The sequence below is a fragment of the Mus caroli genome, unplaced genomic scaffold, assembly GCF_978045245.1.
Source record: "Mus caroli unplaced genomic scaffold, Mus_caroli_1 scaffold_2, whole genome shotgun sequence".
In the NCBI taxonomy this organism is placed as follows: domain Eukaryota; kingdom Metazoa; phylum Chordata; class Mammalia; order Rodentia; family Muridae; genus Mus; species Mus caroli.
In genome coordinates, this window is record NW_028227257.1 from 96,571,164 (window position 1) to 96,715,342 (window position 144,179).

Sequence of the window (144,179 nt, forward strand, 5' to 3'; positions counted from 1 at the left end):
TCAGCTGTCGGAACTGATAGAGCTACACTGAAGGATAAATAAAGGATAAATGAAGGATAAATAAAGGATAGAGCTACACTGAAGGGCCTCAGCTTTAACAGACTGGATTGGTTTGTATTTGGAGTGCACGAGGGAAGTTCTACCCATAATCTGTCTCATCTGGCTGGACAGCACTCCTCACTTTTTAAAGCTGGCAGAACATTTGAGCTGCCTTTTTTCTCCCTGCCCTTCTCATTCTTAAGGTTGTCCCTCCCAATGTTCCCATCTTTGTGGAGACAACAGGCTAGTTGCTCAGTGGTGGAGAATGACTGTGGTCAAGAATATAAAAATGTTCATATCAAGTAAAATAACAGGGATTTACAAACATTCTCTCCCTGTTCTCAGAGCTGCTCTGGATAGTAGCTCTGAAGGTGGTGGTAGCACAGGCCTTTAATCCCAGCAGGAGGCAGGGGCAAGAGATCTCTGTGAGTTCCAGGGCAGCCTGGTCTACAGAGAGAGCTACAGGAGTGCCAGGGCTACATAGAGAAACCCTGTCTGGAAACAAACAAACAAACCAGAATCTGAAGTGTATCTTACACAGTGACTTTACCCTAAAGTAAGTAAATGCGTATTCCTTTACCAGACTTTTACTGTAGGGCCAAGATTTCTAGTCTCTAACCACAAAAGCCAAATTATAATGCACTACATGTTTTATAGCTTGTTACCACTGAGTCGTTTCTCCAGCTCCTGTTAGCTGATGCTGACTATGTGACTCGGACATAGGCCCTTTTCAATAAACAGTCTCTGATTTGCAAGACTCTTCTTTAGATTAAAAAAAAAAAGGGCTTATGAGAAGGTCAATCTAAGACAACGGTATTTAAAATGGCAATAATGTCAGCAATGTCCCAGTAAACGTTATAAATGCTCCATTTTAGCAAATATTTTAGTATCCGATCATTTCTAAAACGTCATGACCTGGGTGTGTTACTTTCCTGACACTTGAGTTCTGTGACTATCAGGACAGGAAACCCAAAACTGTACGCATTAATGTGGTTTCAATGTGTTGCACTGAACAATATATGCATCCAGCTTCCTGTTTCCATCTCCTCAAACATCTGTGAGGAGACTGATATACTACAGTAGCACTCTTGAAGCATCTTCCTAAAAAATTTGTTTAGGATTCTTATCTGTGTGGAGCTTTCTTGCCTGAAGTTCGAGGGGTCAGCAATGTGTCAGATCCTGTGGCACATGCCTTCTTTACCAGATAAGGGTCTTGACATTGATCACCAACCTCATAGCAGGGCATTTGAAATATAGGAGCTGTATGGATTTGGGTATTAGGAATGTTTTATTCCACTGGAATTAGAGATACATAAAGAGGTAAGTGTTGAGGGTGCTTTTGTGCACTGTATTCCTATGCTGATTTCTGGGTAAAGTCTGGACTTGGCATTGTCCAAGTATGTCATATGTCTAGTATGAAACATGAGGACACAGATGAAGGAGGTCAGGGCAAGACCAGGATGGCAGGCAATGGGACACATGGCTTGATAGTATGTAAAAATAATTATAAAAGACACAGAATCCAGGTATTTTATTTATAAGCTGTGAGCCTAGATTGGGCAGATGTTGGGCTATTCTAACTTACATCCCAGCTATATGTCCCTTGTTACTCGATGTTTCTCCTGATCGTGTCATGGTCCATCTCTTCTCATGGTGGCAGCCTCCTCTCTCCCTGTTCCTTCTTCTTCCCCTCTCTTCTTGCAACCCCCAGCCAGGTAACCAAAAACCCACCTACCACCCAATCACAGGCTTTAGCCTTCTACTGACCAATTAACTTGGGGGTCAAGGTTATATAGCACCACTTGGTGTACGAAAGTATCTCCTCTAAAGAAGCAACCAGATCCTGGGGGCAAGTATTTAGTATTTGAATACATAGCAGCACCAGACCAACTCCAAACAATGTAGGCTGGGAAACAGGTCAGGCCAGCACAGTTGGGTTAAGATAGATCAGAATCGTCCCAGCTTAGTGCCTGAAGCTTTTCGTAACGATAACAGGTCTTCATGTCATTGTTCAGAGCAAGGGCAGTTGTAGGAAAGCCATACTTTTACATTTGGTATCCAGTGTGTTAAGCACAGAATGCAAATATGACAAATCCAAGCTTAGAGCTGGAGTAAGGTCTGACACAGGAGCCAGATCAAAAAGCCAGGCACAAAATCCACCACTTTGGGTGTGAGAAAAACGCCTCTCCCCTCTGAGCCTGAGAGCTGGGATGGAACAGAGAGCACGAGGTTTGAACTGGGCATCAAAAGCCAGGAAAGAAAGAAAGAAAGAAAGAAAGAAAGAAAGAAAGAAAGAAAGAAAGAAAGAAAGAAAGAAAGAAAGAAAGAAAGAAAGAAAGAAAGAAAGAAAACAAACCACAGATGGGCGTGGTGGTGCACGCCTTTAATCCCAGCACTCGGAAGGCAGAGGCAGGCAGATTTCTGAGATGAAGGCCAGCCTGGTCTACAGAGTGAGTTCCACGACAGCCAGGGCTATACAGAGAAACCCTGTCTAAAAAAAAAAAAAAAAAAAACCACACAGAAGAAATCCAAGCACAGACAAACTTCTGATCAAATTAAATATTAAATTTTTCTGAATACATGCTGAAGAAAGAGACTAGGTATAATATATATATATATATAGGCATATAGGCAGACATAGATTGAAATTAATAAAAAAGAGAATTAAGTAAAATTAAAAAGAATAAGACACGTAAGGATGAAAATAACAATAAAGCAGTATTGGACCGTGTATAATACTATTTTAGATGGCTTAGAAACAAAAGATGAAAAGATCGACTTAACTGGAATTCGCTCATACATTTACAGGTAAATGTATATTATTTAAAGCAACCCGATGAAGTAAAAATTGTAAGGTTCAATGCTATAAAAATTGAAGAGCATTGGGTTATAAATGAAGATTCTTATCTTTCTAGCAAATTTTTATTTACCCTAAGAACTTCTATTTTCTTGGTGAATTTCATTGTACAAAGCAATGGGTTGCACAATGATGTTTCTCAAGTGTATCCATCGAGTACTATGAATACACCCCATGCTAACCTCTCCTCACCCTCCCTTCCCGCTATTTGCCTTTTTTTCCCCCCTTAAACATTCATGTTGCTTTCTGTATGTGTGCTATGGTCAACAGATGAGGGAAACCATGCTGATTCTGATTTTACTCAAATTTGATAATCTCATCCACTTCCTGAAAAAAATAGCAATTTTTATTGCAGAATAAAGTCCTACTATAAATACATATTTCACTTATCCATCCATCCATCAATGAACTCCTAGACCGATCCCCTAGCTTGGCTATTGTGAACAGTATTGAATAGTGCCACAATAAACATGGATGATCAACTGTATTCAGTGTGTTTAGCTTTCCAGGACTGCTAGAGCTGGAGCATTTGATAGTTCTATTTTTCCATTATCGTGGGCCCTCCAGACCGATTTCCATGGGAGCTACCTTGTTTTGCATTGAGAGAACACCCACTAGGAGTTCCTATTCCACACAGACCACCCAGCACTTGTTTGCTTCATAAACAATTGCCCCTCGGACTAGGTTAAAATCAAATCTCAATGTAGTTTTGATTTACATTTCCTGGCGGCTAAAATTGAACATTTTTTCATGTATTTAGTGGCCATTTATGTTCCATCTTTTCAGAAATGCCTGAGTCTTTTAATTGCTTGCTGAAATGACTGGATGGTTTAGCTTTGTGGAGTTTAGTTTTCTGAGTTCTTTACAGCATCTAGATATTAGTGGTGTGCACGCTGCAAAGCAGACTGAGACATTCACCTGTTCCATAGTTAGCCTCTTTTTTCTGCTGTTTCCTTTGATGTGCAGATGCCTTTCAATTTCACATAATCTCACCGACTGATTCCCGATATTATTTCAAGGCTCTGAAATGCTAAGAATGTATCTCCTTCAGAAGAATGTGTCTTAACACCAGGCTCCCTTTGCCTTTTGTTTGTTGGTTCCCTTCCTTTAGATAACTAGTACCCTTACATTTTTGAACTTGTAGGGAGCTGTGTCACCACCCTGAAGTCACTGTTTGATGCAGTGTCGCTGGTTCCCATAATTAAGAAACATGAGCTCACAGGAGAGGATAGAATCCACACTGGAAGCTGGCACCATACGTTCAAGTTTATTGTACAGTCACAAGTTACACATTGGAAACAAAGCAGAACATGGTACCTGCTTTTACTAACTCAAAACAAGTTAGCAAATGACAGATTTCAGGAGAGACTCATTTTATGTCTCACCCAATGTGGGTGATCACGAGAGAAGCCAAAAACAAAAACTATCTTCCAGGTTACTTAGCGAGCAAAAGAATTTAATACACACAGCTTCCAAGTTACCTTAATATACTGAAAGTGTTTTAAAACTGGTAAGGAATAGTTCATCTTCCACCTAAAATAAAATGCAGATTGGATGGTTTAGAGGTAAAAACAAACAAAAAAACAAAGAAAAAGCAAAAAACAAAAAATTTTCACCTATATATCTACAACTACAGCAGAGTTGTTCTTTTCTGCTAACAAAAAAATACTAATAAATTTCAGATTAAGATTACTAAATAGTGACTTATATTTAAGTTTCGTTACATTGTTATATTGCACTTGAGAACAATGACAACAGAATTCAAAGATTCAGTACCTCACAGGAAGTCCATGACATATCAGAAATTATAATGAATGCCAGTGTATACTGCAGATGGCATAGCCACAGGTTCATGGTTCAAATAAAAGGACCAAGTCCAAAGAAACCTTTTACAAATTACTAGACATCAAGCAATTGTATTTGTCTTTTTAGATCCCATAATACATTTCGGTCATCTCCCCTTACTCATCAAATTAAATGTACAAGCCAGCTATGAGTAAGAACAAGGTGACACTGAGATAGGCAATGGCCACACACAGAGACTCTAGAACAACTTCCTTTCCTTCTCCTTGAGGCTCTCCCCAGAATTCTCTCACATGGGGACAGATGCTACCTTAGTCCTGTTGCCCTACAAGAACCAGTTGCTCTACCAATTTTACTTTGCCACCAAATTCCCTCCTCAGGGTTAGACTCACTACAGAAACTCTCACTGTTCTCATAAGGCGGCAGCAAACTCTTGTCTGCTCTTAGTGACTTTCCTCATTATATAAATAATGTATTCATGAGGATTTACTATTAATAAGTAATATTGTAAGACAGGTAGCTTTAAGAAAATATTTTGACTGTTTCACCTTCCATAGTCATTCAGAACACAATCAGAATTATGATGATAATTAAACGTTAAAGGGGGGAAGTAACCCTCACACAGATGTTTTAAAGTATCAACTCTAAAATAAATATCTCTATAAGAAGCCAGTATCCACATTAATATTCCTCACATGTGTCAAGTGTCCTCTGGATCAATCAATTTCTTTAATTAACCTATATTATGAAAATTTTATGCTTGGAAATAAATGTTAATTATTGGTAAATTACAAATATGAATCTAAAATAATCTCTTGCTATTTTGTTGACTACATGCCTATGCTGTTATGAGATAAAGAGAATCTCAACATTTTTTCAGAGCGTTAACTCTCAAATTACAGCTCCTAAGTTACAGAGATACAAATTTATATTTTTTAAAAGAAAATCCAACTATTGTTGAAAACTACACATCATGTTAATTTCCAATTACAAATATCTTTCAATCTCTAACAGAAAGTTATTCCTTGGCATAGAAGCCATAATAGGAATAACTGTAAAAATCAATATTGACCCTATTGCCAAAGAATGAATTTCATTGATTTTCAGGAATGACAACTATTATGTTGAAAGACAAAGAAGATAAAAGTTTGTATAGGCCAACTTAGTGACTGTGTGGTAGTCCTAAGTAGCTTAGAGACACTTGTCCCTAAGACAAAAAATGTTTCTTAAAAGAATTTAAATTTATTGGTTTAAAAAAAATAATTATTGCATATATGATTATGATCTTTCAAGCCAAAACTCATTAACTTAAAATTTTATTAAAGCTAAATATAGGGTCCTGTCTATATTCTAATTTGTACAACTCACATAAAATGTGCTTCATGTTATGAAAATATATTCTCCGAATTAGCTCATCCATATGCACATGGAATTAGCCTAAGATACGGTGAGACAAACTTCAATTACTTTTAAAATGTAGAAAAATATTCAATTATTTAAGAGAAATATTTTTCATTGCTTAATGAGGACAGCATTTTAAAAAGCTATTAAAATTCTCAACTTCCAATGCATAACATGATGTAATTGCACAAAAATAGAGCTATAATTGATAGTTATCCCGGGGCCTTGAGGAACTGTGAATAAATCACCACCACTTAAGACTGTACCGTGCTTCCTCTGCTGCCTCTATTAAAGTCCCAGAAAGGTAATTTAATTTAAAAATGTAAGACAGAAGGTTTAAGGAACAAGAACTGCTTACAAAAACACCTTCATAGCATTCTTTCTGACAGTGGAGGCAGGTTTTATAGATCGCCTTGCTTAACCTGAGGTTCTACCATGCTATTGCTAGAAACCATCCCATGAGCCACCTTTGGAATGTTGGTCCCAGGCATCTCTCGTGGGGTAAGGGTGCGAGATCCAGGTTCCTATAGGTTATGAAGACAGTCTTGAGCCATTCTCAGTTTTGGAAGTGGAAGGAAAATATGAGGACAGGAGGAAAATAAATTACTAACAATTAAACACTCCGGTCCAATTAAAGAACATCTTTTTGATGAGCAGTTAGAGTAGAGACCTATGGAGAGTCTCTCAGGCTTTTCCACATTGCAGGCAGCCAAACAAAGGGAATAGATGTACTTCAGAAACCACTTCCAACTCTGAGGGCTTCAGTCAGCAGCAGCTGAGACCACACTATTACTTAACGGGTATTTTTAATTATAAAATTTTCTGCAGGAAACGACTTAAAGGATTTAATGTAGAGTTTAAATTACAAAAGTTAAAATACAACAAGACACAATGCAGACTACACATAAATAAAAACCTAATTTTCATATAAAAATACTGTACCATTGTTAATACAGGAAACTACTGGTTTTCCTCCCAGTGTGCAGGATTAAACCCAGGGAGTTGCACATGCTTCGAAGTGAGCTATAGTCCCAGGAAAGAATTTTGATGGTATCGTGGTATTTAAAAGTTCTACTGTGTAAATGATATTAAAATCTAAGTGCATGCAATTGCAAAGTCTTCAGTAGCTTATGAACTCAACTGTAGTGTAATGTGTACCTGTTCTAAGTACCTGTGCAAACTGACTGATGCTAAGGTCTAAATTTGAACTGCTTTACAATCCTAATTGCCCTAACGTAACGTCAAAGAGAGAAACCCCACACAGTCAATCAGAAACAGTAACTGAAGAGGTACTATGCTATATAACGTGCTAACTCAGGTGCTGTCTGTCTTATGTACACTGAACAAAGATAATCATTTGGAATCCCATCCTTAAATCCCTAAGAACACACGTTAGTGTAGGTGAAGTAAATGTAACCTGAACTTATTTATAAAGAGAAGTCGACAAATATCCATTTCAATTTTGTGGATAAATTGAGACTGCTGGGTGCTCTCAGCAATACAGTCCTGGGATTTCACTCTTCACGAGAGATGTTTAAATCTACCACCAAGGTGGTAAATTTGGAGCGGACAGAAGTGGCACCACTTAAGAAGCACGGTTAGGTTTCAGAGTTTCCTTCGCCATTCTCATGAGGCTGAAGCTGTTCTCTTTCTTGCTCTTCTTGAGGTGGTCGGACACGTTTGAAAAAGCCCATCTGCCAGTTAAAGAAAAAGCATAGTTCTCACTAAGTAACAGATCGCTGAAAATATGACTGACTCTATTATCACCTCGAAAATTCAAATGGCGTTTTTGTTTAGTATCCCATCCTGAAATAAGGCAGCAGCACTGTGGGTCCTTTTCTCCTTTTCTTTACTCCCTTCATCCTGTCCCTTCTTCTCTTCTCTTATTCTATCCCCCTACCCCCTTCAACGCCCATTACTTACCCTGTACATTACAAATACCAACACAGCCAGTAGGAGCAGCCCTGCGAGAACTGCCAAGATGATCACCCACACAGGCACTGGCATGGGCGCCGGCTGAATGCCCCAGGTGATGTTAGTGGTGACCTGTTGCAGAAAACACACTGAGTCTTAAATAGCTCACTGGCCTAGTCAGTGAGTACTCGACTTTCTTTGAATAATAAATTTAGTGGTAGTCACACCATGTTCTTTTTCTCATACAATCATTTAGTGAGTGCACGTTAGGCATCCATAGCACATATGTGTGCGCACGCGCACACACACACAAAAGAGCACACACAAGACTCTGACAATAGGTTGACATCAGATTTAAATTGAAATGACTAGTAAATTACCCAATACAGATCATGACAGCTGATCCTATTTTCAATACTTAGATATCTTCAAAATATGTTTACTTAGCAGTAGTTAGTTAGTAGTTTCCAACCTTATAATTGTGGGGAGAAAGTAACCCCAAAATATCCCCTGACAAATTTGGTATACAGTTAAAAAACCCTGTTACACAGCACCAAGTGCTGAAGAAAAAGGGCCACCTCTACTAATTCTAGGACAATGAAGTACAGGAATACCAAGGGACAAGAGCCTGGGTCAGTGAGATGACTCGTCAGCTAAAGGCCCTGGTCACCACACCTGATATCCAAGGTCCAATCCTCACGTCCCAGAATCAGTTCTGAAAAGCTGTTCTCTGACCTCCACACTGTGATACGTGACCCTCCTCAGCAACAACAAATGTAATTTAAAAAAAGAAAGAGAATGCTTTCGATTCTAAAATCTATAATCCTCTCCAATAACTTATATTTTCACTTGTTATAGTTAAACTTCCATTAAAATCACTAAGGTGTTTGCATTGCAGGTATCCCTGCTCTGAAGCCGGTGACTTACTAGTGTAGAGTTGAAGAGATCCTCAATTGGCAGGTTCTTGTAAGGGAATTCTATGATATTAAAGGAAGCGGATGACTTCAGGGAATAGGAATGGTTCTGGTTTTCCTTCTGCACAGAAATAACAAGTGGATGGTTTCTTAGATAGCCAGCCTTATAATTCTTTGAAAAATGTACACATCTGCTGGTACATCTGTCTGCTTACGTTCATGAACGTCTCGGTCCACAGCAGGGATTTCACGTACAGGATTGCGCTCTTGCCTCTATCCAGTCGACCAACCTGGCAGGTGATCTGCAAGCACTTAGCGATTCCACAGCCCTGCCAGAACAGACCATTTCCTTACACAGGAGATCACACTGGCATTTGTAACGTTTGAACATTAAGCATCCTTACGTGAAGGCCAAAGAGAAACTATAGATTCTCTGTCTTCTAGGCATAACGCTTAACAAAGAAGACAACAGCTAGCTCTGGGCTTTTCTTTTTAATTCTCATATATTATGCCTGACCACAGCTTCCCCTCCCGCTGCTCCCCCCCAGCCCTCCCCACCATCTTCCCTGGCCCCAAGATCCACTCCTTTCTGGTTCCCTTCAGGAAAGAGCAGGCCTCCTTTGTTTTATTTTGTTTCTTTCTTTGTATGTTTTGAGACAGGGTCTTGGAACACAGCCTTGGCTTTCCTAGAACTTACTGCACAGATTAAGTAGAGGCCTTGATCTCACATCTGCCTACCCATGCCTGCCCAGCACTGGCATTAAAGGTACATGCACCACACCTGGCAAAAGCATTGTTTCATAGTGTAATTTATTCTAGGAACATAAAGCCTAATATGGAAGAGTTCGGTTTTATGACAACAACTAAACATTCTCTAGGCAAACCCTGAATATGGTCATTTTAAGACATCGGATCACAGTAATTCTGTAGAAAAGCAAAGAAAGCAGTGAATCTTTAATTATTATTCTGTGTGAGACCTGTAGAAAGAAAATCACACGCTGATGACACCTGCCATAATTAGTGTTTTCATCAGGAACTTGAACGTCGGCAGCTAAGAGAAATAATATCCACCATCTTTCATGTGCTGGTCACATTGCACTACGCCACACGCATGCACCACAGAGCACGCTGTCCAGTTAATGGCCTCAGCAGCTGAGGATCAGGAAGAGAAGTGAGCTCCCTCCACCTGATAAAGGGCATCCTTGACAGAAGCACAACTAAATCTACACTTAACAGAAGACCACAAACAAGGCAAGGGGTCTGGACAAGCTGCTTCTAGTCTGCTGCACGGTCTAGCCAGTGTGGTCCAGTAGCAACGTAATAAACACATAAAACAAAGCCATCTCTCAGAAGATGAAAAGACCTTATGTTTTAAAAACCAAACCAAAACAACAACAAAATCCAAGCAAGCTACACTAAAACTAATAAAGACCTAATAAACAAGAACAGACCAACAACAGAGCACAGTTCCTACAAATTCAACATACAAATATGACTTGTTGGTTGCACACTAGCAACAATGGCTAAAAGAACAACAACAAGAAAAAAATCAAGAGCAAAGCTAATACCTTGAAAACTAAAAGCTTTTTTATGAAAACCCTGAAAGGAACTGAAATATTGTTGAAAGGAGTCAAAGATAACCTAACTGGGCAGCCCGTGTTCTAGGATGCAAGAGTTCTCCAATCAGGGTTAGACCCACAAACTGCTAGTGGGATGCAAGTAGCCCTAAGAAGTGTATATACTTAACCTAAAGTACATAAGGAATTGCTAAAAATGCCAAACATCAAAAATAAGCTTTGAAGCGAAGAAAATAAGCCAAATACATTGATACAAGCTTGCAATCTCAGTACTCCAGAAGCTGAGGCGGGAGGATCAGTAGAAGTTCCTACTTGAGCTACAGTGAGAATGGTCTATGTTTGAAACAAGAAAGAACAAAGAAGAAAGGAAAGGTGGGAGGAACAAAAAAAGGGAGGAAGAAAGGAAAGAAGAAGGAAGGAAGGAAGGAAGGAAGGAAGGAAGGAAGGAAGGAAGGAGGATTTCAAAATTTGCTGCAGAGCTATAGTAATAAAAATGATTTGTTATCATCAAGACTGCACATATAAATCAATAGAATAGAATTATGCAAGAAGTAGAGGGTGGATCAGTCAGTAATGTACCTGCTAGGCAAGTGTAAGGAGCTAAGTTCTGATTCTCAGCACCCACAGAACAAAAGCAAAGCCTAGAAACACCCACCAGTAATCCTACTGCTAGGGAGGAAGAAACAGGACACTCCCTGAGGCTGGCTAGCCAGCTAGTCTAGCCCATCAGTGAAGTCCAGGTTCGGTGACAGACCCTGTCTCTACAGAATGGACTAGGAGAAAACCTTCAGTCTGAAGAAGTTAACTAGATACAAGGAAGCTAGGAATTGGTCTACTGCAAGATCCAGCTGTACCACTCTTGGGCATACACCCAAAGGGCGCTACATCACACTACAGAGATCTTTCCTCATCCATGCTTGTTGCTGCTCTCTTTGTAACAGGGTATTGGCAAGGCTCTTGGTTGTTCGCCACAACCTAATGGTAAAGCCCTATTGAGAGGACAACACTTATTTAAGTCATCTAACATGGGAAAGTCGAGTTGGTGCCTAACTAGAAGTTCCAGCGCTACTGACTAACTTAACCTTCATGGGACGGGAAAAGGTACCCTGCATGCTGCTGGTGGAGAAATGTCATCATCCACATCACCCAGCTACAAACCCTGCGACCGACTACAGTGACCTGTCACCAGGACAGACTGGTGCGTGGAGGCACAAATGTTATGTGAGTAACCAACAGCTGTCTTTAAATTAGGATTCCATAAGATGGAACCCACATCTGACGCTAGAAATGTGGCTAAGGGCCTGAGATTCGATAAGCTAGGTCAGGGACAAGGGGAAAACCTAGCACTATTATTCTGTTCAAAGAATATACCGATAAAATGACTCCTAGTGACATGCTATTATATGTTCCCATAGAACAGTGCCTAATTTTCATGAATATTTACTTTTTAGTTATGTGTACCTGTCTAGGAGGGTCTGAACATGGATATAAGTGTCCTCTGAAAGCGGAAAAAGTTACTCCCTCTGGAGCTGTGGTTACAGTTGTGAGTTGCCTGTGTGGGTACTGGGAACCAGACTCGGGTCCTCTACAAGAGCAGCTGGTGCTCTTAACCACTGAGCTATCTTTCCTGTGATTTTTCTGAGTCAACTCAGAAACTCCAGTAGTGACCTGTCAGTGACCCACACATCAAAGAACCCCTACAGGTTCTGTGGTAAATAGACACTAGGGGAGATAAGGGCATAAAGTCAGCGGCCGAGGTTGGTAAAAGTCAACGGAAAGTGGTGTGGGTCACCCTGTGAAGGAACGGAGTTGGTGCACATGGGTTAGGATGAGTAGGTGCTTTACAAAATAGATGGGGCTGAAATTTACTGAAATGCAGGATGTAGGAGCTGAGAGACACAGAGGAAGGACTTGGAGAAAGGGGTTTGTATTCACTCCCTGTAGATCAGTGTGGAAAGACAAATGCTGGGAAAACTCCAGGATGTATTTCTAGATTTGTTATTTTCTGATAGACATTTAAGAGATTTTTTTTTCATCAGAGTAAAAATACAGAGTACTTATTCATTTTTTCCCACTAGAGGAACACGCTGTTCTTAGACAGATGAATGAATCATCAGTTGTCAGGACTTGCTTTTGGAGAATGATCAATGAACTCCTTTTCAGGGGTTGGATATTGAAACCAGGGTCCATCACCCTGGGACCGCATCAGTCTTTAAACTATTGCCCAGACTGGCTGTGACAGACCTGAAAAGAACTACGAAAAAACCCTGGCTCTCCTCCAGGTCAAATCAGAAAAAGCTGACGCATGGTTCGAAAGAAATTCTAATCAGCAATTAAGGAGCCTGAAGGTGAGTGTAGAAAACACAAATCTAGAAATTGAGACCGAGGAGAGCAAGGCGGCAGATGGAGAACAAGGAGAGAATAATGCCCTGATGTAGTGATGGAAAGAAAATTCAGTATTTGAATAATGAGCCTTTGACCCCAGGACTCAGTTATATAAAAACAGTGGGTGTGGGCAGAGAAGATGGCTTCACGGGGAAGGTGACTTCGAAGGTTCTCCCTGTCAAGCTGTGTTAAAAGCAAAGAAGTTACTTCTACAAGTTGTCCTCTGGCCTTTACAGACATACCAGACAGGATGTATGTGCCACAAAGAAAAATAATAGCATAATTAAATAAAAAAGGGTTTTAAAAAAATAACAATGCATTTCTATCAAACCGTACAGTCCCTGAATAACCTGACATAATTAAAGTTAAAACACTGAACTAATTATTCCCTTTGCACAGTTTTCATCACTGGGTCTCCAGGTTTCTCCTGCAAAATGCTACTGAAGTGCCAAAGAGGAAGATGAGATCAAAAGTGCCCAGCTGGAAGAGCAGTCGAGGCAGGCAGAATACAAAATGCTTTTATTAAACAGTATATAAAATGGATCAGTTGAGAACTGTCTTTAATGTAACTAGGAAGAAGATCAAGAGGACCACAGATTTTTTAAGCGATCCTGCTGAGGTGTTGGCTGTAGAGTGTCCTGTACCCGTGTATTTTTAGATGCTGATTCTCTGTGCACTGGAGATGGCGCTTACCAAAGTGTGAACATCTCCCTCTCTGAGGGTGAGATCTCGCTTGGTGATGAGATGATTCCTTTCTCCCTGTCCCGCCGCTGCCGCCACTGTGTCATTCTTTTCGGGTGTCTATAAAGACAGACATGGATTACACTGGAGAACGGTGGTTAAACGATAACAGAAAAAAAAAAAAAATCTTACACTGACATTTGGACACTAATACTTAGATATGATTAGCATGCAATCTATGAAAATGTGGTATGGACAGAAAATTTACAACTTACTACTTAATGAACAGGAAAGACAGAAAGTAAAAGATCAACGTCATTAATTGCCCTACAAATGTTGCCTTTTCCTAACCACTGCTTCTCCCGGCATCCCTGGAGGGAAACTGATATCTGTTGAAAGAGCCTGAAGTTCTTCAGCACGTCTGCGATGAGTGTCAGTCAGGAGGCTTGAGTCTGATTTGTTTGGGGTTTTGGAAACAGAGTATTACTATACAGCCCAGACTGGCCTTAAACACAAAACGTAATCCCGGATAACATCAAACTTGTTATGGGATTACAGGCATGTGCCATCAAGTCTGGCTTATTTTATTTGTTTTCTGAACTTTCCTTAGACTGTATGTGATGTAATTTGTTTTGTTTTGTTTTGTTGGTTTTTTGAGACAGGGTTTCATGTGTAGCCTTGGCTGTCCTATAACTTGTAGACCAGGCTGGCTTCAAATTCAGAGATCCACCTGCAGTTGCCTTCTGAATGCTGGGATTAAAGGCATCTGTCATCACTGCCCTGACTGATGTAATATTTTTAGGTAAATATATACTCTAGAACAAAGATCACTATCGCCAAAAGTATATAAAGTCCTATAAAACGGCACTTTCCTAGACTCTGTAAATCAAGTCACAAGTAAAATAGCATATCTTACTCTAAAAACAGAAATTTCAACAATAAAATAGCTTTAAATAGAGTATTACACATTTGACAAACTGATATTGCAATGGGCCATGGTCAGGAATATCTCCTGAGGTTTATTGACCATTCATAAACATAAGGTCCTCAAGAATTTCACAGAATTCTTACCTATTGCATAAATGGGCTAATTTTTAGTGTACTGGTTGTGAACTCAAAAACTTTTTGCAGAGTTCATACATCAAAAGAGTTGTTTTATTTTAAGTTCATTTATATGTTTAGGAAGAAATAAAAGTTATGATAATAAAGAGCTACTTAAAGCACAGTACCTTGATTCTCAAAGGGTTGATCTCTGTATCTGCCGTGCAGTTCATTGGCCCGTCAATGTCGTAATGAAGAATGTACAACAGAGTGTTGTTGTTGTATTTGTAAGGCCACTGGAGATTTAGAATTGCCTTGCTGAATGAACTTGGACCATTGTTTCTCAGCTAATAAGGAAAAGAAAACGTAAGCACCTTGGACCATAATTAGTTCTACAATTCTTCTACAATGTTAGCACTAGAAATCCTATCCAAAATGGGATCTGAACAGCAGCAGGTGCTACTGATAGACTTCAAGCATAACCACTGTACACACAGGCCAAACAGATGCTTATCTCTCAACAGGAAGATCTACAAGGATAAAAATGTATAGAAAGCTGTTAAAGAGTTACTGAATGCTGACTTAATAACCTTCGTAGAAGCAATAAAACTTTGCCTAATTACAGGCATTTCCAGTTTTTAGTCAGAACTTCAGAATTTCATGGGCACACACAAGGGCTATCTTTTACTCAAGTCGATTTTGTGTTCTTTAAACAAATATAGATATTTGTCTATAAAAATGAACTTACAAATAGTACTTCTGCTACATGTTTACATTATGCAAATTGCAAATAAAGATTAAATAGAATTGGTTTTAAAATGTTTAGCCGCTCTCCCCATTGACCCCTTCACTAGCTTTCTATTAGGTCCGATGACTGCAAACCTCGTATATGTGCTGAACAATAGGCCCAACGTCTTCTTCAGTCTCAGGGTTTTCCTTGTACTCCCAATTTGGAATTGGAAGAAAGATATGATCTGGACTTGAAACTCTAAACAATGACAAAAAAAAAAAAAAAACCTACCATGAATATCAAACAGTGCAATCAGTTCATTTTCCTAAATATTCTATACTCAGCTGAATAAAATCAGAGCTAATTTTAAAAAGGCATAAAGGAAAAGCTTACGGATGAACATATGCATAAAAGCCACCGTTGCTAAATCAGCATGCAACAGATGAACTGGTAAGCAAGTGTTGTGAAGGTTCAATCAACATTCTTTAAGATTGCTGTTACCATGCCTTTTCAAAAGACCACCAGAAAGCTACTTGGGACTCTGAAGAACATTCAGGGCCTTATCTCTACATCGTCCACTGCCTTAGTAAAGCAGCAGTAAGCTGGGGTGGCAGGGTGGCTGCCTGCAGAAAGTCCAGCAGCCACATTTCAGAAGCAAGCACAACAACAACGAGATACTCAGCTCGAAATGCACACTTACCCTCTTATCTCCACAGCAGCCAAAACGGCGAGGTCAACCTTGTAAGACACAACTGGACTTACATTGTCAAAAGAATTAGAGCTGAAAAGTAAAGAGAGAAAAAGAAAGATGTTCAGGACTAGATTGGGCACATTTATCATCAAAGCTATGAAAACGAGAACTCAGGGGACCTAAAACTAAACAATTCAAAGCAAAATAGAAACTGAAGCCCTACCGATCGACCAATTATTTTAATTACCATTAATTCAAAGATGGAAAAAAGCTGTATTTCCTAATGTTTAGTTTTGTTTTATAAAGTCAAATTGACAATAAAATCATTTGTATAACTAAATATTGATTTAAGAATTCTATAATGCAGGCATGGAGAGGTGGCTCAGGGCTGATCTTCCAGAGGAGCGGGTTCCATTCCCAGCACCCACATTGCAGTTACACGTGGTAACTCCTAACTGTCTATAGCTCCCGTTCCAGAGGACCTGACACCTTCATGCAGATATCATGCAGGCAAAATACCATTGTACATTTAAAAATTAAAACAAATAAATTTGTGAAAAATCCTATAATGCAGTACTGAAGGCTTAATCTACATTATTCCATCTTTAAAGGGGGGTATGTAATATATTTATAAAGTAAAATAGTTATTTTATCCTAATGGAGTGTTTTCATACCTCTGGATTTTCAAGTCAAACTTCACAGAAGTATCCATCTCTGACTGCTGGTGCACACTGAAACGAAGGCCAGCGAGCAGCTGAGAAGGGAAGAGGTAACAATGGCGGTCAGTATCTTCTCTAAGTTAGAAACATCAAATATGACATCCAAATAAAGAAGTGGGTTCTAAAATACACTTTCATGAGTTTATTGTAAAATTGAACAAAAATAATTACAACTGATTTTCCACTGAAGTCATAATGGAGGCTATGTAACAACGACTAATTTTAATCACGCCTCCCTACGACGATATCAACTGTCTTTCTAAAACTTATGTTTGTTGTTCCAGTGAAAGCAATGCACAATTGAGTATAAGACTTGACATCGCAATCTGACAACTGACTTGAGTTAGGAAGCCAGACGGGAAGCAGAATCTCCCGGTCACACCGCTCTCAGTCCCCTTCCCTCGGGACAACCTAAGGTCCAAGGCAGGAACCTGATCGACTTTAAAGAAAACAACTGAACTACACATATAAGATTGCAAGCTTCTTGGGGTTCACGTAATTGTACGTAAAAAAGACACCTCTGGGTGGGCTGGACTCACATTACAAAGTCTGGAGTCGGCTACTTAGAAAAGCCAGGAACCACCAGACATGGTGGCACACACCTTTAGTCCCAGCAGACCTGTGAGTTGGAGACCAGCCTGGTATACAAGCGAGTTCCAGGACAGAAAACCGCTGCCTTGAAAAAACCAAAATAAACAAAGAAAGAAAGAAGAAGAAGAAAGGAAGAAAACCCAGGAACTGCAAGAGTCATAAGCTAGAAACCAGAGAGGATGGGGAAGCACAGAGCTCCTCTCTAGGACACATCTATCCAGGATGATGGCTGCCTGCCGATGAACGCGTAAGCATGCCATGCTTAGACCATGGCAACAGATGTGCACGTAACTGACATTGCTGTGCATACAGCTCCACCTATAATTTTAGTATCCTAGTTAAAAAAAAAAACAAAAACAGAGCTCTACTAATAATTAAACTCTAAATCAAAACTAACTTAACGGTACTACATTGAGGGCAAGTGAAGCGGCTCAGTGGGTAAAGGCACTTATTACCTGATCTGATGACCTGAGTTCAGTTCCCAGGTCTTATATGGTGGGAGGAGAGAATCAACTTCCAAAAGTTGTCCTCTGACCTCCCCATAGCAAGTGGTCAACTACATGCATGCATATGTAGGCATAATACACACATATACACAAACACAAAATAAGTAATAAATAAAAAAATTTAAATAAAAAAGTAAATAAAATAAAATAAAATAAAGGTACAATCTAGAGCTGCCGTGGCAGTACACAGCAGCCTTGCAATGCAGCATTTAGGGGGCAACAGTGAGAAGAACTTGAGTTTGTGGCTATGCTGAGCTTACAGAGGAAGATCCTACCTTAAAAGCACAAGCAAACAAAACAGGGCAGCATAGACCTCAGTGGTAGGGCATTTTCCAAGCATGTGCAAGGTCCTGGCACACAAAACCAAACAGCAGTAACAATGAAAAACCCAACTTAGTTTGAAGTTACTATAAACAAACCTAGATGGGGGAAAAAACCCATTGTATTCTATTTACAGGGGGAAAAAAATCCATCAAATTCAAATGCCTTACTTGAGTTCCAGCCTTCATCGGGTTTCCAAGGTCGCACACCACCTGCCGAGTTTGGTTTTCTGTCTTAAATGCACAGGACAGTCTTGCTAAGGCCTTTGATAGACAAGAAAGAAAGCGAGAGAGGAGTGGGGTTGGGATGAAAAAAGAAATTAATAGTAGCCAAAAAAGCGGAAACTACAAAGTTCCTACCCAATATTCTGTAGGTATTTAAATTCCTCTTTTAATGAAGCAAATAAATCTATTGAGTAAATAGAGAAAGAAGTCGGAGCTGTGGACCACTGCTGCATGTAAATGTAAAAATGTTGGGCAGACCCCTGGAGGACTAGATTCTGGTCACAGTGCATCTGGCTAGCAATGTGATGGGCAGGCTAGATCTAGCTGACCTCGTTCTTTTCAGATGCGTGGCTGGCAAAGCTAATAATTCTACAATAACATATTATGCAAAGCATGAGGCCTGAAAGGAATTATGTATTAGACTCTATTGTTTAGCAATTTAGTCTTAGATCGAATGGCTAAGCTTGGGCTTCACTAAATACGGCCTGCCTCATTAATGTTAATAAGAGCCGGGAGTGTGCTGTGATTTTCAAAGAGACAGCTTGCTTGCTTGCTTGCTTGCTTGCTTACTTCGTTGTTCCGGACAACCCCGATGAAGTCGGCCTGCGGCGGGATGGAAACGATGAGCTCAGCTTCATAGGCGCCTTCCCCTTGATTCTGCGCCTTCACAGTCAGTGTCAGAGGGTTGTCGTCCCCAATATAGATCTTCTTTTGATCACTGCAAGTTAATTCAAATCCAACAGTGAGAAGAGACTCCATGGGGAGGGAGCCAATCCAGAGGTTAGTCACGTGGCCAACAGCCTTCACTGTCTCGGAATAGGTCACGCACAGCTTCTCCACAGCTCAACAGAAAACAGAAAATAGCACACTGGATGCAAGTCCGGTGCTCCACATTGTGTGACTGAACGCTGGTGGCCCTCACAGAGCATGGCTCTGTACACATACCACCAATGTCACATTCCAGCTGTGTATGTACTTCTAATTCCTTGCTGGCTTTGCTAAAAAGACGAATTATTCTTTTGTCATAATTCTCACAACAGTTTTATCAAGTGGTGAGGACATTCCTCAGTTCAGACCTTGTCCACAGTGAAGTGTATCAAGGCAATTAGTAGGACTCGTGGTACAACCACAGCTGATGGGCATAAACCTGCCAAGCCAGGCCGCTAGTAAAAACACAGTGGGTACTTTTTTAACCATCATATTAATTGCTTTATTGTGAAAAAATTGTTAATTCTCCTTTACTGTAAATAATTCTCCTTATAAACATTAGCATCTTGAATAGAAAGTGTGTTTTTCCGTTTAAATTTCTTATATTTTTCTATTTACACTTTAGGGTACAACTTACCTATTTACAGAAACTTCCAGTTTAGGTTTACAGACATTGTCTTCACCACAGTCAAGTAGAATATGAGCCTTAAAGAAAAACATTTTATTATTTTCGACATGGATACTAGAAACTCATCTTTAAACATGTCAGTATAGGTAATCAAGAATAAGGAGTAAAAATTGGGTGAAATATAATTACTTAGAATTTTGTATTTCTCAAATTAGCTGTTAGCATTTTGGAATAGAGTCTAGTACAAGAAATGAGGGATCCTTTCAAATGTGCTCCTGGCTAACCTACACAAGCAGTGACAAGATAATCAGGGCTCCTCGTTAAGACATTGACCTCTGCTGCTATGCAAATATTAACTAGGGAGGAAAGGGTCAAAATAAGTTTAGCATGTACAAAATATTGGGAAAGAAGCTTTAAAAAAAAGACAAAAGACAAAACAAAACAAAAAAACAAAACAAAAAACCAATCAACCAAACAACCAAAGTCATTAATTAATTAATTAAACCAGAAGAAAACATCAAAAAAATCTAAACTTGCTTTTTCTGGCTCTGGCCAAGGAGATGTGCCATGAAGAACATGTAGAAAAACCCTCAAAAGAGAGGCAATGCAGGAAAAGAGATGTTGGTAGAACACATAGAAGGAACAAAAGCATGAAGGGAAAAGGGAAATAAAGAAAAGGTCATTCTTAGCTTATTTGTTGCTATTTTAATGAGAGCTTATCTCAAAAAAAAAAATAGTAACAATAATGATAAAGATTTCTAAAATAATTCTAAAACTATAGAGAAAAAATAGTCATCAAAATACATAGACACAGGTAAAAAGTTATTTGTAAAGAAAGGACCACATTAAAGCACACATACTAAGAAGCTCAGATATAAAATTAACCAATGGTGCAACATCCATCCACCCCACTAACAACTAGGAACGCAGAACTAACTATGTTCACAAGTCCTTTGCTAGTGGATAGTAAAAAATGGCAGATACACTAAAGTACCAAGGTACAAAACAAAATGTTTGTTAAAATACATAAACTACATATAAACTTTTAAAAATATTTCAATTTGCTTTCTATGTTGTCATATTACAATTCTCAAATTATACCCCCCAAAATAAACACTGCTCAAGAGGTCTTAGAAAGGAAGTCAAAGAAGAAGGGACAACCTAGATTATGCTAATGAACTCTGAGAGACCAAGCCCTAAGGACATGTAATAACATTCAAGGAAGATATAGAAAACAATATTTAAAGAGAGATATTGTGCAAAGGGTTTTGCAAAATTACCAAACTGTTTGAAATTTTGTGTTGCCTTATGAAAAGCATTACTCGTGGTGTGCCGGGAGCTCTGAGTGTATGTGTCACGAGCAGAAGTCGTACTGGGTGAAAACTTAACTGTTTGATGCGGGCAAAGCAGCATGAAGGAGCAATGCACCAGACCCATGGGAATGGCAAAGCCTTCCCCATACAGTGCAGGCTTAGAACTGGCAACGCTTTCCTCTCGTCTCAGTGCAAATGTTGGCAGTGTGTGCAAAACCTACCAATCGCACCTTCTTCCTCCCAGAGGTTTACATGCTGAGACTCCTCACCCACAGAGACCGCTTACAAGACTAGCTAACCCTTCCCCCTGGGTTGTACACAGCAAACACACTGAGGCTCCCAGATGCTGTGTGATAGTTGGTACTCCTCCATCAGAGTGCACATATCCCACCTGACCCCAGCTTTTCAGTACATGTGTGTTTATTTGTCCTTCAATCCTCCATCGCCCCCAGTCAGGTTTCCAAGACCAAGCCGGGCTGGACTTGGCAATTACTTATATAAAATATATACATAAAACTGCATATGCATTATATATACATATATATATATAATATGTATATATATTATATATACATATAATATATATATATGCATACATGCATATATATGTATAAATATAAATACACACACACACCACAAAATGTACACCCAAGATGTAAGTACTAAAAACTCCATGTAAATAAACAGGCCTTTTGTTATTTCCATTAAATAATTTTACTATTATCTGTACACAAAATGTAGCCCAGTCTTTCAATGCATGTAACTACTGAATAGGTTTAAAAATCTCAGACATAAATATTCTGATTATTCCCCCTCTGATTTCTTAATTAAGTATCTACCAACACTGTAAAAACAATCCCTTAAGAACACAAGCCTTATCAAAAGATCAAAGGACGATATAAGAAATAACTTTGGCTTGCATTACCTGCCGACTGACGTTGGCCGGAGTAAACTGGTTCAGGATGGGCTGCAAGCCTGTGGCATCAGCAGCTGTTCTCTGGTCCAACCGATACTCCATAAAAATGGTGATGGGAGTGAGCTTGTCTCTAAATTCAGATTCATCCTGAAACAAAAGAGCTTCAGGTTAAAGGTGACATCAACCTAAACTGTTTGGAGGAATCCACAACGGTGGGGAACCACGAAAGCAGCTGAATTCATCACAGAATGTTCGGTTACATCTGAAAAACTGTGTTAACTGTGGTATGCATAAAGTAAAACTCACATGGTTGTTCAGTAAGAACTGTTCATCAGGCTGGGGCCTAGCAAACACAGAAGTGGATGATCACAGTCAGCTATTGGATGGATCACACGGCCCCCAATGGAGGAGCTAGAGAAATTACCCAAGGAGCTAAAGGGAACTGCAACCCTATAGGTGGAACAACAATATGAACTAACCAGTACCCCTCGGAGCTCGTGTCTCTAGCTGCATATGTATCAAAAGAAGGCCTAATCGGCCATCACTGCAAAGAGAGGCCCATTGGACTTGCAAACTTTATATGCCCCAGTACAGGGGAACCCCAGGGCCAAAAAGGGGGAGTGGGTGGGTAGGGGATTGGGGGGGTGGGTATGGGGGACTTTTGGGATAGCATTGAAAATGTAAACGAGGAAAATACCTAATAAAAAAATAAATTAAAAAAAAAAAAAAGAACTGTTCATCAGGTTTAGTTTTATAATGTAACACTTGACTCAAAACAAAACCAAAAAGCTACGAAGTGCATTAGTTGTGAACCAAAGTTCTCTGAAGAAACCACACGTATTTAACAGTCTGCTAAGAGCTGAGCTCTGCCAATTATGCAGAGGTGTAATACTTCAGATAATGAGCCAGAGTTGTTATAGAACAATATGAGTCCTTTCTAATAACTCTTAGCTATAAATCTCTGCATCTGACTTATTTTGCCATTGCTAGCTAAAACTATTGGAATCCATCAGAAAACCTGGTGGATCGCTCCCCGCCAGCAACCAAAGAATGGGATAAAGATCTGAATTCCACTGTCTTTTGTAGCCCACCTACTCAACAGCACACCAGCCTCCCTTTGTCCTGTGTTCGTAAAAACATACACAACACAGCCCAGAGTCTATGCTTCAGAGGATAAGGCCTCCAGCCATAGTCACTCACATTCCTTGAATAAATTCTTCTCTTGCCTTCCTTAAAGTGAGACTGTGATTTTATGCCAACATGGTAAAAGGAACACTCAGGCAGCTACCCAACACAGTAATCAGAATATTAATGTGGTTTTAAGCTGCCCAACCTTTCAACCTTTGCTTTCCTTCACAGTGTAAGGGCTGCTGAATTTCAGTTCGCCCATCCCTGCCTGCTCTGCTGACACCACTGTTTTCAAACTTGTCTAGAAATCTCTTGTGGTCACTCTTTCCTGATGACCGGGGTTTACACACCCATCTTGCGGGAGCCACTTCTTATAGAGATCTAATAGTGCATGTGTCACCAAACTGTGCGTCCCTCACTTTTGTTTTTTGTTTCTCCTTTGGATAACTGGGAATGAGCTCATACATAACCTCTGATTTCTTCCCATTTCACAGTTTAAGCCTCATCTATGCTGTCCCATATATACAGCTAGAGTATACATTACTGCTAGGTAATATGTTATAACAGTTTATCCACTCTTCTGTCAAAGATTACTTGTGGTTTCCCAGTTTGTTTTTGTTATTACAGGATTTTGTTGCAGTGATGATTCTACTTAAATAGTCACAAAATTCACCAGTTCTTATTTATTTTCCCAAACCTTCATAACAACTAAAGGATCATCAGCAAGGAAGGAGCTTCCACGCTTCACACCTGGACTAGTTAACAAACAGACCTGAATTAAATTTAACCTCGGATCTGTTCACAGTCGTGACTACCTCTAAAATAAATCCTCAGTGGTTCATCAGATCACAGGCTTTCCTTTTCTGCAGCTACATAAAATGGTCTTGCTTTTTTCCCCCTTCTTTATTCATGTAGAAAGTCCTCCTTCTAAATTCTCAATGTTTGTCCAGCCTAGAATGAATTCACCTTGGCCTACTTACTGATTTGGTAACTTGACATATGTCAAGCTTCATAGAACATTAGAAAATTTCCAGTTTTACTATTCTTTTGAACAGAGATTAATAAAGTATCAGAAATGGCTCATTCCTAAATTATAATGTTGCATAAAAATCATCTAGTCCTTATGTTCCTATCTGTAAAGTTTTGTTGTTTTTGTTTTGACTTGTTTTAATGGAGACTTAGGATGTGGAGGCAGGAGGATTATGAATCCAAGGTCATTTTCAGCTACAAAGCATGGTTCATGGCCAACCTAGACAACAGGTAACACTGCCTCCAAAAACAAACAAAACTAATTCCAAATACCTTCCCATTTTAGAAGTATCTATATATAAAATCCCATATGAGTGATCCTATAGCTATTGGGTTTTTGTATCTCGTTATGGCAGGTGTGTTACATATGTCTAAGAATTATGTTTTTTTAAATCCAAGTTTTCCTATATATTGATTAGTTAAGAAATTTTATAATTTAAGTCTAAATTTTATCTATTTTTATATCCCTTTTTATTACAAATTTTATGTAAATGCTTTTTCATTTTTTAAAATTTGTCAGACATTCCATGTAAATTAAATAGCATTTAAAGTAGACATACCTTTCCCCTATATTCTTCTCCTATGATAATCCATTGATAATTTAATTTAAGTAATTCTCCCTTATAATTGCTTTTACCTAAAAATCACATTCCCTGTCTTTTTCCAATCAATTTTTCAACTTACTTTCCTATTACTGATTCCTAAAGTGGTTTGGAGCTTAGGTATCCTTCACAAGTCTACATGGTTAAGGCTTGGTGGAACTGGGGCGACAAAAGCTTTAAGAAAGCCTAGGGGCTGGAGAGATGGCTCAGCGGTTAAGGGCACTGGCTGCTCTTCCAGGGGTCTTGGGTTCAATTCCCAGCACCCACATGACAGCTCACAGTCATCTGTAACTCTGTTTCCAGGGGACCTAATATCTTCTGACCACCACAGGGCACCAGACATGAATATGGTACATAGTCTCACGTGCAGGCAAAACAGCGATACACATAGTTCTAAAAGAAAGCATAATAGACAGCCTTAATATCTGGAATATGCCTTTAAAGAGATGGATGGATGGACAGATAGACAGACAGATGAAAGATAGATAGATAGATAGATAGATAGATAGATAGATAGATAGATAGGGATAGATACCAGGCACATACATGATACACATACATACATATATACAAACATGCATGCAAGTAAAACAAACACATACAACAAACAAATAATTCCTGCTTTGACTGAACATCATGTGATTCCCAAGTTGGACTGCTCCTATGCAAGGGCCCTGTACTCCATCACGCCAGAGTCCAGACGCATCTCTGTGCCAGGAACCCTTCATGTTCCACAAGGATCAAACAAGTCTCGAGCTGCAAAAGGCTTCCGTTAAATCTCAATCCCTGGCTGATGTCTACAGACAAACCCATCCCTGCGTCAGGCTCCATCTCTCGCCTCAAACTAGACTCACACAGAAGTTTACAACTCAGATTTTAAACTTAGCCACCGGGAATCTGTAGTAGATTGCTTACTTTTTGGAAACTGGAGAGTTTTGCAGACTTGAGAGTCCAGCAATATCTCCAGAAATAAGCTTTTTCAGGACTCATTCAGTAACACTGTAGCTTCTTTGAACATCCATCTGACAGTAATAAACTCTACCTTCAATACTGGCTTTGACACTGACTGGAAAAGCCAGTTTTCTCAGGTGTGCTTCTCTGAGCTTTTCATTTTAACTAAACACCAATGTACAGGTAGGAAAACTCACATACATGAAAGGGAGAAGGAGAGTAACTACAAGGAAAAGGTAATGGTGCGGGAAGTGTCTTACCCGAAGATAAGCGACCAGTTCCTCACACTGCATCTGTCCCCCCCTGAAAACAGTCATGGTCTTGGAGTGGCCCGGGGACCTGTTATGGAGAAACAGTGCTCGTCGGATGGCTCCCTTCTGCTTGAGTTTATCCAATAGAAGCTCCACCTGGAAGTCTATACAAACCACAGCAGTTATAACCAACACATTCCTGGCCGGCACATGGCTGTCCTAGCAATCTAGACTTTTCCTGCAGGCAGAGATACTCATTTCTGAAAAGCAACTTCCTTCTACATTTATTTAAATGCCTAAGCATTGTGGTGAGGCAGCAACACATTAACTCCAGAAACTAATAACTAAATAATTCACTTGTCCCCCCAAAAATGTCATATGCAATTACAATGACAGTAGTGAAACCAAGTTATGGGGGGGCGGATCTGCTTTTAATTTAAGCTAAGGGGGAAAAGGCTTTAAATTTAAGCTAAGCAAGGATGTCCATGGACTGAAACAGAAGTAAATTAAGATTTTTCCCACTGGGTGAGGGGAGCAGGCTTCTGGTAGAATGCCTGAGACCCTGGGTTCCACCCCCCTTACAGTATATATAGGCATACAACATGTGCGCGCGCGCGCGCGCGCGCGCACACACACACACACACACACACACACACACACGATATGGTAAGTATTGATTAATGTGCATCCACACCATTACATTGAGTATTACGAACAGTTTATATCACTTGCAACGGCGTTTCCAATGAAGCTGCCCTTTAATGTGACAACTGAATATGTCCCTCCTTCAGCATATGGCCAAAGAGAATCTAATGGGTAACAAATCATATAAATGAATACGCAGGCAATTGTTACAATTACTGCCTCCTAGTATTTATCTCTTTAAGAAGTTGCTTAAAAGGAACTTGTGCAAAATTTTAAAACCTCAAGTCTCTTTGTCTACTTCTTTAAGTGTTTAACCTCGAATGCGGGTGTATCCCCTTTCTGGTCTCCACGGGTACATCCTTGCAGCTCCTCAGACAAAGTGCGCTCAGTCCACCACAGACTTAAACAGTCCTAGGCATCCCTCTGCTCTCTCATTCCCTTGTGGTCTCCATATAAATCAGATCTTGCAGTGAGGTCCTGCTTGCCATCCTGTGCACATCACACTGAGAGCAGCTCCTTTAGCATTCTTCTCCAGCCTGCTCCTACTCACTAGCAGAAGTCACCCACCATTCAGCTGGCAAGCCATGCTCTCAGACCACATCAATCATTTCAGCATAGAAGGAATGGTGTCGGCGCCACAGACTAAACGCAGCAACACAAAGGTTACACTCTTTCCAAGGCAAGGGATGGCCTTCCCCAGCTCTCAGTAGAGCACAGATTCATAAACAATGACACCTCCCCTGGGCCCCATTTACCTCCTATCATTAACCACTCAACATCCTCAATGCTGCCTCCTATTTACCATTCTTATGCTCAGTGTCCAGCAACAACAAAATACTGTCTCTGAGCTGACCTACGAGCTGCCAAAGAAAATACTAGGATATAATTACTTAATCTTAAATGTCTTCAAGCACAAACATTCAGGTTAGAGGGATAACAGCTCCTTGACTAACTGACTGCATCGTGTGCCCTGACGCTGCTGACCCAGCACAGGAAGATACTCACTGAGCTTGCGTGGAAGGGTTCCCTTGCCGTCTGCCTTTAAGCAGAATCTGACATTAAAACTGTAAGAAAAAATGTTTTCAAATGTAAATTCTGTAATCTAGTTTAGGTATATTACTGAAAACTGAATACCACACAAATCTCACATTTCTAATGTAACTCCCCCTTCCTATCTGGGGTGGTGGGAGATGGTTCTAGCAACCAGCCGTTCACTCTCCAACAACAAATCAGCGCATCGCGAGAGCTCTGACATAACACAGTGTTGTGTCTGCAGACAGCCGACATCCTCCAACTTTAAGTCACCCACCCACAGAATAGTTGCAACACCCACAGCATAGTTATAACATTTTATACAACGCAAATACTATGTGAATATCTGCTGTATTGCATTTTTAAGGAATGTCAAGAAAAAAGTCTGCCCATCTCCAGAACAGACACAATTTTTATTCTATATTTCTCTCCATGATTTATTGGATTGACAAATGCAGAAAACAGATAGTAGAGTCTGCATTATAAAAAAAAATTTTCATCTTTCTTTATGTTTTAATAGTCTAGTATTTATCTATGTATTAAGTGTGTGTATGTATGTACATATGTACATATGTACTCACTTATGTGCACATACATGGAAGTCAACTGTCCACTTTGGGTGTCCTCCCCTATCATTCTCTGTCTAATTGAGACATGGCCTCTTATTCACTGAAATAGGATGCAAAATATATTTGTCACTCTGTGCCATGATCACTATTAGAAGAGCCCGGGCTCCTCTGTCAAATGGGGTTGTGTCTGCATACACTGCTCTAGGTATCCCACTGGAAGCCCTCTAATGGTGACTACATTAGCAGCACTTACCCAGCACTCACAGGAAAGGAAGCCCTCTAATGGTGACTACATTAGCAGCACTTACCCAGCACTCACAGGAAAGGTGAGAGCAGACAAGAACAGTCAAAATGTCAGCTAAACCCTAAACAGCCTAGTTGCCAACCAAGCACATAGCGAGTGTTACATACTGCTTAGCGTAATCCAATGGAGAATGAGGACTGCAAACGTTCAATGTTTGTAGCAATCACTCAAGAGAGCCAGGAAAATGCCCTTCTCAGACTCATTTCATATAAAGTTTTCCTATCTACGCACCACACCTGTTAGTCCTATCTGACCTTCTGTAAAGGACCATGAACAGAGTTCCTCAAGATAAGCTGCTCTCCTTATACGTCAGTCAAGACTCCTTATTAGGTGAGTTTTATATTTATTTGGACATACATGAAAATGTTTAAGTTTTTAAAATAACACGAGCCGGGCGTGGTGGTGCACGCCTTTAATCCCAGCACCTGGGAGGCAGAGGCAGGCGGATTTCTGAGTTCAAGGCCAGCCTGGTCTACAAAATGAGTTCCAGGACAGCCAGGGCTACACAGAGAAACCCTGTCTCGAAAAACCAAAAAAATAAAATAAAATAAAATAATGCGAATCAATTTAAATAAAAGATACTATAACTATAATACTATAGTTATATAGTACAGCTAAATGAAAATATAGCAAAACTCAGGGAAATTTCATATTTAAGATAAAAAAGAAATTATGATACAGAGAATAACACACTAGATTTATGAAAAATAGACTCATGTGTGTGTGTGTGTGTGTGTGTGCGTAACAAGCAAAAGACAAAATAGAGAAAAATAATTTTTGTGATATTATTTACATATATGTAGTCTGAGAAAAAACACATCCTGTTATAAACTTAAATTTTCAGAAGGGCCTATTTATAATTAAAATTAAAATGTTTTGAAGTCTGCTTACCTTTTTCTTCTTCTTGAATACACTTTTGACCAAATACAATACATTAAAAATCTTTCTCATACTGTTATAAACTATTTCTGGAACCTTCTAGACAGCTTCCTTGAAAGTGTACCTTCTATAGCCTTATCTGTAACATGGATATAGACTGCATTCATAGAAACTGCCTGGGTTTCTTCTTTCAGCCATGCCAGCTAAATTTGTGTTGTTTGTACAATGACTGAACTATTAATCATCACAACTACTAAACAAAGATCCTTACCAGGAAACCTTGAGAGCTGTCCCAGGCAACGGGCAGATCTTATTGTCTTGATTTAAAATGCTAGGGTACACTTCAAGGCCAGCATTTACCGTGACAACGGGTCTGGCTCTAGTTTTAAGTGAGAGAGAAAGAGGGGGAGGGAGGGAGGGATGGAGGGAGGGACGGAGGGAGGGACGGAGGGAGGGAGGGAGGGAGAGGGAGGGGGAGGAGGAGGAGGAAAAGGAGAGAAAGGTTATTTAAAAATAAATTGATTAAATTCTCATTCAATACAGATGCAATTTAATGCCCATTACTATTGGTAATAGCAATGACAATTGTACTAGCCTAGATGTAAACATAAGATTCCTGACTGTCTCATTTTACCCACAACTGACCTAATTCAGCCCTGCACCTTGGCAAATGTTCAATTCCAGGCAAGTGAGACGATCGATCAGCCTACCTGAGTTCAGCACACTAAAGCACAACTGTTACTAGTTATAGGTCATCCAGCTAATTAGAGTGAACACAGGGAGGAATGTGTGTGTCATAAATCCATCTGTGCTGACAGGCATATGTATAGGAAAGGAGAACAGCTCCTGCAAGGCAGGCAGAATTCCTACAGATCATACTTAAGGCAGACGTGACTTCTAAATGACGAGAATATTTACAGTACAGCATACACATGCTTATTTTATACTCTTTAAAGATTTGTTTTTATTAATTAAATTTGTGCATTTGGAGTGGAATATGGGTGGGAGTGAGCACAGATGCCTGCAGAAGCCAGCAAAGGATATCAGATCCCGGGGAGATGGAGTTACAGGCCTGACATAGATGCTAGGAACTGAACTTGGGTCCTCTGCAAGAACAGTAAATGCTCCTAACTCCATTCTTAACTGCTAGGCCATCTCTCCAACCCATTTTAGCCCTTTAAATTTCTTACATACTTACCTCATGCAAGTGTTTATTAATTTCATAACAATTTATGAATTATATTATTAACAATAATTATAAAACTAAAACAATAAACTAAAATATATCTGAGTATCCCATCCCCACATCCTGAAAATCCAAACAATAAAATATTATGGAGTCTCAAATCTACAACATTTTGAGTACCAAAAAGATGACCAAAAATGTTGTGGACTATTTCAAGTTTTGGACTTTGAGAGTAGAAAGGTTTCATGCTTAACTGAGTCTCTGCACATACTTGAAAACCTATAAACCTCCAAAACCTGAAGCACTTCTGGTCCCAAGCCTTTCAAATAATGAATATTCAACTTAAGACTACATTTTTGCAAAATTCAGATGCACAAGTCTGAGTTTTATATTCAAGAACAATGGGGTCAGGTCAATGAGGCTGCTTCAAATGACAAATCTTGGAAGCCTGTAAGGGTTTTTGTTGTTAGGTTTTTGTTGTGGTTGGGGTGGGTGGTATTTGTTTGTTGTGGTTCTCAAGACAAGGTCTCTCTGTGTAACAGCCCTGGCTATCCTGGACTGGCTATGTACACCAGGCTGGCCTTGAACTCATGGAAATCTCCCTGCCTCTGCCTCCTAAGTGCTGGGATTAAAGATGTGCACCACTACTTCTGGCTGGGTCTGTAAGTTTATGTTCTCCGTGGCTATGATGAACTTGATGAATCACAGAACCTTACATGGTTCCAATGGAAACTCTCTTGCCAAGTTCAGCCCATAACAGTACAAGAACCCCAACCTATTCAAAAGGTCAGTGGCGTTCTGAGGCAGAGGAAGTGATGACCAATAGAACTGAGAGCACGTATACAGCTAAAAAATGTGTGTTCTAGATTAAATAAAAGAGTTTTGATGTTCATGACATACCACCTTTATGGTCATGTAATACTGAGGCACAAGTACCAACTTAGTTTCACTGCCTCTTCTACAAAAATGTAAACCTTTTACAGAGACAAAGTTTGGAGCTGAGATGAAAGGATGGACCATCCAGAGACTACCCCACCCAGGGATCCATCCCATAATTAGCCACCAAACCCAGACACTATTGCATATGCCAGCAATTTTTGCTGAAAGGACCCTGGTATAGCTGTCTCTTGTGAGGCTATGCCAGTGCCTGGCAAACACATAAGTGGATGTTCACAGTCAGCTATTGGATGTATCACAGGGCCCCCAATGGAGGAGCTAGAGAAAGTACCCAAGGAGCTGAAGGGGTCTGCAACCCTATAGTTAGAACAACAATATGAACTAACCAGTACCCCCAGAGTTCGTGTCTCTAGCTACTTATGTAGCAGAAGATGACCTAGTCAGCCATCATTGGGAAGAGAGGCCCCTTGGTCTTGCAAACTTTATATGCCCCAGTACAGGGGAACGCCAGGGTCAAGAAGTGGGAGTGGGTGGGTAGGGGAGCAGGGTGGGGGGAGGATGTAGGGGACTTTTGGGATAGCATTTGAAATGTAAATGAAGAAAATAACTAATAAAAAATTGGAAAAAAAATGTAAACCTTTACCATCTTAAATTCATTCTGGGGAGGCAGAGGGCCCAAGCTCAGTGGGTTTTTTTTTTTTTTCTTTTTTTTTTTTGGTTTGGTTTGGTTTGGGGTTTTTCCCATTTATTTATTTATATTAGATATTGTTGTTCCACCTATAGGGTTGCAGACCCCTTTAGCTCCTTGGGTACTTTCTCTAGCTTCTCCATTAGGAGCACTGTGTTCCATCCTATAGATGACTGTGAGCATCCATTTCTGTATTTGCCAGGCACTGGCATAGCCTGGCTCAAGACAGCTATATGGAAAGGACCAAGCCCAGTGTTTTGTGTACACAAGGCAAGGATACTCCCAGCTACTACCCATACATTTTAGGAGTGACTAAAAATGTAGGACAATGTCTTCACACAAAATGTAAAGGCTATGAAAGAAAATTCTGAATAGTCTTTAAAAAATATTTTTAAAAAACTATAGCTCTCTATTCTTTGAGAGTTTCTTGAATAGAATAATTTTGTCACTATAAGAAAATCAAACTGAAATTCAAATGAAGACTTAAACATTTTTCAAATAATTTAAAATATTCCTGTATTAAAGTATATGCAACATACCTGTATAAGACAGCTCGATCCACACCAAAAGCTCCTACAACTAAGTCTTGAGAGAGAGAAAAGCATATTAATAATAAAAATAAGTTTTAAAACATACATTACTCCGGCATGTTTACTGCTCCTGGGTTTTATTCTCAAAGCCAAGAAGTTTGATGATAATATGCACAAGGCAAAACTATTTCCAAACAGTGAATAAACTCTCATCCTCCGTTAGACTCTCCTTCAGCTAGTCAAGAACATTTTAGAGGGCTAGAGAGATGCTTTGGTGCTTACAAGCACTGGACAGGGTTGTGCACGTGGCTCTAATCCTAATGTGCCCCTACTTGGAAATGAGACTTTCCAGAAGCTCCCAAGCCAGTGAAGGTGCAGCAGCACACACACCCTGTCTCAAATAAGGAGGAAAGGCAAGAATCAGCCCGGAGGCACTCCACACACATCTCCAACCTCCTCATGCACCAGAGACACACCTAAGTCAAACACCACCACACCTTGGCACACACCACACACAGACATACACACACACACACACACACACACACACACATACGCGAGTGGGTGCCTTTGAAGTAACAGATATAGAATTTTGTCCTGAGGAAATGCATAGAGGCATACAACAACAACAACAAAATATATAATAAAGGTAAAATAGGATACAGTGGTTATCTGTTAGAATGGGAAATATGAAATTCATGTTTTAGAATAATAAATGTTTCAAAGAAATAAAATACATGATGAAAAGTAACTAAAGCATGGTGTTACTTTGTTAAATTATATATACATATATATAATTGAAGAGATAGTTCTGCAGTTAAAGAACACTGGCTGTTCTTCCTGAAGATCAAAGTTTAATTCCATCATCCACAAAGTGACTCACAACTGTCTGTAACTACAGATCATGGGGTGTGACACCCTCTTCTGGCCTCTGTAGGCACTGAACACATGATGCACAAACATATATGCAAGAAAAACACCCATTTATATAAAATAATAAAAACCTAGACATTTTACATGCATAATATATTTGTATATTCATATGAATGAATGAATGAATGAATGAATGAATGAATGATCTGGGCATGGTGTTGCACACCTGTAATCACAGCCACTCAAAAGGCAACAGCAGGAAGATTATGGGTTCCAGGACAAGCTGGGGTACATTAAAAAAAATTAAAAAAAGGGGCTGGAGAGATGGCTCAGTGGTTAAGAGCACCGACTGCTCTTCCGAAGGTCCTGAGTTCAAATCCCAGCAACCACATGGTGGCTCACAACCAACCATAACGAAATCTGATGCCCTCCTCTGGAGTTTCTGAGGACAGCTACAGTGTACTTACATATAGTAAATAAAATAAACCTTTAAAGAAAAGTGCCTCAAACAATCACAAAATAGAGGTGCATTGGGGGAATATGCAGATACATTTGGTGCTATTAAGCTTTGTAGTGCACACACTGCACTCATAACAAAGCTCTGAAATAATGCCAGCTCACAGACAAACCTCATGTCTCATTTCTAAAGCATGGCACCAAGCTAAGACCCAGAATCCAGAGTGGCTATTTCAACAACAGAGATCATCTGGGTCTTCAAAATTTTACTCCATGTAAGGAAAGAATCAATTTTGATCCTAGATCCACTATAATACTCAAAAAATGTAGAAATCGCCGGGCGTGGTAGCACACGCCTTTAATCCCAGCACTCGGGAGGCAGAGGCAGGTGGATTTCTTAGTTCGAGGCCAGCCTGGTCTACAAAGTGAGTTCCAGGACAGCCAGGGCTATACAGAGAAACCCTGTCTCGAAAAACCAAAAAAAAAAAAAAATGTAGAAATCTAAGCTGATGGTCTCACTCTAACAGACTAACTCCATGGGAAACCTTGGGTAAGTTACCCTTTTACAGTTACTTCAACATCTACAAAATGGCCTCAATATAGTGACCATAGTGACCTCAATTAACTAAATTCCACACCATTGCTGTTGGGAAAATTCAGTGAAATGGTACTTGTTTTGTTTTGTTATAGATGGGAGTGATTAGTCCAGGCTAGGCAGATGGCTCTGTGGGCAAAGGTCCTACCGCACAAAGCATGAGGACTTGAGTTTGTATTTCCCCAACACTCAAGCCAGATTCGGTGCTATGAACCTGTAATCCTAGCATGGGACTAGGGCAAGAGACAGCAGGATGTCTAGGCTTGCTCAACCAGCATAGCCAAATTTATGAGCTCCAGTGATGGACCTTGTCTCAAAACATAAGGTGTCAGAGGAAAACAGAAGACATGACCTCTGGCCTCCACATGCAGGTGCATTCAATGTATGCATGCATACACACACACACACACAGTGATTGCACCAGTTCATAAAAATACTAGCTCCTTAAAAACAAAAGGCAATAGATGCCATTTTAAAAACTTGGAATGTAGCCGGGCGTGGTGGCGCACACCTTTAATCCCAGCACTCGGGAGGCAGAGGCAGGCGGATTTCTGAGTTCGAGGCCAGCCTGGTCTACAGAGTGAGTTCCAGGACAGCCAGGGCTATACAGAGAAACCCTGTCTCGGGGGAAAAAAAAAACCTTGGAATGTGCATTTGGCTTTCTATTTCATATTGTATACTCCCATCAAAAAGAGCTGTTTAAAGTCTTCATCAGTGTTTAAACATTAAATGGGATGATGGACAAGAAAAGAATAATTAATACTTTGGGAATGAAAAACCCAGAGTCACACATATTTGCAGAAAAGTACCTGGATATCCATTCCTGTCTACATCTGTAGCTCCCTTCATTGAATAGCCAAAGCTTGGGGGCATGCTCTGAGCAGCCCACTGCCCCTCGAGGATTTGAGATGGCACCGAATTCAAGCCTGTGGATCTTCCATTGAAGATATAAACAAGTCCCTTTTTATCTTCACCACCATATGGAGCAGCAATTGCAATATCTGTGGACAAAAGGGAACAGGGTGAAGAGGATGAAGAGAAGAGGAATAGTGAATTAGAAAGTGGGCAGGATGGCCAGAAGACATCCTTGGTATTAACACTCTTCATACAACACATCTGTTAGGTCAGCTGTTGGGGTAAAGTTCTGCAGAACAGCAGTCTAGGGTATAACAGGGGAACAAGCCTATAATCCCAGCACTCAAGAGACTAACCCGGGAGGATTCTGAGTTCAACGTCAGCCTGGCTCCAGAGCGAGACTCTCTGAAGATGACAGAAAACAAAAGGGGGAAGTGTACTTCAAGAGATTCACGGAAAACTATGCAACAGTGACATTAATCTAGAGGCAGGGGCCCTGGGTCTGACCTTGGACAAGAGACCAGATTTATGAATCTAAAATGCTTCATCTTACATTACAGATGTGGATGAGGACACACAAAAACACTCATCAAAAGTCCATTTTGACACTTTTGACCCCTCCTTCTAATTCATTTGTGAGTTTTATCTTACAAAATGAAAATCTAGTTCATAAATTTCAAAGTTCTGCCTTCTTCATTCTGTTCAATTTATACTGAAACAAAATAAACACAAAATTTTTAATTCTTTAAAGCAATCCTATGTGACACTAAATGGTGGCTTGAAGATAAACATACCAATTCCTCCTTCCTCTGATGCTAGTCCAAACATGGTCATCTCTTTGACTTATAATGGCCCTGATACCAGCTATACCAAATTGCTTCAGTGTCCTTACTTAACAACCTTATGCCTCCTTGGTAACATCGCCTGACATACTAAACATGCCTGGGTTGTGCATTCTTTATGTGAGACCATCAAGGCTGGAAATATCTCAAACACCATGGTAACTCCATTCTAGTGCTCTTTAAAAAAGAATATTTCCTACATATACACTCACCCTGTTGCATGCTGAATTCCTCAAGAATGTGTGTGGGTGATTACCCTCTTTTTTATTTTGTTTTGTTTTGTTTTATTGGAGACAGGGATTCTCTATGTACAAGCGCCCTCTTGTAGACCAGGCTGGCCTCAAACTCAAGAGATCCACCTGCCTCTGCCTCCCAAGTGCTGGGATTAAAGGTGTGTGCCACCACCACCTGACTAAGGATGTGTGTAGGTGATCAACCTCTGTTTCTTGCTATTTTGCTTTGCTATTTTCTATGTAGCTTTAGCTGGCCTGGAACACACTATGAAGACTAGGCTGGCCTCAAATTCATAGAGATCTGCTTACCTCTCCCTCCAGAACACTGGACTTAAAGGTGTGCACCATCATTCCAGCTTCGACTAGCCTCTGATTTTCAGCACCTAGAAGACTATCTGGTAGCCACAAGCTCTAAGAATATGTCATTCTTTGAAAATATGTATTTGCATCATGTAAAGTAGTCCTTTTACCCTTTTCTAAGTTTTTAAAAGATAACTCAAATTGACATATGCATTAAGAAAATACTGACTGGGATTGGAGAGGTGGTTCAGCAGTTAAGAGCACTGACTGCTCTTCTAGAGGTCCTGAGTTCAGTTCCCAGCAACCACATGGTGGCTCACAACCATTTGTATTGGGATCCAACACCCTCTTCTGGTGTATCTGAAGACAGCTACAGTATATTCTGGCGTGTCTGATGTATACATATACATAAAATTAATTAAATTCATTAATTAAAAATGAAAATATTGATTAGTTTCCCAGCAAAAGATGGCTCTAGTCTATGGGGTTATTTAGTATGAGCTGTCTCTTTCTAACCCCGTCAATATTGCATACACAGTTATTGTCTCCCTCTCTGCTGCTGTCTGGAGCCACTTGCACTGTCATGAACTCACTTCCTCCCTGGATTGCACTACTGTTCTCTTTAGTTTTTTTTTTTTATTATTAAATTTTTTATTAGGTATTTTTTCATTTACATTTCAAATGCTATCCCCAAAGTCCCCTATACCCTCCCCCTGCCCTGCTCCCCAACCCACCCACTCCTGTTTCCTGGCCCTGGCATACCCCTGTACTGGGGCATATGATCTTCGCAATACCAAGAGCATTTCCTCTCATTGATAGCCGACTAGGCCATCCTCTGCTACATATACAGCTAGAGACACAAGCTCTGGGGGACTGGAGGGGGGTGGGGGGTACTGGTTAGTTCATATCGTTGTTCCTCCTATAGGGTTGCAGACCCCTTTAGCTCCTTGGGTACTTTCTCTAGCTACTTCATTGGGGGCCCTGTGTTCCATCCAATAGATGGCTGTGAGCATCCACTTCTGTATCTGCCAGGCATTGGCATAGCCTCACAAGAAACAGCTATATCAGGGTCCTGTCAGCAAAATCTTGCTGGCATATGCAATAGTGTCTGGGTTTGGTGGTTGTATGTGAGATGGATCCCTGGATGGGGCAGTCTCTGGATGGTCTTTCCTTCTGTCTTAGCTCCAAACTTTGTCTCTGTAACTCCTTCCATGGGTATTTTGTTCCCCATTCTAAGAAGGAACGAATTATCCACACTTTGGTCTTCCTTCTTCTTGAGTTTCATGTGTTCTGTAAATTGTATCTTGGATATTCTAAGTTTTTGGGCTAATATCCACTTATCAGTGAGTACATATCATGTCAGTTCTTTTGTGATTGGGTTACCTCACTCAGGATGATATCCTCCAGATACATCCATTTGCCTAGAAATTTCACATATTCATTGTTTTTAATAGCTGAGTAGTACTCCATTGTGTAAATGTACCACATTTTCTGTATCCATTCCTCTGTTGAGGGACATCTGGGTTCTTTCCAGCTTCTGGCTACTATAAGTAAGGCTGCTATGACCATAGTGGAGCATTCTCTTTAGGTTTTAACCCTTCCCTCTGTTTTGTTTTGTTAGGCAATAATGACAAAAACTGCACAGAATTACCCGAGTCTACATAACAATACAAAGCCTAACTTAATGTTTCATTTTCCACATCCATTTTGCTGTGGTTTGACTGTGAAATGTCCTGTCCCTCAGCCCATAGACTTCTGTGTTTGAATTCTTGGTCGCCAGCTAGTGGCGCTGACCTGGAGAGCTGTGGGACATCACAGAGGTGGACCCTGACTGGGGAAGTGGATGAGTGTTTCAGGGAGAGGGAGCAGGCCATGAGGCCTTATCATCTGGCCTCACTTCCCATCTGTGCTCTGCATTCTGCAGATAGACACAAGAGACCAGGTCCTTTCTGCTTCTGCTGCCACTGCTCTCAGACTATAAGCCAAAGAAAACCCTTCTTCCTGTGGTGGTTTAAATATAGTTGGCCCAGGGAATGGCACTATAAGGAGGTGTGGCCTTGATGGAGTGGGTGTGTCCCTGTGGGTATGGGCTAAAAGACCATGTGGGAGACAGTCTTCTAGCAAGCTTCAGATGAAGATGGAGAACTCTCAGATCCTCCTGCACCATGTCTGCTTGGATGCTGCCATGTTCCCACCTTGAAGATGAAGATGATAATGATAATGGCCTGAACTGCTAAACCGGTAAGTCAGCCTCAGTTAAATGTTGTCCTTATAAGAGTTGCCATGGTCATGGTATCTGTTCACAGCAGTAAAACCCTAACTAAGATACTCCGTTAAGTTGCTTCATATCTGGTAACAGCAACACGTAACTAATTCGCCTTTTGCTGGTACCTAGTGAGGTGGAGGACTGAAACAGGCATTCACTGTTACCAGATCTGAACAAAATGAGATTGGAACTAACAGCACAAAAATGCATGTTTACATAAACATGGCTCAGGTAATCTTCCACTAAAGATTTACCATTCACGGTTCCCTACAGACCATCAACACCTCCTAAGGTATTATCTCCTAACAGTAAAACTTCTTTGTAAAAATCTTTTCAAAGATTTTTGCTGTTGTTTACACATGCTGTCAAATAACATAACAAAAATATGAAAAGCAAAATGACAATGTCCAGGAAATGTGACTTTAAAGTGACTAGAATACCTTTGGAACAAAGCAACAGCTTTCTGTCTTAGTTGTTCCAGAAAGCCTGGGAGCCAGAGCCCAGCTGAAATGAAAGGGACCTGATAATTTTACACAAGGTAGAAAATCAAATACAGTTTTCTTTCTTACCTCCAGGTTTTACTGTCAGTGAGCAGTGACCTACAGTGGTCTTTCCATAACTTGTTATAAGCTTTATTCTAAGGTTGAATGCTATGTTCTTTGATGACAAAAAAAAAAAAAAAAAAAGATTTAAGACTATTTTAGGAAGCAAAATATACCCTGGTCTAGTTATTCGCTAAGTCTGAAATCTTCTATGGTTATTCAAACTGGCCTGTGACACACAGCTCTCCACAGGGCAGGAGTGGAGGTGTTTCCTTTCCACTATGCAGTCAGAGTCATCTGTACTACTGAATTTATCAAGTCTTCTTCCTAGTAACTTTCTAATATATTGCTTAAACCCAAATATATTGCTGATTATGCAAACAAACCAACAATTCTTCTCTCCTCACTATTCTTTTACAAAAATCCTTGTAACCTATATTTTATGTATCTAATTTTTAATCTGTATTTCAGGCTTCGGAAAAGAGCTGTGTAGTAGTAAAAGCCAACTTTTATTTTAAAAGGTATCTGTAACTACTGAAATATAAGACCACCATAACACAATGAGCATAAGCCATTTAACAAGTCCCCATGAAAAGACATATAACCTCTCTCTGAGGTTTCACTATAAAGCTTCGACAAAAAAAAAAAAAAAAAAAAAAAAAAAACTCTAGTGGAAACTCATGCCTGAGTTAGGCTTTAAGTCATTATTGCTTTGACAAAGCCTGGGAGCTAGTTTTTCACTTGGAAGCAAATGGACACTAGAGGGCACTGACAGGCAGCAGGATGCAGAGGGCTCCCTGAGATTGAAGGCTTTCAGAATTGAATCATCTCTAGCCCAGGAAAGCTTTTGACATTTTTTGCTCATTTTTAAGGAAAAAGAAATAGCAATCTGTTTTTTAAATTTGGTGTCAGTGATGTGCTCTCCGTCTTTCCGGGAGGTTTGCACATAGGAGCTCCTGTACATGGCGTTTTAGGACTTCCTCTGGTGACACAGAAAGGCGCTTGGATCTTACCATTGAAGCCATCCTGGTCCAGGTCTCCCAATGGAGCTATGGCACTTCCAAACCTGGCAAAAACCTCAAAGCCGTTCAGCTTTGTAGTCTGGAAGTCTCCCACTGCTCTCTGCAGAGACACTGAGACCTGGCCGACCTCCTGGAGTTTCCCATCAGAACCTCGGTCCATGAACAGCGGGGCTCCAATAAACACATCTGCATAACTGAAAGAAGAGAACATCCTCACACACAAAATCAAACTCTATCTGACAGTTGTTATTTCTCTTAATTTTCTATTTTATTCTACGGGTGGGTTTTTTTATTTGGTTGGTTGGGTTGGTTGGGTTGGTTGGTTGGTTGGTTTGGCTTTTTGAGACAAGGTCTCTCTGTGTAGCCCTTGCTGTCCTAGAACTTGCTCTGTAGACCAGGCAGAACTCAAACTAACAGAGATCCACCTGATTCTTCTAGGATTAAGGGGGTACCAGGTCGTCATGTGTGTCTGTGTCCCACATGTGTACCTGGCACCCTCAGATGCCAGAAAGGGGCTTTGGATCCCTTAGAACTGGATTTAGGTGGTTATGAGCCACCAAGTGGGTGCTGAGACTCAAACCCAAGCCCTCTGCAAGACAAGCCAGTGCTCTTAACCACTGAGCAGTCTTTCCAGCTCCTCATCAGCACATTCTTATTAAAACTCCTCTTTTTCACTCAATCTCTACTTCCCACCCATTTGCAGGCTTCTTATAGCTACATGGCTCAATGGTAGGTCATTCATAAAATTACATTGTCCTGGTTTAAGATAGTGGTTCTCAACCGATTGGTCTTGACCCAGTGGTTGGTTAGGTCAGAGGCAAATATTAGAGGCAGAATATTAGATATTCTTAATATCAGATGCTTACATTCATATTTGTAACATCAGATTCATAACAGTAGCAAACTTACAGTTATGAGGTAGCAATGAAATAATTTTAGTTGGGGTCACCACAACATGAAGAAGGGTCACACCATCAGGAAGGTTGAGAACCACTGTGTTAGAGCTATTTTAAAATTTAGGACCAACTCAAGGGTTTCCTCATATTTATTATTAGGGAGCATCAACTTGTTTTCTTAAAATGACAGGAGATTAACAGGAAGGAGACAAAGAAACAGAAGAAAAACTGTTTAGTTTTAGTCAAGCACTTATAAACACAGAGGAAAATGGTTTCTGGAAACATTTTTTTAAAACTTACTCATCCCCATTAATGTCAGTAGCAGCTACAGAAAATCCAAAATATGCAGCCATCTGAAGAAGAAGATAGAACAAAACATTTACATTTCATTCAGCCAGATGAACATTTACACTAATATTTATATCTCAGAGAAAGGCTGATTTCTTTCTCTGTGCATTTAGGGTTTCAATGCAATGTCTTTTTGTCTGTTTCCTAAGACGATGGCCATCCGTTAATGAGGCTTTTTTAATTTCTCTAGATTTATAAGCAGAACACATTTCATGTCCATCATCGCAGGGCCTAAGCCATGAGGCTTTTCATTCCTCCTCTCTCTGAACCTAATGCAGCCAGGAAAGAGGCCCCAGCCTGCATACAAACACTGGGAGGATCTTTCTCTGCCCACTGTGGAACTTCTCCTTTGTTGTTACCAATTTGTAACTTAGTTCTCTGAGACACACAAACGAGAATATTATAAAACATCTCTACTCACTCCGAATGGATTGTACTAAACTGAAGAACTTATATTTTGCAATGCAGCTATGCATATGCGATCAATAATACACACACCTGTATTGTGCTTTTGGCATCTGATAAAACTAAAACACGTAAGCCATCCTTTTCTTGTCTTGTCTTTTCTTTTGATTATGGGGTTTTCGAGACAGGGTTTTTCTGGGTAGCCCTGGCTGTCCTAGAACTCACTCTGCAGATCAGGCTGGCCTCAAACTCACAGAACCACCTGGCTCTGCCTCCCTAGTGCTGGAATTAAAGGCTTCATGGGTAATTCTCCCTGGCCCCAACTGGATAATTCTTTAAGGAAACACTGATGACATCAAGGAAATTTTATGCTTTTGTATAAGTTTTATTTTTTAAAAAGCAGCAAAGAAAAACAAGCTATAATATACAGAGACAAAAGGATTTGCTAAACCAAGATATTCTGTTTAAAAACAAAGGTAAAATATCTGAAACCAGGTGAGCAGTGAAAGCAGAGGGCAGGAAGATCTGAGTTTGAGGTCAGCCTAGTCTACATAGTAAGTGCCAGGACAGTCAGGACTATCCAGAGAAACCTTGTCTCAGAAAAACAAAAAAACAAACAAACAAAAAAAACCCCAAAGCCTGTCATAGTTCTATTTATAGCTTTGTATGTATGGACCTATTAAACTATTTCCACAAAACACTGACTGACACAAGATAACACACTGGAAATGGAATCTGTCACGCAGACTTGAACAGCAGCAGCAAGAGGGGCCTTCTGCAGCGTGTGTCAGGCTACTCTGCAGATGACTTCTGTATTTTCACTTTCTACACTCTCCTCAGTGAATTTTCATAACGGGGTATGAATTTTAATACCATACCTGTTCACCAGTAAAATTGTGTAAAGAGGACATATTTTTCCCATCATAAATATAAACCTGTGTAGAAAAAATGAGATATTTAAAATTAATGATATCTACAGATGGGGGTGGTATATGAATATGTTTGTGGAGATATGGGCATGGGGGGAGGGGAAGGGTGCTTGTACATGTGTCAAAGTTGAGTGTCTTCATCACTTTTTGAGACAGTCGTTCATTTGTATGATGACTGGATGGTGAGCAGCAGGGGTCCACCTGTCTCTACACAGCACCAGGGTTACAGCGTGATGGGCCTCCTTTCAGATGCCCACCCGGAATCCAAATAGCAGACCTCATGCTTTTGAGATATCTTCTGACCCCAGCCCCTTCTCCCCCATAGGTTTAAAAACACCTTTTTCATCTTACCATTCCCAAAGTCCTTGCTGCTCTTGGAACTCCTGAGACAAAATCTGGGAGAAGGGGGGGAATAAAAACTTAATTACTGACTCATCCCATATACAGTTACCAAACTGAGCCACTATTGTGGATGCCAAGAAGTGCATGCTGAAAGGAGCCTGATATGGCTGTCTCCTGAGAGGCCCTGCCAGAGCCTGACTAATACAGAGGTGGATGTTAGCAGCCAACCACTTGACTGAGTGTCCTTAATAGAGGAGTTAGAGAATGGACAGAAGGAGCTGAAGGGGTTTGCAACCCCATAGGAAGAACAACAATATCAACCAACCAGACCCCCCAGAACTCCCAAAGACTAAGCCATCAACAAAGGAGTACGCATAGTTCCAGCTGCATATGTAGCAGAGGATGGCCTTGTCATGCATCAATGGAAGGAGAGGACCTAGGTCCAATGAATGCCCAATAGATGCCCCGGTGTAGGGGAATCAAGAGTGGGGAGGTGGGAGTGGGTGGATGTGTGGAGGAACACCCTCATAGAAGCAGTGGGGGGAGGATGTGATAGGGGGTGTCCAGGAGGGAGGGAAACTGGAAATGGGGATAACATTTGAAATGTAAATAAAGAAAATATCCATTTAAAAAAAAAAGAAAGAAAGAAAAGAAAGAAAAGAAAAAAAACTTAATTATTCTTTTTTTGGGGGGTTTCGAGACAGGGTTTCTCTGTGTAGCCTGGCTGTCCTGGAACTCACTCTATAGACCAGGCTGGCCTCGAACTCAGAAATTCACCTGCCTCTGCCTCCCGAGTGCTGGGATTAAAGGCGTGTGCCACCACGCCCGGCTTAATTACTCATTTTTAAGACAAACACTGGAATTTACAGATGGAGGTACTCTACCAGAGAGCTTTAAATTTTATAAATTCAGTAGAAAACAAACTAGAGACCTTTTCGATCGATGTTGGATACAAAGTAACCTACCTTGCATTTTAAATTATAAAAACAGTATTAAGAACTCAAATATGAGCCGGGCGTGGTGGCGCACGCCTTTAATCCCAGCACTCGGGAGGCAGAGGCAGGCGGATTTCTGAGTTCGAGGCCAGCCTGGTCTACAAAGTGAGTGCCAGGACAGCCAGGGCTACACAGAGAAACCCTGTCTCGAAAAACCAAAAAAAAAAAAAAAAAAAAAAAAAAGAACTCAAATATGCCAGGAGTGGTGGCACACACACCTTTAATACCAACACTCAGTAGGCAGGGGCAGGAGGATCTCTGTGGAGGCAGGCAGATTAACTTTGATGCCAGCCTGGTTTACAGAGTGAGTTCAAGGACAGCCAGGAACTCAAAAACATGCATGTAAGCCCTCAAATGACTCACCATCTTATTAAACAGGAACAGAAAGATCAAGGCGGGGGGAGTTATATTACAGTAGGGAAAAACAATACCTAGCTGAAATGAGACTGTGGCTGGGGCCAGAAGCAGGACCTATGTGATTTCCAGGCTGACTACACTGGAAGCAGGGCAAGGAGGAAGGAGGAACAGCCTGCTCCTGACTATGACCACAAGCCACAGATAACCCAGAAGAGGAAAAGCCTCTCCACCCAGACAGAATTTACCAGGGCCTCAAAAGGGACAGGCAAAGAGCTCCAGGCCCCCAGCAGTCCTGCCAGGCAGAACTTGTCCCCTGCCGCCCCCCCCAAACCCCACCCCTCTGACACTTTCTTCCTTCTGTATGTTCCACAGCCAGGATTGCAAACTGCTAAGCTTTCCAGCCTTTGTGTTTCCAGCGCTTATTTGGAGAACACGATGGGTAACCCAAGTTCTTCCTACCTTCAATGCCGTCACCATTGAAGTCTCCCACGGCCACAGAGTAACCTAGACAGGAACGAAAGGTGAGACACGGTGATTCTCTTCAGACTCTTTGACGCTTCTTTCTCCTCCAGGGGTAAAGAATTTACACACATGTGACAAGAAAAGTTTAAAGCGAGTCGGTCAAGTACTCAAAAAGAGCATCCGGTTCGTATTAGAAAACTAAGACAAGGAGTGTTAAAGACAGGGAAGTCTGCAGGTACAAGGACTAACAGATTCTCAGTCATCAAGTCCTCCCCTCGTGGTGTGACTTGCTTCCATAAATAACAAAGAAACTTAAAGAGGGAGAACAAACACTGATGTATTCTCAGACCAAAACCTGTGTCCAAAAGGCCAGTAGTCAAAAGGCCTCCGCCGTGACTTGGTACAATGGGCAAGCAGCTTGCCCTGACCCTCAACATCATTCCTCATCACACAGACATGGAAATGGTGTGTGCGGCAGACTTGCGAGGATTATATAAGCAATATGAAGGAAACACAGACAACGCCCAGAGCACAGGAGTGACATTTCAAGGTTATTATCACTAGCCATGTACAATCAGCACTTTCTTCCGTTTTAGTTGCTGAATTAGAGCATAACCTATGTGTTCAACACCCATTCAACGCTGTCTGCCCCTTTGACGCTTTTTAAACAACCTAGTTCACAGTGATTGTTGTTTTTTTACTTAAAGTAGTATATGCAAAATTACAGGGCAACCATCCCAAATCTCCAGGCAACTGTATATTTTGTGTTTACTTACCCAAATAACTGTCATCAAAAATTGCTTGTGCAGTCCGTGTTGCTAATTGGTTATTATATTTGATGCTGTAGACATTTGGGTCATATTTAGATATGATTTCTGCCACTTGGTCGGAAATGAGCTGACCTGTGGTGGAGGGAAGACAAGAATGAGTGAAGTAGCCCTCTCAAGGGAACATCAGAGTGGTGCCTTCGTGAACAAAGTGCCGGCTAGATATGATTATTATTTCTGGTGTTTCGTTTCCTTTTGCTGTTCGTGGCATGGGGTCTCACTATGTACTCCAGGCTGGTTTCGAACTCAATTCTTCTGCCTCAGCTCTGAGGGCTGGGCTTCCTACAGATCCTGACTAGACATTACTATTTCTAATTACTAGTCTCAAGTTGACAACCAAAAAAAAAAAAAAAAAAAAAAAAAAAAAAAAACCTTGTGTAAAATAATCCTCTGTGAATTGAGCCTTTTAATTGTATATTGCAGGCCAGTTATATAAACATGATATCAATACATCAATACATCTTAGAAGAGATGTCTTAAATAAGTTAATGGGATACTGAGAATCACAAAATCTAGCTTCATTCATAGTTGTTTGGAAGAAATACCCAATTCTACTCGCTTGGCTACACTAACAGGTTAAGGCATGCTTAGTAAGAAGAAAAACAAATCCAAGCTTGGTATTTTACGTTTTCTCTCCCCTGAACTGGGAGCTAGGGGTTGAAGCCCCACAGGCCTATAAGTACTCCATCAGGAAGTGGCACACTCCAGGCTATAAACGGAAGCTGTCAGAGCAGTTCTGCCTAACAAGAAAGCAGCAGCCCTTATTTCTTCATTTGCACCTTCTTAAAATGCTGCCTTTGTTTCACAGAAATAAAATGTAATTAAAACTTTCCAATAGCTGCATAACTCACAGAACACACACTTTTCTGTCTTAGCTAGTGTGTCTCTCAGAGTGGCCCAGGCTGTTGCTGTTGATGCCTGGTTTTTCTAGATGTCTTCTCAACTTTTCATTTATTCTTTATTTTGTTGTTGTTGTTGTTGTTGTTGTTGTTGTTGTTTGGTTTTTTAAGACAGGGTTCCTCTGTATAGCCCTGGCTGTCCTGGAACTCACTCTGGAGACCAGGCTAGCCTCAAACTCAGAGATCCACCTGCCTCTGTCTCCCAAGTGCTGGGATTAAAAGCATGTGCCACCACTGACCCCTTTTCCCTTTTCTCTCTATCTCTGTCTAGACACGGAATGAAAGCTCAGAATTTCCCAGAAAGAGCCTTATACGGAAAATCAGAGTGAAAGAAAAAGCAAAAATCAAAGTGAAGAAGACTTTCAAACAGATACAGTCATATCATGTCCTTTCTAGTGCTTGCAAACAAAGCCCCTTAGACTGGGCTGTTTAGAAAGGAGAGCTATGACCTTGTGAACAGCTCTCTGTAACAGAAACTAAACAAGGAGCATATTAGCTACATAAATATGTTTCTCTAACAAATCAAACAAATGAAGATACTCTTTGGATTTTAGTCTTGTATACACTGTATACAATGTCTTATAACATTGTTTCTACTGCGTGATTTCTCTTTTTTTTCCCTCCCTCCCTCAAAATGTCAGCAATGAGATGGCTATTGTAGTAAGATTTTTCTAGAATGGATACAGTGTTTTATCTTTATATCACCACCAATTTAATTACTTTTTAAAAGTTAAGTTGGGTTTTTATGTGTTTGTTTTGAACTCTCAGAGATCTGCCAGCCTCTGCCTCATGAATGCTGGGATTAATGATGTGATCACTATGTCCAGCTAAAAGCTAACCTTTAAAGTCCTCAAGGGCAGTGATTAGAAAGACTAAAGCAATCATTTGGGTATTCTAATAAGCAATTGAAAACACCTAGCTTTCAGCAGGCTATACTTACTAATGCATATGCCATGGTGTCTGGAGTATAAAAATAAAATACAAACCACTTACCAAAAGAACAAAAAACAAAAACAAAACAAACTTTTAAAAATTACTCTATATGTTTACTTTAAATTCACCTTTAAAATTGTTGTTTTCTATCTAAAATATATGTTCATTTAATATACACCATAGAATACACATCAAATTATTTCCTAAAAATACTGAATAACAGATAATTTATATACTTAAATTACATTTTCTATTTCTTTTTTAGTATAATTTGAAATATACCATGGGCATGTGAGTAGACTAGTATTCATTTGAAAACTCTGAACTTACCTTGCCAATAAAAGCTACCAGGACCACCGAGAAGTACTCTGTCAGCCTAGATCAAATCACAGAACAGAAGTGCGATGCTTAAAAACCATGAGCATGGACCCCACCCTCAGTGCACTAAGCATTACAGGTACTTATGCACAGACTAAAAACATCATAATTAAGTCACAAGCTGTTGCCTCAGCATCTCAGCCTCCGCAGTATGAAGTAACTTCCAAGAGGAATTAAGAAGGAATGTAATAACTTCATCTAACACAGAAACATTTTTTTCTGAAGATCTGGGCTATTCTGTACATTCAGAAGGAAGTACTGGTGGGAATATTATTTGATTGCAATATGAAAAAGTTTGCTAACTTCCTATAGTAGATTTACAATTACTTAAGATAAATTTTCTAATGATCTCTAAGAAATGTTCTGCTAAAGAAAACCTATTTTAGTATCTCACAAACCTAAAGATATGTGGCTTCAGAGGGAAAATTTTAGTAAAGACACCAGCATTTTTAAAAATCCGTAACAAACTGTAAGGGTCTAATTCAAGGTATCTTGTGTTTGTACATGATGGTGTCTTGGAATTTTTTTCTTGCTAGAGGCAGGCCATTTCCCTCCCAAATGCACCTGTAACTTTACCCTCCACATTTATTGCTGTTATTGTTACTTTGGGTGTCCTTGCTTTGAAACAGGGTCTCACTGTGTAGCCAAGGTAGCTAGGAACTTGCAATCGTCTGCCTTAGCTTCCTCAGAGCTGGGATAATGGTGTGTGCCACCCCCCCCCAGGGCCAGGAAGCTCTACTTTAAATCAATGTATTAAATATTATCATCTTGATATCCAACACGTTTAGACAGCTGAGGAAAAAAAAAGATGCTAAAATAAACAAAAAAATCATAAAGAAGCATACTTAAGAAAGTTTGTCTTTAAAAATGCTGATGAACTCTTTATTTAGCTAGACTAAAAACTATCGAGTGTAAGGAGCATGTCAGCTTAATTAAAATTAGAATCCTGCTCATGAGATTTTCCACCATGATTAAACTGCCTCGGCTTCACTTGGCACCTACAGACAAAAAACAGATGGCAAACAGATTCGTTTCTCAGCTTTCATGCAATTAAACTAATTTTGTAAAAAAAAAAAAAAAAAAAAATCCTATTAATAGCTTTTGTGAAAAAACAATTTCAGTTGAAAACAAAACTGTAATAGTCTATAATTTTCCGTAAGTGGAAATTTCGTGTGTGTGTGTGTGTGAGAGAGAGAGAGAGAGAGAGAGAGAGAGAGAGAGAGAGTGTGTTTGAGGATGTGTAGATGTGGAAGTTATGAGTATGCATCTGTGTGTATCTGTGTGTGTGTCTGTATGTGTGTCTATGTTGTGTCTGTGTTGGGCATGATGTAAGTAGGGGAGGTGTACATATGGAGATTAGAGGACACATTTGTAGAGTCAGTTCATATGGGTCCCAGGGACTGAACTCAAGTCATCAGGCTTGGGTGGCAAGCGCCCTCACTGGCTGAGCCCATCTCATCTGCCCTGGGAACTCCAATGCCGTCAGAGTTACCTATCATTTACTAAGCGGGGTTTCTACCTTCCCCCAGTCTCACTGTGCTATCTCACCATTTTAAATAAGCAATATTTATGAAGAAGGGGATAATATTATAAATCAAAGAATAACAAAATGAAAGAAATGAATATCAAAATGAATGGACCAATTCATCATACTTTTTCATTAAAACACAATAATTCTTGAAAAGCTGAAGTAAGGAGCACATATTTTTAAAGCCAGTTGAGTCAGTAAAGGAAGATCTGAATCTATCTTACATGGGAACTTACTTTAGTAAAATCAATGCTGAATCCTCCTTGACAAAATCCCTGGCCATCAGCATCAATATTTTCTAAAATTAAAAAAAAAGGGGGGGGAAATATACACAAACCTCAAAACAAGCAAATAACACAAACAAAGCATGAAATAAACCTCCTGTTGTTGAACCACGGTTTCTCTGCAGCACCCCCTCAGGCACCCGGCTACTGTTACACTAGCTCCCATGTTCATCTGCTCATCAGGACCATCTGCTGATCCCAGATACAAAACAGAGACACTGCTGAGTAGAGCATGTGGGCCAGCCACCAAGGACCAGAAAGATCAGCTAAGATCCTAAGAATTCCACTATATTATCCATACAATCTATGGACTCAAATTCAGGATCCTCCTTTCTCTATTTTTCAAGTGCTAGGATTAAGGCACATGTTGCCACAGCTGAATTAAACTACTTTTTCCAATCACAACTCACAGAAATATTATAGCTTGTATCACAATGCATCAAACATTGAGAGTATGCAAAATAAATACATAACTTAAAATCTCACAAAATATTATGAGATGCAATGTGCTCTATATAATGTACATTTTCTACACAATTATATCTTGTTTTTCAAAAAGATACCCAATAATGACCCATTTTACATTAACAACCACTGAGCCTTCATCTGCAAATTTAAGTCTTCTATCTGAAATGCTTTCTCCCCATTACCTTACAGTTGCTATGTCTTTGCAAAGTTATTAGGAAAAACAACAAAGACATCCATACAGTCTTTCTTTTTTAAGATTTATTTATTTATTTATTTATTTATTTATTATATGTAAGTACACTGTAGCTGTCTTCAGACACTCCAGAAGAGGGCATCAGATCTCATTACGGGTGGTTGTGAGCCACCATGTGGTTGCTGGGATTTGAACTTCGGACCTTTGGTAGAGCAGTCGGGTGCTCTTACCCACTGAGCCATCTCACCAGCCCCATCCATACAGTCTTAATAATATATTTCCTATGTATACATTTTACAGACGATGATAAAACACAAAAACTAGTTGGGGGGGGGTCTGAAGGGGTGGCACACATCTTTAATCCCAGCACTCGGGAGGCAGAGGCAGGAGGATTTCCATGAAACGAGGCCTGCCTGGTTACATAGTGAGTTTCCAAGACAACCAGACCTATGTCAAGAGACCCTATCACAAAAACAAAAACTACAAATAGCACCATGCAGAATTTCAGAAAGTTGCAAGTCCAAACTTAATGTTATCTGCAGAGTAAACTATACAACTATTCTGCAGCTACAGTCATAGGAGCTGATTAAGTTCGTTTAAATATGGCTCTCAAGTGTCCTCCAACTACAGCAGTCAATAATTTGCTTTCCTGTAATTACTCTGTTTTGTTTGTTTGTTCTTTGTAAGTCTCAGGAAAAGTGACTGATTCTGATCTAAGTAACTGGCCAATTAATTTAAGCTAACTTTAATCATGAGCAATGCTACACCCAGAATAGAGAGGCAGCTCAGGTTTTTTTTTTAATTCTTCCTTTATTAGATGCCATCTTTTAGTTACCAAAAAAATTTGTTTCCTTGAATTGCAGATACATCATAAGTTACTCCCAGTTAGGCCACTCAAGTACAGAAACCAAAACTAGTTCATTTTAATCATAATGTCAAACTTCTAAGAATTGGGGGGGGGGGGGGGGGGCGGCGGCAAACAATCCCTTCCAATCTTGGAACCCAATTTAAAAAATCTGGGAACTGCCCCAAGATTACACAATAAAATATTTTTTTTTGTTTTAAGAAAATGGCCACAAAAGTGTAACACTACTGTAATGTAAATTTTTCTAACCAAGAGGGAATAGGAAAAATGTGGACTGGGGTTTCCAGTGTCTAGTGAGTCACACCAAGGAATTGTACTTCAACCTTATCTCCACCATGCATTTCCTCCATTCAAGCTGCATCTGGGCAATGGTCATAAGCCGTTTATGAAGATATGCTTTTTTAATTTGTACTATGCAACTATCTGCTTTATTTGGTTTCCTGAGATATCCAGTTGAAAATACAACTTCTTTAAAATATCCTCGACAGGCACGTACTAAAGTGGGTGCTTCTGACAATTTAAAAACTCTCTGAATACAACAGCTTAGTTCAGTGAAGGGCTCAGTGTTTATCTCCTCCGATAGCCAAAACTACTTCCAGTTGTCAAGCCTGGACAACGAGTGACTGGGGACAGAGAGGTCACAGGCTTGTGTTAAGCACTTACCGGAAGCGATTCACTTAGCTCAGAACAATCTTTGGAGAGCTGTAATTACTAGTCACAGGTTCAAAAGACCAGTCTAGGGGCATTACGTGACTTGTCAACAGCCAACCAGCTGGTAGTATGGGTCTGAATACTACTGAGCTGTGCTATTTTGATCAGCAACCTGATATCCATTATCTGAAAAGTGGAAGAAAAAACTAGAAACCTTAACTATCCAAATATGGCTATCAAAATTAGAGGTCGGGAGCAATGGATTCAGGGGAGCATAGTGTTCAAAGAATCTCCACACCATGTCAGCCTTTCAACAGACAGACATCTGGTTAGTGCTTAAGGCCAAGTGTGACTTTGGATATTGCTGTTAAAGCCACAAGCAAACACAAACAATAAAGAAGTAATTGGGAGGCTAAGAGTGAGGCTCTTTATCCAGGCTGTATACATAGGTCATGTTAGAAACAAAAATCAATGAATCAGCAGCCAACCGAACAACAACAACAAAAAAGACAAAGCCAACCCCAGCACACAAGAGCATAAACCACCACAGCCAAGCAGGCAAAGTCACAGAGGTCAGCATGCAGCCTCACAAAACTGGAACCATCCTGTTCTGGACTGTATAGGTTACTGAAGCATGAATGAACATGAAATATCAAACGGTGCTGGGAGGAGGGGAGAGAGGGGGCACTTACACATGAGAGAAGAATTTTAAAAAGAAACAGAAGAAAAGAAAAACATAAACCAAGCAGTACCTCGGAAAGGCTTGGGCAGAATCAGTGTTTTACCAATAAGGGAGTGAGGGCTCAGCGTGGTTAAGGGGATTGCCCAGAGCTCCGGTTCACAGCCAGGGGAATCGGAGGCTATCACCCAGGCTTTCAAGCTCTACTCCTCCTCAGTGTCCACTCTGGGTAAGTTTCAGCCTTCTTAATTGGAGCCTGCTGGTATGTCCTATGTCAAAGGTCTGACCAAATAGCATGTACTATAGCCTGGTTTGCTAAGAGAGGCATTTCCTCTGTCTATGTGTTTTATGATGCTTTTCTTTGAGATGTTTTACTTAGACCAGAGTTCCATAAACCTTTCCTGAAAAGATCCAGACATTTAAGTACTTCAGGAAACAGGGGTCATATACTATGTCAACTCCAGAATGACTCAACTTTCTAGACAGTGAATAAGCAAATGGGTGTGGCTAAATTCCCATAAAAAAAGGTATTTGGCCTTTCTCCTCATTGGGTGAAGATGGGTCACCAACAGCTCTACTGGAGTCACCCACGGAAGTTCGGCCAGGGTTCCCGCTCTTGCCGCATCTGCTCCAACCGCCATGGTCTGATCCGCAAGTACGGGCTGAACATGTTATGCCAGTGCTTCCGGCAGTACTAAGTGACCTTGAATGGATTCAACTGACTACCAAGTGGAACCGATCATACTTGTCTTTGTGCACAAAGAATAAAAATGTGAAGAACTTTAAAAAAAAAAAAAAAAGGTATTTGTAGGGCTGGAGAGATGGGTCAGCAGTTAAAAGCATTGACTGCGCTTTCAAAGGTCCTGAGTTCAAATCCCAGCAACCACATGGTGGCTCACAACCATCCATAATGAGATCTGACGCCCTCTTTTGGTGTGTCTGAAGATAGCTACAGTGCACTGACATATAATAATAAATAAATCTTTGGGCCAGAGCAAGCAGGGCCAGAGTGAGCAGACGTCCTGAGTTCAAACCCCAGAAACCACATGATGGTTCACAGCCATCTGTATAGCTACCGTGTACTAATATACATAAAATAAAAATCTTTTTTTAAAGGTGTTTGCAAAGGCAGGTTCACAAGTCACAGAACATTGTAGTTAGAATGTATCTTAGGAAATAATGACTTTATTACTTCATAATTTTTATGTCTAAAACAAATAATGGAAACATTAAGAACTAGCTACACAGCCAGTGGTGGCACACGCCTTTAATCCTAGCACTTGGGAGGCAGAGGCAGGTGGATCTCTGAGTTCGAGGCCAGCCTGGTCTACAGAGTGAGTTCCAGGACAGTCAGGGCTAAAAGAGAAACCCTGTCTTGAAAAAGCCAAAAAAAAAAAAAAAAAAAAGGACTAGCTGCACATAGATGCATCGCTAAATGCTCTTTTCAGACATGTTTGTTTGTTTGTTTGTTTTTTGGGTTTTTTCGAGACAGGATTTCTCTGTGTAGCCCTGGCTGTCCTGGAACTCACTCTGTAGACCAGGCTGGCCTTGAACTCAGAAATCTGCCTGCCTCTGCCGCCCAAGTGCTGGGATTAAAGGCATGCACCAGAAATGTAAAGCAAATGCTCTGGTTAGTAAAGACAGACTTGGGGTTCAGTTCAGGGGTAAAAGTGCTTAACATACATGAGACCTGAGCTCAGCATCTAGCACCAAAAGAAAAAAATATTACAACCTGGGTTCAAATTCTTATTTGACCATTTGGTACCATGGAATATACGGAGGACTATGCTCCACCTGTCCCGAGTCTCTGTTTCCACATTTCTCAAATGAGAAGAGTGATGGTTGGTGTGCCTGTGCGTGCACATGCACCGAAATCTGTGTGCACGCGTGTGAATGTATGGACTTATGTATTCCATGTCAGCTTTACTGACACAGGATTATGCATCCTCTCTCCTCAGAGCTATGAAGTTATATTTTCAATATAAGTGTTTTTGAAATACCAGCATTAAAAACACTAAAGTGGTCCTTACATTCCCTACACACTACCAATGAGGATGCTACTGTGACCTAACCACCCACACAAATGTAGTGAGACAGATGGCACCAAGCTCAGAGGATGGAGCTCTGACTTCCTCCACCCAGGCAGGGCATGCTTTCTACACAGGTAGCAAGCCCTTGATGTGTATTTCCCATTTACAATAGGTAGGATGATCAAGTGGTCAACTAAGAAATAACTGTTTAATTTAAAAAAATGCAATTCCCTGGAGATTCAAATACTTAGTAGTTGGAAGACTGTCATTCCTTTGATCTAATGTTATACGTCAGCTAATGTGGAGATGAATCTTTTAGGAAGTGTTTTACCTGTTGTGACTTTGCTGATTAATTCTGTCTGCTCAACTATTTGGTTGAGCATCATAAAAGATACCAGGTAGACTACCTGGAGTTCCCCATTTTTTGGCATAATTTTACTGTTAACTGTTTCAGTTACTCACTGTTAATTCTGTTCTGAAGTCACTACTTGGGAAATTGCCTAAAATAAATGATTCATCAAAGAAATTTAGTAGCATGTAGAATTTCATACTACCTATGGTCTTAGGTGTCGCTGGAATATCTTGTAGAATATGCCTCATAGACAAGGCAAGACTGCATTTGAATGACCTATTTTTTTGCTTGGTTGACTTTGGGTTTTTTTGTTGTTTTTTTTTTTTTTTCCAAGACATGGCTATTCTGGAACTCACTCTGTAGACCAAGCTGGCCTCAAACTCACAGAGATTCGTCTGCCTCTGACTCCCCCCAAGTGCTGGGATTAAAGGCATACATCACCACAGCCCAGCTTGGACAATTTATTTTTATGTCTTCGGTATAAAGAGAACGTAAAGTCAGGGCAATTCAACAAGAAGTAGGCTTGCAAAAGGTCTGGGATCTCCAGGGGAAGAAAGATATGCAGAGAAAAGTGTAGCCAAATGATACCTGCAAGGCATCACCTGGGTGTGACTTTCATTGGAGCAACCAACAGACACGTGGGCTTTTCACTAATGTTAGTTGAAGCAAAAATGAAAGCAAAGCCTAGCACATTTAGACTTAAGAAACCTAAACACTATCTTCACTGTCCTTTTCTTTTAACGTCATTATTCACCTACAACTGTGTTTCTCAAATTTAGGTGCAAAAGCACGACCTTAGAGAGCCTGATTAAAATGTAGGTTTCAGGCCTGATCTAGTGACTCAGAATCTTTAACTGTGATGCCCACTTCTCCTTGAGAGAAGCTTACATAAACGTCTTTTCACTAACTAGGACTGGACATAACATATTTCCAAGAGTAGATATTAATTATAACAAATCAAGGATGACCAAACTGAGTTCTTAGAAACATGGTCAATTCACATTTGTAATTTCTTTGTATGAGCTTTGTATGAGTTAGGTCATTTTGCTCTATTAACCTCACAATGTCCACACAATTTGTCATACAAGCACACACATGCATCTCACACAAAAACTAGGCTCCTAGAGTCTCTTGTTAAGAGACGGTGCAGCTTTTCATACATACTTGTCCTGCATGGAGCATACTCAACGGTCTTTGTGCCGTCCTGAAGAAAGCAGGTTCCAACTGGCTCTCTCTCCTGCTTCATCTCAGTCCTCCAGTGGTACAATGGAGCACAGGCCTAAAAAACAAAGGTAGAGTCCATGGTACAAGAATCCTCTGAAAAACTAACAATCCTAGTATCTATACTAACTCAGAATACAAGAGCACTAAACATTGAAAAATTCAAACCCAGCCTCTGCTTTATCACAGGAATAAATAAAGATTCTAAAAGAAGGGCTGCTGTTGTTGTTGTTTTGGTTGGTTTGTTGGTTTTCTTCAGATTCTCTGTTACTTCGAAGTTTTTCCAGGTACAATAAGGAGTAGATTTTCTGAAGACTATACTCGTAGCTCATATTTCCTGTCTTTAGCAGTCAGCGGAGCTCTTGTTTCATGAACCATTAGTTCTAGCTTCTGAGCTGAAGGTCACAGATTGAGTCACCTTTTGAACTAAATCCCATTGTCGTGCGTGTAGGAGATGCCCCTACGTTAGACAGCGAGTAAGACGAGCAGTAAGCAAAAGTACCCTGCAGCGCTTCTCCTATGTACTTTCCAAGTAAACTGTGGGAACTTTCCAAGGGTTTGATTTCAATATCTCACAGAAGCAACCTAATAGTGAACGCTTTAATGGCACATAAAACTTGCAAAAATGTAACAGTGTAAGTTGCTAGAAGAAAGCTCAGCATATTTCTATAATAACTTTCCAACAGAAACCCTGGCCTCGGACTATTTCCTATCCACTCTGGTGAAACTCAGAGCAGGAGGCGTTGCCCCTCTGCAGGTCCTGGACTGCAGGGAGGATGAGCAGCATGGCCTGCTTGGTTTCCAGCCATCAATCTCTGCAACTCACAAGCCCCATCTCACACCTAGCCTTCCGCTCTACGGACTAACACTTGACAGGTCATCCTCCAAGGTCCTACTGAAACCTCAACCCTTTAGCAGAGTTTTCCTTCATACTTCATTCTCATATTTTTAAAAATGTAAGTAAAAATGAAATAACTACGATGGACTCTCTGAGAAAATGAAATTAAAAGTGAACACTGAACAAAATGAAATGGCTGAATAAAAAAAATCAAGAAAAAACGCTCCGGGTAGAAGGGACATAACACTAGGTACTGGTTGAAATGGCCTGGGATACGGAAGAAATAAACCCAAAGACAAGTGTCACTAAAATAGCTAAGATGGACTGAGGTAACAGAAACTCAGCCCATATCCTTTGGCTGGCTAATTTTTATGTCATCCTGACACAAGCTAGAGTCATTTTGGAAGAGGGAACCTCAACTGAAAAAGAAAAAAAAAAAAAAATGCCCTCACCAAATTAGAATGTGGGGCATTTTCTTTTCTGTCACTGATGTGGGAGGACACAGCTCGCTGTGGGTGGAGCCACCCTTGGGCTGGTGATCCTGAGTGGCACAAAAAAATCAGGCTGAGCAAGCCATGATGACCCAGACAGTAAGCAGCAACCCTCCATGGCTTCTGCTTCAGTTCCTGCCTCTAGCTCTTACCCTGACTTCCTCGAGTAATGGACTATAAAGTGGAAGTGTAAACTGAAATAAACCTTCTTAAGTGGCTTTTGGTCATGGTGTTTTATCTCAGCAATAGAAACCCTAACTACAATGAGCCTGATCTTAGGGATGTTTATGTGCCTGGCTGGTAAAATTCAGAGATAGAAAGCCACTCCACTGTTTTCATCAAGGGGGAATTGCAGATTCCCTGAAGTCTTGCTCTGCAGAACAGACTGTAGCCTAGACATGAGAGGAAACTGACAGAGAGGAACAACTACACTGGCCTGCATGAGCAAAGGTGAAGGTTAACTGCAGGGCGGAGAGCAAGGATGGAGACCTATCAAGAGATGCATTTCGGAGGCGGATCACTGATGGAGTGGGAAGCCAACCATCCAGGGATAAGTTACTCCTGTTGATTGTTCGTGCTCTTTGACAGAGGGTAACAAGAACCCCACTTTGACCATCTCCATCCATAGTACTCTATTAGAGAGACAAATAAAAAATAGCAGACATAAGTTAGGAGTACCCATTTAAAATGTTGGGGCCAACTAATAGCTAGAGATATTGATTTGGAGAGTGTAATGTATAGATTGTATTCACAGACATGGGAAATGAAAGGACCCTCTGGGTAAATGGGTTAGTTAGAGAAAACAATAGAGACCTAAGTAGAACTCAAAAACACCCCCAATGGTTAGGATGCTCACAAAAAAAAAGAAGTATTAACAGAGACATTTAAAAAGTGAGCAAGCTGGGCAGTGGTGGCAGCACTTGGGAGGCAGAGGCAGGTGGATTTCTGAGTTCGAGAACAGCCTGGTCTACAGAGTGAGTTTCAGGACACCCAGAGCCACACAGAAAAACCCCGTCTCAAAAAAACCAAAAAAAAAAAAAACAAAAACAAAAAAAGTGAGCAAAATAGAAGGAAATAAAATATAAATGCTTCCAGTCTGGGTCGGAGCCCTGAGCAGACCTTGGGCCCAATCTCTGCAGCTAGTCCCACAACACCCAGAGGAAGCTCCACTCCCAGGTCCTCTAACACGCCCAGAATCCCAGGATCCCAGGATCCCAGGGGCTTGATCACACCAAAACCTCAGGGTCCAAGAGGCAGCTTTACTCCCAGGAGCTCTGCCACACCCGGGATCTCAGGATCACAGGATCACAGAGACAGCTGGACTCTGAGGAGTTCTAACACAACCAGGATCACAGGAAGGACAGGCTCCAGTTAGATATAGCAAGGGCAGGTAGAACTAGCAAGAACCAGATGGCAGGAGGCAAGCATAAGAACATAAGCAACAGAAACCAAGGTTACTTGGCATCATCAGAACCCAATTCTCCCAACATAGCACGTCCTCGGTACACCATCACACCAGAAAAGCAAGATTCAGATCTAAAAATCACTTCTTACCATGATGATGGAGAACTTTAAGAAGGACATAAATAACTCCCTTACAGAAATACAGGCGATCTGGAGGGTATCATCCTTAGTGAGGTAACCCAATCACAAAAGAAGTCATTAGATATTCACTCACTGTTAAGTGGATATTAGCCCAGAAACATAGAACACCCAAGATACAATTTGCAAAACACAAGAAAATCAAGAAGAGGGAAGACCAATGGGTGGATACTTCATTCCTCCTTAGAATAGGGAACAAAATACCCATGAAAGGAGTTACAGAGACAAAGTTTGAAGCTAAGACAAAAGGAGGGACTATCCAGAGACTACCCCACCCAGAGATCCATCCCATAATCAGCCACCAAACCCAGACACTATTGCATATGCCAGAAAGATTTTGCTGAAGAGACCCTGTTATAGCTGTCTCATATGAGGCTATGCCGGTGCCTGGCAAATACAGAAGTGGATGCTCACAGTCAACGATAAGATGGAACACAGGGCCCCCAATGGAGAAGCTAGAGAAAGCACCCAAGCAGCTGAAGGGGTCTGCAACCCTATAGGTGGAACAACAATATGAACTAACCAGTACCCCCCCCCCAAGAGCTCATATCTCTAACTGCATATGTAGCAGAAGATGGCCTAGTCGGCCATCACTGGGAAGAGAGGCCCCTTGGTATTGCAAACTTTATATGACCCAGTACAGGGGAATGCCAGGGCCAAGAAACGGGAGTGGGTGGGTAGGGGAGCAGGGTGGAGGGAGGGTATAGGGGACTTTCGGGATAGCATTTGAAATGTATATAAAGAAAATAACTAATAATAAATAAATAAATATTAAAAAAAAATAAAGAAATACAGGCGAACACGGGTAAGCAGCTAGAAGCCCTTAAAGAGGAAACACAAAAATCCCTTAAAGAATTACAAGAAAACACAATCAAACAGGCGAAGGAAATGAACAAAATCATCCAAGATCTAAAAATAGAAATAGAAACAATAAAGAAATCACAAAGGAAGACAGCCTTGGAGTTAGAAAACCCAAGAAAGAGATTAGGAGTCATAGATGCAAGCATCACCAACAGAATACAAGAGATAGAAGAGAGATTCTCAGCTGCAGAAGATACCATAGAAAATATTGACACAAAGTCAAAGAAAATACAAAAGGCAAAAAGCTCCTAACCCAAAACATCCAGGAAATCCAGGACACAATGAGAAGACCAAACCTAAGGATAATAGGTATAGAAGAGAGCGAAGATTCCCAACTTAAAGGGCCAGTAAATATCTTCAACAAAATTATAGAAGAAAAATTCCCTAACCTAAAGAGAGAGATGCCCATGAACATACAAGAAGCCTACAGAACTTCAAATAGACTGGACTCGAAAAGAAATTCCCCCATCACATAATAATCAAAACACCAAATTCACTAAACAAAGAAAGAATATTAAAAGCAGTAAAGGAAAAAGGTTAAGTAACATATGAAGGCAGACCTATCAGAATTACCATAGACAAAGAAAACAAGATATTCCATGACAAAACCAAATTTACACAATATCTTTCCACAATCCCAGCCCTACAAAGGATAAGAGATGGAAAGCACCAACACAAGGAGGAAAAGTACAAAAAAAAGAAAGAAGCAAGAAAGTAATATTTCAACAAACCCAAAAGATAGCCACACAAACATAATTCCATCTCTAACAACAAAAATAACAGGAAGTAACAATCACTTTTCCTTAATATCTCTTAACATCAATGGACTCAACTCACCAATAAAAAGACATAAACTAACAGACTTATGTAATCAGGACCCAGCATTTTTCTGCATATAGAAAACACACCTCAGTGACAAAGACAGACACTACCTCAGAGTAAAAGGTTGGAAAACAATTTTCCTAGCAAATGGTCCCAAGAAACAAGCTGGAGTAGCCATTCTAATATGGAGGAAAATTGACTCAATAGAAATATATATATATAAGTTGGGGTCATAAACAGATGCACTTAAAACGAGCAGAAGGCATAGAAACAAACACTTATCTAGGACTCATAACTGGCTATTCTGGGTCTTTTGTTGTTCCATATCAATTTGAGGATTTTCTTTCTATTTATGAGAAGAATGAGATGAGGATGTTGATTGTGATCTCATTGAATCAGGAAACTGTTTTGGTAGAAGGTCTTTTTTCACAATGTTAATTCTACCAAGCTATACACTTGGGAGGTCTTCAGATTATCATGTTTGTTCAACTCTTTTTTCACACAGTTAAAGTTTCATTGTAGAGGCTTTTTACCCATTTTGTTATGTATATTCTAAATATTTTATTTAATTTGAGGAACTGGGAAGAGGAGCGTGTCCTGATGTTAAGAGATATTAAGGAAAAATGATTGTTACTTTCTGTTATTTTTGTTGTTATGATCTCTTTCTCAGCAGGCTTGTTACGCTTATGTGTTAAGACTAGTAAATTTTGTAAGTCAATTATGTATCATAACACTTTGCTGAAATTATTGATAATTTCTACAATTTTTCTAGTCAAATTTTGGGAACATTGGATATAAGATAATATAATCTTCAATTGAAAATAATTTGACTTGATATTTTCCCATTTGTATCCCTTCTCTTACCTTATTGCTCCAGCTAATGCTTCAATCACATTATGGATGAGCAGTAGGGACAGTGGGCAGTCCTCTCCCATTCCTGATTTTAATGGCGCTTATTAATGGTTTCATTCATTTAGGATGATATTGGCCATGGGTTTGTCATATATAACCTTTATTATGTTGGAATAGGTTTCCTACAGTCCTACTTGTTCTAGGGCTTTTATTAAGAATGAATGTTGAGCCGGCCAGAGGTGGCGCACGCCTTTAATCCCAGCACTTCGGAGGCAGAGTGAGTTCCAGGACAGTGCAGGGATATACAAGCTGGCAAAACACTCGTACATATAAAATAAAATCGTTTTTTAAAGGATGGGCAGGCAGTCACCACTGTGATGAGCAAATATGTGGTGGAGAGAGGGGAAGAAAGAGAAGTGGAGTGGTTTCTGTGCCATGAAGAGGCTGAGCTGGAGTGTGGTGAGGAACAGCCTGAGGTGAGTAGCGAGTGGCACCTGAGGCCATGATAATTTCTAGGTCGTGCCCAAGGGCCATGTCAGGGTCTGTGGTCCTACAGCAGTAGAGGTCTGTGTCGATGTCCATGGCTCACGTTACCTAACCTAAGGCCATGCAGCAGTCATCAGCAGTCTGCCTGATGTCATGCTGATGTCTGAGGACCATGGTGAGCAGATCCCGCCCCTCACTGTGTGGTGGTACCAGTGGTGACGATACAGAAGAGCTGACCCCGCCCTTACCTCGGCAGTGAGAGAGAGTTGGCCTGGTGGCATGGGCGTGGGAGAGTTGGTCAGCTGACCAACTCAGCTACCACTCAGACCTAGATTCAGGGCTGTGAGTTGGCCCACCCCAACATCAACCCCCATCTATGAGTTGCTGGAGGTCCCGCAGGATCTCCCGAAGGATCTCCAAGACAAAAGGTAACAGGATACCTGAGAGGGTCCAGTATTGATGGGGTAGCAGAAGCCAAAGACCTCAAACTAGACCGATGACTCATCGCAATGAATATTTACAAGCAAAGATGATTGGGTAAAGGGCACGCGGCAGGGTTTTGTTTTGTTTGTTTTAATTTTCTTTGGTTGGGGGGGGGGCGTGTTTAAAACGGTAGAAAGTATCGGATATGGAAGGACTGGAAATTGAGTGGGACTGAGGTGTAAGGTGTGAAGTTCGCAAAGAATCAACAAAGAACTATGCTTAAATAAATAAATAAAAGGTGTGTGAGAAAACAGGATTTGACTTTGTTCAATGGCGCCTCGGAGACTATCAAACTGAGCTGGAAGAGAGAAAGAGTGTGGGCAGGCAGGCTGCGGAAGCAGAAACCTGGGAAACAGCAGGAGGGAACAGTAACAACATGCTCCCACGGCCCACCTTTGATCAGAAGCCTGCACCAAAGACCAGACCAAATTTCACTACCAACTTGAACATACAAGACTTCCTGTGCGCCACTTAAACCGGCCCCCCTCAGCTGAGGTAGTTCCTAAAGACTTACCAAGATTTTATCCTGCTTTGACCTCACAGAGGCTCCAAACCACTGGTGGGACTTAAACTCCAGTGGGTCATCTTTGGCATAATCTCGGTTGCCTGGAAAAGAACAGTGTGTGTGGTCAGAAACAAGTCAGACTGTTCTAGAACATGAGAATCTATTTCTATCCGGCCAGGTTCAGAATAGTGTACCTTTGTGGTGGGCAGGGGGCATAACCCCTAGTCCCAGCACTCAGGAGGCAGAGGCAGGCAGATTTCTGTGAGTTCAAAGCCAACCTGGTCTACAAAGTGAATTCTAGGGCAGCTAGAGCCATATACTGTGATCACTTCTCAAAAACAAACAAACAAACAAAAACAAAAGTGTCCCTTTGATTAGTCACTTTGCCTACACTGCAGTATCTCCTGTACTTTACATAGCTTAGGACTATTATTAGCTAATCAGGAAGTGTGGGGGCTGCAGAGATGGCTCAGTGGTTAAAGGTCCTTGCTGCTCTTGCAGGGGACTGGAGTTCAGTTCCCAGGACCCACTTGGCAACTCACAACCATCTGTAACTCTAGTCCAGGAAGTCCTCTTCTGAGATCCCTGCACACACACATGGTGCACAGACATACACGCAGGAAAAAACACCAATACACATAATATTAAAATTTAAAAGAAAGAAAAGGGCGTGTTAGTGTGTCAGGTTTACTGCAAACACCATCAATTATATCACAGATGTGGAAACGTCATCATAAGGTAGGTTTTCCAGTGAAATTACCTAAATTGTTGAGTAACTATAACAAACGCTGTGGCCACCTGTTCTGTTCCCAGGCATTCCTGCCATATCATGAAGGCATGTACTGACGTCAGAACACAGGGAATCCCGATGAATGGCAAAGGGTAGCAAAATAGAGCTGTACGTAAAGAGAGGCCTAAACACCACCAAGAAATGGCCTCTGCTGACATTTTGGCTTCTCTCCTAAAGAATGCTTTCATGAGCATAAAGCATGCATTTTCACCCATAAATAGGTATTTCAAGCCAAATATCTCAGATACACTAAAATTACTACTAAAATACATATTACCATTTTTCCCTCGAAACAATAATGAGTGAGGGTAGTTCTCTGGTATCATCTTGAATGTTGTGCAATATCCCCATTTCATAGCCACATAATAGTTTAGTGAATACCTTGTATCTCTTTTGGTCTCCAATGAAGAGCTATTTCAGACCGATTTATGAAACTGTACTGGCTAGTTTTGTGTCAACTTGACACAGTTGGAGTTATCACAGAGAAAGGAGGATTCAGTTGAGGAAATGCCTCCATGAGATCCAACTGTAAGGCATTTTCTCAATTAGTGATCAAGGGGGAAAGGCCCCTTGTGGGTGGTGCCATCTCTGGGCTGGTAGTCTTGGGTTCTATAAGAGAGCAGGCTGAGCAAGCCAGGGGAAGCAAGCCAGTAAAGAACATCCCTCCATGGCTTCTGCATCAGCTCCTGCTTCCTGACCTGCTTGAGTTCCAGCCCTGACTTCCTTGGTGATAAACAGCAGTATGGAATTGTAAGCTGAATAAACCCTTTCCTCCCCAACTTGCTTCTTGGTCATGATGTTTGTGCAGGAATAGAAACCCTGACTAAGACAGAAACCTTCATATATAATCTTTCAAGTCAAATCTATGTGTTCTTCCACTACACATGGGAATCTCAGTGAAGCATAGGACTGGGTCATGGCTAAGTTAAGGTGATATATCCTCTGAGAGCATGGCACACTATTCACTATTATTCTGATGAATATACTTCTGCCAAAGCCCCAAGATCTGCCCATTTGATACCTAAGTCCTCCCCTATGCCTGTCTTCAGTCCACAGAACTAGGTAGTCTCATTTCTATATAAAGCCTTTGTATTCAAGGCTCATTTGCATGGGAAACTTCATTCCTTCCACTTGAAATAATAATGCTACCTGAAAACCCAGCATATACTTATAGAATCGCATGTCTACTACAATACAATCATGAGAGGCTACGAATACAGTTGTACAGTACCAACAAAGAAATACCTTCTAGATCAGTGGCTTTTCCTAATGCTGCATACAGTTCCTCCTGTTATAGTGGCCCCAAACATAAAATTAGTTTCATTGCTCCTTCATAACTGTAATTTGGCTACTGTTATGAATCATAATGCAAATGTGTTTCCTGACGGTTTTAGGTGAGCCCTGTGTACAGGTCATACAACATCCCATAAGGGTCATGACTCACGGGTTGAGAACCACTGCTCTAGACCAAGTTTTATGCAAAGAAATAAAAGAGTAGGCATTCCTGGATTCTAAGGGAATTAAGGGTTGTTCTCTACAACAGGGGAGGAAAAGTCAGGAAGAGAATTGTGAAGGTCCTTTCCACTGTGCTGAGGAACGCCCTCCATTTGTGCTGAAAATGACCCTGTGCTAAGTCATTTTTCTTCAATTATTTTAGGCCTGGATGTTTAGAAGACATTTCCTCCTTGTAAAATTTTGTTTAATTACGCTACTTTCTAAAACTGCCTCAACAAATGTTTTTCTCAAGAAATATACTTTGCTTTAAGTTTGTATACAGTAGCACCGGATGCTGTTGTACACTGTCAAGTAGCAGAAGCTTGGAACAGCCACCATGGTCTAACTCTCCTTACAAAACAGACAGACAAGGTAGAAATAGCTGGAGAAATGGCTCAGATGTGATGAGCATGCTCTAGTCTTCCAGAGGACCCAAGTTCAGCTCCCAGTACCATGGTGGTTGACTCACAGCCTCATGGGATCCAATGAAATCCAAGGGCACCTGCAAACATATGGCGCATACCCACCCACAGACATTCAAAAATACATATAACTAAAAATAAATGACCTTGGTAACAGTATAGAAATAAAATAAAATATAAAACAAAATGGTATACAAAATACCTCTTCCTATACCATCCCCGGTACACAGGTCCTTCTAGCAGACAACCTCAGTGATTCCTAGGAGGCACCTTCCTCTTGCTCCAAGGCCCTCTCTCTCTTGGAATGTGGTGACTCCAGATAGCTTTGCCCCTGACCCTGTCGGCCACCTGGAAGAGCAATGGCTGAAACCCTTCCTGAGCCTGAAGGCTGATCACATCATGGACGTGATACTGGTAGACTACAGGAAACTGCTGTCCTCAGCCTCACCCCCTAGGCAGAGAGATCATCAAGTGATAAGTCACCGTGAGCTGACAGAACATCAAAGACATCTATCTGCCTGTCGTGGAAGTCTCCGGGTGTACGTGTAGCAGCCCTTGTTTGAGGGAGGAGCATGTCTCCCACATAAGGACAAGTTCCTGGAAACCCTCTTCCTTTTCTGTGAGGACCTGAACTAGAGCTAGCTCCATCTCCTGCTCAGGGATAACCAGTTTTTATATAGCCCTGACTGTACCACTGGTTACTGTACACTGGTTACTGTTTCGAGTGAGTAGATATCCTGGTGGGTCCTGGGACCTCAGAGTGAATCAACGTCATGGCCTGCCAGGTTTGCTTCCTTTGCCTTTCTCTCAAAGCAGCCTGCTGCAGAGGCGGAGGACATGGCTCCACCAGCTAAAGGCCTTCCATAACCTGGATGGGGCAAACCTCGGGGAGATGTGCAAGGCAGTGCCTATGTGGAAGGGTGAGGCAGGGCATGTGCTGACACATGGGGGGGATATTGAACATGAACTAAAGAGTTTGGGCTTTGGGGAAGTGGATCTGGTTTTGAGGGAGAAAGACGGAAGAACTCAGAAGCTGTCACAAACATCGCAAGGAGAGACATGGAAGGATGAGGCCCCTTTGACTTCGTGTAAATGGCTCAACACAACCCCTAGGCTACTGCTGTGACCACTGCCCTGGCTGGTGCCAGTTCCAATTCCACCGGGTCCTATAGTACACATGACCGCACCCAGGTTGACTGCAGCCCTTCTTCTGGACGTTTGTCAGCAACCCACTGCTGACTAAGAATGACCAAACCTCAGCAGCCTAACTCGAGATGGAGCTATGACCTCCAGGATGTCTGCGGCAGATCCTCCAGAATGCTGTATGAGTGTGCAGCGACATGGAGGGTGAGAGGGAGCAAGCATGCACGAGACCCTGACATCAGAGAAGGAACAGTTCCTGAAAGCCCAAGTCAGTACAAGAGCCACGTTGGTACCCAGAGCCTGGAGCTCCTGGAGAAGAACTGCCTTCTCCCCCCTACCAGAATACTTCAGATATTTTTCTCAGAGCTCACTTCCTCTTTACAATGAATCATACAGTGAAAAGGGAGGCTGTCCTAGATCCAGGGCAGTCTTTCCCTGTGCCTTTCCCACTGCAGCGATTTCTTCCGCTTGTTTGAAAAGGGTTTCTCCTGTTTGGTTCCCAAGATGCAGATGCCTCTGTGCAGCTCACTGTGGGCATGGGAGGCACCCACTGCTGTGCACAAGATCCTCATGGAGAAGCCCATGTGCATCCCCAAGTGTCTGTGTTCCACTTAAAATATATTATATGTTATAAAAAGAAAGAAACAAAGGAAGAAAAGAAAGAAAGAAGGGAGGGAGGGAGGAAGAGGAAAGGAGGGAGGGAGGGAGGGAGGGAGGGAGGGAGGGAGGGAGGGAGGGAATCCTTTTTGGTTTTGTTTGGTTTTGCTTTGTTTTGTTGTTGAGACAGGGTTTCTCTGTGTACTCCTGGCTGTCCTGGAACTCACTCTGTAGACTAGGCTGGCCTCGAACTCAAGGATCTGCCTGTCTGTGCCTCCCCAGTGCTGGGATTAAAAGCATGTGCCTTTAATCCCAGCCCTCGAGAGGCGGAAGCAGGCGCATTTCTGAGTTCGAGGCCAGCCTGTTCTACAAAGTGAGTTCCAGGACAGCCAGGAGTACACAGAGAAACCCTGTTTGGAAAAACCAAAAAAAAAAAAAAAAAAAAAAGAAGGAAAGGAAAAAAAAAATACTTCTTGCCATAATGCTTCTCAGGGACTTGTCTCTGTGGATATCGAGATTAATGTAAGCTAGAAAAGTCACAGAAAATACATGCAAATTCTGTATTTTTGGTCTTATGCTTATCAACCAGTTTAAAATCCATAGTTCTTTTCCATGTGAAAACATATTTACCACTTACTAAGAACAAATGAATACTGGTCAGAGGTTTTTCATTTTGTTATGTTTTGTTTTTAAAGCATCAGATATCAGACATATGTTTTGGATGTAAGCAGGAATTTTAAAAACTAATTTAAGGCAGACATTGTGATGCAAGTCTGTAACCCCAGCACGCAGGACACCGAGGCTGGTAAATCAAGAGTCTGAGGGCTGCCTGTTCAAGCAAGTAGAACCCCTGTCTTCAAAACATAAATAAACAAATTACATTACATTAAATATTAGAAGGCCTGGCTTCCTTAGGGCAGTGGTGCTCAACTTGCCTGACCTGCGACGGTTTAATACAGTTGGTTCCCAACCTTCCTAATACTGTGACTCTTTAATACATTTCTTAATGTTGTGGTGACCCCCAACCATAAACCTGTTTCACTGCTACTTCATAATCATAATTTTGCTACTGCTATGAATTGTAGTACTTTTAAAGATAAGAGTTGCCAAAGAGGTCTCAACTGAACACTACTCCCTTAGAGGAAGTCGGGCAGCAGGAAGGGCACTCATTCCAAAACAACACAGAGCTTCTCTGAAATGGAGGAGTGTTCAGAGTCAACAGCCATGCCTTAAAGCAGCATGCATTCAATGTTTTCAGTTCCGAAGCTGGAGAGATGGCACAGTTTAAAGCACTGGCTGCATTTCCAGAGGATCCAGTTTGATTCCTAGCACCCACATGGTGGGTCATGACCATCTGTGTTTTCAGTTCTAGGGGATCCAATGGTTGAAGTTCCTACACGTGATGCACTGACATACATGCAGGTAAAACACCCATACACACAAATCTTCACCAAATGTCCAAGTACATCACTAAATACAGCTGGTATATATATATATATATATATATATATATATATATGCACTGGCCTATAGTAACACCCAAAGTTAAGTCAATAATCATAAAAATACACACATATACACGCCATCTACTACGTCTAACTGCCTCCAGCTTCAACAGCCACGACTCCAGATCTCCATCCTTTCAAGAAGCTTGCTGCAAAGGAAGTCTGTCTTCACTAAGAGCCCAAATCTTAAAATACTAGAGTCCACATCAGACAGTGGCCCCGCTGAAAGGAAGTGTGAATAGAGTGGGCGGGAGAAAGCAAGGAAAGGCCGCTCTCCAAACAAACCCACAGGCAGCTCATTCAGGACCTAGCAGGGACTGGCAGCCACTCTGGATAACATGAGGGAAGTAAATATTTTGAGTCACAGCCCCGAAGTCATCACTGCTGTCCCGCTGTCACTATGCTGAACCGCCCAGACTGCTGGACTGTGTTGCCACTCTTAAAAAGGAAATAAAATACAGATCAGGGATTCTAGGGCTGGAAGAAACATTGTTTTTTTTACCTCAAATGTGTTATACAACTGGCTCATATTACCCAAATAAACTTCGGGGGTTGGGGGCGGAAAATGCACAGTGGCCTGCTTTGAATCCCAGCACCTGGGAGGCAGAGACAAGCAGATCTTCCGTGAGTTCAAGGCTGTCTAATACACAAATCAAGTTCTAAGACAGCCAGGACTACACAGAGAAACTCTATTTTAAAACTAATAAAATAAATATAAAATCATGAAGCAAATCACTAGAGACTTGAAAATTAAACATTCTTTTTTTTTTTTCCAAGCTTCCAAAATATGTTCTTTGTGCCCCACCAAACTCCCAGGAGGGCATGTTTCATTCAGGGCAGAAGCCGTAACAGGAGCACCCAGTCAGTGTGAGTATCTAATGCTCTCCAGAGTGTTTCACAAGCCACTGCCCAGACATACAGGGTTCAGCTTGCTGGAGAACTAAAATATCATTAACATTATGCTGAATTTTAAGATGAGGATACCCTGTTACCCTAAAACAAATAGTTTTTTTCTTCTCTTTATGACTAAAGAACATCTTTTGGACAAGATTATACCACTCTTTTTAAATGAAGAATGCTGAAATATCCAAAAGAAATGAGAGAAGCTTCTATTTAGAAGTTAAATGTGTTTTTGGCCATTGGGTTCCTATTCATTACTATGAGCTCTGTAAATCACTAGATGATTTCGGTCCTTAGAGAATTTCTTGGTTTTTGTTTGCTAAAACAAGCTGTGAAAACAATGTCATCCCGCCAGGCGGTGGTGGCATACACCTTTAATCCCAGCACTTGGGAGGCAGAGGCAGGCAGATTTCTGAGCTCAAGGCCAGCTTGGTCTACAGAGTGAGTTCCAGGACAGCCAGGACTACACAGAGAAACCCTGTCTTGAAAAACCAAAAAAAAAAAAAAAAAAAAAAAAAGTCCTCGAGCAGTTTTCTACCCCAAATAAAACTTCAACTCGGATATTACTAAAAAATAAATTTGGGTGAGAGGAAAAAAAAAAACCTCAATAGAAGTTATTATTTATGTGAAACTTTCAAGGTCAGAGGAAGAAAGCCTTTTGGTCACTCAATAAAACTCTCTGTCTAGATGGTAGGGATACAGCCGTCAATAAGGCCCAAGGCCTCTGCTGCTCATGGTGAAGGACACCTTTGGGAGCAATGTGGCTGTCAGCTGTCATTCTGCTGGTCACCAGGGTGAGTCAGCTGATCTGGCTGGTGCCTGTCTCCTCCACCTCTCATACTCTATGTGACCCTACCGAAGTTGGCTGCTGTTACTAATTTTCACAGACTATCTGGAAACATTGTTTACCTAAAACAGCTATCCTCTAAAGATAAACAAGAAGAGTCAGCAAAGTGTTATCTGGAAGAAACAGGCTGGAGCTCATTTTTTCTGGGTACCAGCACTGTTTATTTAGCCTTATTCAGACTCTTCCCCCTCATCCCACCAGCCACCATCCCCAAGGTTCTGCAGGAACACAGCACAAAGAACACAGGCTTGTGTGAGCCGGCATTGCTCTCTCAATGCTGGATTGTTTCCTGCTAGTGTTGGGGAGGAAGTGATCCGGAGAACTTCAAACAGTTACAAACAAAAATCCCTTTACTGGAGGTTCAAAAAGAAAAAAAATAAAATAAAATCAACCCCAGTCTTGAGAGAATGAATGGACATGAGTCGGATCAAACTGTGAGAAGCAGGATTTAAAGGGATCACGTGAAACTGGTTGGTCAAATGTTACTGATATTAAATAAGATATTATTAGCTATATGTTAATCGATAATAAAAGAACTAGATGAAAGTATGTATTCCTAAGGTGCTCCAATCACAGTTCTGAACCAGGAGATGACTGATTCTGTCAGGAGATACATGTTCATTAAAGAAAAATCTTTATTCTAAATTCACACTGTAGCAAAAGAACACTATGCTTCATTTGTTTAACTTTGTAATTTATAAGGCTACTATAAATGTACAATCTAGACATCTCTCTAAAAGACAGAAAAACTCACCAGAAGGAGGAAGTTAGACTTGCAGAAAGCTGTTTTCCAGTCTACCTAAAGTGTATTAGCTTCAATAAGCTGGGGAGTGTACACCACGGAGGCCATTTTTACATTTGTTATTTAAAGCAAAGCCTAGGAATGGGGGAGGAGTGGGAGGGGGAATAACTTTACCGCATTCTTCGGGATGAGAGTCTGCCTGGCCAGGCTTGTCCGCTGCCTGCAGCTGAAACCTAGAAACACGCTGGAGCGTTGCAGTAACAGGATGTTCAGGGTGAAAAGGGGAACCTTACATCTGACCTTCTCTAGGATGAAGTTAGATTCTTCTACTTTTAAAAGACACTATTCGTAAGCTTGCAGTCAAGCCTGTATTTCCAAGGAAAGAGGAGTGTGTTCCTTCCCCAATGGAGATCAACAGCCTATGTTTCTGGAAGGGGAGAGAGTGGCGGTGTGTTATATATGCTTTCAGATGTGTGGATGCCCACATCCATGCTCATGTATGCAGAAGCCTGGTCCTCCTTTATCGCTCTCTGCCTTATTATTCCCTTGAGACAGGGTCTCTCACTGGACCTGAAGCTAGTCTGGCAGCCAGCGTGCCCCAGTGACCCTCCTGTCTCTGCCAACCACAGGGCTGGAGTAAGAGGCATATGAAGCCACTTGCAGCTGGAAAAGACTCTTTTTATAATAAATAAAACTGGGTACTGATCAGTCTGTTAGTAACATCTGCTTCCTTGGAAAAGGAAAACACGTGTCAATAAGAGGGTTTTGCCAAAAGTCACAATAGCAGAGATTATGATGTAAACCAAGACATAACTCACTTAACAGCCACAATTATTTCTTTCCTTTCTTGTAATTCCTTTTTCATGATTACTCTTCACCCAGATTTAGTAACAGGCTGTAATAAACAATCCATTCTTCCCTTGTGTAGTATAGCACTTTGCTATCTATAAAGTGAATTCATGCCGTGGACTCCTTTGATCTACATGACAGCTCTGCTTTCTCTGACAACCCGGGAGACTGATACCAGCAAATGTCAATCACTTTTCCAAGGTCACCCAGTAAGTATCAGAGCCTGAATCTCAGTCTTCTAAGTCAAGTTTTTGCATTCCAAGTAACCACAGCTGCCAACAGAAAAAGAACAAGAGAAGGAGCTGAGCCTACTTATATAAACACAGCTCTTGCTGGAAGCAGCCTTCAGCATAACCAATATCAACTTTGAAAACATGTAAAGAGATTCCGGCCAATAGAATAACACCACTCCAACCGAGATGTACGTCCTACTTCCCAGAACCTTCCTAGGTAATACAGAACATCACAAGCCATAAAAGACTTGGCAGGTGTGATCGGTCACATCATCCGCAAACGTCTGTGTGTGTCCAAGAGGGGCCAGGACGAACATCAGTAGAGTGAGGCAGCACTGGATCCTGTGAAGACCGCTGGCCTTAGCTGAAGGAAGAAGCCAGAAGCTCCAGGTTCCCCGCTATTGGCTCCGAGAGAAATGCAGGGTAGCCTAGTGAGATCCATTGCAGATATCTAACTTCTAGGACTGGCTGTAATAACCCTGTGTTGTTGAAAGACACCTAGGGATGGAGGAAAAGCTCAGTGGTCATGTTTTCCACACACAGGTCCTGAGTTCAATCTCCAGCAATAAAAAAGAAAGAAACCAGGGTTGAGATAGCTTCTGACACCAGCAATAGGGAACTAAGATTGGCTTGAATACAAACAAGAAGTAAAAGACCATATTAGCCTGCTATGTGGATAGTCTCCACATTCATCTATACAGTTTAACTGCACAGTTATGTATATACCACATGCATGCCTCATACCCACAGAGGTCATAAGAAGGCATTAGAGCCAGGCAGTGGTGGCGCACGCCTTTAATCCCAACACTTGGGAGGCAGAGGCAGGCGGATTTCTGGGTTAGAGGCCAGCCTGGTCTACAGAGTGAGTTCCAGAAGGCATCAGATCCCCTGGAACTGCAGTTACAGATGGTTGGTGATTACCATGTGGGTGCTAACAAACCAAACCCAAGACTTCTCAAGATAACAAGGGCTCTTAAGTGATGAGCCATCTCTTCAGCATCTCCCCCCCCAAAAAATTAAGAATATGCCAACATATATGTATATAGGAGTCTGAATACTTTATTCCAACATGTGAATATAAAATCTGAATAACTCTTATCTTCCTTAGATCCACTTTTTTTTTACTGCCACCACCTTAATTGACATTAAAATTTGTTCGAAAAACAAAATTATCCTGTTATCAGTAATACAATATAAATTTCCAGTACCTTTTAAATAAAAATGTGTTTATGATTTTTTTTTTGTCACCTAAATCTATTTACCTACTCAAGATCATTCCTCAACTTATTTTTTTTGTTGTTGTTGTTCTTCCTTTGTTTTGTTTTTGTTTTTTGCATCACACCAAACCTGGGAATCATTGATGAGTTGAGGGGTAATCTGCAGTAGTCAGTGAATCCTGCCTCACCTTGGCTCACAGTCAAACTGCAGAAACCTCTCCTGTTCTTGAGAGCTCCCTATTCCCTGAGGAGATAGAGACTTGTCTTAGTAGATGTTCCCAAAATGTCTACATATGGACACTGTAAGCTTCAGCAGGAAGACATCCAAAGCAATGGAGACACACAGATCTGCTGTAGCAAACACGTACAGACCATTTCTACAGATAAAGTCTCTCCGTGGATGTGGGGTGATGATGTGTCTTAGGTGTTACTTACCTTTATTTATGTGCTTAAGTGTTTTGTCTGCACACCTGTATGTATACCATGTGCATGACCCGTGCCTTTGGAGGCCAGAAGGGGCTACTGGATCTCCCAGAAATAGTGTTACAAATGTTTGTCAGCTGCCAAGTGGGTCCTTGGGAACTGAACCCCAGCCCTCTGCAAGAGCCACAAGTGTTCTTAACCACTGAGCCATCTCTCCAGCCCTGTTGTTACATTAAAACAAAAATAAAAACAAGACAAGAAAAAGGACCAAATGGGCAAGGTATGGTGTCACAAGCCTTTGGCAACACTGCTGTCAGAAGGTTGAGTAGCAGGCAGAGCTCTGTGAGTTCAAAGCCAGCCTGGTCTACATAACAAGCTCCAGGCTAATCAAGAATACATAGTGAGACCCTGTCTCCAAAAGCAACCAACCAACCAACCAAATGGCATAAATCAAGAGACCAGACAACAGCGTCAAGGTTTACCTGTTGAATCAAACTCAATGGGCTGGCACCGGCGGCTGGATGAGCATTCACATTTGAGAACTTGCCCTCCTTCTACAATCCCAGGCTGGGTCGTGTTTGCTTTGGGGGCTCCCACCAGGAGAAACATTCTGCTAAAACACAAAAGCCGGGTGATACTTCAAATGACGCAAATTTGTCATCTTTATAATATGATTTATGACCAAACATTCTTTTGATATTATCCACAAATACTTTTAAAAACTACTTTCAGGAAGCATAATTTCCCCCACTATGACATAATTTCTCTTGCGTTCACTTAAAAATGTACATTATCCAAGCTGTACATTTTAATTTATTTATTTTCTGTGTCTGAGTGTTTTGCCTGCATGTATATCTGTGTACAACGCTCATGCCTGCACATATGGAGTTCAGAAGAGAGTGTTTACTGAATGCCCTGGAACTGGAGTTAGAGATGGTTGTGAGCGACTTGTAGATGATGGGAATTGAATCTAGGTCCTCTAAAAGAACAGCCAGTGCTCTTATCCACTGAGCTATCTCCCTAACCCCAAACTATACATTTTAAGTACATGCAGTTTCTTGGACCAGTGAGATAGTAAAGATGATTGTTGCCAAGTCTGAAGACCCGAGTTCAATTTCCAGAAACTATATGGTAGAAAAAGTAAACTAACTCCTGAAAGTTGTCCTCTGTTCTCCCTGAATGTTCACCATAATCCTCATGCGCGCGCACGCACACACACACTGTACTTTTTTTTCTTAAGTTTTATTTTTCTCCCGCCACCCACCTCGCCTTTTTTGTTTTTTGTTTTTTGGAGGGTTTTTCTTTGTTTGTTTTTGTTTCTGAAACAAGGCCTCAAGATATGGTTGTCCTTCCTGTGTTCATGGAGATCCTCCCCCACCCCCATCTCTACCTCCAGGTACCAAGACTAAAACCATGGGCACCACTACTCCTGAGCTAACTTTTTGTTTTCTTCTCATTCAAAAGTTAATGTGGAGGCTTGAACATATTTGCTGCATCAGGCTCAGTTCTGGCACTAAAGACGCCTGGTCTAGACACTGTCCTCTCCACAAGAAACCAAGCCAGCCAACAAATCATGCGACATTACTCTGAAGGAGACAAACAACTGGCCAAGGGAGAGGATTTCTTGGCAGTAAAGATGGCAGGCCTTCCTTAGATAAAGGAAAGTTACCTTCAAGGAATGGAGGGGAAAGACTTCCTTTAGGGAAAGGGAACTCTCTCCAGGAAGGTGTCAGGAGAATGGAAAAAGATCTTTTAGAGATAAAGTACTCCGGGGAAACAATCTCTACGGACTGCACAGTGAATTGAGAGGAACCTGCTTAGGAGAGAGAGCATCTAGGAAGTTGCTGTAGAAGGAAGGGAAAGGGGAGGTGAGAAAGGGCAATGAAGAGGTGGGTGAGACACCTTAAATACTGCATAATGATCCTGGGTAGGAAAGAACTTAGCCTCCCAGACAGAAGAGACAAGAGGTATCACTAAGCATAGAGAGCAAGCTAGGAGTGGCCCAAAATAACTGCCTGGGAGTCTGGCAAAAGCTAAGCCATGAAATCCCTTTCAGACATAGTAAAACCATCAGTTTTATCTCAGTTCCATTTAAAACCTTAGGAAAGGGGGCTGTCTTGACTTTGGAGAATTAAAGAAAAAAACGGAAGAAAAAAGAACGCTCAAGGAGGGGATGGTGAGCGAGCACCATTAGCCAAAGGAGATGGAGAAAGAGTTAAAAAACAGTTAGTAGAATGAACAGAGAGAGACAACACCTAGGATTTGGACACAGAAATGGGAGAGACAGAAAAACAACATCCAACTCTTCACATTCGAAGGTGCTTGTCGAGCAAGTAGGGGAGAGGAGGGCAGATCCCAGAAAAACATGAACTCAGTTCTCAGTCCGTCCCATCCCTCTGTCTATGAGACACCTAAGTAAGTCCCAGCAGAAAATGAAGATCTGTGCCCAGAAGGAGTTGGGAGAGAAGACAGACAGACAAGAGTAAGCTAGAAGGAAGAAAAAGAAACCCTCCACCTTGCTTTTTCAAGGAACTGACAGATTTAGTTTAGTGATATCAAAAAATGGGCGTGCAGAGAGACGGGGAGCGAGAGAGGCTGCACTAGATAGATACTGCCGTTGCCACCATTCCATCTGGTTAATCAAGTCACTTAAGTTCTGGCAAAGTATAACTTAGAGTTACAGCCCAACGTGCATCTTAAATGTATACGGTATTATCGTGATGTTTTATAATCCACTCAACCTCACTTCTTCTGGGTAGTAGCAGTCAGACCTCAGTTAGAGCAAACAGAAAGCTGCTGTGTGGACTGCTTAGGTAATAAGTATCCTATACTCAGACACATATCTCGAAACCCACACATTCAAAATCCAAACTAAACTGCAGAGCAAGCCACGCCCTGTTTAATAAATCTTTATGCAGTCATATTTGGCAGCAGTAAAACCCCACTGCTGGCCTTCTCCCATCACAGCAATGATTCTGAGTAAGAAGTCATTGGTTTTCACTCAGCAAGAATCTTCCTTTCACAGAAAAAAAAAGAGTTGAGTGTGAGATTGGTATCACTACAAGAGAAAGAAATTCCTTGTCATTACAATACCCTGTATTCTTTCAGAACTTGTTGATTAACATAGGCAAATTAGAATATGGAATTTTTGCTATAATATATAAATTTACAAAGGCAAATCTAGCTGTAAATTGTGTGTGTGTGTGTGTGTGTGTGTGTGTGTGTGTGTGTGTTTTCCTCTCAATTAGATCAGAACAAGTCTGGATACGCAGCTGACTGTCACAGCACCTGACTAAAGCCTGAGGTTGGATCTCTAGCACCACAAAATCGGGCAAAGTGAGCAGGAGATGTAGCTCATTTGACAGAGTGCTTTGCCTCGCTTGAAAAAAACAAAGAAAACAAAGCAGAATTCAACCCCTAGTACCACCTAAAATCAGGTGTGACGGCAATGCCCATAATCGCATCATACAGGAGACAGGAGGATCAGAAGTTCAACGCCAACCGTGGCTACATAATGCTACCTGACAAGATCAGAGCCAGCCTGAGCTACATGAAACCCTCTCTCAAAAAAATAACATTTTTTAACTGGGACGGTGTGGTTGGGGGAAGATACCATAAATGTTCATTTTTATCTAAAAAAATTTCCAATGCATTCTGCTGAGAGGATAATTCATGCAAATGTGCTGCTTTTCTTTGGGGGTTCTAATAAAACTTTATTTACCCAGGCAGGCAGTGGGAAGATGTGGTCCATGGACTGCGATTTTCCAGCCAGTGGTTTCATCAATGGGGAACTGGGACAAAAGCTCAGAAGAGAGGAGAATGCAGTAGTTTGAGTGGGAAAAGCCCCTCGTAGGCGCAAGTATTTTAAGATATGGACTCCAGTCGGTGGTGAAACTTGGGGCAGTTCTGGAAACTTTAGTAGACGTAGCCTTGCTGAAGGATGTGTATCAAGGGAAAGGGACTTGGGAGTATATGCTTCACCTCACGTCAGTTCACTCTACTTTGGGTTTGTAATCGAAAATGTGATCTCTCAGCATCTTACTCCAACCACCTGCTGCATGACTCCACCACTATAGAGTCTATACTCCACTGCTATATGGACTATACTCACCACTATATGGACTATACTCTACCACTATATGGTCTATACCTCTGGAACTGTAAGCCCACATGAACTTTCCCTTTTCAAAGTTGCTTCTGGCCTTGGTATTTTAACACAGCAACAGAAACATACCTAACACAGAGTAAGCCTCTGTGGGATGCCATCCTTCCACTGGGGATGGAGTGGGGAGCCCAGTTCCTTCTCCCGCTATGTGATGCTGTCAAGTCTAGCACACATCCCTTTCCCTAGCCTTCAGGCTGAAAGGTGGTGACTGTATCCGGTGGGTCCTACGCTCTGCCCTTTTCTTTGGCCACATGAAGGCTGAAATGCAAGCTGTGGGGTCAGGAAGGAGTCAGTGATCTGGTGACCTGAGACTATCCATGCACTGCTTGTCAAAGTCTGCACCTTGAAGAGGACTTGGTCCTTCCTTCCGGGTTCTTGAACTGGCCTTCAGAGCACAGAAATATGTGAGCCCTTAGTGTGTAGACCAATGGGGTTCCAAGTGAGAACAGCTGGTCCCCAGATTTGCCTTGACACCCACAAGCAACTCACTTCTGGAGTGTCTTTTACACATTTCTGTTCAGAACCTTCTATAATTGGTTTTTTTTTTTTCAAAACGATTCACAACTTATAAGGAAGTGCTTATTTGAATGTGGGGCTCTAGTTCACCCTTCTGCCTGAGCAGGTAACAACACGTTCATTAGCTACAGGTCTCTGTCTTATACTAACTACATAACAATAAGTCATTCCCAAAGTACTCCATCAACTCTTGGGTCACGGAAACCATACTTTTCAAATCATTCAATTATTTAAATTATCCTTAAAACAATGTCCTTACGTAACAATTCAATTTAGTTTTGTACTTGAGATACCTTCTCGACTTGGCAACTGTAAAACCGCGAGCACTCATCGGTTAGTATTAGGGGATGGCCTCTGGCTAAAGCTGAAGGGGCACAGTAGGAGAGAGCACTGAATAAAAATGTCTCTGTTGGCAGCACACAGCCTGAGTGTTTGCAGGAGTCCAGGAACCAGGCTTCTGCTTTCATCAGGCTGTCCGCACATTACAGGCATGAAAGGATGGTAATTAGAAGAGCTAATATTGATGTTCAACAGTTTCCCTATGCATCCCTTCATGTGCAGTCTTGCCCACTGGTGAAATACATAGAAATAGGAGAATAATGAAGATGGAACATGTGAAAACTGTCAGGGTCTAATCCCAGGTTAGTGATTAAAAATCAATAAGATTAAAAATATGAGAAACAGAGTTTTTTATACAAATATCACTGTAATACTTTGGTTACTTTTAAGATATTTAAGTATTTTAAAAGAAACAAATGGAGATTTGGAAAAAGTAAAAAAAAAAAAAAAAGAATTCTTTAAGGATTTATTTATTTATTTATTTAATGTATGTGAGTACACTATAGCTGTCTTCAGACACACCAGAAGAGGGCATCAGATCCCATTACAGATGGTTGTGAGCCACCATGTGGTTGCTGGGACTTGAACTCAGGACCTCTGGAAGAGCAGTCAGTGCTCTTAACCTCTGAGCCATCTCTCCAGCCTCAAAAGTAAAGAATCTTAGAAGAAAGTTATATATTAAAAAATAAATAAATAAGTATTCCCATAGACTGGAGGGTACAGGGTGGGAAAAAGATGCTAAGAAAATTAAGAAAACTGGGCTGCTGTGGTGCACGCTTTTAATTCCAGCACTTGGCAGGCAGAGAGATAGGCAGATATTTGAGTTAGAGCCAGCCTGGTCTACAGAGTGACCTGGACATCCAGGGCTACACAGAGAGACCAAGGAAAGGAGGAGAGGAGGAAGAAGAGGAGGAGAAAGGAGGTGGTGATGGAGGTGGTGTTAGAAGTGATCTTTTTGTACACTTTGTGAAGATGTATCTCTGTCCTTCCTTGCCTGCCTAAGGTGCCTGATTGGTTGAAATAAAAAGCTTATGACCTATAATAGTAAGGTGGGACTTCTGAAGAGAGAGAGAGAGAAAGAGAGTGAGTCTGACTCTGGGAAGGAGGATGGCACTTGGGCAGGCATAGAAAGGCCACAGTTACAAGAAGGAGAAGAAAAAGAAAGAAGAGAAGCAGGAGGAAGAAGAAGAGAAGAAAGAGGAAGAAGAGGATGAGGAAGAATAATTAAGAAAAAAGTTATTTATGCTAGCAAAAAAAAACCTGTAAGCCCATCAATGAAACACTTTATAAAAAGCAAGTAGTATTACTTAAAAGTCAACTAAAGCTGTCTGCTAATTGCCTGCAGAAGTCCAAGTATAGGAAAAGAGGAGACAGAATAGAAAAGTTGTTTGCAGTGTAACAAGCAGCACCACCCAGTGCAAACAGAAGCGGTCAACTCACAAACAAGGCAAGTAGTCAAGAGGAGTCAGCTGAAATCTCCGTTCTCAGTTCTCCAGAACAGAGGTACAACGCTCTGTCGTTATTTAAATTCTTTCCCAGGGGGCCAGTCGATAAATGAAAACAATAGCAATCAAACCAGCAGTTGATATACTTAATAAACTATTTCCTAATGAAATAGGAAGTAATTTAAAGTCTGCTTTTAAAGGAGCTTTTCTTTCCACAGTCTTCTCAAAGAGCCATTAGTGCTCAAGTAACTAACTCAAAGGAGAAGAGGGAAAAGCGAAGGGCAGGAAAGCTGGCTCATCCTGTTTCCTGGCAAAGCGGACAGGTGGGGAGCCACCTTAAGCTCGCACGGGGCTGGAAAGACCTCACGGAAGAATGTGTATATTTTTGAAGCTAAGCAACATAAGATCCAACATGCCTTCAGTGCTCTCCTTGCTGTCTCTATCTCACTCCAAAAAAAAGTACGCCCAAAAACATGACCAAGAGCCACACCTACACCAGCACTCAGTGGTATTTATTTGTACTAATGCCTCTTTAGGACTCCAGAAATGAGTGTGCTATTCATGTGATGCCAAGGAATGGGGGGATGCTAAGAAGCAGCAGGAAAAGAAAGGAAGAGAGAGAGAGAGAGAGAGAGAGAGAGAGAGAGAGAGAGAGAAAGAAGCGGAAGGCAAGAGATGGGAAGGAGAAAGTAGTTTGGGTGGGGGTGGGAAGAGAAAGAGGTGAAAGAGACACACTGTGAGGATGGCCCTGAGCTGCACTTCCTACCCAGTGCAGAACAGGAAGGGCAGTTGCTTCACAGAATACAAGTCTGGCTATCAAGCAGGGCAGATGGCCAAACAATGACAAGTACACTTCCAAACTTTCCAAATGAACTAAGCTCTTTGGCTGCTCTCAGCACTGGCCTTTCCGAGATAAAGCTTGTTTCATATATGTAGCTGACTCTGAGGTGTCCAATGGGAACTCCTGAAAAAAAAATACTATTTATATACATAAAAGGGAATGTATATAAAATAGTTGAGGTGTAATTCAAGTTTCAGATTTGCTCTACAAACAAACAAATGCTTTGGGTCGACAACTATGTAAAGTAAAACGGAAACAGTAACTATCACATTTCATCCACCGGCCCTGGAACTCACAGGTATTTCCCTGCCTCTGCATCCCAAGGGCTGGGAGTTAAGGCATCCACCAACCATCACATCCACCCAATAAATCTATGATCTTAACCGAAAGGAATAGACCTAAGGTTTGCTTTCCAAATAATAAAGACTGTAGTTTAACCAGATGTATTATGATGGAAAAAATTAACCAACACAGTACATTCAAGTTTATTAAAACATGCACTTTTTTTTTTCTTTTTTTTGAGGTGAGTGTGCATTTTTGAGACCAGGTCTCACTCTGTAGCCAAAGCTAGCCATCCTGGAACTCACTACATAGCCCAGGCTGGCCTCAAATTTGTGACAATCCTCTCCTGCCTCAGCATCCTGGGTGCTGGGACTTCAGGTAAGTACACTACTTTGAGTCATTGTCTAAGGTATTGTGACATGGAAATTTTAAAAATTTCCTTCAGGAGGCCTTAATCTGGGTTTGGATTTGCTCTGCCAATGGAACTACTGAAGAAAAAAAAAAGTTTTGGAAATATAAAAGCAGTAGAAACATATAACATGTTTTGCAGGCCTATCAGCCAAATAGGCAGAATGATTCAAGAAGCTCTGAGCCACCCTGAGCCAGGCTCAAGTGAGAAGCAGAAGCAGAAAGCAAGCTAGCAGCAAGGAAACATTATCAAGGAAGTCCTTCTGCCTGGTGACTAAGCAGTGACTAATCTCAGAGGAGTGTAGCAGGAGAGACAAAGTAAAATAGAAAATCAGAGGGAGGACTATGAAATGATCTCCAGGGCAACAGAGAAAGGAGGGTTCCATTAATAGAAGTAAGTGGAGGTGCAACCAACAACTCCTGATGCAAACAGAATTCATTTTTAGCTGAGTTAACACGGCTAATTCGGGCTAACTGGCCCACAGCTATTGCAACATTGTTCCTAATGGAGATAAAGAACTTGAAACGAGGGCCTTTTCTGTTTTGAGAAAAGGTATAGTTACCCCAGCAGGCCTGGAACACAGGACATAACTGGGGCTGGAACTCCTGATCCTCCTACCTCCATCTCAAGTGCTAAGATTACAGATGCATTCCACAGTGCCCAGCTCCATTCTGGAAGCTTTGCGTAACACTTCTTTTCAGTGAGTACCGATGCATTCATTTCCATAACAATATGGAGATGATATTCTCACTCATAATCATCTATTATAAGAAAAAACAGGGGCTGGAGAGATGGCTCAGCGGTTAAGAGCACTAACTATTCTTCCAAAGGTTCTGAGTTCAAATCCCAGCAACCACATGGCGACTCACAACCATCTGTAATGGGATCTGATGCCATCTTCTGCTTTGTCTGAAGACAGGGACAGTGTACTCATCATATATATAAAATTAAAATAAAAAAACAAAAAAGAAGAAGTGAACCCGTTCCGTAGTATTTAGATTTCTGAAACTGGAATATGTGGGGATCACAGCTACTCTCCTCCTTAATCAATATTTTTCACATAGGGGGAGCTCTTTTATTAACACTTTACTACATAGTTCTCCTTTAAAAGTTTTTAAGTCAGGCATGGTGATGCATGCCTTTAATCCCAGCACTCAGGAGGCACGGGCAGGCAGAGAGAGAGAGAGAGACAGAGAGAGACAGAGAGAGAGAGAGGAAAGGAGGGAAGGAGGGAGAGAAAGGAAAGGAAAGGAAAGGAAAGGAAAGGAAAGGAAAGGAAAGGAAAGGAAAGGAAAGGAAAGGAAAGGAAAGGAAAGGAAAGGAAAGGAAAGGAAAGGGGAAAAAAAGGAACTATCAATATATGCAACAGATAATGACATACAATACTGTGGATTCTAATGCTTGCTGAATATACAGGTGCCTTTGCCAATACTAAGCATAATTTTGTTTGGTTGGGTTTTTGGCAGGTGGGATGAGGTAGCTTTTCTCTGTGTAGTTCTGGCTATCCCCAAATTCTTTCTGTAAACCAGGCTGGCCTTCAACTCAGAGATCTGCCTGACTCTGCTTCCAGAGTACTAGGATTTAAGCATGTGCTACCACCATCTGAAATTCTGTTTGGTTTTGGGTTTTTTTTTTTTTCTATTTTAAGATTAAGTATAATTTTGTAATAATCTTCACTTAATTTGGAAGAGTCAGTAAGTATAAACCGTTGTTTAGGTGTATTGGGAGGGAGGGGGCCCCTCAAAGTTGCTTTCTTTTTTATGTTAGGCTGGTCTCTTGGTACCAAAGTTGATAGTGACTGTTTCAAAATACAACATGCAATCTCCAAAGTTCCACAGTATCTTACTATTAAAACTCACGCATAGGTTCCTGTAAACATGAGACTGTAAACGTATGAGCTCATTGCATATCCATGTGGCCATATGTTTTCCAAAGATTAGTTACTTCCTTGCAATCAACAATAGTAAATACCACCAACAGCTCAAAACTGCTGTTTTCCATGGCAAAAGACAATTAAAAGCTTGCCAGCCTGCAATGTTCCTGGATGTATCTTGGATACTAAATCTTTGCCATAGACAAACAGAAGCAAAAAAAAAAAACAAAAACCAACTAAATTAATAACAGTAAAAAGTAATAACATCTGCAAAACACTCCATCAACTCTGAAGTATTTAACTGCTAATTCCTGATGTAAGGCAGAGAATATATTTTCAGTCAGAAAAATTTCTGTATAATTTAATCTAAAAGATACACCCAGAGGGGCAAGTGCAGTGCCCATGATATAAAAAGCATACAATTAAAAAATACATGGAGCCGGGTGTGGTGGCGTAGGCCTTTAATCCCAGCACTCCGGAGGCAGAGGCAGGCGGATTTCTGAGTTCGAGGCCAGCCTGGTCTACAAAGTGAGTTCCAGGACAGCCAGAGCTATACAGGGAAACCCTGTCTCGAAAAACCAAAACAAACAAACAAACAAACAAAAAATACATGGAAAGGAGAAACTTTTAAACGGCGAGCTAACTAAAGGGGTCTGACAGAGTGGATGTGGGTGTAGCTCAGAGGTATAGCACAGACTCAGCAGCCTGGGCCCCTGGGTAGAACCCCAAGCTCTACTCTATCCATACAAAGAGATCATTCGCATATGGCGGGAGTGGTTATAATGTCTCCAATTGCTGCTTCTGTCGGGTTTTTTTGTTTGTTTGTTTGCTTGTTTTTTGTTTTTGTTTTTTTGGAGAGTGTGAGCTCAGGTCTAACAGAAAGCACTGACAATGTGAATCAAGCCGTGCCCTACATAAACAATGTCCATTTTTGCCAACCCCACCCAAGCTACAGGTTGCTTTAAGGACTGGTACCTATGATAATCATCAGTGTTCAGGAAAACGGTGACAAACCCTGGAGGCTGCCCCAACTACCTCAGACAAATACTTAGGTCACCTTCAAATGCACCTTGTATCACCTACCCATCAAAATTATGCCTTGCACCACCCCAAAACTAAATTGGGGGGTGTGGATTGTGGTAAGAAAAATGTGTTGTTACCCCAAGGGGTGCACTAAGAAGTAACTAAAGAAACCGTTTCTTTGGAAATACAATGTAGTAGACATCAAAAACATCATTTAAATCGGGGTTTCTAACACTAGTAGGGATGAGAATGATGCCAGCGTTGAGTCAAAGACAACTTTAATCCAAAAAAAACGACAATTCGACAAATCCTCAGGAACTTGCAACACGGGACGTGAGTAATTTGTGACCTACGTGACCTGCTGTTTTCTTCAGCATTGAAGTGACCTGCAGCGAGTGAAAACTCAGCAAATACCCTCGCTCTGTCTGAACAATGACCTAAATACTGGACTAGAAAGGAGCAGATGACGCATTCCATTCATCTGGTGGACCTTAAACGCGCAAAGGTCTCATAGTCCTTTACAATTTAATACAACAATTTGGCAATTTGGTCACTTTAGTCATCGGAGTGTCTAGAAGAGGAGTGAAAAAAAAAAAAAACAGAGAGAGAGAGAGAATATCAGACGAAGGAAGGGCTAATTTCAGAGAGCAAAAAGCACTAACTAGGAAGAGGCTAACTGGTTGGTACGGAAGAAAAAAATTCTGGGACCAAGTGAAGCAAGTTACGGAATGACAAGAGATGGCCAAAAGTCTCGCAGGACAAGCCTGTACAGATGTCTCACTTTTCCTGGATGCTTAGCAGAGCTCCTTCAAAGCTCTCTCGCACTGTCCCCAGCCAATCAGAAGAAGTTGGGGACAGAGTGAATCTGGATGCTGAGTGTCAGGTTGGGTCATCCCCACAAAAGTTTCATCCATGCCAGACCTGGGCCAACCGGGACATGGAAAGCGTAGGCCGGTTTGGGGACGGGAGGACCCTGGAGCCAGCGGCTGGGTGCGGATCGGCTGGGTGAGGGCGCGCGGTGGGGGAGGGGGCGCCTGGGGACTCGAGCGCGGCCACTTACGAGGACGTGCTGGGCTCGAAGAAGTCCACGGCGAATCCGAAGTAACTTCCCTCGGGACCCGCATACTCGGCGGGACTTTCGACGTCCAGGTTGAAGGCATCGGCGAGGGGCAGCAGGAGACCCGGCAGCAGCAGCAGGAGGCCGCCGGGGCGAGGGCGTAGCAGCAGCCACCCGGGAGCAGCCATCGCCGGGGCGCGCGCGGGGCGCAGAGCCGAAAGACTTCAGTCCCTGTCCCGGTGCTCGGTGGCCGAGGCCCGCCGCCTGCGCGTCCCCGAACTGCGGGGCTGTGCTGTGCGCTTGCGGTCAAGGGCGGCGGGGCGGCCGGGCGGCGCGAAGCTGAGCCGGGCGGCACCCAGGAGGAGCGGTGTCCGACCCGGGACTCCGGCTCTGTCGCTGGCTCGCGCGGAGCCTGGCGCTGAAAGTGGCGGGGCGAGCACAGTACCTCGGAGCCGAGAGCGGCACAGACTGGGGGAGGAGGCCGGGGAGGAGGAGGAGCTGGCCAGGCCCGGGCCGCCCCGCCGAAAGAGGAAGTCGCGCTCACGGTGGCCTCCCACAGGAGAAGGCCGGGCGCACTTCCGTGCGCGCTGGCGGCCGGTCCTCCGAGGCCGTCCCGGGACTGCGGCCCAGATCCAAAGGACCAGGGGGCAGTGGCAGCGCGCCTCCAGCCGAAGCCCTGCAAGCCCGGGGCTGGCTGCAATCAAAAAAAAAAAAAAAACCAGGCACACCCCGTTCACTGGTTCCTCCAGGCACTTCTGAGGGACTTTTGTTTAAGAATGCGGAAAGCTTTATCTGCTTCTCTTACTTCTGCCACTTAGCCCGGCAGGCGCTCACCAACAGAACTCTGTAATTATATGCCATTTCCCTCCCCTTCCATCCTCCACACACTGAACTTAATTATAAACTCCCAGAGGGTTAGCACAGCTCCTCCCGGATGCGGTGTTTGGAACTGGATCTCACTGGCTGACAAAAAACGTTGCAAGGCAAAGTTTAGGTGATGAGCCTCTCAAATCCACCCAGAAGACTTCAAGCCTGTTCTTGGATCTTCTCTTTTCTTTTACTTCCTTTTCTTTTTTCTTTTCTGTTTCTTGCTTTCTTTCGAAGGGGGTACGGTGGGAGGCAAACGGGTCACCCACTTGTTGGGTCACAAACGTGTGTGTCTTCAGTTCCAATTCTTCTTCTGGCCTCTGTGTGTATCAGGCGTGTACGTGTTTCACACCCATACACACAAAATAAGTTTTTTGGTTTGTTTGTGTTTTGTTTGTTTGTTTGTTTGTAAATTTGCTCAGTATTCTTGTGTTCTATGTATATCAAGTGCTAAACAATTTGATGAATGGGCCGGGAGTGCTGATCCATGCTTTTAATGTGGTGGCAAATGCTTTTAATCCTAGCACCATGAAGCGAGAAGCAGGAGGATCTGGTCTGTGTAGCAAATTCCAGGTTGGCCAGGCCTACAGGTAAGACCTTGTCTCAGAAGGGAGGAAGAGGAGAAAGAGGAAGAGAAGGAGCAAGATAAGAAGGAAGAGGAGGAGGAAGAGGAAAAGGGTGAGAAGAAGGAATGAAGAATTTGGTCAATAGGATAAAATGATAAAATATAAATGCATTGCTTAGGCCTTGCATACTTCCAAGTAAAGTAGTGGAGAATTTGAACTATTTTCCCAAAACTGTTAATAAAAATCAGTCCCAGACTAAGCACAAAGGCAGTAGGACCCCCCTGAGCCCAGTCAACATAAGAAGATCCCTGTCTCACACAGCAGAAAACACACCTCTGTGTCAGCATGCATTCATCTCATAACATAAGTAATAATAACATAATAATAACATAAGTAATCATGTGTTGGCTTGTGGATAGCCTTAGTGGGTTAATCAAGTTGAGTTTTAAAAACGTAAAAGATAAGCAGCAAAACTGTTGGGCAATCTTATCAGCCACAGGCTAATACCTATGTAAGACAGGAAATCCTATGTGGATACTTATGCTCAAGATCCTGCGGCTGCTCTTTCATTCCTTGTCACCATTTGGGATCAGAGTGTGGGGTTTAAGAGGCAGACAATGATTCGTGGAGAGCAAGAATGTTCTGTGTACTCCCTGTGTTCTCTGCATCTCTTTCTGAAAACCATGCTGCCGGCCAGTCGGGTACCCTCAGGTCTAGAGACTAAAGACAAGCCTGGGATTTTCAGTTTCTCATTCAGATGGTCATCATACACAATTTTTGAAAGAAATCGTGCCTTTTACTGGATGGAAATGAAAAATTACGGCATTTTCTTACATGATAACTACTTGAGATTTGTTCTTAACATGTGAATAAACTGCACAGCTTATTCTAACTATAGCCATTTAAATCCCACCTTAATACAGTTCTTTAACCACAAAAATTCCAAGTCTGGAAGTTATTCTATATGCTTCTTCCACAACTGAACAATCTAACTAGGACTTAAACACAGAAGATAGAACATTTCTACTATGTTTACAATTTGCTAACAAAATATTTTGTTTCTTTTTTTTTTTAAGTGGGGTGGGCTAGTAGACACCCTCATTTATTAGCCCAGGTTAAATTGGAATTCTCCTGTCTCTGTTTCCCAAGTACTGAAATTATAGGAGTGATCCACTCTCCTCAACTGTAATTTCTGAGTATTCCTCCCCAAACCCCATGTTGACCAAGGCTTCATGCACCCAAGACTGATCCCAAACTCTCTATATACTTGAGCACTCAAGGTGAGAATGCTCACCTTGAGCCCCTGATCCTCCTGTTTCCAGTTCCCAAGTGCTGGGATTACAGATGTGTGTCACATGCCTGTTTCAGAATTTTTTAAACTAAAACATCAGAACACAGCTCTTCAGCCATTTGTGCTTATACTGTGATTCATAAATGGAATCATGGGATAGTTTGAAATGTGGCCAGCAAATCTACAAATGATTGCTAATGCTTTTCCCCCCGCCTGTTCCTTTTTGTATACACATGACCTTGTGGTTAATGGAGATTGTAAGTCAAGCTTCTAAAAATGTATTTCCTTCAAGTCGTTGAGAAAAGTGAATACTTGTAACCAGAAGCCTTTACAAATGATAGTGTAGGTGCGGGTGAAGTTCCTGTAGAGACAGCCAAAGATGCCAATATAAGTTGCCAGGGGGATCTTCAAAAAAGTTGATGGGAAGAAAGGGTTCCATCAGTCTATGTCCTCTTTTCTTACAGCTTGACTGTGAGAAGAGCTACACAGCGGCTTTGTGAGCATGGGAAGCATGCTTAGCAATGGAGGTCAGGATCTAAGAATGACAGAGCAGAAAGAGTGAGTTTCTGACAACTGTGAATCCCCATTCCAGCCTTGGATTATAAGTCTTTACAATGTACATTCAAGAAAATATAGTGTTTCTATCTTTGTTCAAACTGCTATTATCTAAGTTTTCAGTACTACTTCCTTTTGTCTTTTTTTCTTACTTTCTTTTTTAAAGATTTATTTATTTTATTTTGTAAGGCAGTAATTTCAGCATTGGGAATACAGAGGCAGGCAGATTTCTGGCTTTGAGGCCAGCCTGGTCTAAGAGAGAGAGTTCCAGGACAATCAGGGCTACACAGAGAAACCCTGTCTCAAAAATATCATCATCATCATAAAATTTTAAAACAGCAAAACAAAAACAAAAAAAAATTTATTTATGTTATGTATATAGGTGTTTTGTCTGCATGTACTTCTGGTTACCAGAAGTCATCGGGTCCCATGGCACTACAGTTATAGATGGCTGTAAGATGCCTTGGGGATGTTGGGAACCTCTGGAAGAACAACAGCCAGTGCTCTTAACTCCTGAACAATCCCTCAATAACCTCAGACTAACAGATACATCCACCTTAGTTTCCTTAACAAGACATTTAAAGTGAGCACAAAATATTTGTACTTTTTCCTGACTTAGATGGATATATATATGTGTGTGTGTGTGTGTGTGTGTGTGTGTGTGTGTGTGTGTATTCCTGGTTGGTTGGTTGGTTTAAATAGCTAAAACACTGCATCGTGTGGCAGCTCTGTTGCTTTTTCAGAGTTATCATTTACTGAAGCGAGAGTAAACTCACTTGTAGGTTATGAAGAGTTTCAGACACTCTGTCACAGGTGCTCCAATGGCCGGTATTTAGACAACAAATTTGAGTTAAGCTCTTGTGAGTGATTCTCCACGTTTTGAATGGGCTGGTCCCTTCCCTAGCTTTAGTACCTTTGTAAATGATTCACTTGGGGCTTTTTCTGGAGTCTCCACCATTACTTCCTCTAAAGTTAAAGGGATAATTAAGAATTTCTACCCATCTATCATCAAGGAAATGTGCCAGGGGATTTTCATGAAATGTTAAGTATTTGGATTTAACAGGAAATGATTATGTTCACTAATATGGAGATCTTAATTACATAATTGAATTAGGCTTAAATCTCAGGAGCAAAATGAATTAAAGGCTTGGTACAGATTCAGCATTTTTTACAATTAGATTTTTTTTTCTATTATTTGGTTTTGAAGTAGTAATTACTACTATGAAGATAGTTTACCCAAATTAATTCTACCATTTAGATATAAGAGTCTTGGAAGTGAGTTAACATTGTTACTTTTTTCACTCCAATTACCTCATTTTAGTTGTTGCTGTTTTTGTTGTTCATTGTTGTTATACAGACAGGATTTCACTATGTAGCCCACACTGCTGAGAATATAGCTCAGTAGTAGAGCATCTCCTGATATTCATAAAGCCCTGAACTCAATCCTCAGCACTGCCACAAAACAGAACACACAACAAACAAACACAAAACATATGTAACCCAGGCTGTATTTGAACTCACAATCCTCCTGTTTCAGCCACCTAAGTGTTAAGATTAAGGTATGCACCAGCTCACTAGGCTTCATTTTAGCTATTCTATTTCCATAGAAATTATCTTAAAACTAATTATAAGAAAGCCAGGTGTCGGGGGCTGGAGAGATGGCTCAGCAGGACAGAGCACCCGACTGCTCTTCCGAAGGTCCTGAGTTCAAATCCCAGCAACCACATGGTGGCTCACAACCATCCGTAACAAGATTGACTACCTCTTCTGGTGTGTCTGAAGACAGCTACAGTGTACTTACATATAATAAATAAATAAATCTTTTAAAAAGAAAAAAAAGAAAGCTAGGTGTGGTAGCACATACCTTTGATCCCAGAACTCTGGAGGCAGAGACAAGTGGATCTCTGTGAGTTCAAGGCCAGCCTGGGCTACAAAGCAAGTCCAGGAGAACTCAGTTACACAGAGAAACCCCCGTCTCAAAAACAGAAAGAAAGAAAGAAAGAAAGAAAGAAAGAAAGAAAGAAAGAAAGAAAGAAAGAAAGAAAGAAAGAAAGAAAGGAAGGAAGGAAGGAAGGAAGGAAGGAAGGAAGGAAGGAAGGAAGGAAGGAAGGAAGGAAGGAAGAAAATTCATATTTTCATATACTTAATCCAGTCTCCTCCGTACTTGTGGAAGAAACTTTTAAGGATAACCTAATCCTAATGATTGTGGCTGGCCCATGTAACAGTAAATGACATTCATTAAGAAGGCAATAAGCACCCTGGTGGTGGCGGCACACACCTTTAATCCCAGCACTCCAGAGGCACATGCTGGCAGATCTGAGTTTAAGGCCAGCCTGGTCTAGAGTAAGTTTCAGGAAGGCCAGAGTTACAGAGAGAAACCCTGACTGGGAGAGAAAGAGAGAAAGAGGAAGAGAGGAAGAGAGAAAGACAAAGAAAGAAAGAAAGAAAGAAAGAAAGAAAGAAAGAAAGAAAGAAAGAAAGAAAGAAAGAAAGAAAGAAAGAAAGAAAGAAAGGGGGAGGGAGGGAGGGAGGAAATGAAGGAGGGAAGAAGGAGGAAGGAAGGAAAATAAGCTGAGAATGGATAATGCTTGGACAGGAATAAAGAGCATTCTATGATGATGGAAATGGTCATATCTAATTCCCTCCAACTACTTCCATCACCCACAGGTAACCACTAAGTGCTGAAATGTTATGATGCGGCTAGAAAATTAAATTTTGTTATACAACGTTTTAATGTCACAAATGGCTGGTCACTGTAAATGCTACATTTTTGCTTCCTTTTTGTTTCTTGGGGTTTGTTTGTTTGTTTGTTTTTTGTTTTCTTATATCAGAAGCTAGATTACTGAAGATCAGAGGCTCTCCAGGAATCCTCCACAACTTCAGCACCAGATTGCAACTGATTAGGCATCCAGCATTTTGGACTCAGAAGCTATTGTGTAAGCCAAGCTAAATAAATCCCCTTTATAATACATGTTCATTCTGTTGTTTCTATTTCTCTAGAGGACCCTATCACAACGTGTGTCCTTGATTTTTTTTTTCACATAAATGTTTTGAAAGATACTGCTGAGCATGCTCTTGAACGCTGAGCCGTCTTGACGTCATGCAAGTGTTGGTGACACCTTGGATGTCAGAATGACACCTTGGTTCTCCTCATGACTCCTCCTCATTTGTATGATGAGAGCAACTCCCCAACTTTACCTTCAATGACTAAAGTGTCCTGAGGCCAAAAGATAGACTCTGAAAACTGTTTGAGGTGGTTTGAATATGGATGGCCCCCACAGGCTCATACATTTAAAAGTCAGTAGAGAGTCCTACTTCCCAGAGATTTAGGTGTGGCCTTGTTAGAGGCAGTGTGTCACTGGGGGGGGGGGGGGGGGGACAGCTTTGGAGTTTCAAATGCTCAAGCCAGGCCAGTGCCTCTGTCTTCCTACTGCCTACAGACCCAGATGTAGAACTCTCAGTTCTCCATCAGCCTGTACGCTGGCGAGCACTCCGCCATGAAGATAATGAACTAAATCTCTGAAACTGTAAGCAAGCCCCGATTTAAATGTTTTCCTATATAAGAGTTGCCGTGGTCATAGTGTCTCTTTATAGCAATAGAACATTGACTAAGATACAATCTGAGGCATAGGCTTGCTTTTACAACTGCATCTCCACCACAACAGGTCAGGTAAAAAAGTGAGTTACAAACTGTAGACCAAGTTAAGAGTATGGAGAAACAGTCTTAATTTCTGAGAATGTCAAGCAAGCGTGTGTGGCAATGTTTGTTTTCCTTTAAATATTTTCCTTAAAATACTTTGAGAACTCACGATGATCTGAGCAACACCTACAGTGCTGTGAAACTTGCAGAGTATGTCATTGATGGGAGTTGTTCCTTACATTTTCTAGAAACAGATTGGTTCCCTAAAAGTATGTCAATGAAAGACACAGCTCTCACGGCACAGAACTAAAAGACTAGGTTTATTCTAGATTCTGTACTCTAGACCATGGCCCTAGGAACATTTATTCTATGCCCTAGCTAGGGAACATAGACTCAGGTTACCCCAAAATTCTGTCTTCCAATATGAAATCAGTTTCATAAAGTTTGTATGGCTTTACAGAAGAAAATTATAAATCAAGGGAAGTTTAAAATGAACTGCAGTTCAGAGAGGCAGATACTTGGAGATGGGTAAGTTTTAATAGGCCTAAAGTGTTGTCTGATGAAATTCTCTATTCTTGGATGGGTGGAACCTGTTGCTTTGCTAGGTTAATAGCTCCAAAGAGGTTTTTATTTACTACTTTTATTTATTTATTACTTTAAATGAACAGCTTTTGAAAGTTTTTTTTATGTTTGTTATCACAAGGAGTTAGTTTAGATAGAGTGGGGCTAGAAATGGCTATTCCAGACGGGTAACCCTAGCTTGAGATACAGTCTTAGCATTTGGATCTACAAAACTCCAGTCCCTCCACAGGACTGAAATTCCTTTCAGTCCTTTAGGCTCCATAGACAGACTCCTTCCAGAAGGTTGTTTAATTTGTCTTATTGTTGTTAACAACCAGACACAGCTTCCTTTTAGGAATTTTTGTGCACAAATAGCATATGCCAATATCATGGCTAGCAAAGGTTTTCTTAAGCACAAAGGGTGAACCTCAGTAGGAAAAAATGGGAGAAAAGAAGATGAAAGAGAAGGAGGGTACCTCTCATTCTGGAGGAATTAAACTATTCCTATAAGGTTTGGGCGTTTGTTGTTGTTGTCTGCTTGTTTGGCTCCCGGGGCTGGGATTAGAGGTGCAAACGACCATGCGCCACAAATATAAACTTATTTAATAAGAAAAATTACGAATACAAAAGAATTATATGTTGTTCTAGGATTTTCTCATTGAACAAATTATATAGAGAGACAAGACAGCCAAGGCTAAAAAGCAAAATCAAAGATGTCATAGCCCCATGGAACTTAAGTTGTAAGGCAGTTGTAAGCCCTCTGGGAGAGCATTAAGTGATGTTAACAGCTGAGCCATCTCTCCAGGCCCTGGAATTTTTGTAGACACTTCGATGAATCTATACATTCCTATTGAAAGGGTAGCCACTTTTCCAGTATTAATTCTTTTTATCCCTGAGCATGGGAGGGCTTCTTATTTCCAAGTTTTTTCTTAAGTTTCTTACCCTGTGTTTTAAGTTTTGCTTGCATGAGTCTTTTAGTTTCTCATTTACATTTATTCTCTTCACTGCTATGAGGACCCTATTCCCACTCAGAGAGGGTAATTCTCTCTGAAAATTCACCCCACAGGGTTTCTGTCCATAGTGTCTAGTCTTTAATAAATATTTGATATTCATTTTGGCTTGATAAATACTTTGACTACTTCTGCAACACTTTGCAAACATACACACAGAGAATTGGCTAATGAAAACTTAATTTCAATTTCTGCCTTAACTTGTCCTTGAGTGATTTTCATTAAAACGAAAGGTCTTAATCAAACATGCTAATGACCCAAGCATGGCCGCACACACCTATAATCCCAGAACTCTGGAGGTAGAGGGAGGAGGGCCAGAAGTGTAAGGTAATTTTTGCCTCACTGTGAATTTGAAGACAGCCTTGTTTAAAAATATGAAAATCAAGACAAGACAATCAATATGAAATATGAAAATCAAGACAATCAATAAATAAATGATGGACAGAACAAAGAAAGACAGAAGCCAACCTGAGAAGTCAGGGACAGAGTGCAGATCAAATGCTCATCTTGGGAGATGGGCTGAGACCCACATATGCCCACAGCTGCAAATTTGTTTTGTGTTAGAAATGAAGGGAAAGGGGCTCAGTGAGAGATGGCTCAGTGGTTAAGGTCACTAGCTGTTCTTCCAGAGGGCACAGGTTCAATCCCCAGCAACCCCATGGCGCCTCACAGCTGTGTGTAACTTCAGGATCTGACACCCTCACACAAACATACATGCAGGCCAAACACCAATGCACATTAAATTAATTAATTAATTTTTAAAAAGAAAGAAAGAAATGAAGGGAAAGCAGTTGACCTAACATACTTATATCTCTACTCTAGGGCTTTGCCACCATATTTACAGACTGTGTGCAGCATCAAAAAAAAAAAAAAAAAAAAAAGACAAAATTAAACTGTATTCTTTAAAAGTATCTCCTGAAGGAGCATACACAGCAGTAATTTTCAAGAAAAATACTGGGTGACAATGGCTGAAAAAAAGTCTTTTTAAAAAGTATTAGCTGGGCATAGAGGTGAATATCTCTCGGCACGTGGGAGGCAGAGGCAAAAAGATCTCAGTGACTTCAAGGCTAGTTTGGTCTATGTAGAGAATTTCTAGACAGCCAAGGCTACATAGCGAGACCCTGTCTCAAAAAATAATAATAATAATAAATAAAAAAGTAAGAGTTTTTAGTAAACTAAAATGTGATTAACTTTCCTGTTCTCCAATATTAAAATATTTTACTGTATTTTCCTGTACTTAACATTTATTTTGGATTTCTCCTCACTTTTTACGGAAAAAAATTTATTAATTTATTATTTTTTTTCACTTTACATCCCAATCTCAGCCTCCCCTCTCCTTCCAGTTCACCCCCCCTCCCAGATCCTTCCTACATTACCCCTTCCCCTTCCCCCTGCCCCTGGGTTCCCTCTCCCCACTTTTGATTTAAATAGAAGGAAAAGTTTGCCAAGGTTCATGTCTTCCTGAGTCAGCAAGTAAATTTCCCATTAATCTTCCAGCGGAATGAGTCACCACCCCGGCTTGGGGAAGTCGGTCTTGGCCATCTGGGCTGCGGAGGAACAACACAGTCAATTAGTCTAGACAGCTCGGGGGCAGGCACTTGGCCTTGTATGGTTTCCTTTCCCACTTCCCACTGGTAGAACCTAGAGAGTCTCCTGGGAATATGTAAAAAGACGCCAGATTTCGCTGAAGAAAAATGCAGGCTGTGCAAATTTCGTATAAACACATAAACAGTGACTGTTTTTTATAATACAGCATTCTTTGTGATATTCAGGACTTATTTTCATACACACAAAAAAGGGAATTGTTTATCTGACACGAATTTTGTATTAGGCAGCCTACATTTTACCTGTGCCAGCCTTACATGGGTAGATCTTCCCTGTGCTGTCCACCCTTTGTCTCCCTCGCAGAGCGCCTTAGAGATCAAAGGCTGCTTTCCTGAGTTTTACAGAATCCTCGAAGGCTCAGTTCTTCTTTCATCTTTTATTAGCCCCATAATTACCATCTAACATCAGAGAAAGACAAAATTGACGATTGACAAGAATTCCTTCAAGACCGCTTCTCAGTCTTTGCAGTACCGCACAGGAAATCTAGATTCTGGATCATCCAGAATTGCAGCTCAGCCTTTCTCAGGTGTTTCCTGAGAAAGGCTGAGCTGGCCACCAGTGGCCTGCGGTGGTCAGGAGCAAGGTTTCTAGTGTTTCACAAGTTTTAATGGATGTAAAAATTTCCTGGGGAGATTTTAAATGACTGGGGTACATTCCATTTAAAAACAAAATTTGAAAATTCTCCTGGTGTGAGAGCTACTTGTCATGATTGTAATTCCTAAATTTAAGCAAAGTTGAGAATGGCTGTCAGGTGAGTCACATTTATACAAGGCAATGTTCATCACAGGATGAAAGGGGATTTCTTTTTTTAAAAAATGGAATTACAGTAGTGGTTATTACATTACACACTCAGTGGGTAGATTTTTTTTTTTCGTTTTCGTTTTCCTTTTTTTTTTTTTTTGTCAGTTTGTTGTTGCTTTGGGGACAAGGTCTTAAGAAACTCCAGCTGCCGGACGTGGTGGCACACGCCTTTAATCCCAGCACTTGGGAGGCAGAGGCAGGCGGACTTCTGAGTTCGAGGCCAGCCTGGTCTAGAGTGAGTTCCAGGACAGCCAGGGCTATACAGAGAAACCCTGTCTCGGAAAAACAAAAAACAAAAACAAACAAACAAAAAGTCTCCGGCTGACCTTGAACTCACTATTTATCTAACTCAAGGCCTGACCTTTCTGCCTCCACCTCCCAGGTCCTGGAGTCTAGACAGGAACAAGCCACGTCCCCCCCCCCCCCCCCCCCCCCCGCTCCCCTCAAGCTCATATTCTTTTCTTTTTCAGTGTAATCTTGTGTCTGCTCCTCCCCAGCAAGCCCCTCCCATGCGTCCACCTCCCGTTGTGCTTTCCAAGCAACTGCGAGAAACAGTACATTTCTTCTAAATATTTTCCAGGTTTAGAAATCTCTATCTGTAGCATCATGCTTGATGGAACATACTTTTCCATGGGTCTGAAATAATTTATTTTTCCTAACGTTTCTAGTGGAAGCCAAACAACCACTGCCTCTGTGTAGTTCATCTTCGAAAACTTGGAAGTTCTGGTGTTATTTCTCTTTCTGAGGTTTGGCTAGAGTCAGGACTATGTCTTGAGGACAATTTTTTTTTAAGATTTATTTATTTATTTTATGTATATGAGCACACTGTAGCTGTACGGATGGTTGTGAGCCACCATGTGGTTGCTGGGATTTGAACTCCGGACCTTTGGAAGAGCAGTCAGTGCTCTTAACCACTGAGCTGTCTCACCAGCCCAAGGACAAATCTTTAAGTTGTTTTTCACATACAGACATGTCACCATTGATAAAAGTATGCAGTCAAAGCTACTTAAAGACACCAACACAACACATACAGGAAACAGATGGCTAGCGGTTGGCCAAATACCTTCCTTAGGCTTCCTAATTATCATCAACCTAGAGTCACCATTTGATGCCATCTTCCTTAATGCCATCATCATTTTCTCTTCTGCAGTCTTCAAGTAAGGACTATTCTTTGTGTGTCTCCTACCTTACCCCGGAGTGCTTGTCCACGCTTGTTCATGCTTGTCCTTTTTTTTTTTTTTTTAATCATTCTTATTCTGAGGTTTTTTTCTTGGTCTGCCTTACCCAGCCTGTGTTCCCTTTCATTCATGTCCTGCCTAAGCACTCCATCTCTTCACTGCTCAGTTCTATCTTATAATTTATTTATTATAATTTAATAAGTTATTTATTTATTAGTTTTGGCACTTTTGGCAGTTGGACCCAGGACCATGAGCGCTCCAGATAAGCACTCTACTATTGAGCAAGAGAGGACATCCTAGAATATGTGTCCAGTGCTTTTCTCTACCTTCCTCTCCCTCACCTGTGTTGGGATTCAGACTCAGCTGAGGTGCATACTTAACATACGGAAGTGGACCTTGCCTCAAGGTTCTCCCAGCATGCCTCAGTCCCTACCTGTACTGGCTGGTTTTGTGTGTCAACTTGACACAAGCTCGAGTTATCACTGGGAAAGGAGCCTCCCTTGAGGAAATGCCTCCATGAGATCCAGCTGTAAGGCATTTTCTCAATTACTGATCAAGGGAGAAAGGCCCTTTGTGGGTGGGACCATCTCTGGGCTGGTAGTCTTGGTTCTATAAGAGAGCAGGCTGAGCAAGCCAGGGGAAGCAAGCCAGTAAGGAACATCCCTCCATGGCCTCTGCATCAGCTCCTGCTTCCTGACCTGCTTGAGTTCCAGTCCTGACTTCCTTGGTGATGAACAGCAGTATGGAATTGTAAGCTGAATAAACCCTTTCCTCCCCAGCTTGCTTCTAGGTCATGATGCCCTGTCCAGGAATAGAAACCCTGACTAAGACACTACCCTTCAGCTTCCTCGCCCCCAGAGGCTTTTTCCTATATAATCCAGACTTTACAAAATATTTATTCTCTGCTCCTAGAAACTATATAGTCACTTATATAAAGCTAGACAACATTCAATAATCACTCTGAAAAAAGGTGAATACGTAAATGGATGCAAATAGATAAACTTAATTGCTCAGAGAACAGGCACTCAAAGGTGGTCTTATTGTCCTAATGTGTCCTAAGAGATGATCTATAGATCTTTGAAGGGAAATTGAGTGTAGAATCACAGGCTAAATAGCAATCTAGAATAAACTGTTTAAGGTAATCTTTTCTCTCTTTTAGGTGTTGGTCTGGTGTTTGCTACTGACGTGATTATTGATATATCAGTCTATCAGTTCTACCAGGCCCTTTTTAAAAAAGTATATAAATATTATTGAAAGAGGCTGCATATCCCTAAATAAGTAGCAGAAGCAGCAAAGTAAACTTGGAAATGAGTATGGAATAAAGTCACGGAAGTTGTTTTCCTGCTGTGATGGTTGATTTAAACGTCAACTTGCCACATGTTACAGTCACCTGAGAGCAAGGAATCTCAATTGAGGAATTGCCTCCAGCAGACTGACCAGCAGGCACCGCTGAGGGTGTTTTCTTCTTTAATGACCAATATGAAGGATTTAAGTCCACCATGGGGGGTGCAGTTCCTTGGAAGGTAGTCCTGGGTTTTCTAAGAAATGACTGAGCATGTCAGAAGAAAGCAAGCCAGTAAGCAGCCTGTTGCGCTCACCTCGTCCAGCAAGAAAAAAACGCAACACAGTCGGATTCTTCTCAACAGCCTTTCTTATTTCAGGAACACCTGGATACTACGGGAACTCGGGAAACCTAGGGAGGACTGCTTATATACACCCCAGCACTGGGGAGAGCTATGTGTCCTCCTGGGATTGGTCAGTCTGCCAGCACTTTAATTTGTATGCACCCGCTCGGGAGGGGTTGGCGCCAGATCCGGGCTAGCGCCTGCACAGTGGCGTTGTTTACAGCGGTGTAGCACTCCAGGCGCCATCTTTTAGGCGCCGGCTGCCTACATCAGCCTTTCCCACTGGTCTCTGCTTCGTTTCCTGCTCCAGCTTCCTGTCTTGAGTTCCCGCGTAACCAACCTGTGAACTAAAAGCACTTGCTCCTCAAATTGCTGTTGGTCATGGTTTAATCCCAGTAACAGAAATGCAACTCAGATACCTAAAGCCCGCCATTCTCTGCTGAAGATTAGTAAATGTGGGTAGAGATAGCACCGTCAATGAGTACAGATCTGTGTTTAACTTTTTTTTTTTTTTTCAAGACAGGGTTTCTCTGTGTAGCTCTGGCTGTCCTGGAACTCACTCTGTAGACCAGGCTGGCCTCGAACTCAGAAATCCACCTGCCTCTGCCTCCCAAGTGCTGGGATTAAAAGCGTGTGCCGCCACACCCAGCTGTGTTCAACTTTTTTAAGTAATCAGAAAGACTGGCAGAAAATCCCATTCTTCAGTGATTCATTGTTATTTAATGTAAAGCTTGCAAGTCAAGTTACAAAAAAGAAAGAAAGAAACCTCTTTAGCTACTGGTTCCTTTTGAACAAAACTACAGTGAATGTATTTCACACTGCTAATATTTAAATGTAGGATCCTTTATGGCCTGGTCGTTATCAGCAAACATCTATGCAGTAGACTTTACAGTATAGAGCATGGCAAAAGTCACACTCAATTCAGATACACAGGAGCTTAGCTACTCTCATTATTCAATCTCTCGTTTGACCTCTTGGTTTCAATCACATCCGGTTTTTTTTTTTTATGTATACCAAGGGGACCTGGTCAAATTCCTCCCCGCTGAGTCCTAGCTTCACTTAAGAAATACAGCTGGTATTAGGCTTGTTTGTATTGCTATGAAGTTGTAAAGGTTCGATGCATTTCGGAACAGTGACAGGTTTACAGTCATAGTTACAGTTTTACTACCACATTGTACACTGCCCTGCTGTTCGCCATGTGGGCTATTTTAAGAGCATGCTTGTGAGCCTTTCATGGAAGGAAGAGCAGATCACCAACCAGTGCTTAGAAGTAGAGGGCACGGGCACACTCACAGTTTCAGCTGGCTGACTTTGTCGGAAAAACAGATCTCAAACTGATTTTGCCCTCACATACCATGGGGCAAACATTTTCTGAAAGGGCTACCAAGAGAAGGACACACAGTTAAGCGCTCTCAAAACAATTTGCCAGTCACCTCTTGTGAGTCACCTTTGAGCCGCTGAATGAAGAGGCCCTGCACTTGCAGACTTTCTTCCGAGAAAGACTTGGTAACTGGTCCTGCGGCTGGTAGTTTATAAGTTATTTCTCTGCTGGTGAAATGAGCCAATTCAAGCAAAATTAAAGTATACAAAGGCAGGTTTATTGGGAAACAGCTCTCTGGAGAGTTCACTGGTCCCAAGGTCTGAGGCCAGGGAGGTTGCCCTGGGGAGGGAGACAGAGAGATGGGGGAGAATGTCTTTGGTGTTAGTTACTATTACAACTTAGTTTTGTTTTGTTTTCCAAAAGCAAGGCTTTCATTTCCTTTACATCATTCAGAGAAACTAACTTGGCTTAAAGGATACTGCAGTCCTACTGCGTTTTCACACTAGAGATAAAATATAATTAATTACTACTGGTCACTGCACTGGCCCAGCTGCCAGTTCTTGTTGAGTGACTTGATCTGCAAAGTCCTTTTCCACAGTTGCTGAGAGGCACGAGTCCCTCGTGCCATTGGCTGGAGTACTCAGACAGTCCAATTTTAGGACTTTTTACATTTTCCAGGTTCTGGAAGCCAGACAAAACCAAATCAGGTTATTCAGTGCACCGAAAGGGCATAGCCAAGTGAGGCTATTCAAACCCTAATGTGGCCCCTTTGAAATGTGTTCATGAAAGCTCTGGAACATTAGGAGGGAAGACACAATCTGTGCTGTAAGCAGGTTTCCTAGATCACATGGAACCACAGGCATCAACCACGGGACGCCCACATCTTATTCCTCCAGGCGTCCACTAACATTTTGAGTATTTTATCTGTGAGCTCTAATGGGACATAGTGTGGAGAGCAGGACTTGAGAGGATAACTACCCGGAGGTTCTATGAGGGAAAACCTAGTAGGTGTGGAACAACGCAAGACAGTAAGACAGGTAAAACAACATACTTGTCATAACTCTCTTTATAGATCCTTGTCTAGGGACTGTGGCATCTGGAAAACTAGATACACACTACCTATACACACTTACTGTTTAATATTTGCATGCACTATCTATACATAATGTTTACTGTGACAAGCCTCTTAAGAAAAGTCTATGCTAGGAGCTGGAGAGGTGGCTCAGTGATTAAGAGGACTCTTGCAGAGGACCTGGTTCTCAGCACCCACATCCTGGCTCAGGACCTCCAGTAACTCCAGTTCCAGGGGTTCCCACAAACTCTTCTGGCTTCTGTGGGTCTCAGTCACACACATAGTGAACAAATGTACATTCAAGTAAAGCACTCATAAACATAAAATAAAAATAGTTTACAACCCAAACTCTGCAATCTCGGTGTGGCTGAAGGTAACAGTGCTTCTGGGACCCAGTCACTGCCACCTGGTCAGTGCAACTGATCAAACTCTTTCTGCGGCTCTGTTCTTGCTCAAGTTAGAATAAAAAAAAATCTATAAATTGACTGTTAGGGATGGAAGAACGGTTAAGGAGAAGAGCGCGAACTAGAGGAAGCATCAAGTGTTTTAAGATCTTACAGACTGGGCCTGGAGGTGGAAATGTCTCCACAGTTAAGAGCACTTACAGAGGACCCAGGCTTGGCTCTCAGTGCCCCAGGAGCTCACAACTGTCCGTAACTCCAGTTCCGAAGGTCCCACAGCCTCTTTAGGCCCCTTTGGGCACTGCACACTCACATACACAGACATGATGCTGACATGCACGCAACCAAAACACTCACACACTTTTAAAGATGTATTCATTTATTTTATGTGTATGAGTACACTGTAGCATACAGATGGTTGTGAGCCATTATGTGGTTGCTGGAAATTGAATTCAGGACCTCTGCTCACTCCGGTCAGCCCCCCATGCACTTAAATAAGCGAATGTTTAAAATATTAAACACTTCACAAATCATCATCTTTTTTTTTTGTTTTTGTTTTTTTCGAGACAGGGTTTCTCTGTGTAGCCCTGGCTGTCCTGGCACTCACTTTGTAGACCAGGCTGGCCTCGAACTCAGAAATCCGCCTGCCTCTGCCTCCCGAGTGCTGGGATTAAAGGCGTGCACCACCACGCCCGGCGCAAATCATCTTAAACATCGCCAGCACAACTCCCTAGCTCATCTGCATCCCGTAACTGGTTCCAACCAGTCTTCCAGCTAATCCGAGTAACCTCCCACAGCAGAAGGCACATAGATCGGAAGCATAAATGAGAACTATGTTACCGTGCCGCTCACTGTGACCATCATGAACAAACAGATCTGCTTTACTAAGAATTTATAAAAAATATATTTTTCTTTGCTAATTTCCCACAGGAAGGCAAGAGTTTGGGGTTTAGTGTTTGTTTTACCCCAGGATGATTTTTATTTTTATTAATTTTTAGTGGTTAATACTTAGTGACTTTTATTAATCGTCTCTGGTTTTGTTACTCACAGATAAGGGGCCTCCAGCAGATGCCATAACTTCTTGGTGACTGTATGATTTTTTTTTTTTTTCACTGATTCTGTCTAGCCCCTTGTCATATCTATGTGCACTGTTTTTTTTTTTTTTTTTCCCAACATTTGTATCTTTCATATGTTTCTCTTCTTTCTTCTGGGTTTACTTATTTTCAAAGTACAGATGTTGATACCAGAGACTGGGGGATTGCTCTGATAGGCTTTGATTATGCTTTTGTGTGGACTTTAGGACTTTGGATTAGAAAAGCAGTTGAATGTTTTAAGCAGAATTTAATGGGCCATACTAGTGGGAACATGGAAGACATGGTCCTGAGGGTGATTTAACTGTAGGGGTCTGGCTCAAGACCTTTCAGAGGAAAATGTTATAATGTATGTGGCCTAGAGACCACATACATTTGTGATATTTTTAGCAAAGAGTGTGGTTGCTTCCTGTAATCTGCCTGCCCTTGTCCAAAAAAAAAAAAAAAAAAAAAAAATCTACCTGAGGCTAAATTGAAAAATTATAGATTAACGGCTCTAGCAGAGAACATTTCAAAACAACCTAATTTGACTGTGCTGTGTGGCTACTAGTGTTCACTCTTATGCAAATCTATAATGAAAAAAAGCAAGCCGAGCAAGGGAAAAATATAAAGTGTAAAGAAAGGGGCACGAGAAAGTAGAACGGAGCTAAGTCCTGTGCTCAAAGAGATAAACAGATGAAAGAAAACTCTAATGATAAATGGAATAAATGGAGTGGTGACCTCAGGACAAGAGCCCACCCAGCTAAGCTTCCAGGTTGTGGAAAGAAATGAAAGTTTAGAGCTTTGGGTGGTGGTGCATGCCTCTAATGCCAGCCAAGGCAGGCAAATTTCTGAGTTTGAGCCTGGTCTATAGATCCAGTTTGGGGACAGGCAAGCTTAGGCAGTAACGGAGACCACTGAAGACAGAAAGCTTGTGAAGATGGAATTGAATGAAGGGTCTATGTTCCAGCCCCAGCAAGCAGCTTCTGCCACATGGTGCTGGTTTTAGAGTTAAGGAGAGAAGAAAGAGGTTATGGAATCTCCCTTTGCAACTAAGGAAAGCCACAGAGGCCAGACATGGACCAGGAGGTTCCGTGCATGGAGTCTAGAGAGGTCATTGTGGGAGGCTGTGCAGGTAAAGCCTGGATTGCCTTAGGGACCCAAAAACGTTGCAGATACCATGGGATACCTACTGAGGAGAGCTGCTAAGAGGGCAGTGGAATCAGACCAAGAGAAAGAAGTGTGTTGCAGTCAGCAAAGCTGAAAGGAGTTGGAGATCTAAAGAACATTTTGACACCATACATGGAGAGTTCGGAGTTTGCCCAGTTGGTTTTTGGTCTTGCTTTGGTCCAGTATTTCCTCGTTCTGCTCCTTTTTTCCCCCTTTTGGAATTGTAATATACTCTGCTGTTATTTTAGACAAAATCTCAATCATTTGATTTTACCAATAAAGACCCTAGCCGGATGCTAGGGTGAGAGCCTGCTAGCTCAGAGAGGCAGAGAAAGCACCAGGCTGAGCTTCCACAGCCAACACTGTCTCCAAAGCCTGAAACTGAACGTCCCTCCCTTTTCCTTCCTGTGTGCCTCTATACATGACATCCTCCAGACTTCCTCTCACTCTCTATCATTTTTTCCTATGCTCACTCCCGGTCAGCTGGTTACTCGCTCTGCCTCTTTACCGATAGTTGACTTTATTTAGCCTGTTTACAATAAACAGAAAGTTCTTGTATTAAAGGTGTGTGCTAGGGCTGAGCAGCACCACATCTAGGCTTTTCCAGTAAATAATACAATCTTTTGATCACAAAGTGATTAAATATCCTGCAACACTTTGCCATTATATGCTGGAAGTGTGTGGTCTGCTTTTCCATTTTGTTTTACAGGGGATCACAGTTAAGAGATTGCATGAGTCTCAGGAGAGAGTTGGAACTTTTAAACAAGTTGGAGCCTTTGAACGTTGTTAAATGGAATGAAGCATTCACATTCCATTTGAGGGCTTTTGAAGTTAGGCTAAATGTATTTTGTGCTATGATATGGCTTCAAGTCTATGGGGGCCAGGGAGTGGAATGTGGTTTTTTGAATAGGAATGACCCCCATAGACTCATAGGGAGTAGACACTGTTAGGAGCTGTGGCTTTTTGAGAGGAACTGTGTTACTGGGATGGATCTTGAGCTGTTGCTAAACAGAAGTGAACCACCAGGCCTGGCTTGAGCTTTTGAGAGTTCTTTTTCCTCCTATAACAACCCTTCACCCAAACTTTAAAAAAAAAAGATTTATTTATGTATTATATGTAAGTACACTGTAGCTGTCTTCAGACACTCCAGAAGAGCGTGTCAGATCTTGTTATGGATGTTTGTGAGCCACTATGTGGTTGCCAGGATTTGAACTCACAACCTGGAAGAGCAGTCGGTACTCTTAATCACTCAGCCATCTCACCAGCCCTCACCCAAACTTCTAAACCCAGTGAAACTCATTGGTTTGCCAATGACTTTGGTTGAATCCTTCCTTTGTTCTGTTGTTGGTTGCTTACCTGATCTGAGTAGAAGTCTGCTCACATCTCCGTAGGATGGGTGTCATACAACAGTTTTGTACCATTGTGTCCCTACATGGGATGAGGTGACAAGACTAATGAACTAACTAAATGCTACATGAAGTCTCTTCTGTAGTGCATTGATCCCTCCTCTGCATGGTCAGCTAGGAAAAGACCTAAGTCAGTATTTGTTGTTTCTACCTATAGTTGTTAAGTAAGATGAGATGTTATCTCATCTCTACCTGTATCCTGGATCCAACCTTTCAGGACTTTTATTCTATCAGGGTTAACCCTTTCACGTGCCATGTTTAGGGGGTAAGGTTTAGGGAAGCTGTTGAGGTCAGGCACACTGATTATCCTTCCAATGATAATGTTCTCATACCTACGGTAGTGCTTGGAACAGAAGAAGCAGACCACTGGTGTTTGCTAAATTCATGACCATGTAGAGAACACACTGAAAGAAGTAAGCTGAAGGAAACAAGGCAGAGTTTCTTGTCTAAGCCTGTCTGTAAGAAGACACGTCGGTCTGGGCATCATTACAGCTTTCCAGCATAGTCTTTGCTGTCAGAAGTCATCTAGGAAAGGCTATGGCAAGCAAATGAGTTTTCTGGAGATGGCCCACCATTTTGCAAGGATGTGGTGAATGTGCTCTGAGATGCAGGGTCCTCAGAGACTGTATCCCAGGGTTGCCTCAGGCTGTTGATATACCTCTCCTGCCACTGTCAAACAGCCTAAGGATTGCTGGAGCAGCTCACCCTACTGAGCAGGGCTCCTGAAGAATCAATATGAAGATGTATTTCCATGTAATAATGCTGTGTAGACAAACACATGAGTCACATGAACATATGAACTCATATGATTTCACAGTTCTTGATAATGATTTTACAGAACTCCTAAATTGATACATTTAACTTAAAGCCCCCTATAGAATTAAAAACTATAAATAGAGCTCTGTAAGTTCTAGAAACCTTCACGTGTCATAGGCTAATTGCAGTAGGAAAAGAATTTAGAATTGTACAAGAAGGAAAACATTCTTTTTAGGTTACAAATGTGGCCATTATCTGGTAACTAAAGGTCATAAACTGGGAATGGGCAATTTATTGTAGGTGCAAGAACAGAAAATAAAAGATGGAGTAGTTTATACAAGACTTAATATGTCACAAGCAGATAATTTTCTCTCTAGACAACCCCCCTCCCCCTCCCTCTCTTCCTGTCTTTTCTTTTCTTTTCTTTCTTTCTTTCTTTCTTTCTTTCTTTCTTTCTTTCTTTCTTTCTTTCTTTCTTTCTTTCTTTCTTCCTTCCTTCCTTCCTTCCTTCCTTCCTTCCTTCCTTCCTTCCTTCCTTCCTTCCTTTCTTTCTTTCTTTCTTTCTTTCTTTCTTTCTTTCTTTCTTTTTCTTTCTTTTTCTGACTCAGGAAGAGTTAACAAAACTCCAAGCCTCTCAACTGATCCCTAAGTCAAAGAGTAAACAAAGAAACTTTTGTAACTAAGTTTCTTTTACCCTGTTGCTATCAGCAGGAGTTAATTGCCAGAATCCATCAGCTTTTGGCCCCTGAATAGCAAGAGAGAGTTAAAGGCCAGAGGTCATCAGCTTCTGGTCTGCTTATCTGCAACCCATCTCAGTACCCGACTGCCCCGGGCAGTCCCCAGCATTTTGCCATGAGTAACTACAAATTGAAAACATCAGTTTCCTTGTAACTATATTCTATTGTTCTATTGTTCTGTTCTTTCCAACCTGGATCAGATCTTCCTACTAATATACTGGATTCCTCTACTTTATTGCCATAACCAAATCATCAGGTCTACACCTGATTCTGGTCTCCCTCTTCCCTCCTTGACATCATGTAGGAATTATCAGTATTTGGAGGAGCCTTTAAAAAGATTAGCTAAAATATACAGGAAGGTGTCTGTCGCTTTTCTTTTTGTGGCACTGCCAATTACTGGTTGTTAAGTTTGGGAAGTTAAATTTATCTGTGCTTGAGTTTCCTGTTCTATAACGTGGGCATAATGTCAAACCTATTAAACCTATGTTAGGCTTGCTGAGAGGACTAATTACATTAGGTAGCCAATCTGAAACTCTTAGCAGACATGGTCTCTCTCTTTCTTTAATAGTTTTAGTTAATTAAGTATTGTTAATGTATGTGTCCTGTGTGTGAGCGTGTGTGTGTGTGTGTGTGACTTTTATGGAGCCTGATGTTGAATCATCAGGCTTGTGATTACTCAATCATCTCCCCAGCCTCAGGGACTGTCTCTTAATGTGTACTTAACAAATGTTAAAAATTGCTGTTTTCACACTGTGGTATTTTAAAATACATATTTTGAGCCAGGCGTGATATCATACACCTTTAATCCCAGCACTTGGATGTCAGAGGCAGGTGCATCTCTGTGAGTTAGAGACCAGCCTTATCTATACAGTGAGTTCCAGGACAGCTAGGACTATAGAGAGAGATGCTGTCTCAGAAAGCCAAAATTAATTAATTAATTAAAATAAATATTTTGACTTCATCTCTATTTTCTGACATACAACTCCTAAAATCCTTTGAATCTACAAACTGATTTTTCTGCCTGTGCTAATGAGTTGTCTTGCTGACAACCTTAGTGTAGCTTCAAAATTAGGCCAAGGGTTGAGGATGGATGCTGCTCAGTGTTATAGCACCTGCCTGCCGAGGGTGTCTGAGGCCTGGGGTTGTTCCAAAACACCATGCATACCTACACACACAGCACACAGACAGACAGACAGACACACACACACACACACATGAGGAACAAGGAAGAGGAGGAAGAGGAGGTGAAGGAGGAGGAGGAGAGAAACTCAAAGAGGAGAGGATCTGGGTCCTGGAAGGACCAAAATATAAAGGGTTGAGACACACACTAACACACACACACACACACTAACACACACACACACTAACACACACATGGGGGTGGGGAGCAGAGAGATAGAGACAGACAGGAAAACAGAAAGATGGGAGTGGGGGTAAGGGGACTGGTTACTAGAAAGGGTTGAGACTTATACAAACCCACACCCGGGTGGGGGGAGAGAATGTGTCAGAGAGAGTGGGGAGGGACTGGTTCTTGGAAACGCCAAAAAGAGTGGGGGGGGTTCACACACACACACACACACACACACAGACAGACAGAGTCCCTAGGGATTCCTAAGGTCAATTCCAATGGCCAATGATTAAATCAATTATAGCTATCTAGTAAAGCTTAAATCAAGCTCCCAAAAAGGGCTCAAAAAAACCTTCCAGAAACCTGAACAAATGGAGGCCCCAAAGAAGGCATAGTAGCTCCTGCGGGCTTCATTCAGGTGTCTCTTCATCTTTATCCTTCATAATATCCCTCATAGTAAACTAGGAAATACGTTTCCCTGAGGTCTGTGAGCCACTTTAGTAAAATAATCACACTGGGTGAGGGGGAAGTGAGAGCTCAGATTAATAGCCAACTCTTCAGATGTGCCTGTAAAACCACCTGGACGCTTGCAAATGGTGTCCAATATGGGTCAGAGTTCTAAGCCTGGAGCTATAAGAACTGAACTGGGTTAGAGGGCATCCTGCTAGTGTCCATGGCAACAGAACTGCTTGCATTCTTTTAAGAGGCAGAAGTCTGTGTACATCATGATATAAGAGCAGACAATGAACAGGAAATGACATCTTTGTTTTCATGGGGGAGACAAGGCCCTCCCTTGGTGATGACCACCCCACAGAGCTGTTGAGAGCCATGGTAGTGGGAGTCATCCAAAGCAGAGGGGAAATGGAATCAGGGAACAGCTTTTAAGGCACCACAACCAGTAAGTAGCCGGGCTATGGGATGGTGAGTGAGTGATGGAGTCCCAGCTGCACTGTCTCCTGGGCCCCTTCCAGGTAACCTTCAAGTCTGAGTTGAGAAATTCCCTTACAGAGGAAGCAATGACCTGGCTGCAGTCACCTGAGTCATGAGGTTCTGGAGAACAGAACGGCGTTTGCTCAATGGACTGAAGAGAAAGGGGATTTCCTTCATGTCTAACTCTTGAATCAGCTAGTGTTTGCTCAAGATGACGTATGAGACATGCACAATTGTGTAGGCAAAAAGGAAACAAAATCAAACAATGACATTATCAAACAAGAACAAGTGTACGAAGGGAAATCCATTGGTTTAGGTAATTAAAACATCCAGGTGTGCTCAGCTTTTAGCATCCGTTTTTTGGTTCAACGCTGATCTCCATGTCAGGTTCCTTGTGCAATGTGATAGGCTCTTCTTGGTAGCAAGAGTGCTAGGAAGATTTCAGCAAGACAGATGCTGCTTGCTACCCTGCCGACTCCAACAGTCTGAGACTGTCATTAGCAAGACCAGCTTCTTTAGGACCTAACAATGGGCTATGTAAAATGATGCTCTTTTTGCCTAAGTGTGGCTGATGTGACCCTCTCTAGAGGTTCTGAGTAAAATTAACTGCATAGGAGCCACATAGATTAAGAGTGGGGAGAGAGGGAATTACCAAACCAAAATTGTGGCTGTTGTCTAAAGCACAGTAAGTAGACGTTCAGCAAGTTTACTACAATTTTAAATCTTGTTTGAGGCACTATTAACATGCTGGTTTTTAAAAAAATAATAAACACTGGGGATCTTGAGAAAACATACTCCTAGCATTCATTAAAAGTGGGACTAGTAATTGTTCCACACTTCAGGATAAATAATCTTAGAGGTTCTGTGTGTACCAGTCATTTGGCCTATAATTCTGGATAAATGTCAGTGGTCATTGTTAAATATTTTTGTCTGTTACACTGATACCAATAGTAATAAATGATCTTTCCCATGATTCAGTCACGTAACGACTCTGTTTCCACAGAGATCCCACACAGTCAGAAGCACTTGAGGGTCCACTGGCTTGAAAACAGGAATTATTCTTGGCAAGTATGAAGTCACTGTAACTCATGCTCAATAGAGTCATGTTCCGAACAACACTAGGCTGACTGGAAGGATGGTATAACCCCTCGGTGGAGCACTGTAGAGAATTTTAATCCAGCAACAGGGCTACTCTGGCTGGAATACAGACATGGTCTTAGTACTCACCTTTAGTCCCAAACAATGTAGGTAAGGTTAGTTGGTAGAAGGAAGTAGTGATGTTTGAAAGTGACACCTAATTGAGGGGTAGACAAAGTGATGAATCAAAAAAACATTTGACAAAATATGCCCAACTCTCACAAAAACAGAGCAGTGCAGGAAGAGAGGGGAGTTTGAAGTCAGCTCAGTTGTGAAGTCAGTTCTGCTCAGTCAGTTGAGTTGAGTCAGTAAGTTGGGAGCCAGTGTAGTAAGTACAGTGCAGTGCAGTGTAGTAAGTACAGTGCAGTGCAGTGTAGTGAGTGCAGTACAGTGAGTGCAGTGCAGCACCGTGAGTGCTGTGCAGTGCAGTGAGTGCAGTGCAGTGAGTGCTGTGCAGTGTAGTGCAGTGAGTGCTGAGCAGTACAGTGAGTGCAGTGCAGTGCAGTGAGTGCAGTGCAGTAGAACTGAGCTCATTCCTAAGTTCATGCAGTTCAGTGCAGGTCAGTAGAGTCAAGTGAAGCTAGAGAATAAGAAGGAGCCAGCAGAGTAGAACAAATTGCCAGAGTAAGTTTGTTTTATTTTATTTTACTTTTTAAAGTTTTATTATTTTAGGTTTATGAGTATTTTCCCTATATGTATAAAGAAAACACATTTTCAGGTGTTTGATTAGTTAGACCTGTACCTTTTTTTTTTTTTTTTTTTGAGCACATTCAACTCCAGAACTGTAGATTTTCTACCTTTTAATTGTAACTAAGAGGTAACTTTATCAATTTAGATATTGACAAGTATCCATTTAAATATGAGACATGTAGCCTGAATCTTGATCCTGGGGATAGATGTGAGTGTGTGTGTGTGTGTGTGTGTGTGTGTGTGTGTGTATGTGTGTATGTTTGAAAGAGAGAGAGGGGGTGAGATGGCTCAGCGGGTAAGAGCACTGACTGCTCTTCCAAAGGTCCTGAGTTCAAATCCCAGCAACCACATGGTGGCTCACAACCATCTATAATGAGATCTGATGCCCTCTTCTGTAATGTCTGAAGACAGCTACAGTGTATTTACATATAATAATAAATAAATCTTAAAAAAAAAGAAAAGGAACTGGAGTCATAGATATTTGTAAAAAAAAAAAAGAGAGAGAGAGAGAGACGGAGAGGGGGAGGGAGAGAGGAGAGAGAGGAGGAGAGGGGAGGAAAGGGAAGGACAAGGGAGGGCAGGGGAGAGAAGAGAGGGGGAGGGGAGGGGAAGAGGGAGGGGGAGAGGATGCACGAGCACTTACAGGAGATAACAAAAATTGGCCTGGTCCTGAGTTCAATTTCCAGCAACCATCTATAATGGGATCGGATGCTCCCTCTTCTGGCATTCAGGTGTACATGCAGATAATGCACTCATACACATAAAATAAATAAATAAAATATAAAAAAAAAAGAAAGAAAGAAATTGTTTCTGTGCTCATAAGAGAGATGAGATATGCTTGTGGTTGACAAAAGGAATGGAGTTGGTCTAGAAGGGAAGGCTGAAACGAGTGGAGGAATTGAGGTGGGGTGGGAGGAGGGGCTCCTGTAGGCAGGCTGAAACAGGACCAAAAGTAAATCTGCAAAGACTGGAATGGAGGACAGGAAAGTCAGTGAAAATTGCCTATCAGCGTCTTAGTCTGGTGTGGCCACTGAAGGTCCCTGATAGAAAGTGGAGGCTGACACAAAGCAATGGAGATGGGCCAGGAGGGAAGGCTGAGATGGCAGATGCAAAGAGCTAAGAGGACCCTGGCTCTGCCCAGGAGACTACATCCTTCCTTCTGCCCTTCCTTTCTTTCCTTTTATTCTCTCTCTCTCTTTCTTTCTTTCTTTCTTTCTTTCTTTCTTTCTTTCTTTCTTTCTTTCTTCCTTCCTTCCTTTCATTTTTTTTTTTAAAGACAAGGTTTCTCTCCATAGCCCTGGCTGTCCTGGAACTCTCTATGTAGACCAGGCTGGTCTCATGCTTACAGTGATCAGCCTGCCTCTCTCTCTCTCTGTCAAGTGCTGGGACTAAAGGAATGTGCTAACATGGCAGGCATCCTCACTATAGTCTTTTTTTTTTTTTTTTTTTTTCGAGACAGGGTTTCTCTGTGTAGCCCTTGCTGTCCTGGAACTCACTCTGTAGACCAGGCTGGCCTCGAACTCAGAAATTCACCTGCCTCTGCCTCCCGAGTGCTGGGATTAAAGGCGTGCGCCACCACGCCCGGCTCTCACTATAGTCTTAAGCCAGTTTTCTGACCTCCATGAAGAAGGACTTCAGCTTGATAGAAGCTCAGTGACAGACTTCTCTCTCTGCTGCATCTCACCTCTCTCCCTGGAAGATGAGTGACTTCTTTTACTGATGTGTTTCGGTCAGTGACTGTGTCATGGTGATAACTGGATACCATCTTCAATCTAATCTACTCTGCACGCTCAGGTAGGGCCTCTAGGGAAGACCTCAGCATGTCTAGCTCATCTGTGACAGGTGGATAATAAATCTACTTCAGAGGTAAAGATAATGCCATTTGGTCATATTTCCCAACCTGTTTTTTTTTTTTCCACTATCAATAAGTAGTAGAGCTGACATTCCTGTAGTAAGTAGGAAGTAAATTGAATAAGTGAAAAAATAAATTAAGGGGGCTGGTGAGATGGCTCAGTGGGTAAGAGCACCCGACTGCTCTTCCGAAGGTCAGGAGTTCAAATCCCAGCAACCACATGGTGGCTCACAACCATCCTTAATGAGATCTGGCTCCCTCTTCTGGAGTGTCTGAGGACAGCTGCAGTGTACTTACATATAATAAATAAATAAAATTTAAAAAAAAATAAATTAAATTAAAAAAAAAATCTGAGACTGGGCCATGGTGGCACACGCTTTTAATTCCAGTACATGGGAGGCAGAGCCAGGTAGATTTCTGAGTTCCAGGCCAGCAGCCTGGTCTACAAAGTGAATTCCAGGACAGCCAGGGCTATACAGGGAAACCCTGTCTCCAAAAAAAACCCAAAACAAAACCAAAACAAAACAAAACAACCCAAATCTGAATTTGCTACATTTTCCCCTCAATTTTGACTTAAAAGGAGAATCATCTTTTCTGGAGTTGCCATATTTTCCAGAGCTGTTTAGTGTAGTCTGTCTAACAGACTGCTGCAGGTAATATATAACCAGCCAGTCATATGCCTTCTTTTGCTCGAGGAGGAGGTTGAGATCCAGTTTAAAATAATTAGTTTTGATCTGACAAGATAGCTCACTGGGTAAGGGTACTTGTCCTCAGGTCTGAAAATCTGAGTTCAATCCCTGGATTCCCATGTGGTGGATAGAGAGAACCAACTGCAGCAGGCGTTGTCCTCTGACCACCACACACATACCATGGCATGTTTGCGACCCTCCTAACAAGTAATTAATTAATAAAATAATGAATTTTCACAAATAATGATAACAAATGGTAAACAACTAAAGTATGGGAGGTGAAATAAAACATCAGGGAAAATTCAAAGAAGGGGGAGTCATTGGCATATGGGGGTTTCAGAAAAAAATAAGAGAGATTGTCTTTAATATGGCTGTTATTTGGACAAGTTGAAGTAGGATAGGGGTCAGGAGGCTTCTAAGCAAGAAAAAAAGTAGAACAGTGTCTTAGTCAGGGTTTCTCTTCCTGCACAAAACATCATGACCAAGAAGCAAGTTGGAAAGGAAAGGGTTTATTCAGCTTACACTTCCACGTTGCTGTTCATCACCAAAAGAAGTCAGGACTGGAACTCAAGCAGGTCAGGAAGCAGGAGCTGATGCAGAGGCCATGGAGGGATGTTTCTTAACTGGCTTGCCTCCCCTGGCTTGCTCAGCTTGCTTTCTTATAGAACCCAAGACTACCAGCCCAGGGATGGCACTACCCACAATGGGCCCTCCCACCCTTGATCATTAGTTGAGAAAATGTCTTACAGCTGGATCTCATGGAGGCATTTCCTCAAGGGAGGCTCCTTTCTCTGTGCTAACTCCAGCCTGTGTCAAGTTGACACACAAAAGCAGCCAGTACAAATAGCATGAGGAGGCACATTCATGTGACAGCAGGGAGGAGAGCAAGAGGTATCCTGAGAGACAGCAAAGGCAGTTGATCCACTGTCTATGAATAACCAGAGTTCCAAGATACAGTACAGGAGAGATGGAGATAGAAGAGTGAAGGAGAGAGGGAGGGAGAGAGGAAGAGAAAGAGAGAAAATTACTATATGAAGTTGGCTCATATGATTGATTATGGGGGCTGAGAAGTCCTACAAACAGAAACACCTCTCAAAATATAGTCCAAGTCTGAAGACTGAGAACCATGGGGCCTGACGGTGTAAATCCCTGCTCAAGCAGGCAAGCAGGAAGTAGAGGGTCCGTTTCCTCCTACCAGCACATTTTGTCCTCTTCAGTCCCTCACTGACGAGATGGTAGCAAGCCACACTGAAGATGCTGGTCTACCTTATAGAGCCCACAGAGTCAGTCAACTGGTGTTCCAGACATGACCAGAAACGATGTTTCATCTGGGCCCCCAGAGCCTTCAGACTGACAGCTAACACTAACCAGTGACTCAGATGACATAATTACCTCAGTGGTGAATAACACCTAGAAATGCCATCAGGACATTTAGGTAAGTGACTCTAGCCACTTTAGTTCACTCTGTCTTTCCTGTGGGGGTGGGGACAAAAGTACTGAGGCAATTTCATGACTTACTACTCCAGTGACATAGAGGATTTTACTTAACCTTTCTCAACGGAGTACTGTAATAGGTCAAAGGTTTCTGAAAGTTAGATAGCACCTGTATGCATCTTGTACAGCTCTAGATGTATGTGCTAAGGAACTTAGCTGTCAGTACCATCATCCTTCTAGAGTTGAGGTCAAATACAAATACCAGTATTGCCACTTACTAGGTAACTTAAACCTTGGGTTTTCTCATCTGTAAAATGAGGTTACTAATTAACTGTTGATGTCAAATTTTATGGCACGATATATGTATAAAACCCTTTAAACATCTAATATTCACAGTAGAAGAATTTTTATAAACTTTCTTTTTTAGACAGGGTCTCATGTAACCAAGGGTAACCTTAAACTCATTATGTAGCTGAGGGTGACCTTGAACTCCTGGTTGCCTTGCTTTTACCTCCCATGTGCTGGGATTACAGATGGATGGTTCTGTTGGAAGGTTGCTATGATGCAGCAGCTTGAACCCAGTGACACTCGACTAACTGAGCTCTATCCCCAGTCCAGTTGTGAAGACTTCATAAGCTCTTAAAGGTACCACTCACAATGGTAGCTGGTGTGCCTTCAACACCTCACAAACACTACCTATCATTAGAACTATATTACTCTGATTACTACTGCAGCAGCATCAGGAAGGCCCTTGCCCTTTATCTCCTTGTCAAGGGTTCCTCATTAAGGGATCTTCTCCATGTCTTGTCCCATTTTAAAATTACACAGAGAGTAGATACATATGTAGATATTTTAAACTATAAATGGAGGACTTCTAAAGGGACAGCCTGCTGTGGGCCTCAGACACACAAGGGCATCTGGACTAACAGTGTGTTTAGGGTAATACACACAGAGGTACCACTTGAGATCCTTGAGGGAATGATGGGAAAGAAGGAGCCCAGAGGAGCATAGTAGGTGAGTGACAAAAGGAAATAAAAAAGAAAAAGGAACATGGCTGCTCCTAGATATGGTGGAGGAGAAAGTTTACTATAGATCTGCAGGAGAACATAGCCAGAGGCAGACATCTGAGAGAATCCAGTGTGGATATGGCCAGACTGTGCCATGTGTACAGGGGAGGGTAACTGAAGAGGTCAATTCAGAACCTTTGAAAAATTCCACCAGACTCCCCCCCTCTGGAAGGGAGAGGCTTGAGTACATTCCTCAGACCACAGGTGAGGGGACCGACCATCAGCCACCTGTGAGTGGGGGAGACCCAGAGCACAGAGACACATTGGGGGCAACTGTTGGCCACCCACAGACAAGGGAAGTCCTTGCCACCTCATTCCCTAAAGAACAATCAGTTTAAAAGTCACACTGGGGGCAGGAGAGATGGCTCAGGGGTTAAGAGCACTGACTGCTCTTGCAAAGGTCCTGAGTTCAAGTACCAGCAACCACATGGTGGCTCACAACCATTTGTAATGAGATCTGATGCCCTTTTCTGGTGTGTCTGAAGACAGCTACAGTGTACTTACATATAACAATAAATAAATATTTTAAAAAAGAAGTCACACTGTTCTGCCAATCACATTGTGCCTAATGGCTGCTGCTCTGAAAACTGTATAAAAACTCAAACGGGCTGCACTCAGGTTGTTCTCTCTCCTTTGTGTGCAGAGTGACCCCAGTATGCTGGAACAATAAAATTCCTCTTGCTTTTACATCGATCCCCGACTCCGAGTTGTTCACTCAGGGTGTCTCTGGTAAGTTAAGGCTCGCCAGAGTCTTACATAACCATGTACAGCAGTCAGGAGGCCCAAAGGTACAGAGGGAGCAGGTGAGCAAGATGGTTGGATGTTGGGGTAATCTTTTTGTCCACAGTGTAAAGGTTGTCTTTGCATTATTCAAATGTTGACTTCTGCACTGGAGGAGTGTGGAGAGCCGTGCCATGAGCAATCGCCATTATAAGATGGCGCCAGCCTCCACTGTGCCTAACTAGTAAACAAGCCTTGTGCGCAGGTGCGAGAGTGAACTCACACCTAGTCACTGCCCGTCTAGGGGCGTAGTAATGGGGTGATGGGCGAGCAACAAATCAGGAGCTGACACGCCACATCAGGTGCTGAAACGCCATGGCTGAGGGCTATATAAGCAACGCCATTTTCCAGGGTCTGGGTTTTCCCTCCTTAAGAAGCAATAAAGCTTTTGCTGCAGAAGAATCCGGTTGTCCGAGTGTGTTCTTGTGGGCGAGAACCATAGCTCGGGACAGAGGAGAGCTGAGTAACATCCAGACTTGGTATTGTTCCTTTTTATGGATCAGTATTTTGTAAACACTCCTCTCCATCACCTTCCAATTGGTTTAATAAAGAGCTGACAGCCAATAACTGAGGCAGGAGGGGAAAGGCGGGACTTATGGGCAGAGATAGGAACTCTGGGGAATAATTAAGAGACAAGTATTTGCCAGCCAGACACAGAGGAAGTCAGACACATGGGGACTGAATGAGAAGTAACAGGCCTTGTGGCAAACGCAGATTAGAATAAATAGGTTAAGTTATATGAGCCAGCTGGGAGATAACAAAGTAAGGTCTCAGCTTTCATAAATAAATATAAGTCTCTGTGTTATTATGGAGATGGTTGGATCATATAGGGAAGATCAGCCCAGCCTCCTCTGCTGGAGCGTTTTGGTGGGGGTGAAGTATGCCAGCCAGGGACTGAGGAATGCTGGGAGAACCTGGTAGCCAGGTCGGCTTTGATATGTTAAGTAGGCACCTCAGCCATTTGTCTCAGATTTAAACCTAACAGTAGGTTATTTACTCAGAGAAGGTGAAAGGAAGAAGAGAAGCTAGAAAGGAACCTCTGGACAGAACAGTGCTACAGGCTCTAGCTGAGCCTACAACTGGCATCGAGGAGGAAGAAAGGCTCAGGAGAATGGAATGCCCTGATGTGCTCAACGGTGCATAAAGGCCAGGGAGAAAAAACTGGACGTTTTGCCAAACTTAGGGTAATTGGTAACTCTTTGAAGGAATTATGTTCAGAAAGCAAACCAAGGATGGAATCCAAATTTCAAGAAACCAAGGAAATGAGTGAGTGGTAGGAAAGTGGAAGCCACGAGGGCATCCTCCTTGTAAATAATTTAGGAATTCAAACAGGAAGAGCAAATGAAAACACCGTCCAGTCCAGAAGGTTCTTGGTGGAATAACATGGCAGAGGAAAGTAGGGAAGAGCCTCAGGCCTCAGGATGAGCCTCACCTCACAGAATCACGGACAGGTTCCTTGGGAGCCGGAGGGAAGGACTGGACAGATTTTCAGTAATGGTGCGGGAGCTGAGGGACAGGCATGGCATTAAGAACGTGGAGCACGGTCTGTTGATGCCTACGAAGCAATGAGTGGGTAGTGTCGAGTGCGTAGCTGAGACAGGACACGTCTCTCACTATAAACCCGGCACCCCCACTTTCCCAAGCAATGGGAACTGTTCAGGTGTATAAGTGATAGCAGCACTTTCCCCACTATGTTGAACTGTTCTCTTTGCTTCTTTGGCATGGCAATTCTGTCTCTTCTTCCCCCTGGATCTCTTGCCCGTGCAATCTAAAGTCCCGCCTCCATCTCCTTGCCCAGCTATGGGCTGCACAGCAATTCTTTATTACCAATCAAAGCCAACTGGGGGCAGGGACCCCCAACATCTGGAAGCAAGGCTTTTGGGAGCCAAATTAAGACAAAGCATTAAAACCAATTCCTTTTTTTTTTTTTTTTTGATTTTTCGAGACAGGGTTTCTCTGAATAGCCCTGGGTGTCCTGCAACTCACTTTGTAGACCAGGCTGGCCTAGAACCAATTCCTAACAGCTCCTGCCTCCGGGTTCCTGCCGTTTGAGTTTCTGTCCTGACTTTCTGTGTTGATGCACTGTGGTGTGGAAGCATAAGCTGAATAAACCCTTTATTTCTTTGGTCATGGTATGTTATCACAACAACAGTAATCCTAACTAAGACAATGTTTGTTATATATTTCAAATTTATTATGGCAACCAAGAGTAGAATTTTCATATCGCTCTCATTGTCTAACAAAAGAAGGATCCCAGCAAATATTTTTTAAATTGTTTTAAAGTTAATTTGAGGAATATACATTCAATAATCAAAGAATCAAAAAGTTTTCTGGAAAAGATTATTGTATCAGAACACCTTAGTCTAAACTGACACAGATTAGGGTTTTTTAAAAATGCTGTGAACTTAGCTTTATTAATCAAATTTATGATATTAAGTATGGAAAATCCATAGAATAAAAATGATTTCATAAAAGACAAATAATATAAGAGCGATAATTTTGGTTTTTTTTTGTTTGTTTGTTTTTGGAGACAGGGTTTCTCTGTGTAGACCAGGCTGGCCTCGAACTCAGAAACTCGCCTGCCTCTGCCTCCCAAGTGCTGGGATTAAAGGCGGGTGCCACCACTGCCTGGCTCAAAAGTGATACATTTTTTGTGGAAATGAATTTTTTGGTGCAAAAATAATCTAATGATCCTAATAATAATTTATAGCACATACAATAATACTTAGTTCATAAACTGACTGAAGTTGAATTGGAGGTTTTTTAAAGCCTCATTTCTTTTAGTCATATATATATATATATGTGTGTGTGTGTGTATGTATATATATATATAATTTTTATTAAAAATAATTTTTAAACATTTTTTTTCCGGTGCGGAGGAGAAAAGCACCTCATGTAGAACAGGCTGCCTGGGCCGCCATTTACTATGTAGCTGAGGTTGGCCTTGGACTCCTTATCCTCACATCTTCATCCCTCAGATTTTAGAATTACAAGATGTACCAGCATGGGTACATCTCTCTTCATTTTGTTTTTCGGGGTTTGGTGGAGCATGGGATCCCTATGTAGCTCTAGTTAGACTTGAACTTGCGGATCTTCATCCCACAGTCGCTTAAGTTCTGGGAATGCAGGCATGACTGACTTGATCTTCTAAAAATATGCCGGTGGTAGGAAACAACTGTTAACCTGCACAGAGAGCGCTCTTTGCCTGCTTTGGCTGTGAGGGTGTTCTATTGTTAAGAACTGCTTGATTGATTTTCAGACTCAACACTGCCCAAAGTCAATTGTAGGAAGTTCCCCGTAATAGTGTCATTGAATGGAGGGGACAGCCTCAAAGGCTCCACTGTATTTCGACTTGTGAGTCTCAGGCCATGGCTGAAATTCCCTACATTAGTCATCTCACAGGGGCTTTCTGGGAAGTAGGGTTTTAAGTGGATAAAGGGTGTAATTATCTTCTTGAGCCTGGATAGTAGCCTATTGACACAGTAACATTATGCTCCTTGATTAAATAGATTGAATGTCTTCTTTAGAGTAGAGAGGAAATGTGGGAGAATGGGACACTGGACTGAGGAATGTGAGGTCACTGAGAAGTGAGGGAGAAGTTTGGAGGCAAATTTTCTTTCCCAGGAAGAATGAAGAAAAGCAAATGGGAATCGTATCAAACTGCATTTGACTTCCCCCTCCCTGAGTTCAGGGTTTTCAGTCTTACAGTATCTGGGCTCCTGGGAACCAATGTAGAAAAGTAGTTGCTCTGTTGCATTGGTCGTTTCCCTACGGAAGCAATCTTAGTAAGCACTTCTACAGCTGTATTTCAATAGGACCTTTCAAACTTCCCACAGAAAAAGTCATTTGACGTCTGAATGAAGGATTACAAGGAAAGTGGCTTGTGTTAGAAAGATGAGGAAGGCTCAGTAGTTAAGAGCAAGAGTTAAGTTACCGAGGACCCAGGTTTGATTCCCAGCACCAGCGTGGTGGTTCACAACTATCACAGCTCCAGTTCCAGAAGATCCAGTGTCCTCTGCTGACTTCCAAAGGCATCAAGCATTCATATGGTGCACATACATTCTTGCAGGCAAAATGCTCACTCATAAAAAGAAGATATCTTTTTAAAAAGAAGGGAGGAAGGAAGGAAAGGAAGGAAGGAAGGAAGGAAGGAAGGAAGGAAGGAAGGAAGGAAGGAAGGGAGAGAGAAAGGAGAGGGAAAGGAAGTCTTGCCCTGTGGTTGGTGTATAGCTCAGCATGTGTGAGAACCTGGGTGCAGTTCCCAGCATCACCACCACAAGCGCATGCTAAGCTGTGAGAACTCTATCTTTGTAAGTGGCTTTAATCTTGGAGAGAAAAGTAGATGTTAATGAGTTTGGAAGTGTTTCTACTTGTGTATGAAATTGTTGTTTGGCAAGAGTGGTGGTTTCAATTTGCTTGGTCCAGAGAGTGACATTACTGTTGGAGTAGGTGTGGCTGTGCTGGAGGAAGTGTGTCACCATGGGAGTGAGCTTTGAGAGAACTTCCTCCTACCTGTCTGAGGATGTCAGTCTTCTCCTGACTGCCTTCAGATCAAGATGTAGAACTCTTGGCTCCTCTACTACTTTGTCTGACTGTTTCTTGCCCTGATGATAATGAACGGAACTTGTAAACCAGCCCCAATTAAATGTTGCCTTGGTTTATAAGAGTGCCTTGGCTATGGTGTTTCTTCTCAGCAATGGAAACCCTAACTAAGACAGCAGGTGATTGGTTGACATCAACAAAAACACTAAGTGATGAATTTTCTTGTGTTGTCAATACCAAAGAAGTTGAACTGGAACTATGAATGGCTGAAGAAGTAGAGGGAGTTAAAAATTTATGCTTGAACCTTGGTCCCAGTTGATGGAGCTGTTTAGGAAGGATTAGGAGATATGGCCTTATTAGATGAAGTATGTCACAGGGTGGAACAGTTCTAGCTCTTGCTTTAGTTAAGTTTAGTGCTATGATAAGATATCATGAACAAGGCAACTTGTAAAAGGGTTTATTTGGGGATTACAATTTCAGAGGGTGTGGTGGTTTGAATACGGTTGGCCCAGGGAGTGGCACTATTAGAAGATGTGGCCTTCTTGGAGGAACTGTGTCACAGTGGGTGTGGGCTTTAAGACTCTCCTCCTAGCTGACTGGAAGCTAATATTCTGCTAGCAGCCTTCAGATGAAGATGTAGAACCCTCAGCTCTTCCTGCACCATGCCTGCCTGGATGCTGCCATGCTCCTACCTTGATGATAATGGACTGAACTTCTGAACCTGTAAGCCAGCCCCAATTAATATTGTCCTTATAAAAGCTGCCTTGTCATGGTGCCTGTTCACAGCAGTAAAACCCTAAGACAGAGGGTGAATCCATGACCATCATGTGGGGAGCATGGCAGTGGGCAGGACCGAAGAGTGCTGGACCAGTAGCTGTCAGCTCATATCTTAAAATACCACAATGTGGCAGAGAAGGATCCTGGGATTGACGTGAGTCTTCTGAAACCTTAAAGCCCACCCCTGTGAGAAAAAAGCAAAAGAACCAAACTGCAGACATATTGGGTTAATATTTAATAGCACTTACTGACCTTGCAGAGTGCTTGAGCTGGGTTCCCAGCATTCACATCGAGGCTCATAATCACCCATAACTCCAGTTTTTGGGACTCTATGCCTCTGGCCTCCTCAGGCACCAGAATAAAGTTTCCCTACTCCAAAGGACTGGAGTCAGATCTGACTTAGGAAGTCAATTAAATAAAACAAAACAAAGTAAAACAACAACAACAAGACCCTCAGAGAAAGCTTCCAGGAGTAATCAATATTTGTCTAAAAGCGAGGGAGAGGGAAAGAGTGAATTGGTGGGGAGCTGTAAGAGGGCTGAAGGTAGAGAAACTGCTAATGATCCTGAGGAGACCCGAGTATAGTCCCAGCAGGCTGGAATAAAGACCTACAGTTGGCTATAAACTGTGTTTGAGTGGCCGTATCTGGTGGGTGGGCTGCCTGTAACAGTATCAAGTATTGTTCTAAACAAGCCTGTGTCTTAGTCATGATTTCTATTCCTGCACAAAACAGCATGTCCAAGAAGCAAGATGGGGAGGACAGGATTTATTTAGCTTATACTTCCACATTGCTGTTCATCGCCAAAGGAAGTCAGGACTGGAACTCAAGCAGGTCAGGAAGCAGGAGCTGATGCAGAGGCCATGGTAGGGATGTTACTTACTGGCTTGCTTCCCCTGGTTTGCTCAGCCTGCTCTCTTATAGAGCCCAAGACTACCAGCCCAGGGATGGCACCACCCACAATGGGCCCTCCCACCCTTGATCACTAATTGAGATCACAATTGGATCTCATAGAGGCATTTCCTCAAGGGAGGCTCCTTTCTCTGTGCTAACTCCAGTTTGTGTCAAGTTGACACACAAAACGAGCCAAAACACCTTGTAATTTGCAAATGAGAAAACCAAGAACCTAAACCAAGGACACTCTGGGGCTGGAGAGATGGCTCAGCAGTTAAGAGCACTGACTGTTCTTCCAGAGGTCCTGAATTCAATTCCCAGCAACAACATGGTGGTTCACAACCATCTGTAATGGGATCCGATGCCCTCTTCTGGGGTATCTGAAGACAGCTACAGTGTACTCATATACATAAAATAAATAAATCTTAAAAATTATTAAAAAAAAAAAAGGACACTCTGTTAGTCGAAGGGAAGGGAGGCGATTGCTGATGATGGCAGTCTGGCTCTAGCAGTCACACCCTTAAGTACAAAACTCTGCCTGTTCATCAATGTGACTGGTAAAAGCTTTGATACCTCATTAGTGTCTCTGATGTTTCCTTTTGGGGCATTAACCACCTTCCCCCACTGAATCATGGGAAAGAGCGAAACTGATGGAATAGTGTAAATGTAACAAACATAGAAACTGCCTTTTCTTTGACAACAAAACAAGCAACAACAACAACAAACGCCTATGAGAATATGGAATTGAGGCTAATGAATATGGAACATGGATGATAGGTGGCAAGCTGCCATGTAACTCTGGACTCCTGAAATGGGTAGTACAGGATAGTATGAGGGTACCTTGGAGTAAGGATTAGCATCAGTCTTGGACCATTAAACTAGTTACAGCAGGAGAGAGGGGGGGTGGTGGTGGTGGGAAGACTCAGAATCCCTCATATATGCATTAAGTGTTATTTTCTTGGCACTTTTCTCCTTTCATCATTGAACTGCATGAAAGTATTTCAGGTCTGCCTGCCAGTCACTGAGGTTCAGAAAAAAAAAAAAAAATTCCAGCATTCCTTTGCCTAAAGGACTTTCCCTGACATCAAAAGGAGTCTAAAATCATATGTACTAAGATCTAAAGAAGTGGGATTCCAGGTCATTATTTGTCATTCTAACCTCTTCTCCACTTCTATTTATTAAGTGTTAACCTAGTTTTATTTTGTGAGCAAGGGTCTCTCAGTCCCGGCTGGCCTCAGGCCATTAGATAGATAGCGGTTGATAACCTTGACCTTCTGACGCCTCTCTACTGAACTGTTTTCTTGGTGTTGGGATCAAAGGCAGAGCCTGGTGCCTGCTGGGTAAGCATCTTACAGCAGAGCCACAGCCTCAATCTCTTGCATACATGGCTGGCTTTCGTGATCATTCTTCTGTTTGACTCGAACGGCACATGAAGAAGCTCTCGTTTCAAACTTTGCATGTGTCAATCACAATTCTATGTATTTTACCCTTGTGGGAGGCTTTAGGCTATGACAGAATAGGTGTGTCTAACTCCAGATTGGAAATATGTACACCTCTTCTAGTGCTTCTATTCTTTCTGCAAAGTGAGAACAAGGCTGCACCTCACTCATTGCACAGACAAGGGCCTTGAGGCACAGAGAAGAGTTCTTTTAAGATCACAGAGCTGCAAAGACACAGAACCAGGATTTGAACCCGAACAGTCTGACTACAGAGTCTGTGCCCTAGCCTTCATCCTTCCTCTAGGGAGGTAGTCAGGTCCTTATCCTTACAGGTAAGCACCGGAGGAACCAGGAAAGTTAAATAAACAAGATCGTCCCTTCAAAGGGAAGGATGCCTAACCTGTTTCCTGCCCAGTAGGCTGGGCGTGGACACAGCTAAAAGCCTGGTGACCTTTGTGCTATCTGTGTGTCAGAGGCCACACTGGATCCTCCCTATAGTGAGCTTGTTAATATGTCAATCTATAGGACTCATCTTTATGGAAGACGTCACATGTACTTTGAGTTTCAATGCAGATGTGTCTGAACCTTTATTGTGCACATAGGACTGAATCATCATGAAAAGTTTTCACCAAATTGTGCTGTGCTTAAATATGTGTAAAATAAACTACTTGGTGTCAGACTCCTAAATTTTGTACTAACACTGGATATGTAAGTTGTGTTGAACCAAACTGCCTTCTTGCCTACTGCAGATCATACATCACTCTGCTGGCCCTGTCGTCACAAGACACACAGACCCCCCCCACCCCCACACTGTAAGGCTGTGTTGGCACATGCCATTAATCTCAGCAATCAAGGAGATAGAGGCAGGCAGAGATATCTGTGAATCCAAGGGCAGCCTAGTCTACAATTCAAGTTCCAGGCCAGCTGGGAAAAACCTACACAGAGAAACCCTGTCTCAAGAAAGAAAACACACACAAAAAGTACACGAGGGTACAAAGAAGGTATGACTTAATGGCAATAAGCAGGGAGAGGACAAGAGATGGTCTTATTTTATGCTGAGGGCAATACTGCCAATGACTTCTCCCTGGGTGGCCCAGGTCTTCTTCATCCTCTTTGTGGATATTCAAAACACAGCACAAACACAAAGAATTTTTCCTATGGGATTATCTGTGTTATAAATTTGTGGATTGTAGCCGGGCGTGGTGGCGCACGCCTTTAATCCCAGCACTCGGGAGGCAGAGGCAGGCGGATTTCTGAGTTCAAGGCCAGCCTGGTCTACAAAGTGAGTGCCAGGACAGCCAGGGCTACACAGAGAAACCCTGTCTCGAAAAACCAAAAAAAAAAAAAAAAAAAAATTGTGGATTACAACAAGAACTACTGAAAGGAAATAAAATTAAGACCTGTGATTCATGTAATGTATGTCAAATAGCCCAAAGAGTTGTTTGTGAGCTTTGAAACCTCGGGCTGAGAACATAGCAGAACAGGCCAGGACATGCCCGGGCAGGCCCATCGTTACATGTCCTGACTGGCCTGGTGCCTCCCTATCTCCCGCCCTTCTGACAGTCTGTTGATGTTTAAATGGACCAATCATGTGAAACTGCACCAATTCCTCCCCGAGCCCCACCCCTTTTATATAAAAACCCCTAGCTTCCAAGGCTTCTGGTTGAAACCACTGTCTCCTGTGTGAGATACGTTTCGAACCGGAGCTCTGCCATCATGGCTCCACCATGTGGTCAACACCTCTGTCTCCTGCGGGAGATATGTGTTGGCCCGGAGCTCCGTCATTAAACTACCTTATGCTTCTACATCAAGATGGTCGTCTATTCTGTTCTTGAAACGGGAATCGAGTGGGAGTTTCCCCACTAGGTTCTTTCACTACCATGTGATCTTATTCATTTATTTATTCATTTATTTATTTGAGACAGGGTTTCTCTGTATAGTTCTGGCTGTCCTGGAACTCACTCTGTAGACCAGGCTGGCCTCGAAATCCACCTGCCTCTGCCTCCTGAGTGCTGGGATTAAAGGCGTGCGCCACCACGCCCGGCTTTTTTTTTTTTTTTTTTTTTTGACAGTCTTACTATGTAGCCTTAACTGGTCTGGAACTCACTATCTAGACCAACCTGGTTTCAATCTCAGGCACTGCATCTGCTCTGGAATGCGGAGATTAAAGTCCTCCGATTACTTCAACTGGGTCAAGATGAGGTTTCTGAGAAGGTCTAGATCAAGTTTTGCCTGCTAATATAGTTTACTTAGTGTTTCTTACAGTAGCTGGGAAATTATTCAAACAACTTGGAAATCAACATTCATAAAAAAATACCTAAATTGAGCCAGCATGCTGCCTCACTGGGTGCTTGTCCCAAAGCTTGCTAGTCAGAGTTCCTGGAGCTAATACAGTTACAGCCAAGTATCCTCTAACCTCTGCTTGCATGCTGAGGGTCCATACATATGCATGAATGTGTGCTCATTCACACACGCAAAAAATCTAGTACAAGCTTAAATCTATAACTGCTAGTATAATAATTTAGTACTGTTGATACTATATATGGTAGATTTGTGTAATGATTACTTTTGTTTTGTTTTGTTTTTGGTTTTTTGAGACAGGGTTTCTCTGTGTAACCTGGCTGTCCTGGAACTCACTCTAGACCAGGCTGGCCTCGAACTCAGAAATCCACCTGCCCCTGCCTCCCGAGTGCTGGGATTAAAGGTGAGGGCCACCATGCCCGGCTGTAATGATTACTATTAGGAAGGAGGAATTACTTGTGTAAACGAAAGATGTAGTCATATATGACTGGGTTTTTTTCTTCTGGAAACATGATGTATAACAGGAACAGGAAGAGGAAGGAGACACAGCAAGCTGAAAGGCATAGTTAGCCTATGTGCTCAGCATTTTAGACCCCTCTCCAGAGCTCTACATCCTGGGGGCAAATCTTGGTTGCTGCATTTACCATGGAGGAACATTAGAAGGTCAAGGTCCATCTAAGGGGAGAGTCAGAACTCAAATGTAGGGCCGTGGCTCTCCTGCCATTTTCTCTGTGCTGCACGTGGACTTGAATCTTTCTACAGTAAGTTTTGTTTATCTGAGCCAGTGAGTACAGCCAGAAACCAAGTGGGAAAAAAACAAAAGAGTTCTTTTTAGCCCGCAAATGTCAAGGGTGATGATATGTAGCTGTGTTTCCACCCTCAGGCGAGTCCTACAACGAGCTGGGTTTTGTGAACAACGTAGGGAGCAAATTCTCTGTGGCACTTCCAACAAATCAAAGAATGAGAAAAATGTGTCTACATGAAGTCATAGAACTTTAGTTTCTCTTTGAAACCCATCCTAGGGTGACAGGAACATAAATCAACTAAAACACAACACGTATTAGCTCATCTGTTCTCAGATACAATGAGGTTTTTTTTTTTTAATATCTAACATGGTTTAAGGATCTCCAAGATCTTGCTTATCACTGGACAAAGACTTGTGATAAAATGCACATTTAGGTTGGAAGTACACCAGAGACATTTTTTTTTTAAAAAGATACCTTTATAATTGTCCCAGTAGCAATAAATCTGAAACTAGATAATAAAGTTGACTTAACTTATTCAAGGCAACATGATTTATTAAGTGCCTATTTGAATGCTGCACTGCTGGATACCACACACAAAGAAAGCATAGTGAACTCAAACGAGTTCATAGCTGTTAGAGATCCTTCAGGAACTCCTTTTGTGAGCTCCCAGGCAATGCAAAAGCTATTTGGGATGAGCTATATCCTGGACACAAAGAACTCATTTGAGTTGGCCAGCTTAGTCCCTTCCCGGAGCAAGGAGTGAAAAAGGACAGTCTTGTCTCTCAAGTCTTTGCACAACCAACCAACATTTAATCCTTAGTCACCTTCTAAGTCAACCTATCTTACACATTTTTTAATCTATGTAGCAATGGTTATAAACCTTTTCCAACAGTCCTCCCGAAAAACACGTGTATTGAAGAATTCAATGTTTTGTCTTTCTGTTGGGCCAGCTGCCCCACACAGTTCATTGTTGACATTCCACCTCCTTTAGCTTGATACCCATATTTTCTTTTTAGATTCATTTTGTTCAGTGCTTTTGTTGCTGAGAATGTTCCTGACCTCATTCAGCATTGTGCTGTGCCAAGAGTGTGTTTTGGTTTACATGCATCTTCTGTTGCGATTGTTCTGCTTTCTTAAGAATTTGCTAACAGTCAACTTTCATTTGGAGCCACCAGTGTGTTATGCTTTCCTTTCATATAGCAAGGCAATGGTGTCAAGAAAAGGCTTCCTGCAGTCCAAATCCGCCACAGCTGTCTATAAACCTGCTCAGTAGTGTCTGAACAAGGATGAGAAACGCACTTGGCAAAGGAACCCACAGCAGAGGAGGAAGAGGAATGACACATCGCTTTTGAATTTTCACTTGTAAGACCCAAAGCTGTCCTCTGCGTGCACACCCAGACTCTCTAATCTACTTTGGGCTTTTGAAAGGTCAGATCCAAGAAAGCCTTGCGTGTGTGGGCCGCTACACTGGGCTCTTGTGTGGAGTATTCTGGGGCTTAGGTATCACTCCCAAGTTTGTTGAGACTCTGCCAAGATGTAAAGCACCTTTGTAAAGCATGATTCCTGGGCCATTTCATTCTTTCATCTTTATACACTTATGGCACGCACCACTCCTGTTACATTGTAGCTTGCATCATCTGCATAGCAGAGGTAGAGGATGAAGAGAAACAGTTTTTGCTCCTGCATCCAGGTGTGAGACTCTAAAACATCTGTATAAACACCTTCTATGGTTAATGGGAAACATCAGTATATTAGTTTGGCATTTTTCAGAAAAGCCTAAGACAGTGAAACATATAGTTGGCAGAAATTAAAATTTTGGAGTTAAGATGAAATTGGAGGGAGCTCTGGACCTAAGTTACTTTCATTTTCATGTTGAGTATACAAAAAGATTCAAGACTAAAATTTGTGACAGGCTGTGGTGGTGCACACTTTTAATCCCAGCACTCAGGAGGCAGAGGCAGGCAGAACTCTGAGTTTGAGGCTGATCTACAGAGCAAGTTCTAGGAAATACTACACAGAGAAATTCTGCCTTGAAAACCAAAATGAATAAATAAAAGGATACAATATACATGCTAGTATTTAACATGCAAATATCATGTATTTTTTCAAGGCACATTTTCTCTGTACGTAGCCCTGTTTGTCCTGGAATTCACTCTGTAGACCAGGCTGGCCTCAAATTCAGAGACCTGACTGCCTTTGCCTCTAGAGTGCTGGGATTAAATGTGTGTGCCATCACTGCCTGGCCAGACTGAGATATTAATCACAAATATAAGTTATTGTCAAGTAATTAATGGAAGGAAGCTGGTTAGGTAGATATGTAAGTACTGAGGAAACAAATCGAAACCTAGCCTTTGGTTATTTTATGGTGTTGGGGAATGGGCGTTCAGCTGTTCACTTCTGGTGGCCTAACAATCAACAGAATTAACTGCTTAAGTTGGAGGACATGGGTGGGTATAGATGACCACTTCTAGCAATATTGAGACTCCATATACAGTGGAGACTTCTCAGACATTGGACCATTTTAAGCTGGAGCTGACTAGTTCTTTGCTGTGTGAACTACTGCTTGACCATCTCAGGAATATGCCCTATTAGAATGTTCCTAACACTTCACACAACTCACCCTGGTACAACCCCTTTTATCCTTCTCTAAGGAGTTACTTTAAGTCCTTGCTACTCCCCAAACCTAGAAGACATCTTGGCACAAAGTAGCTGTGAAAATGTTTGCTGAATGAAGCTGAGATGATTTACAAAGAAACAAAATGAGCTGGGTACTGAAAGAGGCAGGATCCATATGAGTTTGATGCCAACCTACTACAGAGAGTTAGTACGACAGCCAGAGCTACAGTGAGACCCTGTCTCAAAAAGAAGAAAAAAGGGCTTGAGAGATGGCCCAGCGGTTAAGAGTGCCAACTGCTCTTCATGAGTTCAAATCCTAGCAACCATATGATGGCCCACAACCATCCGAAATGAGATTTGATGCCCTCTCCTGGGCGAGAAGAAAAAAAAAGTGTCTGAAGACAGCTACAGTGTACTTATATATAATAAATAAAATAAATCTTAACAAAAATAAAAAAGAAAGAAAGAAAAAAAAAAAACATGGTGATTTGAGTACTTTTACTCCATATTTGATGGAGTGAACCAAACATTGCTAAGACAACTCATGGCCAGTTTCTACACTGATCCCTCTGGCCTACGGCTTTGGATGAATAATTCTTTGTATTGATGAGTTTTCCATGTGAACCAAGTTTAGCTTCCCACAATTGGTACTATGTAAAATGACTATACATTAGCCGGGTGTGGTGGCGCATGCCTTTAATCCCAGCACTCGGGAGGCAGAGGCAGGTGGATTTCTGAGTTCGAGGCCAGCCTGGTCACAAAGTGAGTTCCAGGACAGCCAGGGCTACACAGAGAAACCCTGTCTCAAAACAAACAAACAAACAAAAACCAACAACAACAAAAAGAGAGACAAGAAAAGTTCTAGCTGTAAGAATTGGACATGGTCCAGCAATGCAACAATCTATTCCTTAGCTGGGTACTCTGCTAAAATAATAGTTCAGTGATTTCACTGCACATCCTTTTGGCCATAGGGTTTGGAATTCAGTCTGAACAGATCTGCTGTACCTTGGTCATGTTAATTCATCCTGCACGCCCACTACTTAACAAATGAGTATTGGCAGACTCTGTTTTCTTCTACTTAAATCAAACTAATTTTACATATGTGACTATAATAGCTCCTTACTTCACTAGTAAGGCTCAGGAATGAAGAGCTTCTCAAAACAATGGTCTCCATCTTTATTAAAATGTTAATACTTTTTTGTTTGCTTTATTATAATTTATTTATTTAGAGTGTATATGAGGGGTGCATGCTATGGCATGTCTGAGGATGTCAGAGGATAACTTGCAGGAGTTAATTTTTAGTACTGAATTCAGGCCTTTACCTACTGATCCATCTCACTGACCCGTGAATAAGATTTCTAAGATAGGAAAATGTGTATGTGTTAATGCTGAGTTAATGAAACACACACACAAGCATGCACACACAAAACAGCAGTGACAAAAAAGAAAAATTAATTTCCCATGGCACTTAAAAGGATAGAATATTATACACTAAACTTAGTCATGGATGTCCAAAGCGTGCACCACTGCAAATGGAAATAACTGCAAATGCATTCGTGCCCATATGAACATTTCACACTATTAAAATGCACACAGTACCAGGAGTTATCCAGACTCAACGCAATACTTACCACAAATCACACTGGCATCTTTGTACAAATGAAAAAAAGCTAGCTTGAAATTCATATGGGATCTCAAAGAACTCAGCATAGGATCCCAAAGAATCTCTGGATAGCCCTGGTTGTCCTGCAATTTGTTTTGTAGACCAGGCTAGCCCTGAAGTCAGAGATTCACCTGCCTCTGCTTGCTGGGATTAAAGGCTCATGCCATCATGCCTAGTATACTTCTAGATTTTCAAACTCAGTATTAAGCAATAGCCATTACAATGACATGATACAAAGGATGTAGAAACACATTCTTTAACAGCTGAATGCTTTTTATTTTTGAGGACTTCTTACACTGTTAGCATCATTTCCATGGTGCTCCTCCCCAATACAATTCCTCCACACAGCCTCTGGAATTCGTGACGATGACCGCTTCTATATTACTGTCATACACACCTGCTGAGTCCAGATAGTGTTGCCTTGATGGGCCCCAAAACTACACGCTCCCCCTCTCTCAGCCACGGACTACCTGGAGTTCTTCATCTAGAGTGGGGCCAAGTAGAATGTTCCTTTATCCATGTTCAGTATTCATTACTAAAATGCAAGTCCTAGGGAGATGGCACTAAAATGAGTTCTTGGTCATAAGGAGACACTTTTTGAGGGATTGAAAAATGTGCCCTAAGGCCAGATTTGGTGGTTTAGCACATGGGAGACAGAGGCAAGGGATCTGATCCCAGGAGAGCTACGTACCGAGATTCTGCCTTAGAACAAAATTGACAGAAGACAAAAACATAAAATCAAAGCACAACTGTTTCTTTTCTAGCTGCAGAGATAAAATACCAGACAAAAGCAATTTTAGGGAGGGTTTCCTCTGGCTCACTAAGCAGACATCTTTCAACTACAGTGGAAAAGGGGATGGGGGAAGCACCAGCAGGTCAGTACCTCACAGCCCTTCCTGTTATTGGTTCGTCAATAAATCTTATCAAGAAAATTCCTCACTGGCATATGCTGCAGCACCTCTCCTAAATGACTCTAGGTTCAAGTTTATAATCACTATGATCTAACACTTCTCTCCAACAAAATTCCCCCTCAAAGACATGAACACAGAAGCAAAAGGCACACCTGTGAATTTGGGGCCCTGTGTTTTGGGGAATCAAAGACATGAAAGGACTCCATCATTAGACTATTTAAGGATGTTACTATTTCACAACAGGAACATGCAGATGAGACATGAAAACCCACAAGACACAGAATAAAGACATAGTAACAAAGCCAGGACAGCCAAGACCTTGAAGACCATGCCTGCATTCCATTCTCCTTGGCTGGCAATTTAGAGCTTTTGAAGAGTTATGAAGCAGAACTCAGGACTAACAGGGCTAGGCCTCAGGAAGCTAAATCTGGCAGGGCTTTGGATGTATCAGTTCTGGGAAGGAAATAAGTTAACAGTTAAGTTTGGTGACTGTAATCTGAGGTTGAAAAGTACACCAGTTTCTATTAAGAGAACCCTCCCTTGTTTTCACCATGTCTCCCATACTCTATAGATGTTCCTGCTTTGGAAGATAAACCATGTATGTCAAATTCTGAACAAAGATAAGAATCTGTGTAAGAGACAGTGACCATGTGAACAGAAAAGAGCATTGCTGCAGGAGAATTCCTGGTGTGGTACAATGACTGGTTGTTTTCAGTCCAAGTCTCTGGATAAGATTTCAACAATGAGAGAAAAGAAACGGAAAAAAAAATCTAGGCGATTTTGGAGAAAAAAAGACTTTAGTCTGGAATTTGACATACTGGCAGGAAATACATGGTACTGTGAGCAGCTTATTGGAAATACTCGAGAGAGAGAGAGAGAGCCACTCATGTGGAAGTGATTATAGCAATCACGAGAGCAAGCTAGGCTGGTAGAGGACAGAACACATAGATGGCAAAGAAGCCTGAATCACACAGAAAGGCTCGGCAGGAAACCCCTCCCTCAGATGTGAAGTATCAAACAAGGTTCCAGGCAGTTCTGCAACAGCTTTACTGTTGGGGCAGATGACATTACCAAGGGCCTATGGGAAATCTGAGTGTGGCTGGCTAGGAAGCCTATGGGTAACTTCACAGCCCATTTCCTGCTTAGTATTTCCACCAGGTTTATTCTTGGCAAAAGTGAGGAGAAGTGAAGGCTGGAACAGAAGCAGACCAAAGTTGCTCACTGTATCAAAAACAAAGACAGACACGTTAGACCAACTTGGCTATGTCTCTGACTATAAGTGCCTGCTTAGAAGAGAAATGTACACATATAGTTTAATAATGCCAAATTTGAGGCTGGAGAGATGGACAGTGGTTAAGAGCACTGGCTGCTCTTCCAGAGGACCTAGGTTCAAATCCTAGCACAATATGGCAGTTTATGACTGAAACTCCAAGATCGAACACCTTCGCACAGACGTCTGTCTGTGTGAGGCAGGCAAAATTCCAATACACATTAAAAATAAATAATAACAATAATGATGATAAAGAATGACAAATTGCAAAATGAATTCAGGCAGTTTTGAGTTTGTGAGGTAAAGATTTTACTACTTACCAAGGCAACTACTTTTTCTAGACTGGCAATGTGTTTTTCAAATATAAATTTGTGTTCAGGTTCATGGTGGAAAGTTTCTGCAGTGTGTGGGGCTCAAGGACACCTCAGGCGAGTCCTTGGGAAGCACTGTCTTAGTTACTTTTCTGTTGCTGTTAAAATACAATGTTGCTGATAAAATACAATGTCCAAGGCGAGAATGTTTTGGGGCATTCAGTCCCAGGGAGACTTGCTCATCACTATGATAGAGAAGCAAGGTAGGTATGGTAACAGGAACAGGTTAATTCACCTAGTTAGCCCCAAGTAGGAAGCAAAAAGGATGCACTAGAAATGGCTCGTTTTTCAACTCCCCCACACTCTACTTCCTCTAAAGCAATGGCTCCCTAACTTCCCAAATAGCAGCAGCTGGGAACCAAGTGTTCAGATGCCTGAGGCTATATGGGGCATCTTATGCAAGCTACCACAACTGTGCACTTCAAATGTTAGTCATGTATGGACCTGTGTCCCATGGCACAATGTGGAGGTCAGAGGACAACTTCGGGGAGTTGGCTCTTTCCTGTCACATGGATCCCAGGGACCAAATGCAGATAGATCATCAGTATTGGCAACAAGCCCCTTCCGTTACCCACTGAGCCATCTCACCAGCCTCCACCTATCGAGACAGGGTTTCTCCCTCGGACCTGAGGCTGATTAGGGTAGAGTGGCAGGCTAGTGAGCCCCAGGGATTTGTCTCTGCCTCTCAGCACTGGGATAACAATCCCAACATTTCACAAAGGTGCTGGGGTACAAACTCAGCTCCTCCTGCTTACACAGTAAACAATTTACCTGCCATTTCCAAAGCCCCTAGAAAGCTTATCCTTTAATACTAAGCATGTTCCGTAGTAAGCTGTGGAGAGTCATTACGATTGCTAGTAATAGTTTCATGTTTTTGAAACTGGACTGCAATATTCATTAAAGTAAAAATAACTCTGGCTTACTGGCAGTGTTTAGAACATGGTGACCCATGCAGGTGATAAACAGCCTCTTCTCCAGAACGGTTTTACAGCCAAAAGATCCCATCCATGATATGTTTAGAGAATATGGCCAAATTTTCCATACTGTATGCTTTCTGAATTTCTAAGACCTAATTTTAAAAGCTCAGAGCTTGAATAGGTTGTCCTCACTTCAAGTGTGTCCTCACATATGAAGGTCGTTCCACAGATTATAACTGACCTGGAGAGTCCTACACGAGTGATGTCATAGCTGTTTAATGTTCAAACAAGATACTACAAGTATTGGTGGTGATATGGTGTAAACAAACTTACTGTGCTGCCAACTGCACAAAAATACAGCCTATGAAAAAGCCAGGGCATGGGAGTTTGCCTAGAATACCAAGGATGTCGAGGTGAGGGGTTTGTTGAAGTTAAGGAGAAAATAATGACCTGGCCAACATAATAAAAACTCATCTGAAAAAAACAAAACAAAAAACAGAATCCCAAAACAAAAATTAACCAATGCCTCTCTCTCCTATACAATTATGCATAGTAAATAGCTGGTAATATATAACCAGGGTACTGGTTTATAATTTCACTGAATTTCAACAGTAAGAGTGGGTGTAAGAGCCAGGCAGTAGTGGCGCCTGCCTTTAGTCCCAGCACACAAGGGGCAGAAGCAGGTGGATTTCTGAGTTTGAAGCTAGTCTGTTCTACAGAGTGAGATCCAGGACAGCCAGGGTTACTTGGAGAAACCCTGTCTCAGAAAACAAACAAGAAAGAAGGAAAGAGGGAGGGGTGGACTTCTAAGCCAGGCACAGCAGCATTCAGGAAGTGGAAGCAGGATCAGATTTCCAATGCCATCCTCTGCACACATCCACACCCAGTTTTGAGACCAGTCTGCACTATGAGATCTTGTCTCAAAAAACAAACACAAGTGGATTCTTAATATAAGAGTATACTGTTGAAACAGCAAGCTGGATTCTACCAACAGCAGCTTTACACGTTACATCAGTCTGCACCATGACACTGCTGAGTGATCCACTGACCCACATCATCAAGGTTCCTGTTAGAGCTCTTTATGTTCCCACAATGATGAAACTAATGGCGTTCTCAGAACGTATCCAACACGAGTCAACATAGTCCTGTATCTGTACCTTTCCTGATGCCATGTACGGACTTGAGCTGCTAGAAATTCTACAAGGTTTTAAATACAGTGTCGGTGCTTTTTATATTAAAAGATCTGATAGAAAGTAGCAACGTATTTGAGAGATTTCCTCTTTTACAGTATTCAAAACTGAATAATGAATTCAAAGGAAACAAAGTGCATGCTGACCACGTAAGAGGCCCTGATATAATTCTCAGCACCACAAAAATGAAAGTAAACTACAAGTAAATTTATTAATATGAACTTAACTAAATCTAGCTAGTAAAATAAACAGGATAGGCTTTGAAGATGGCCCATTGGTTCACCAGACTGACTGAATGCTTTCCATCTAAGATCACAAAAAGGCATGGATGCCACTCTAGCACAAACGCATATAGATGAGCCACAAACAAAGGAATGCTTATTTACAATATAGAATTAGAATATAGCTTAACTCCTGCTCCCCCTGCCCACCAAGAGAATTAGTTTCACTGCCACAAAAGTGTAAAATGGATTCAGATTTTTCAACAACTGCTGTTACACTAAGATTGTTTACTTCATATAAAAGAGTGTCACTCATGCTGGAGATGGCCCAGTGGTTAAGTATGTCTACTGCACTTGCAGAGATGACCTAGAGTCAGGTTCCCAGTATACACACAGCTTACAGCCCTTGGTAGCTCAAGAGCCATACATCTGATGCCCTCTTTTGTCCTCCATGAACTCCTGCATAAGCTCTAATAGGAACTTATCAACTCACTCAGAAGTGTAGAGGAGTGTTTTGATTTAATCGGGAATCTGAGAGTATTGATGTTGAAGGTCCTTATCCCTAACTGGTTCTTGATCAATCAATAAAGATGCCAGCAGCCAATGGCTGGATGGAAAGATAAGGCAGGACTTCCAGGTTTCCACAGGCTAAAAGAGAGGAAGAGAATTGAGGTATTTGGGGGAGAAAGATGAAACAGACTCAGAGCTATAGGGAAGATCTTCCAAAAATATTGGCGGAATAGGAAAGCATCCCATAGAAGGGTAGCCTGAAGGTGTCTTGGGCAGCAAGAAAAATGGCCTTCATAGAAGGTAACTGGGCAACTCAGTTGAGGGCAGATTTAGAAGTGTTGACTAGGAGTAACGGTAAGGACACACTAACAGCGAAAGGCTAAGAAGAGCCCAGCCACAGAGCCAATAAGGCAGTTAAAAATGAGTTAATGGGTGTGTGTGTATCTTTCATCTGTGGATCCCAAATAGCTCCTGGGTGAGTATGTGCCTATGACTTGCTGAGAGCTCAAAGTAGAGCAGCCAAAACTCCTGTAACACAGCAGTACCATGATGCACTCACATAGCTTGTGTAAAGCTACTGTTGGTATAAGTTAGCATGCTGTTTCAACAGCATACTTAATATTAGAATCCACTTTTTTTTGTATAAGGTGCACACATGTAAAACACACATATAAACATCTTTGACAAAGACTTTAGCCTACCTACTTTAAAACAGACCATATCAAGTGTTTGGATAGGGTAGATCTTTTATAAGTTGCTGATAGGAATAAAAATGGCACAACTTTATAGTGCAAAATTCTCTTTAAAATTTAAATCATGAACCACACATGTCCCTGTGTTTAGTCAGAGGAAGCGAAAGCACTGTTCATACAAAGATCTGTATCTGTCTGCTCGGGTGCCTTTATTTGTAATGGTCCCTAATCAGAAACAGTACCAGCCAACAAGTGAATGGATAAATCCCATTATATGAATAAAAACAGTACTTAGCAATTTCCAGAAATTTGGTATTACTACCTACAATAAATTTCCAATTATGCCAAATGAAAACAAACACAAACAAATAAAAGTATATATGATTCCAATCAAATTATAAAAAATGTGAACTAGCCTAGAGCGATTAGTATTTCCCTGGGAGTACAACATCCGGGTGCTTATCTTAGGAAGGGTGCACAAAGGTTCATGAACAATCCTTTGAGGAGATAAACATACATTATATGTTGACTACGTACGATTTGACAGGTAAATACATCAGTTGGTACATATCAGGTGTTTACTTTCCTAATTTTTCTTTAATAAAGCTGTTAACAGTTGAGTGAAGATCTTTGAGAACATACTTAAGTTTCATCACAGGGATTTATCAATAAGATGTATGCATTATCTTATGCCTCTGAGCCTTGGTTTATTTTATACTTTGACGTTCGTTAACCTATGATTTCTGATTGGTTTTGAGACAGTTTCACTGCATTGCCATGGGTGGCCTCAAACTGCCTCACATGCTGAAATTGAAGGTGTGCACCACCTCACTTGACCTAATAATTTAGGATTTAGGTTGGGAAAATGTTTTATTTAAAATGGTGGCCCATACATCCATTCAAAACCCAATATAAAATATTATTTTTACAGAAAGGTCTTTGAATGTCTATAGGGAATGTGTAGACTCCTACTCACGTATGCAATTACATGAGACACAACCCCTAGTGCAAGAAGAAACCTGTCAGCCGCTGGAGCCTGCGGTCAACATGTAAAATGCTCCAGCTCACTTTAGCTCTTTCCTAACGAAGCCTTTACTGTTTGCCTCGGGACAAATTCAGTCAGTTCTGCATTTGATATTTAACTATCTAAGGAAAAGAAAAATGAGTAAGGATTGACAATCTTATAAGGCCTGTTTATGCCATGCAATTCTGTTCAAGGAACATAGGGAATAGTACATCACACCATGTATTTAAGAATCTGATTGAAAAAAAACAAAAAATCTGTACCTCTTTTCATTCGATTTCCAAGTGAACAAGTAGACTTCAAAGCATAAGGATCCTACTCAGTTTGAGAACAAGCTATTTTATGATCATGGGAAAAAGGTAAGGTAGACTTCATAAAGCTTAAGATGATTTTGGCTATGAAATGTGCTTAAATTGCCAAAGCTAACAGGTTAAATCCAGCAGGGGGCGGGACGCTCCTGGTGCCTGGACATGCTTCCACGTGACTGTCTCTTGCTCTGCATCCCAACCAGTCCTCAAGGTGAAATTACCAGAACACTCTGGAAAACAGCTGCTAAGCATTTAAGTATGTACATTTAAAAATAATGATCAGAAAAATACAAGCAAGATATGCTTCTCTGAACAATTTTTGGGCTGGGGAGGTAGCCAAATGTCAGTGTCCCTGGGTTTAACCCCTGGCACCAACAAAAGAAAACGGTTCCTCCATAGTACTTTGCCCAGACTTTAAGATGAGTGAAGCACAAGACAAAAGCATGACTCATTATCCCGAAGTTCATTCCTTGGAAAATGTAAACTTGGTATTTTTAACTAACAAATAGCTGTAAAAACATACTGTCAAAATACTCCCATTAACACAAATTCATCTCATTTCATCTTGTATTTCTTTGAATTATACTTCTGTTACCAAACAGGATTGTGGTGGCAAAATCCCCAAACAAGCATAGGTAGCTCTTTCAATGTTGATGGCTTAGCTAGCTATGTATGTGTGGTTTACCCCTCAGTAGAGATGGCTGGTGCAAACAGCTAAATGTCTCTGGTGCTGACATCCCCAATCTGCAATATAGATGACTTTTTTTTTTTGTTTGTTTTGTTTTTTGAGACAGAGTTTCTGTGTATAGCCCTGGTTGTTCTGGAACTCACTCTATAGACCAGGCTGGCCTCAAACTCAGAAATCCACCTGCCTCTGCCTCCCAAGTGCTGGGATTAAAGGCGTGTGCCACCACTGCCTGGCTTAGATGATAACTTTTAGGAAGGAAGTAAACTGACTCTCGTATTGGGAAGGAAAGTGCTTTCTTTTAGAGCTTTTTATTTCACAATCATGTTAAGAGCACATATCACATGAATTCAACATGCTTATTTAATATTAAGAAAATGGTTTTTACCACATCCAGCTTCAGAAAGCACCTAGTAGTTTCTTAATATTTATGTGCACAAGTGTTTTGAATGTATGTATGCATGTATATATGCAAGTACATCTCAGGCAGGCCTAGTGTCCACAGAGGACACAAGAGGGAGTCAGATCCCCTGGAACTGCAGTTATGAATAGTTGCCAACTAACATGTCGGGGCTGGGAACCAAGCCCAGATCCTCTATAAGGCAACAAATGCTCAACCAGTAAGTTATCTCTCCAGCCCTAGAAAAGCATTTTTAAAACAAAATTTCTGACTCGCATTTTTATCTTTATAGGTATTTCTTTTTATACAATAAAGGTACATGAATATTAGCACATTACTAAACTTTGTCCCTGTGAATGCCCCTCTGGCCTTATAAACATTGAGATCCTAGCTCACCTTATGGATGATTCAGTTGTTAGTACTTCTATCATCTGTACCTTGCTTTTAAATAAAAGTATCAATGTTTACCCTTCATAATTTTTAATTTCACAGATGTCTGTAATCAGAAACTACCCAGTAATAGACCCTATCAATTAGTACTTTTAGCTGTCTCTGATTTGGAGCTAATTAAATCTATAAAATTATGGACTAAGCAGTCCATATACATATACACAAACGTATATACATATGCAAGCATTAATAACTAATGGGAAAAAAAGGTCCTGAGTTTGAAGGAGAATGGGGATGACTATGGGAAGGTTTAATGGAGTAAAAGTTAAGGAAGAAAAGACACCACTTCAGGAGAGCACAAGGGTAGTAGACAGCCAATACTCCGTCCTTTCCATTAGAAAATTGCTTTGGGGGAAAACATACATTACACCCACAACCCCTAAAGCCATTAACTAATTAAATAATTTCTTTCTCAGGAGCCTGGAAGTAAGTCTCCAGTGCTAAAGTTAGTTAGTTAGTGAACCATAACCACACACAACTATTATACTATGTGTCTCAATTAAGTAGGAAGTTAAAAACAAAACAACCCTTTCCCTCTATTGTGGGTACTGATATAAGACATCTAGGAATATCTTATCATTCTTAGCACACCAGGCCAACAGAGTGAAGCAATGTGTGTAATTTAATACAAGCAGTCCCACATATACAACTTTTTCTGCTCAAATGTTAAACTGCAAAATTACTGACCCAAACCAGATTTATCTGAGGTTTCTCCTTTCTCTGGTTATTCACAGTGTAAAGACTTGTCCTTGGATGGACACTTTAAAAAATCTGAAACTAGTGCATATTGTAGTATGCTTGTAGCTTATGAAGTTTCAGTTGCTTAAATACCCCCAACTATACATTCTTTGATACATTTTTGTACATGCTGTAAGGCTGTTCTGAAAATGTACAGTATTAGAAGTTATAATGATGATCTTTGTCACTAAAATACAATTTCCTAAGACATAAAATAATAATTTAGGATTCACAACTGAGTGAAACACAGCAGCACATTTGGAAGAAAACTGAAGTCTAACTTACAATTGCCTTCCCTTGCACCCTCCAGCACTAGGAACTGAACTGGTAGCATGTGTATGCTAGGCAAGCACTGCAGTACTGAGTCAAACCCCCAGTCTTTACTGTCTTTTGAAGTACAGACTAAGGCACATTAGGCCCTGGTACTTGAGCCCCGCAAGGGTCTGTTAATCTCAGGTATTTGTTTGAAAACGAGGTCAGCTGTTAAAAGATATTGTGGTCATTGGGAGGGGTTAGAAAATAACACCTTTGCATGATATATATCTACTACTTTATTTTCACAAAGGACATTCCCTACCCACCCAAACAAAAAAATCATAATGAAATCTCAAGAAAAGAAATTACCAGCAGGCTGCGAATGGTGGCACACTCCTATAATTCCAATGCTTTGGAAGGGAGAATTCAAGATCAGCCTTGGCCACACTGCAAAATCAAGGCCCGAACTACATTAACATCCTACTCCCCCCTAAAACAAAACATCATTCCAAAGTTTGATCATAGACTCATTTGAAAAGTACCCATATTAAAGGCTAGGCCACTGGATATATCAAATAATAATATACTATTATTATGTCTGATATTCCCCTTCTAAGATACACATTCAAAATACAGAGATGATACCTTAAAATAGTCTTAGACAGTTCAGAATACATATATGTTTTTTCTCTTGTCTATGTGAAAACTACAAAATTATTAAATGGATGAACAAAATGTTACTTTCTACATTAACAAAAACCAGTAATACAAGGGCAAATATACAACACGAGGAAAGGAATATTAAAAGCACTCTATACTAATGTTTTATGCAGGTTTTTGAAGATACGGTATATCACCAAATTCTACTTTAATTAAAATTAAGCTTCTATTAATCTCTACTAATTGAGAACTATTATCTTTATTCAAATAGTTATCATCAGGAATATATGCTTTAACATTGAAGAATCCAAAAG

At 41.6% G+C, this 144,179-nt stretch overlaps 2 protein-coding genes and 2 pseudogenes across 3 annotated transcripts in view; 2 read left to right on the forward strand and 2 right to left on the reverse strand.

Moving 5' to 3' along the window:
- Nucleotides 1-4,144: 4,144 nt before the first annotated feature.
- Nucleotides 4,145-87,337, reverse strand: Itgav (integrin subunit alpha V). 2 transcript variants are annotated; one of them, XM_021184294.3, is made up of 30 exons: nt 86,732-87,337; nt 75,261-75,388; nt 63,626-63,717; nt 56,620-56,734; nt 50,170-50,231; nt 48,358-48,403; nt 46,145-46,270; nt 45,366-45,410; nt 43,564-43,607; nt 43,162-43,218; nt 41,831-41,883; nt 40,626-40,828; nt 35,384-35,575; nt 32,660-32,705; nt 29,621-29,728; nt 27,571-27,629; nt 25,930-26,084; nt 21,969-22,106; nt 19,740-19,807; nt 18,965-19,112; nt 18,341-18,433; nt 16,708-16,787; nt 16,043-16,123; nt 15,495-15,600; nt 14,801-14,959; nt 13,584-13,691; nt 9,144-9,257; nt 8,942-9,049; nt 8,024-8,146; nt 4,145-7,794 (listed from the first exon to the last, which is right to left on the reverse strand). In XM_021184294.3, exons 1-30 carry the CDS (start codon nt 86,914-86,916, stop codon nt 7,699-7,701), a joined length of 3,138 nt encoding a protein of 1,045 aa, XP_021039953.1. In that variant the 5' UTR covers nt 86,917-87,337; the 3' UTR covers nt 4,145-7,698. The 2 variants fall into 2 exon arrangements, with proteins under 2 accessions (XP_021039953.1, XP_021039947.1); XM_021184288.3 differs by having other exon boundaries at nt 75,261-75,391.
- LOC147005882 (small ribosomal subunit protein uS14 pseudogene) lies at nt 53,631-53,775 on the forward strand (annotated as a pseudogene).
- Nucleotides 66,722-67,792, forward strand: LOC147005883 (DNA (cytosine-5)-methyltransferase 3-like pseudogene; annotated as a pseudogene).
- Nucleotides 87,338-143,477: 56,140 nt separating the features above from the next.
- Zc3h15 (zinc finger CCCH-type containing 15) overlaps nt 143,478-144,179 on the reverse strand; it is a 22,319-nt gene continuing 21,617 nt past the window's right edge. The window contains exon 10 of the mRNA XM_021185384.3: nt 143,478-144,179. This exon is cut by the window's right edge and continues 2,947 nt beyond it. The gene's annotated coding sequence lies outside the window, so the exon portion shown is untranslated.

Excerpts from the sequence above, each read along its gene's own strand:
- Itgav (XM_021184288.3), bottom strand. The coding sequence starts at position 86,916 with ATGGCTGCTCCCGGGTGGCTGCTGCTACGCCCTCGCCCCGGCGGCCTC. Across the intron at positions 63,718-75,260 it reads CATTGAGTTTGATTCAACAG|GCAACCGAGATTATGCCAAA; the intron begins GTAAACCTTGAC and ends GTTCTTTTCCAG. Across the intron at positions 29,729-32,659 it reads GATCGAGCTGTCTTATACAG|AGCCAGACCCGTTGTCACGG; the intron begins GTATGTTGCATA and ends ACTTAAAACTAG.